We start from the raw sequence: 124,703 nt of genomic DNA on the forward strand, positions 1-124,703 counted from the left end.
GCCGGGCACCATCTAGTTCTTCTGGTGTCAGGATGATGTAGGTCTCTGGTTCGTGTGGCCCTTTCTGTCTCTTGAGTTCTTAGTTATCGTGTGATCTTGATGTTCTTCATTCTCCTTTGATCTAGGTGGGTTGAGACCATTTGATGCATCTTAGATGGCCGCTTGTTAGCATTTAAGACCCCAGACGCCACATTTCAAAGTGGGATGCAGAATGTTTTCATAATAGAATTATTTTCCCAATTGACTTAGAAGTCCCCTTAAACCATGGTCCCCAAGCCCCTGCCCTTCCTCCGCTGACCTTTGAAGCATTCGGTTTATCCCAGAAACTTCTTGGCTTTTGGTCCAGTCCAGTTGAGCTGACCTTCCATGTATTGAACATTGTCCTTCCCTTCACCTAAAGCAGTTCTTATCTACTGATTAATCAATAAAAAACCCTCTCCCTCCCTCCCTTCCTCCCCCCTCCCCCCCTCGTAACCACAAAAGTATGTGTTCTTCTCAGTTTATACTATTTCTCAAGATCTTATAATAGTGGTCTTATACAATATTTGTCCTTTTGCCTCTGCTAATTTCGCTCAGCATAATGCCTTCCAGGTTCCTCCATGTTATGAAATGTTTCACAGATTCGTCACTGTTCTTTATCGATGCACAGTATTCCATTGTGTGAATATACCACAATTTATTTAACCATTCATCCGTTGATGGACACCTTGGTTGTTTCCAGCTTTTTGCTATTGTAAACAGAGCTGCAGTAAACATGGGTGTGCATATATCTGTTTGTGTGAAGGCTCTTGTATCTCTAGGGTATATTCCGAGGAGTGGGATTTCTGGGTTGTATGGTAGTTCTTTTTCTAACTGTTTAAGATAACGCCAGATAGATTTCCAAGGTGGTTGTACCATTTTACATTCACACCAGCAGTGTATAAGAGTTCCAATCTCTCCGCAGCCTCTCCAACATTTATTATTTTGTGTTTTTTGGATTAATGCCAGCCTTGTTGGAGTGAAATGGAATCTCATCGTAGTTTTAATTTGCATTTCTTTAATGGCTAATGATCGAGAGCATTTTCTCATGTGTCTGTTAGCTGCCTGAATATCTTCTTTAGTGAAGTGTGTATTCATATCCTTTGCCCATTTCTTGATTGGGTTGTTTGTCTTTTTGTGGTTGAGTTTTGACAGAATCATATAGATTTTAGAGATCAGGCGCTGGTCGGAGATGTCATAGCTGAAAATTCTTTCCCAGTCTGTGGGTTGTCTTTTTACTCTTTTGGTGAAGTCTTTAGATGAGCATAGGTGTTTGATTTTTAGGAGCTCCCAGTTATCTGGTTTCTCTTTGTCATTTTTGGTAATGTTTTGTATTCTGTTTATGCCTTGTATTAGGGCTCCTAAGGTTGTCCCTATTTTTTCTTCCATGATCTTTATCGTTTTAGTCTTTATGTTTAGGTCTTTGATCCACTTGGAGTTAGTTTTTGGGCATGGTGTGAGGTATGGGTCCTGCTTCATTTTTTTGCAAATGAATATCCAATTATGCCAGCACCATTTGTTAAAAAGACTATCTTTTCCCCAATTAACTGACACTGGGCCTTTGTCAAATATCAGCTGCTCATACGTGGATGGATTTATATCTGGGTTCTCAATTCTCTTCCACTGGTCTATGTGCCTGTTGTTGTACCAGTACCAGGCTGTTTTGACTACTGTGGCTGTATAATAGGTTCTGAAATCAGGTAGAGTGAGGCCTCCCACTTTCTCCTTCTTTTTCAGTAATGCTTTGCTTATCCGAGGCTTCTTTCCCTTCCATATGAAGTTGGTGATTTGTTTCTCCATCACATTAAAAAATGACATTGGAGATGGGCGGGGCCAAGATGGCGGACTAGATGGAGGCTACCGCAGATCCCTCTTGCAACAAAGACTCGGAAAAACAAGTGAATCGATCACATACATAACAATCTACGAACCCTGAACAACAAACACAGATTTAGAGACGGAGAACGAACAAATACAGGGAGGCAGCAATGGTTTTCGGAGCCTGGAGCCAGTGTACCAGTCAGGTGACCTTCAGTGCCCGATTTGGGGCAGAGCCCAGGGGGGCAGACGGCAAAAGCAAGGGGCCCAGCCCTGGCCCCCGAACTCATTCTGGGAGGGGACCCAGCCGGTTCGCGTGGGCTGCGTGGCGGAGCAGCCGGTGGGAGAAGTCCCCGGGAGGCAGTGACTGGTCTTGGAGCAGGGAGAGCAGCGTCCCAGCTAGGGAGCCGTCCCGCAGGGATTTTGGCGGGGCGCGGGCACGGCATACGCACAGGGAGCTGCTCCACCACCCTGAACTAACCCCGGGAGGGGGCCCAGCTGGTTTGCGCGGGTGGCATGGTGACGCAGCCGGTGGGAGAAGTCCCTGGGAGGCAGTGACTGATCTTGGAGCGGGGAGAGCAGCATACCAGCCAGGGAACCATCCCGCCGGGATTTTGGCGGGGCGCGGGCACGGCATAAGCACGGGGAGCAGCTCAATCTCCCTGAACTGACCCCGGGGGGGGGCTCAGCCGGTTCTCGCGGGCGGCGCGGTGACGCGGCCGGTGGGGGAGGTCCCCGGGGGGCAGCGACTGGTCTTGGAGCAGGGAGAGCGGGCGTCCCAGCTGGGTTGCCCGGTCGCGGCACAGGCGCGGGGAGCTGCTCCGCTTGCCTGAGCTGACCGGGGGGGGGCCAGCCGGTTCTCGGAGGCGGCGTGGCGACGCGGCTGGCGGGACAGGGAGTCCCCAGGAAGCAGTGACTAATTTTGGAGTCGGGAGTGCAACGTCCCAGTAGGGGAACCGTGACGTTGGGCGTGGGGCTGGCAGCGGAGGATCGGACCGTGACTCCAGCGGGCCAGACGCCCCGGGGCAATCTCCACACAGCCAGCATACATAGGTGACGCGCCCCGTGGAAATCTCAGATATAATAGTCATTCCAAGCAAGACAAGCAACTCTGGCTATATTTGGAAGTGCTACTCTCCTATCTCTCTGACCCCTCCCCCACCCTCCCCAGGTGGCTTAATTAACATCTGAATAGCCTGAGCCAGAGGGAGAACTCTGATAGGGATCTGACTGCATTTTTTTTTAACGGATTTTCTGGAAAAACTACTTTCCCAGTGATGGTACGGAGACAGCAGTCCATATCAAACCACATAAAGAAGCAGACCATGACAGCTTCTCCAACCCCCCAAACAAAAGAATCAAAATCTTTCCCAAATGAAGATACAATCCTGGAATTATCAGATACAGAATATAAAAAACTAATTTACAGAATGCTTCAAGACATCACAAACAAAATAAGGCAAACTGCAGAAAAAGCCAAGGAACACACTGATAAAACTGCTGAAGAACCCAAAAAGATTATTCAACAACATAGTGCAAAAATTAATAAGTTACAAGAATCCACAGAGAGACAGCATGTAGAAATCCAAAAGATTAACAATAAAATTACAGAATTAGACAACGCAATAGGAAGTCAGAGGAGCAGACTCGAGCAATTAGAATGCAGACTGGGAAATCTGGAGGACCAGGTAATTAACACCAACATAGCTGAAAAAAAATCAGGTAAAAGAATTTAAAAAAATGAAGAAATCCTAAGAATCATGTGGGACTCTATCAAGAAGGATAACTTGCGGGTGATTGGAGTCCCAGAACAGGGAGGGAGGGGACAGAAAACACAGAGAAAATAGTTGCAGAACTCCTGACAGAAAACTTCCCTGACATCATGAAAGACGAAAGGATATCTATCCAAGATGCTCATCAAACCCCATTTAAGACTGATCCAAAAAGAAAAACACCAAGACATATTATCATCAAACTTGCCAAAACCAAAGATAAACAGAAAATTTTAAAAGCAGGCAGGGAGAAAAGAAAGATCACCTTCAAGGGAGAATCAATAAGAATAAGTTCAGACTACTCAGCAGAAACCATGCAGGCAAAAAGGGAATGGGATGACATATACAGAACACTGAAGGAGAAAAACTGCCAGCTAAGGATCATATATCCAGCAAAATTCGCTCTGAAATATGAAGACGAAATTAAGATATTTACAGATAAACACAAGTTTAGAGAATTTGCAAAAACCAAACCAAAGCTACAAGAAATACTAAAGGATATTGTTTGGTCAGAAAACCAATAATATCAGACACCAGCACAATACAAGGTCACAAAACAGAACGTGCTGATATCAACTCAAATAGGGAAATCACAAAAACAAACCAATTAAGATTAATTAAAAATAAATAAATAAATAATACACATAACAGGGAATTATGGAAGTCAATAGGTAAAAGATCACAATAATCAAAAAGAGGGACTAAATACAGGAGACATTGAACTGCCATATGAAAAGAGATACAAGGCGATATAGAACGATACGAGTTAGGTTTTTACTTAGAAAAATAGGAGTAAATAATAAGGTAACCACAAAAAGGTATAACAACTCCATAACTCAAGATAAAAGCCAAGAAAAACGTAACGACTCAACTAACATAAAGTCAAACACTATGAAAACGAGGATCTCGCAATTTACTAAGAAAAACTTCTCAGCACAAAAAAGTATGTGGAAAAATAAAATTGCCAACAACACACATGAAAAGGCATCAAAATGACAGCACTAAAAACTTATTTATCTATAATTACGCTGAATGTAAATGGACTAAGTGCACCAATAAAGAGACAGAGTCATGGACTGGATAAAGAAACACGATCCATCTATATGCTGCCTACAAGAGACACACCTTAGACTTAGAGACACAAACAAACTAAAACTCAAAGGATGGGAAAAAATGTATCAAGCAAACAATAAGCAAAAAAGAAGAGGAGTAGCAATATTAATTTCTGACAAAATAGACTTTAGACTTAAATCCACCTCAAAGGATAAAGAAGGACACTATATAGTGATAAAAGGGACAATTGATCAGGAAGACATAACCATATTAAATATGTATGCACCCAATGACAGGGCTGCAAGATACATAAATCAAATTTTAACAGAATGAAAAGTGAGATAGACACCTCCACAATTATAGTAGGAGACTTCAACACACCACTTTCGGAGAAGGACAAGACATCCAGCAAGAAGCTCAATAGAGACACGGAAGACCTAATTACAACCATCAACCAACTTGACCTCATTGACTTATACAGAACTCTCCACCCAACTGCTGCAAAGTATACTTTTTTTTCTAGCGCACATGGAACATTCTCTAGAATAGACCACATATTAGGTCATAAAACAAACCTTTGCAGAGTCCAGAACATCGAAATATTACAAAGCATCTTCTCAGACCACAAGGCAATAAAACTAGAGATCAATAACAGAAAAACTAGGGAAAAGAAATCAAATACTTGGAAAATGAACAATACCCTCCTGAAAAAAGACTGGGTTATAGAAGACATCAAGGAGGGAATAAGGAAATTCTTAGAAAGCAACGGGAATGAAAATACTTCCTATCAAAACCTCTGGGACACAGCAAAAGCAGTGCTCAGAGGCCAATTTATATCGATAAATGCACACATACAAAAAGAAGAAAGAGCCAAAAGCAGAGAACTGTCCCTACAACTTGAACAAAGAGAAAGTGAGCAACAAAAGAATCCATCAGGCACCAGAAGAAAACAAATAATAAGAATTAGAGCTGAACTAAATGAATTAGAGAACAGAAAAACAATTGAAAGAATTAACAAAGCCAAAAGCTGGTTCTTTGAAAAAATTAACAAAATTGATAAACCATTGGCTAGACTGACTAAAGAAATACAGGAAAGGAAACAAATAACCCGAATAAGAAACGAGAAGGACCACATCACAACAGAATCAAATGAAATTAAGAGAATCATTTCAGATTACTATGAAAAATTGTACTCTAACAAATTTGAAAACCTAGAAGAAATGGATGAATTCTTGGAAAAACACTACCTACCTAAACTAACACATTCAGAAGTAGAACAACTAAATAGACCCATAACAAAAAAAGAGATTGAAACAGTAATCAAAAAACTTCCAATAAAAAAAAAGCCCTGGCTCGGACGGCTTCACTGCAGAGTTCTACCAAACTTTCAGAGAAGAGTTAACACCACTACTTCTGAAGGTATTTCAAAGCATAGAAAATGACGGAATACTACCCAACTCATTCTATGAAGCCACCAACTCCCTGATACCAAAACCAGGTAAAGACATTACAAAAAAGGAAAATTATAGACCTATATCCCTCATGAACACAGATGCAAAAATCCTCAACAAAATTCTAGCCAATAGAATCCAACAGCACATCAAAAAAATAATTCACCACGACCAAGTGGGATTTATACCAGGTATGCAAGGCTGGTTTAATATCAGAAAAACCATTAATGTAATCCATCACATAAATAAAACAAAAGATAAAAACCACATGATCTTATCAATTGATGCAGAAAGGCATTTGACAAAGTCCAACACCCAGTTATGATAAAAACTCTTACCAAAATAGGAATTGAAGGAAAATTCCTCAACATAATAAAGGGCATCTATGAAAAGCCAACAGCCAATATCACTCTAAATGGAGAGAACCTGAAAGCATTTCCCTTGAGAACGGGAACCAGACAAGGATGCCCTTTATCACCACTCTTATTCAACATCGTACTTGAAGTCCTAGCCAGGGTAATTAGGCTAGACAAAGAAATAAAGGGTATCTGCATTGGCAAGGAGGAAGTGAAGTTATCACTATTTGCAGATGACATGATCTTATACACAGAAAACCCTAAGGAATCCTCCAGAAAACTACTGAAACTAATAGAAGAGTTCGGCAGAGTCTCAGGTTATAAAATAAACATACAAAAATCACTTGGATTCCTCTACATCAACAAAAAGAACACCGAAGATGAAATAACCAAATCAATACCATTCACAGTAGCCCCCAAGAAGATAAAATACTTAGGAATAAATCTTACCAAGGATGTAAAAGACCTATACAAAGAAAACTACAAAGCTCTACTACAAGAAATTCAAAAGGACATACTTAAGTGGAAAAACATACCCTGCTCATGGATAGGAAGACTTAACATAGTAAAAATGTCTATTCTACCAAAAGCCATCTATACATATAACGCACTTCCGATCCAAATTCCAATGTCATATTATAAGGGGATAGAGAAAGAAATCACCAATTTCATATGGAAGGGAAAGAAGCCCCGGATAAGCAAAGCATTACTGAAAAAGAAGAAGAAAGTGGGAGGCCTCACTCTACCTGATTTCAGAACCTATTATACAGCCACAGTAGTCAAAACAGCCTGGTACTGGTACAACAACAGGCACATAGACCAATGGAACAGAATTGAGACCCCAGATATAAATCCATCCACATATGAGCAGCTGATATTTGACAAAGGCCCAGTGTCAGTTAATTGGGGAAAAGATAGTCTTTTTAACAAATGGTGCTGGCATAACTGGATATCCATTTGCAAAAGAATGAAACAGGACCCATACCTCACACCAAGCACAAAAACTAACTCCAAGTGGATCAAAGACCTAAACATAAAGACTAAACGATAAAGATCATGGAAGAAAAAATAGGGACAACCCTAGGAGCCCTAATACAAGGCATAAACAGAATACAAAACATTACCAAAAATGATGAAGAGAAACCCAATAACTGGGAGCTCCTAAAAATCAAACACCTGTGCTCATCTAAAGACTTCACCAAAAGAGTAAAAAGACCACCTACAGACTGGGAAAAAATTTTCAGGTATGACATCTCCGACCAGCGCCTGATCTCTAAAATCTACATGATTCTATCAAAACTCAACCGCAAAAAGACAAACAACCCAATCAAGAAGAGGACAAAAGATATGAACACACATTTCACTAAAGAAGATATTCAGGCAGCGAACAGATACATGAGAAAATGCTCTCAATCATTAGCCATTAGAGAAATGCAAATTAAAACTACAATGAGATTCCATCTCACACCAACAAGGCTGGCATTAATCCAAAAAACACAAAATAATAAATGTTGGAGAGGCTGCGGAGAGATTGGAACTCTTATTCACTGCTGGTGGGAATGTAAAATGGTACAACCACTTTGGAAATCTATCTGACATTATCTTAAACAGTTAGAAAAAGAACTACCATACAACCCAGAAATCCCACTCCTCGGAATATACCCTAGAGATACAAGAGCCTTCACACAAACAGATATATGCACACCCATGTTTACTGCAGCTCTGTTTACAATAGCAAAAAGCTGGAAGCAACCAAGGTGTCCATCAACGGATGAATGGGTAAATAAATTGTGGTATATTCACACAATGGAATACTATGCATTGATAAAGAACAGTGACAAATCTGTGAAACATTTCGTAACATGGAGGAACCTGGAAGGCATTATGCTGAGCGAAATTAGTCAGAGGCAAAAGGACAAATATTGTATAAGACCACTATTATAAGATCTTGAGAAATAGTAAAAACTGAGAAGAACACATACTTTTGTGGTTACGAAGGGGGGAAGGAGGGAGGGAGGGAGGGAGAGGGTTTTTTATTGATTAATCAGTAGATAAGAACTGCTTTGGGTGAAGGGAAAGACAACACTCAATACATGGAAGGTCAGCTCAATTGGACTGGACCAAAAGCAAAGAAGTTTCCGGGATAAAATGAATGCTTCAAAGGTCAGCGGAGCAGGGGCTGGGGTCTGGGGAACATGGTTTGAGAGGACTTCTATGTCAATTGGCAAAATAATTCTATTATGAAAACATTCTGCATCCCACTTTGAAATGTGGCGGCTGGGGTCTTAAATGCTAACAAGCGACCATCTAAGATGCATCAATTGGTCTCAACCCACCTGGAGCAAAGGAAAATGAAGAACACCAAGGTCACAGGACAACTAAGAGTCCAAGAGACAGAAAGGGCCACATGAACCAGAGACCTACATCATCCTGAGACCAGAAGAACTAGTTGGTGCCCGGCCACAATCGATGACTGCCCTGACAGGGAGCACAACAGAGAACCCCTGAGGGAGCAGGAGATCAGTGGGATGCAGACCCCAAATTCTCAGAAAAAGACCATACTTAATGGTCTGACTGAGACTAGAGGAATCCCGGCAGCAATGCTCCCCAGACCTTCTGTTGGCCCTGGACAGGAACCATCCCCAAAGACAACTCATCAGACATGAAAGGGACTGGTCAGCGGGTGGGAGAGAGATGCTGATGAAGAGTGAGCTAATTATATCAAGTGGACACTTGAGAGTGTGTTGGCAACTCTTGTCTGGAGGGGGGATGGGAGGATAGAGAGAGAGGGAAGCTGGCAAAATTGTCACGAAAGGAGAGACTGAAAGGGCTGACTCAATAGGGGGAGAGCAAGTGGGAGTACGGAGTAAGATGTATGTAAACTTATATGTGACAGACTGGATTTGTAAACGTTCACTTGAAGCTTAATAAAAGTTAATAAAAAAATGACATTGGAATTTGGATCGGAAGTGCATTATATGTATAGATGGCTTTTGGTAGAATAGACATTTTTACTATGTTAAGTCTTCCTATCCATGAGCAACGTATGTTTTTCCACTTAAGTAGGTCCTTTTTAACTTCTTGTAGTAGTGCTTTGTAGTTTTCTTTGTATAGGTCTTTTACATCCTTGGTAAGATTTATTCCTAAGTATTTTATCTTCTTGGGGGCTACTGTGAATGGTATTGATTTGGTTATTTCCTCTTCGATGTTCCTATTGTTGATGTAGAGGAATCAAGTGATTTTTGTATGTTTATTTTATAACCTGAGACTCTGCCAAACTCTTCTATTAGTTTCAGAAGTTTTCTGGAGGATTCCTTAGGGTTTTCTGTGTATAAGATCATGTCATCTGCAAATAGTGATAACTTTACTTCCTCCTTGCCAATCCGGATGCCCTTTATTTCTTTGTCTAGCCTAATTGCTCTGGCTAGGACTTCTAGCCCAATGTTGAGTAAGAGTGGTGATAAAGGGCATCCTTGTCTGGTTCCCCTTCTCAAGGGAAATGCTTTCAGGCTCTCTCCATTTAGAGTGATGTTGGCTGTTGGCTTTGTATAGATGCCCTTTATTATGTTGAGGAATTTTCCTTCAATTCCTATTTTGGCAAGAGTTTTTATCATAAATGGGTGTTGAACTTTGTCAAATGCCTTTCTGCATCAATTGATAAGATCATGTGGTTTTTGTCTTTTGTTTTATTTATATGGTGGATTACATTAATGGTTTTTCTAATATTAAACCAGCCTTGCATACCTGGTATAAATCCCACTTGGTCGTGGTGAATTATTTTTTTGGTATGTTGTTGAATTCTATTGGCTAGAATTTTGTTGAGGATTTTTGCATCTGTGTTCATGAGGGATACAGGTCTGTAATTTTCTTTTTTTGTGATGTCTTTACCTGGTTTTGGTATCAAGGAGATGGTGGCTTCATAGAAGGAGTTAGGTAGTATTCTGTCATTTTCTATGCTTTGAAATACCTTTAGTAGTAGTGGTGTTAACTCGTCTCTGAAAGTTTGGTAGAACTCTGCAGTATAGCCATCCGGGCCAGGGCTATTTTTTGTTGGGAGTTTTTTGATTACCCGTTTCAATCTCTTTTTTTGTTATGGGTCTATTTAGTTGTTCTACTTCTGAATGTGTTAGTTTAGGTAGGTAGTGTTTTTCCAGGATTTCATCCATTTCTTCTAGATTTGCAAATTTGTTAGAACACAATTTTTCATAATAATCTGATATGATTCTTTTAATTTCAGTTGGGTCTGTTGTGATGTGGCCCTTCTCATTTCTTATTCAGGTTATTTGTTTCCTTTCCTGTATTTCTTTAGTCAGTCTAGCCAATGGTTTATCAATTTTGTTAATTTTTTCAAAGAACCAGCTTTTGGCTTTATTAATTCTTTCAATTGTTTTTCTGTTCTCTAATTCATTTAGTTCAGCTCTAATTCTTATTATTTGTTTTCTTCTGGTGCCTGATGGATTCTTTTGTTGCTCACTTTCTATTTGTTCAAGTTGTAGGGACAGTTCTCTGATTTTGGCTCTTTCTTCTTTTTGTATGTGTGCATTTATCGATATAAATCGGCCTCTGAGCACTGCTTTTGCTGTGTCCCAGAGGTTTTGATAGGAAGTATTTTCATTCTCGTTGCATTCTATGAATTTCCTTATTCCCTCCTTGATGTCTTCTATAACCCAGTCTTTTTTCAGGAGGGTATTGTTCATTTTCCAAGTATTTGATTTCTTTTCCCTAGTTTTTCTGTTATTGATCTCTAGTTTTATTGCCTTGTGGTCTGAGAAGATGCTTTGTAATATTTCGATGTTTTGGACTCTGCAAAGGTTTGTTTTACGACCTAATATGTGGTCTATTCTAGAGAATGTTCCATGTGCGCTAGAAAAAAAAGTATATTTTGCAGCAGTTGGGTGGAGAGTTCTGTATAAGTCAATGAGGTCAAGTTGGTTGATGGTTGTAATTAGGTCTTCCGTGTCTCTATTGAGCTTCTTACTGGATGTCCTGTCCTCCGAAAGTGGTGTGTTGAAGTCTCCTACTCTAATTGTGGAGGTGTCTATCTCACTTTTCAGTTCTGTTAAAATTTGATTTATGTATCTTGCAGCCCTGTCATTGGGTGCATACATATTTAATATGGTTATATCTTCCTGGTCAGTTGCCCTTTTATCATTATGTAGTGTCCTTCTTTATCCTTTGTGGTAGATTTAAGTTTAAAGTCGATTTTGTCAGAAATTAATATTGCTACTCTTCTTTTTTGCTTATTGTTTGCTTGATATATTTTTTCCATCCTTTGAGTTTTAGTTTGTTTGTGTCTCTAAGTCTAAGGTGTGTCTCTTATACGCAACATATAGATGGATCGTGATTCTTTATCCAGTCTGAGACTCTCTGTATCTTTATTGGTGCATTTAGTCCATTTACATTCAGCGTAATTATAGATAAGTAAGTGTTTAGTGTTGTCATTTTGATGCCTTTTTATGTGTGTTGTTGACAGTTTCATTTTTCCACTTACTTTTTTGTGCTGAGACATTTTTCTTTGTAAATTGTGTGTTCCCCATTTTCATAGTGTTTGACTTTATGTTTGCTGAGTCATTACATTTTTCTTGGTTTTTATTTTGAGTTATGGTGTTGTTTTACCTCTTTGTGGTTACCTTAATATTTACCCCTATTTTTCTAAGTAAAAACCTCACTTGTATTGTGCTATATCGCCTTGTATCCCTCTCCATATGGCAGTTCTATGCCACCTGTATTTAGTTCCTCTTTTTGATTATTGTGATCTTTTACATATTGACTTCAATGATTCCCTGTTTTGAGCATTTTTTTGTTTTTTAATTAATCTTAATTTGTTTTTGCGATTTCCCTATTTGAGTTGATATCAGGATGTTCTGTTCTGTGACCTTGTGTTGTGCTGGTATCTGATATTATTGGTTTTCTGACCAATTTCCTTTAGTATTTCTTGTAGCTTTGGTTTGGTTTTTGCAAATTCTCTAAGCTTGTGTTTACCTGTAAATATCTTAATTTCGCCTTCATATTTCAGAGAGAGTTTTGCTGGATATATGATCCTTGGCTGGCAGTTTTTCTCCTTCAGTGCTCTGTATATGTCATCCCATTGCCTTCTTGCCTGCATGGTTTCTGCTGAGTAGTCTGAACTTATTGATTCTCCCTTGAAGGAGACCTTTCTTTTCTCCCTGGCTGCTTTTAAAATTTTCTCTTTATCTTTGGTTTTGGGAAGTTTGATGATAATATGTCTTGGTGTTTTTCTTTTTGGATCAATCTTAAATGGGGTTTGATGAGCATCTTGGATAGATGTCAGGGAAGTTTTCTTTCAGCAGATCTTCAACTATTCTCTCTGTGTTTTCTGTCCTCCCTCCCTGTTCTGGGACCCCAATCACACACAAGTTATCCTTCTTGATAGAGTCCCACATGATTCTTAGGGTTTCTTCATTTTTTTTAATTGTTTTACCTGATTTTTTTTCAGCTATGTTGGTGTTAATTCCCTGGTCCTCCAGATTTTCCACTCTGCATTCTAATTGCTCGAGTCTGCTCCTCTGACTTCCTATTGTGTTGTCTAATTCTGTAATTTTATTGTTAATCTTTCGATTTCTGCGTGCTCTCTATGGATTCTTGCAACTTATTAATTTTTCCACTATGTTCTTGAATAATCTTTTTGAGTTCTTCAACTGTTTTATCAGTGTGTTCCTTGGCTTTTTCTGCAGTTTGCCTTATTTCATTTCTGAGGTCATCCCTGATGTCTTGAAGCATTCTGTAAATTAGTTTTTTATATTCTGTATCTGATAATTCCAGGATTGTATCTTCATTTGGGAAAGATTTTGATTCTTTTTTTTGGAGGGTTTTAGAAGCTGTCATAGTCTGCTTCTTTATGTGGTTTGATATCGACTGCTGTCTCTGAGCCATCACTAAGATATTGTAGTGATTTATTCTATATTTGCTTACTGAGTCTTATCTTGTTTTGTTTTCTTTCAGTATACGTGGATGGGCTACTAGATTGTGCTGTCTTGATTGTTGTAGCCCTTGACCTACTTATGACCTATTATCAGCTGGTTTGGGCTGTTGCCAGATATATATGCCTGAGTCTATTCACCATTCTTGAGTAGAATCTTATTTTGGGTCATCAAGTGTGTGCTGCACCCTAACACCTATCCACCTTGAGAAGTAGTGGTGATAGTTGTGTGCACCAGATTCTATTAGCAGCTGGGGTTCACACTCCAGGGGGGCAGGATGCTGACAGGCTTCCCCCACGTGTCAGTGAGGTAGGTGTGTCTCTATTCCTAAAGCACCTTGGTGGGAGGGCTCTGCAGCTGTACCTTAGGCCCCCAATGCAAGTACCTCTACAGATTGGTAGGTGTCACCCTCCTTAGACCCCTAAGGGAAGAGGCTAGGTGGTCTGGGGGGAGCTTCAGCCCTCAGTTCCCTGTTGTGGGTCAGTCAGGGCTCTGTTGAATAAGCAGAGATATCAGACCTGGTAAACTTGTTTTTCCAGTAAATCCGCTAAAAAAAAAATTCAGTCAGATCCCTATCTGAAATGCCTTTGCATTATAATAGCCACCTTGTTCCCTGTAGGAATGAAAGCCCCAGATATGGATCATATATGCTTGGCTGGGGCTGGTTCTGCATTTTTAGTCCAATTAGGGAAGGATTTTTGGTCCCTGGGTTTTTTGTGGTTCCTTCTCTCAGGCCGGAAGAATGGGTTAGGAAAAAACCAAAAAAAAAAAAAAAGGGAAAAGAAAAGCCTCGGAGCCTGAGCCGTTCTCCCTCTGGCTCCGGAAATTCCAATGTTAATGAAGCCGCCTGTGAAGGGGAGGGGAGGGTTCAGAAAAACAGGAGAGAGTAGCACCCTGGAATATAGCCAAAGTTGCTTATCTTGCTTGGGATGACTATTTTATCTGAGATTCCCGAGGGGCGTGTTGCCTATGTGTGCTGGCTGTGTAGAGATTGCCCCCGAGGGTCAGGCCTGCAGAAGCCGCAGTCAGTTACTCCGCTGCCAATCCAAAGCCCAGCGTCAAGGTTCCCTGGCTGGGACGCTGCACTCCCGGCTCCAAAATCAGTCACTGCCTCCCGGGGACTTCTCCTCCCACTGCCCACGAGGACCGGCTGGGCCCCCTCCCGGGGTCAGTTCAGGGGGGTAGGGCTGTGCCCCGTGTATGCGCTGTCACAGGATGTTGTGTTCAGCTCCCCTGGGCCCAGTCCGAAGCCCGGCGCCAAGGTTACCTGACTGGGACGCTGGCTCCAGGCTCCGAAAACAGTCGCTACTTCCCCGTAGTTCTTCGTTCTCCGTCTCTGTCGCTCAGGTCAACTCTTTAAATCTGTGTTTATTGTTTAGGGTTCATAGATTATTATGTATGTGATCGATTCACTTGTTTTTCCAAGTCTTTGTTGCAAGAGGGATCTGAGGTAGCGTCTACCTAGTCAGCCATCTTGGCCCCCTCCTCCCGGATTTGGTTTTGATTTGGTTGTTGTTAGTTGCCATTGGCTCTGACTCATAGAGACCCTATGCACAACAGAATGAAATGTTGCCCAGTCCTACACCACTTTAACAATCATTGATGTGCCTGAGTCCACTGATGTGGCCACTGTGTATTTTGTGTATCTTCCAACCTAGGAGCTCATCTTCCAGCCCTGTATCAGATAATGTTCTATTGAGATCCATAGGATTTTTATTGTATAATTTTCAGGATTAGATCACCAGGCCTTCTTCCTAATCTGTCTTAGTCTGGAAGCTCTGCCGAAACAGGTCCACAATGGGTGACTCTCCTGGTATTTGAAATACTGTCTGGGCTCAGCCTGAACTGGCTCTATATCCTTGCACACCCATCTTAACCTACTCTCATTTGTGAAATAAGAAACATAGAACCAGAGGAACACTGATGTTCTTCTCATTCCTGAGAAGCTGGGAGGCTGGCAGACCAATGGCCGTGGTCAAGCTTGTGCGGAGCCAGGCTCTATGGGACTTCCAATTCCATCCAATGCTATAGTTGTCCATCAAATGCATAGTGAGCACCGGGTCCAGAACTGGGCCTTGGACCCTGGAGGTGAACAGCAAAGGCCTGCCCTTTAGGGTCTCTGTGAGTCAGAAAGACTCAACAGCAACAGGTTAACGGGTTAGTCTGAAACACTCAACACAAGAAGAAACAAAACCCGGAGCTTTCTCAATAAAATGAGTGAAAATTCATTTTCGTGCATAATCTATCTGTGTTAGTTTGCATGTGAAAATATGATCCTCTAGATTATTTTACCACCAAGTCAACTGAAGTGCCCAGAAGATGTACCATGCTTACCCTATGACTGGGTATATTTAAGCAACTCTATCATTTATTCCAAGAACCCCTAGGTGGTACAGGCAGTTAAGTATTTGGCTGCTAACCAAAAGTTTGGAGGTTCAAGTCCACCCAGAGCCACCTCAGAAGAAAGGGCTGGTAATCTATTTCCAAAAAACTAGCCATCGAAAACCCTGTGAAGCAAGTTCTACTTGCGAGTAGGAGTTGACTAAATAACAACTGTTCTGTGTTGTTGTTGTTTTAAAATTTACTCCAGTATTTATATGGCAGAAGAAAGGTTCACAAATATCTAAGTCAACTGTATGAAGGGTAAGGAAGGGAACTTTCCTTACCATATTTTTTTTTTCGTAAAAAGTATTTAATAAGATTTAGCTAAAACTTAAAAAATACATATTTCAGTTTTAAGTAATTTTGATGTAAAATCTTGATATCAATTACTTATCATTTGTATTTTACCTTTCAACCTTAGATAATTTTGAATATTTTAGAAGAAACCACTACAAAATATTTATTTTGCTTTTTAACTCTTAAAATTTTTATACGTGTTCAAATTTTTTAAACTTTGAATATAACTGCATTTGATTTTTTTTTTAATCTTTTAAATCATTATTGTTAATAACAGGAGTTGACAAATGACAGTACAGGAGCCAAATCTGGCCCATGAGCTAAGAATGTTTCTTATATTTTTAAAAGTTTGTAAACCAAACAAAGAATATGTGACAGACACTGTACGTGGCCCACAAAACCTAAAACATTTTTCCTTACCATATGTTAAGACATATTACAAAGCAATCAAAAAAAAAATGTGTTGGTGCAAGAACAGAAAAATAGACCAGTGAAACTGAATGGAAACCCCAGAAACATATCCAGGACTATACTGTAGCTTACCACCACTCATCTGTCAGTTTGTTCTACTGTGGTGGCTTGCATGTTGCAGTGATGCTGGAAGCTACTCCATCAGTATTTAAAATGCAAGCAGGTCACACATGGTGGACAGGATTTGGTGGACAAACTAGGAAGAAAGGCCTGGTAATCTACTTCCAAAAATGAGTCAATGAATGAAAACCCTATGGATCACTACTCTCTTACCCATCCCCAAACCACCTACACCTGTACTTCTATTTCACTGTCCTCCTGGCCCCACTCAGTTCAATCATCCCTTAGAACACCTCAAATATGTCCACTGGATTTGGTCGCCAAGCGGTCATTGTTGGATGTTTGCACAACACAGTGAACACAATTAATGTCACTGAATTGTAGCAGTAAAAACTGTAGAATTGACAAATGTTTTATTACATATAAAAGGTCTCCAGGTGGCACAAGCAATTTGCATTCAGCTGCAAATCCAAAGCTTAGCAGTTTGAACCCACTCACTCAGTGGTGCCTCAGAAGAGAGTCCTGGCAATCTGCTTCTGTAAAGATTACAGCCAGAAAAACCCTATGGAGCAGTTCTACTCTGTAACACATGGGGGTCACCATGAGTCAGAATCAACTCACTGTCAATGGGTTTTTTGGTTTGTTACATACATTTCATCACAGCGAAATTTTTTAAACAATAATTTTATATTGATCATGTGTTGAAATGATATTATTATTAATAAACTATTATTAATATTAATAAAATGACATGTATTAATAAAGTTAAAACGGATGTGGGGGAAAAAACGATGTCATCATTAGCCTTGACCAGAGCATTTTCAGTTTGCACAGAGATGGTAGAAGACAGGCTGTGGTAGATTCAGGAATGAATGGAAAGAAGGAGGAAGAAACAGGATGCTTTGGGAGATAAATGGAATGTTCTAGATCTTCATTGTGGGGGAGGTTACATGACTGTATACGTTTGTCAAAATTCATAGGACTGCACATCAAAAAGAAAGAATTGCCCTAGGTGTAAATTATACCTCCACTGAACTGACTTAAATATAGAATTATAAGAATAAAATTATTCTTCTTCCACAATGGCCACTTTCTTCTCCAACCTCCTTTTCATCCCACACACCACCAGTTCAGCTAAGCTAACATAAAAAAGACAACCAACTTAAGTATTTCCCTCCTGCTGCATTTTCCACATTCTCTGTTTGCCAGTTTTCTTCTCATTTCCCCCTCAGCACAGACTGTTCTCTCTTTCCTTAATAGTCTCCATCCTGTAATTAGTCTGCTGTGATAATTCTGTTATCATGTATGTTTTATTTCTAAAATATTCACGACTCTGGCTGTCACATAATGCCTTAATTCCCAATTCGTTGATCACCATTTTTACAACTCTGCAGTATTGATAATCTCTTCTATTTCAGTACTGTGCCTTTTTTTTTTTTAATCTGAGGATCAAAAAGTACTTTGCAGGTATTTTATATCCCTGTGAGCTCTGAACTCTCTATCCAAAGGAAGATGTCTCTCAACTTCCCAGCCCAGACCGCCCTCCTCTCTCCTTCTGCAACAGATTCCTACCCCCTCGTCGCTTGGGATGATCCCTGGGAGGCACAAACAATTTGCACTCAACTACTAACCTAAAGGCTGGTGGTTCAAGCCCACCCAGTGGTACTTTAGAAGAAAGTCCTGGCAATCTGCTTCCATAAAGACAATGGCCAAGAGAACCTTATGGAACAGTTTTACTCCGCCAACTCATGGGGTCGCCATGAGTCAGAATCAACTGGACAGCACAAAACAACAATGCTCGGGAGAATCTAGTCAACCCAGGCTCACGGCTGGTCAGGGTTGGAGCCAATATTGGACGTCCCTGTTTTACAAAGCTGAATACAAGATCTGCCACATCTCCCCACCTTAACACAAGAGCTCTTGCTGATGGTTGGGGTGGAAAACGACCAAAAATGAAAATAAAAAGAGTACACACGTTTAAAAAACCAGTTGCCTTCAAGTCACCTCTGACTCATGGAGACCCCACGCGTGTCAGAGTAGAACTGTGCTCCACAGGGTCTTCATGGCTCACTTTTCCGAAGCTGGTCACCAGGACTTTCTTCTGTTGCTCCTCAAGGTGGGCTCAAACCTCCAGCCTTTCCGTTAGCAGTCGAGAGAGTTGATTGCACCACCCAGAGACTCTGTCCAGCACATACTAGGCACTGAATGTCTACTGAGTAAATAAATGATATGAGAGAGGGAGGGAGGGACGGAGGGAGGGAAGGAAATGAACAGCCTCGGAGACTTCTTGTGTGTTCCACGCATGGGTTAAGCTGTACAGGTCAAATGTTATGTTTGACCCATTGTTGCTGCCACTGTGTCAAACCATCTCATTGAGAGTCTTCCTCTTTTTCACTGACTCTCCACTATATCAAGCATGATGTCCTTCTCCAGGGACTGATCCCACCTGATAACATGTCCAAAGTATGTGAGACTTAGTCTCACCATCCTTGCTTCTAAGGAGCATTCTGGCTGTACTTCTAAGACATATTTGTTCGTTCTTTTGGCAGTCCGTAGTATAGTCAATATTCTTTGCCAACACCACAATTCAAAGGCATCGATTCTTCTTCAGTCCTCCTTATTCATTGTGCAGCTTTTCATGCATATGAGGCAATTGAAAGCACCATGGCTTGGGTCAGGGTCACCTTTGGCCTCAAGGTGACATCTTTCCTTTTCAACACTTTAAAGATGTCTCTTGCGGCCCATCTGCCCAATGCGATGCGTCTTTTGATTTCTTGACTGCTGCTTCCATGGCTGTTGATTGTGGATCCAAGCAAAATGAAATCCTTGACAATCTCAATCTTTTCTCCGTTTATCATGATGTTGCTTATTGGTTCAGTTGTGAGGATTTTCGTTTTCTTTATGTTGAGATGTAATCCATAATGAAGGCTGTGGTCTTTGATCTTCATCAGTAAGTGCTTCAAGTCCTCTTCACTTCCAGCAACCAAAGTTGTCTCATCTGAATAATGCAGGTTGTTAATGAGTCTTCCTATGATCCTGATGCCCCATTCTTCTTCATACAGTCCAGCTTCTCAGATTATTTGCTCAGCATACAGACTGAATAGGTATGGTAAAAGGATACAACCCTGACACACACCTTTCCTGACTTTAAACCATGCAGTATCCCCTCGTTCTGTTCAAATGACTGCTTCTTGACCCACGTACAGATTCCTCATGAGCACAACTAAGTGTTCTGGAATTCCCATTCTCTGCAATGTAATCCATAATTTGCTATGATCCACACAGTCGAATGTCTTAACATAGTCAATAAAATATGTGTAAACATCTCTCTGATATTCTCTGCTTTCAGCCAGGATCCATCTGACATCAGCAATGGTATCCCTGGTTCCACATCCTCCTCTAAGTCTGGCTTGAACTTCTGGCAGTTCCCTGTTGATATACTGCTGCAGCCGCTTTTGAATGATCTTCACCAAAATTTTGCTTGCGTGTGATATTCATGATATTGTTCAATAATTTTCCCATTCGGTTGGATCACCTTTCTTGGAAATAGGCATAAATGTGGTTCTCTTCCAGCCAGGTAGCTGTCTTCCAAATTTCACAGCATAAACAGGTAAGCATTTCTAGTTCTGCAACCATTTGTTGAAACGTCTCAATTGGTATTCCATCAACTTCCGGAGCCTTGTTTTCTGCCAATGCCTTCAGTGCAGCTTCGACTTCTTCCTTCAGTACCATCGGCTCCCGATTATATGTAACCTCTTGAAATGGTTGAATGTCTACCAATTCTTTTTGGTATAGTGACTCTGTTTATTCCTTCCATCTTCTTTTGATGCTTCCTGCGTCGTTTAATATTTTATTCATAGAATCCTTAAGTATTGCAACCTGAGGCTTTAATTTTTTCTTCGGTTCTTTCAGCCTGAGAAATGCTGAGTGTGTTCCTGCCTTTTAGTTTTCTATCTCCGGCTCTTTGCACATGTCATCAAAATATTTTACTTTGTCTTCTTGAGCTGCCCTTTGAACTCTTCAGCTGTTTTACTTCATTTTTTCCATGTACATATATAGGTCAGGCTGTGTATATTTGTGCTGTATTATACATATGAATATACATGCTGTATATTTGTATGTACAGTATGTATATTCACATATATAACAGATCACAAAGGGATTACAGTCATAGACATTTCTGGAAATATCCAAATACCTCTAGGGACCAAGGTCCTGGGGCTGAGGGCTGGAGACCATGGTCTCTGGGGACATCTAGATCAATTGCCACAACATAGGTCATAAAGAAAATGTTCTACATCATACTTTGGTGAGTAGCATCTGGAGTCTTAAAATCTTGCAAGTAATTATCTGAGATACATCTATTAGTCCCATCCATCCTGGAGCAAAGAAGAATGAAGAAATCCAAAGACATATGGAAAATATTAGTCCAAAGAACTAATGGACTACATGAACCACAGGCTCCACCAGCCTGAGCCTAGAACCAGATGGTGCCTGGCTACCACTACCAACCACTCTGACAGGGATCACAATAGAGGGCTCCAGACAGAGCTGGAGAAAAATGTAGAACGAAATTCAAATTCACAAAAATAGACCAGTACTAGAGACTAGAGGAACCCACAATACTATGGCCCCTGAACACCCTTCTAACTCAGAACTGACGCCACTTCTGAAGCCTACCATTCAGCCATAGATTAGACAGGCCTATAAAACAAACCCCCTACGGGTCTGTCAGTCATACTGTGGGGGCTTGCACTTTGCTGTCATGCTGCAAGCGATGCCACCCGTATTCAAATACCAGCAGGGTTACACATGGTACACAGGTTTCAGCTGAGCTTTCAGACTAAGACTAGGGAGAAGGACCTAGTGGTCTACTTCTGAAAAAAAGTAGCCAGTGTAAACCTTATGAACAGAAGCTAACATTGTCTAATATAGAACTGGAAGGTGAGCCCCTCAGGTTGGAAGGCCCTCAAAACACCACTGGGGAAGAGCTGCATCTTGCAAGTCCACCTTAATGATGTGGATGGAGTCACGCTTTCAGGGCCTCCATTTGCTGATGTGTCTTGACTCAAAATGAGAAGAAACACCTGCAAACATCCGTTAATAACTGGAACATGGAGGAACTTCCAGCCTACATGGCGCCATAAACAGAAGCACCATGCCGTTCCTTCACAGCAAAGACCCAAAAAACTAAGTAAAACAGAGACAAACATCATTCCTGGGACCTGAAGTGTCAAATGAGGAGATAAAGAACTCAGCCAGGCACCGAATGGCATGAGAAACTGACAGATGACAGAGAACAAGGACAGATACGTGCTGAAGGCCCCACAGTATGGATCCGCCATCTTGGACTCCTGTCAGGGACTGGCAGACAGACGGCGCAGGGAAGCAGCTTTGCGGAACTCCAGGCAGGAGACAGAGCACCCAGTAACCAGTGATAAACACTTTCCCACCCCCCCGTTCTCTCCCTGCTGCTCTACCTCCCAGCTTCCTGGCTGGTTGTGGTGGGCTGGCCGGGAAGTACAGCGTCAGTGCTGCTCGGATTCGCCCCACCCACGTCAGAGACTGGCGGACAGGGAGTACCAGAAACAGCTTCACAGATTTCCCAGCGGGAGACAGAGCACCCAGTAAGGAGCGATATATGCTTTCCTAGCCCCTCCCCTTCTCCCTCCCCGCCTTCGGCCTCCTCTGCTTCCTCCCAGCCACAGCCTCTTGGCTGGAAGCAACTGCTCTTGCTTCAGGCTGCTGGGATTCACCCTGCCCACACTGGCCGGGCACCTGAGCTGGTGTTGGTTCTTTCAGTCTCTTTTGGTTACTTCTGTGCCTCCTACCACCTGCCCTTCCTTTCTTTAGAACACCTGGCTGTGTGTGCCATCTTTGCTTCTTCTTGAAAGGCTGTGAAGCCACAATCATCTTGGGAACCACTCCCCCAGCTCGCGACTCCACTCTGGTGGGATTCCTGGGGCTTTTTTTTTTTTTTTTGCTTCTTCTGTTTTGTTTCGCTTTGTTTATTTTCTTTTTCTTTTTGCAGCTTGGGAGCCCCTTCTAGCCGGGGCTGCACTGCACGGCTTGAGAGGCACTCCCCCTATCAGCGCAGCCCTGTAGGTGGGATCCCTATGGGCATTTCTTTTTTTCACCCTCCATCTTTTTCTCTTTCTGCCTTTCTCCGTTTCTCAGTTCTCGTCTCTCCACACTTATCTTCTTTTCCTGTCTCCTAAATACCTGGTGTTGTGTGGCATCTATACCCCCGCTAGCCAGGCTATACTGCGCAGCCTGGAAGCCACTTCTCCAGTCTTAGCGGCCCCACTGGTGGGATTCTGGGACTTCTGGGGGCTTTTCTTTTCCAAATTTTATCTAGTTATATCTTCTTTCTTTTTCCCTTTTTCTTCCTTTTTTTTTCTTTTCCTTTCTGCTTCTCCATTCCTTGGTTTCTCATCTATCCACTCCAATGGCAATCTCCCTTAGCACTCTTTTCTTTTTTTCATTTGCTTGCTTGTTTGTTTTTGGCTCCTGTTTCTCTCACCTCTTTCCCATACTCCTATTAGCTCCACATATCACAACCTCCCCCCTCTTTCCTGCCTACCTGCACCATGCATTGAGCATCACCCCCCCCCCGCCAACAGCACAGGCACAGCCTACTGGAGCCTGCCCAGCAGTGATTCCTGGCCTGCCTTGTTGGCCCTAGTACATGCCATAAGCAACCCGCCCCAGCCCCTCCCCTTCAGCTGGAGCTGCCCTGCTGCACCACAGCTGAATGACTGGTCCTGTCCATTGGACAAGGACATGAAAAGTACGGTGACTACAGAAGAGCAAACAACAAAGAATGCACAGCCTACCTTCTCAGACATAACCAAATAAAACAAAAAAGCAGGACAAAGTAAACAAATCTACAATTAAGAAACAAAGAAAGTAACTACTGAATGTCCCAAAGACAACAGACGATATCAAAACATATAAAACAACAGAACAGGATGGTTCTAGTAAAATAGGCATCCAAAATAAAACACCAGATGACTTTCCTGGAAACCCTGGTGGCGTAGTGATTAAGTGCTATGGCTGGTAACCAAAAGGTCACCAGTTTGAATCTGCCAGGTGCTCCTTGGAAACTCTGTCCCATAGGGTCACTATGAGTCAGAATCGACTCGACAGCAGTGGGTAGATGACTTTCCAGTAGAAGAAAAGGCACTAGAACTACCTGATAGAGAGTTCAAATCTCTAATATTCAGAGCAATCCAAGAGTTGAAGCAAAAAGCAGACAAAAATGAGGAAAAAAATAGGCAAATTTATGGAAAAGGCAGACAAAAAAATGGAACAATTCAGGAAAATAATACAGGAACAAAACACCAAAATAAATTCACAACTAGAAATCATTCAAAAACAACAAGTAGAAATCCAAAACATAAATAACAAGATTTCAGAAATGGACAATGTCATAGAAGGGCTGAGGAGAAGGTATGAAACGATGGAAGACAGAATCAGTGAAATTGAAGACAAACACTTGGCTACAACTCTGAGGAAAAATCAGAAAAAAGAACAAAGAAAAATGAAGAAACCCTGAGAATTATGTGAGATACAATCGAAAAAGCAAAAATTTACAAATGATCAGGGTTCCAGAATAGGGAGAGAAAATGGAAAACACAAAGAGGTTCATTGAAGAATTGCTGACAGAAAACTTCCCTAATGTCATGAATGATGAAAAGCTGACCATCCAAGAGGCTCGACAAACCCCATATAGGATATACCCCAAAAGAAAAACACTAAGGCATAACATAATCACACTTGCTAAAACCGAAGATAAAATCCTGCCAGCAGCTCAAGAAAAACAAAAAGTCACGTACAGAGGAGAAACAATAAGACTAAGGTCTCATTATTCGGCAGAAACCGTGCAGGTAAGAAGGCAATGGGATGACATATATAAAACCTTGAAAGAAAATATTGCCAACCAAGAATAATATATCCTGCAAAACTTTCATTCAAATATGATGGTGAACTTAGGACATTTCCAGAGGAACAGAAATTAAGGGAATGTGTAAAAACCAAACCAAACTTACAAAATTTATTAAAGGGAGCCCTTTAAAAAAAAAAAAATTTTTTTTTTTTTTTTTGGTCTGAGAACAAACAACATCAGACCACAGCCTGAATCTAGGACACAAGATCATACCAGCCAGATACAACCTAGGAAATGAACTCTCAAGGACTATCCAGAACCAAAACAATTGCAACAAGAAACCAGAGAGGTTAATCTGTAAATGACAACAACATCAGAACAATAAAAGGAGGAATAAACATTACAGGTATAGAATTCTCTAATGGAGAGAAATGCAAGGTGATACCAAGTAAAAAATAGACTAGTTCAAACCTAGGAAGATAAGGGTAAATTTCAAGCTAACCACAAAGAAAGTTAACAAACCTACTCATCAAAATAAAGAAGAAAAACATAGAGTCTCAATAAAAACAAAAGAAACCTACAAACAAAAGGAACTGAGCAAAGGACATCATGCTGAGTGAAATAAGTCAATCACAAAGGGACAAATATTGTATGAGACCAGCGCTGCAAAAACTCGTGAAAAGTTTTACATACAAAAAGAAACAATATTTGATGGTTGTGGGGGGGCATGGAAAAACACTTAATAGACAAAAGATAAGCACTAACTTTGGTGAAGAGTAAGACAGTACACAATAGTGGGGAAGCCAGCACAACCTGTACAAGGTAAGGCCATGGTAGCTCCATAAAACACATCCAAACTCCCTGAGGGGTCAAATTGCTGGGCTGAGGGCTGTGGGGACCATGGTCACAGGGAACATCTAGCTCAATTGGCATAACAGAGTTTATAAAGAAAACGTTCTACATTCTACATTGGTGAGTAGCATCTGGGGTCTTAAAACGCTGTGAGCGACCATCTAGGATACTCCACTGGTCTCACCCCTTTGGGAGCAAAGAAGAATGAAGAAAACTAAAGACACAAGGGAAAGATTAATCCATAGGACTAATGGACCACATCTACCAGAGCCTCCACCAGACTGAGTCCAGTACAACGGCATGGTGCCCAGCTACCACCACTCACTGCTCTGACAGGGATCACAGTAGAGGGTCCCAGACAGAGCTGGAGAAAAATGTAGAACAAAAATTGTAACTCAAAAATAAAGACCAGACCTTGCTGGCCTGACAGAGACTGGAGAAACTCTGAGGGTATGGACCCCGGGCACCCTTTCAGCTCAGTGATGAGTCCACTCTTCAGGTTCATCCTTCAGCCAACGATTGAACAGGCCCATGGAACAAAACAAAACTAAAGGGGTCCACCAGCCCTGGGGCAGGGACTGGAAGGCAGAAGGGAACTGGAATGTTGGTAATAGGGAACCCAAGGTTGAGAAGGGAGAATGTTGACATGTCGTGCGATTGTTAACCAATGTCATACAACGATGTGTATAGTAATTGTTTGAAGAGAAACTAGTTTGTTCTGTAAACTTTCATCTAAAGTTCAATTTAAAAAAAAGGTAATTAAAAAAAAAAAAAAAACTCCCAACAAAAAAGCCCTGCCACAGGTGGCCTCGCTGGAGAATTCTACCAAACATTCAGAGAAAAGCTCACCCCAATTCTTCTCAAACTATTTCAGAACATAGAAAAGGAAGCAATGCTTCTGAATTCATTCTATGAAGCCAGAATAACCCTGATACCAAAACCAGGCAAAGACACCACAAAAAAAGAAAATTACAGACCAATATCTCTCATGAATATAGATGCAAAAATTCTCAACAAAATTCTAGCCAATAGAATTCAGCATCATATCAAAAAAATAATACACCACAACCAAGTAGGATTCATATCGGCTATGCAAAAACGGTTCAACATTAGATAATCAATCAACATAACCCACCACTTAAATAAAAAGGAATAAAAGAACCACCTGATCATCTCAACTGACGCAGAAACGGCATTCAACAAAGTCCAACACCCATTCTTGATTAAAAACTCTCAATAAAATAGGTATAGAAGGGAAATTTCTCAACATAATGGAGGGCATCTATGCAAAACCAACGGCCAGCATCATTCTTAATGGAGAGAGGATGAAAACATTCCCCTTGAGAACAGGAACAAGACAAAGAAAGGATGCCCTTTATCACCACTCCTATTTAACACTGTGCTGGAAGTCCTAGCTAGAGCAATAAGGCAAGAAAATGAAATAAAGCATATCCAAATTGGTAACGAAGAAGTTTAACTGTCCCTATTTGCAGATGATATGATACTATACATAAGAAAATCCAAAAGACTCCATGAAAAAACTACTGGAACTAATAGAAAGATTCAGCAGAATAGCAGGATATAAGGTAAACTTACAAAAAGCAGTTGGATTCATATACACCAATAAAGAGAAAAGGAAAAGAAAAGCAAGTGCGGAAAACAATGCTAAAAAGATAAAATAACTAGGAATACATCTAACCAGGGATGTAAAAGACCTATATAAAGAAAACTACAAAACACTACTGCAAGAAATCAAAAGAGAGCCACATAAATGGAAAAACATACAATGCTCATGGATAGGTAGATTCAACATTGTGAAAATGTCAATTCTACCCAAAGCAATCTTTTTTTTTTTTTAATCTATAAATACAATGCAATCTTGATCCAAATACCAACAACATTCTTTAAAGAGATGGAAAAACTGATCGTTAACTTTATATGGAAAGGGACTAGGCACTGGATAAGTAAAGCACTATTAAAGAAGAATAAAGTAGGAGCACTTGCACCACCTGACCTCAGAACCTACTATACATCCACAGTAGTCAAAACAGCCTGGTACTGGTGCAACGACAGCCTCATGGACCAATGGAACGAAATTGAGAACCCAGATGTAAATCCATCCACCTATGGTCACCTGATCTTCGACAAGAGCCCAAAGTCCATCAAATGGGGAAAAAACAGTCTTTAAACAAATGGTGCTGGCACAATTGGATGTCCATCTGGAAAAAAAAAAAAAAAGAGCAGGACCCATACCTCACATCATAAACAAAAAGTTATTCAAAATGGATCGAAGACCTAAATATAAAACCAAAAACTATAGAAGAAAAACTAGGACCAAAACTAGAGGCCCTAATCCACGGCGTTAACAGGATACAAACCATAACTAATAACACATAAACGCCAGAAGATGAGCTAGATAAGTGGGATCTTCTAAAAAAAATTAAACACGCTTATCAAAAGACTGCACCAAAAGAGTAAAAAGAGAACCTACAGGTAGGAAAAAATATTGGCTATGGCAAATCCAACAAAGGGCTAATCTCTAAAATCTACAAGAAAAGCCAACACCTCTACAACAAAAAGACATATAATCCAATTAAAAAATGGGCAAAGGAAATGAACAGACACTTCACCAAAGAAGAAATTCAAGTGACTAACAGACACCTGAGGAAATGCTTGAGAGCATTAGCCATTAAAAAAAAAAGAGACACGGAAATCAAAACCACAATGAGATATCATCTCGCCCCAACATTACTGGCACAAATCCAAAAAACAGAAAATAAAAAATGTCAGAGAGGCTGTGGGGAGATTGGAAGTCTTATGTACTGCTGGTGGGAATGTACAATGGTACAACACTTTTAGAAAATGATATGGCGCTTCCTTAGAAAGTTAGAAATAGAAATGCCATATGATCTAGTAATCCCACTCCTAGGAATATATCCTAGAGAAATAAGGGTCATCACACAAATAGACATATGCACACCGAAGTTCATTGCAGCATTGTTCACAATAGCAAAAAGATGGAAAAAACCTAGACCTCCATCAACAGATGAATAAACTGTGGTATGCACACACAATGGAGTACTAGGAGTACTAGGCAACCATAAAGAACAACAATGAATCTGGAAGCGTCTCACAATATGGATGAATCTGGAGGACATTATGCTGAGTGAAATAAGTCAGACACAAAAGGATAAATATTGCATGAGACCACTACTATAAAAATACATGAAAAGGCTTGCACACAAAAACAAACAATCTTTTATGGTTTCATGGGACGGGTGGGGTGGGGATGGAAAACCATTAAATAGACAATAGATAAGTGGTAACTTTGATGAAGGGTAAGACCGTACACAACACTGGGGAGGCCAGCACAACTTGTCCAAAGCATGGTCATGGAAGCTCCGTAGATACACCCAAACTCCCTGAAGGACTGAATTCTGGGCTGAGGGCTGTGGGGGCCATGGTCTCAGGAAACATCTAGCTCAATTGGCATAACATATTTTATAAAGAAAATGTTCTACACCTTACTTTAGTGAGTAGCATCTGGAGTCTTAAAAGCTTACGAGTGGCCATCTAAGATACTCCAATAGTCTTACCCCATCTGGAGCAAGGGAGAATGAAGAAAACCAAAGACACAAGGGAAAGATTAGTCCAAAGTACTAATGGACCACATCTACCACAGCCTCCACCAGTCTGAGCCCAGCACAACTAGGTGGTTACCAGCTACCACCAACAACTGCTCTGACAAGGATCACAATAGAGAGTCCCAGAGAGAACTGGAGAAAAATGCAAAACAAAAGTGTAACTTAAAAAAAGACCAGACTTTCTGACCTGACAGAGATTGGAGAGACCCTGAGAGTATGGCCCCCAGACACCCTTATAGCTCAGTAATGAAGTCACTCCAGAGGTTCACTGTTCAGCCAAAGATTAGGCAGGCCCATAAAACAAAACGAGACAGGAAACCTGGTAACAGGGAACTCAAGTTTGAGAAGGGAGAGTGTTGACATGTCGTGGGGTTGGTAACCATGTCACAAAACAATATGTGTACTAACGGTGTAATGAGAAGCTAGTTTGTTCTGTAAACCGTCATCTAAAGTACAATTAAAAAAAAAAAAAGTTGGTGGCTCGAACCCGCCCAGTGGATCCACCGGAGAAAGACCTGGAGATCTGCTCCAGTAAAGTTTACAGCCGAGGAAACCCTATGAGGCAGTTTTACTCGGTCGCATGGGGTCTCCATGAGTCAGAATTGACTCACACAACAATCAGCACCTAACAACAATCTTTATGGGGGCAGACCGCCAGGCCTTTCTTCTGTAGCACCGCTGGGTAGGTTCAAACCACCAACCTTTAGGTTAGTAGTGGAGTGCAAATTGTTTGCACCACCCAGGGTCCTATCTGGGCTCCAGAAGGATGGAACAATGCCTAGGAAATGTAGATATTCAATAAATTATTTTTTAAGGAAAACAAATGAACAAACATGCCCAACCTATATTGGCTTGTGTCCCCTGGAAGGAAGAAGACACAGGCATGACCACCCCCTGTCCACTCTGACACCCCTCCCTCCAAAGGCTAAGCCCTCTCCATGACTTGTAGAATTGACAGGATATGGGCAGCATTTCTTTATTTTCTTCTTAAGAGAAAATTTCTCATTCTCAGGGATGGCTACTCCCACGCCATGCAAATAATCTTCTTTTCATGGCCTAAGAAAAGTTCTTCTGGAATTCCACTGGCAGGAGTCTTAAATGGAAGGTTCCAATTACAAAAAAGAGTGCAGAGCTGAAACGCTAGGGAATGAAGCCACGGCCTAATCAAGTAGCCCTCTGACCCAGGGAGCCTTTGCACGTCTGAGGAGGAGGAAGGGGGCAAGCATTCGGCTCTGGGAGGACTTTGGAGGAAAAATTGACACACCCTCCCGTCGGCCTTTTTCTCCTGCTTACTTTTCTACCCACTGTAACAACCAAGCTCTGCATTTTTCCAGAGTTTTACTATTCTTCAGAACGCTCTCATATCCCTATTGCATCGGTCCCTTCCCACACCCCGTGAGGGAGTAAGACAGTCGAGGATCACATGGTATCCGGGTTGACCCCTCTCCGCCATGATGAGACTGGACTTATTCAAGGGAGGATGTGACCAGGCTGCCCCTGGGCTATAGCTGGAGTCACAGATGAGCCAAAGTCACCAAGCAGGAGGGCCACTTAGAAAACCCACACATGGATCACAGCTGCTGACGTTAGCAAACTGGAGAAAGATCTCTCCAGAAGAGGGCACAGCCCCATCCTGCTCTCTTTGGGTAACCTCAGGTCGCTTTCAATCCATAGTGACCCCATGTGGCAGAGTAGAACTGCCTCACAGGGTTTCCTAGGCTGTAATCGTTACAGGAGCACATCACCAGGTCTTCCTTCAGGGGAGCCACTGCCTAGATTCGAACCACCAACCTTTCAGTTAGCAGCCAAGAGGTTAACCATGTGCCACAAGGGCTCCTTCCATCCTGCGGGTAAGAACGTAAATCGTTCAACTGTTCTCAGCAGCTCTGGGCTCTGATGCTTCCCAGGCTGAGAAACTCCAAGACTCAACGCTGGAAAAGCCGTGAGTCAGGAACAAAGACAAATTTTAAAACCACTTGCCATCAGGTGAACTCTGAGTCACGGCAACCCCAAGTGTGTCAGGATAGAAGTGTGCTCTGTAGGGTTTTCACGTCTGGTTTGGGGTTTTGGAAAGTAGATCCCCAGGCCTTTCTCCTGGGGTGCCTCTGGGTAGGCTTGAACCTTCAACTTTTTTGTTTAGCAGCCGAGCATGTTAACCGACTGCATTACCTAGAGACATCATGAGTCAGGACACTGGCTTCCAATTCCAGCTCTGCTAGTGATATACCTCGTGACCACATATAAAGCATCAGATCGCTCTCTTGGTTCCGTTTGTCATCTCTGAGGTTGTGGGCTTTACTGCAGTGGTTTAGCCTCTAGAGTCTCAAAGTACATGATGTCAAAGATCGAGAGGTCCCCCGTTTCCAGGAAAGACATCTACACATTCACGGATATTGTATGAACCCATTTCCTCGCCAGTGCACCTCATGTGCACCCACCACCCATCTGTCCACAGGGGCTTGCGTGTTGCTATGATGCTGAACAGGTTCAGCGGAGCTTCTGGGCTAAGACGGACTAGGAAGAAAGGCCTGGCAATCCTCTCTAAAAAACCAGCCAGTGAAAACCTTATGGAGCACAAGGGTCCAATCCACAACTGATCATAGGGACGGCGCAGGACCGGGCAGCATTCCGTTCCATTGTGCATGGGGTTGCAGCCACAACAACAAATAGGGCAAAGTACTGGCTTCCACACAGATCGTATCTGGCTCCAGTAGTTGAGAGGTTCTGCTTTTAAACCAGCTGCTCTCTGGCCAGCAGAAGAGAGGAGTCCAAAGCATGGTCCCTGCAATCAGATAGACCTGGGCTCAAACCCAGCCTCCACACTATGTGATCTTGAAGAAACTGTTGAACCTCTTTAGGTTTCAGTTTGTAATTTTATCTGTAAAATAACTATAAAATGGAGCTAATAATAGTATCACTTTAGCGTAGACAGGGTCACTGTGAAGGCTAAATGGGATGATGCAGGGCCTGAGACATAGCTGTTGTTAGTTGCTGTTGAGTCCGCTCTGATTTGCTGGCCCCATGTGCCACGGAACAAAATGTTGCCCAGTCCTGTGCCATCTTCACAATCGTTGGTACGCTCGAGTCTATTGTCGCCACCACTGTATGTTATGTGCACCTTCTGACCTAGGGGGCTCACCTGCCAGCACTATATCAGACGATATTCTGTTGTGGTCCATAGGGTTTTCCTTGGCTGATTTTCAGAAATAGATTGCCAGGCCACTATTCCTAGTCTGACTTAGTCTGGAGGCTCTGCTGAAACCTGCCCACCAGGGGTGACCCTGCACTGCTGGTATCTGAAATACTGGTGGCGTAGCTTCCGGCATCACAGCAACACACAAGCCACTTTAGTACGACCAAGTGACAGATGGGTGCTGGTCCTATATAAGTGCCCGATAAACACCAGTGTTTTTATGATCATTCTCTTTTAACAATAACATTAAAGACAGTTGCTTCATGGTTAGCTCTTTAGCCAGTAGGATGCAAAAAGAAAAAAAAATTGCCATGTATAAAGTGAAAAGTTCTTGGGTGAATCAAGAGGCTGGTTTAGAACTATGTAGCATACAGGCTTAGAATGGTCATTTCAATCTCAGCTCCATAATTTGATAAGCTGCCTCCCCCAGCCCTAATCCCGGGGAACACCCGGTCCTTTCCAAACAACTTCCAGATACCGCCTCTTCAGCCTCATCTTCTCTTTCCAGCCCCTCTTGCTCCGCCACTGCCACCTTCTCTCAGGTTCCCGATGTCTTGGCCACCAGCTCATGAAATACCAGCCCTTTGGGTGGGGCCTGCCCATAAGTTCTAGCCTTTAGATCCTAGAAGCTCCTTAGCCACTCGACCCCCAGCCTCTGTCACCAACCTTGCCAGATGAGGTGTTTACTCCAGCACGAAGAGGATAAGAGTTATTTTTCTCAGAACCTTATAATTGGTTTGGGTGTTGTTGCTTTTTCTTTATCATAAAGTGGAGACTACCTGTTACCTGTTTGTTGCCGTCAAGTCAATTCCAACTCATAGTGACCCAGTGGGACAGAGTAGAACTGCCTCATAGCATTTCCAAAGTTGTTATTTTTACAGAAGCAGGCTGCCACATCTTTCTCCCATGGAGCAGCTGATGGGTTCGAACCACTGACCTTTCAGTTAGCATTCGAACACATAACCGCTGCACCATCAGGACTCCTTCAAAAATTAAGAGTTGCAAACTCATACATCTATAGCGGTAAGGCAGGTAATATAAATACATGAAGACACTGGAGGGAGAAATCTGGCACTGCAGTACAGTACCATCAGGACTTGGTTTTGCTACCACCATTGATGGATGCCTTGGGTTTGGGAGACACTGGGGCATGGTGGAGTCTGAGACTAAATGGGGACGTGTGCCCACCGACCTTTATGTTACAATTGGGAATGAGGGCCCAATTCCTCTAGTTTCTCTGCTTTTACAGTTTTTCCAGAATTGTAAGTGAAATCTCCCAAATTTTAAAAGGCTGTTCAAATTTTTTGTTTATTTTAACACTGTGGGTCAAACAAAGCAAAACTGCAGGCCACATTCAGCCCCTCGCTTGCCATTTCGGAGCCTTCATTGCCCCCCCCCATACTCACCATCACCTCCAGTGGGTGTGGGCAAGAGTGGAGAGAGGCCAGCCTCACCATGTGTGGTTTTAAGGGGTATGTAAAACCCGTGAGCACCACATCAAAGAGTCTGCCATTTCTATTGTGTTGCTGTTAGCTGCCATATGGGTGGCCCCCAACGCATGGCAACCCCATGCACAACGAAGCAAAACACTGCCCGGTACTGCACCATCCCAAAGATTGGTGGGAATCAGACCGTTGTGACCCATAGGGTTTCATTGGCTGACTTTCAGAAATAGGTCACCAGGCTTTTCTTCCTAGTCTCTCTTAGCCTGAAAGCCCTGCTGAAACCTGTTCAGCACCATAGCAACATGCAAGCCTCCACTGACTGATAGATATTGGCTGCATAAGAGAAGCATTGGCCAGGAATTGAACCCAGGTCTCCTACATGGAAAGTGAGAATTCTACCACTGAACCACTGACGCATCCTTTCTATTGTAGGCAGCCAAGATTTGTACACTGCATTTTACTGACTTTCCAGCAGAGGGCAGTAAGGCATCATGCTGTAACGAAATCAGCATTACCCCCCCCCCCCCCCCCAAATTTCCAATAGCTGGACCTAAAATGTCTTAAGGAAAAACAAAACAAAACTCACTGCGGTCAAATCCGACTCATAGTGACCCTATAGGACAGAGTAGTACTGCCCTCTAGGGTTTCCAAGGAATGGCTGGTGGATTCAAACTGCCAACCTTTTGGTTAGCAGCCATAATTCCTAACCACCGTGCCACCAGTGCTCTTTCTCAAGGAAGGGAGATGCCTTTCTAATTCACACAAAGGTGTTGTAAGAACCAGCCGCAGGGGGAGGAACAATTTGGAAAAGGAGGGTGAGAATCGTTGCACAACTTGAGGAATGTAATCAAGGCCACTGAATTGTACATGCAGAAACAACTGAATCGGTATACGTTCTGCTGTGTATATTCTCAAAAACAACAAAAATAAATAAGATAAACTATTTTTAAAAAAACCAAAAGAACCATCAGCAGCCTCAACGGTGGAGGGCCTTGAAATTAATGATCCCATCCCTTCGGACTCGTTGCAAAGCGCAAGCTGAAAACACCAAGTGCCCGTGAGGCTATGGAGGAACAGGAAGGAGTCCCACGCTGCTGGCAGAAGTATAAATCGATACCCGCCCCCGCCCCCCGCCCCACTTTGGAAGCTGTTCAGCACCTAATAAAGACGAACATATTTAGACCCAACAATTCTACCAAGTGTGTGCCCGACAGCTTGCACACATGTGTGTACCAACACGCAGGTACTAGAATGTTCATAGGCACGCTGTCGGTGACAACCAAAACCAGAAAGAGCTCAACGTCCATCAGTAATACAAAGAATAGTTAACTTGTGACATTTTCACATAGTGAATACCAACCAGCCAACCAGTTGCAGTGGAGTTGAGTGTGACTCATGGCGACCCATGTGTTACAGAATAGAACTGTGCTCCACAGGGCTTTCTTGGCTGTAATCGGCAGTGAGGCTGGGCATTTGAACCACCAACCATTAGGTTAGTAGGTGAGCACAAACCGTTTGTGCCACCCAGGGACCCACCTTTATAAAAGAGGAGAAGAAACAGAGAGAGAAAGAGGAGGGATGGAGGAAAGATGGCCCTGTGACCACAGAGTTATGCTGCATCTACAAGCCAAGGAACCCCTGGGGCCACCAGAAGCTGGGAGGGACAAGAAAGGACCTTCCCCTGGAGCCATCGCAGACAGCATGGCCCTGCTGACTCCTTGAATTCAGACTCCCAGCCTTCAGAACCATGAGACCATGCATGTCTGTTTGTACAAGCCACCTACCCTGTGGTATTTTGTTACTCACCCACAGGAAACTAATCCTACATGTTCTTTACAGAACAGCCTGGAATTTTGTTGTCAGGTGCCATCGAGTAGATTCCAACTCAGAGCTACCCCATGGAACAGAGCAGAACTGCCCCATAGGGCTTCCCAGGCTGTAATCTTTATGACAGCAGATCACCAGGCCTTTCTTCTGCAGAGCCACTGGGTGGATTCAAACCTCCAGTTTTTAGGTTAGCAGCCAAGCACTTAACTGTCGCACCACGAGGGCTCCTGCTCGGAATCTTAGACATTGCATTTCTGCAGAGGACCCCTGGCTTCCTTGGAACGGCCCACCCACAGACAACTTCGGGGTGTGGTGCCCAGCAATCTTCATTTAAAAGCATGGCTGATCTCTTGTTTTCCAGAGGAAATGAAAATGCTCGTAGTTATCAGCACATCATTTAACAATTCATCACCACGCTGGCTTCTGACCAAGTTGACTTATGATTCCAGCAAGACAGAGCACCCCTAGCCTCCAGAACAGCCTTCAGAGTTCCCTGCAACAGCCATTGAAGATAATTTCTCTGCTTCTCTGCCTCTGTATTAGTTATCTATTTCTCTATGCCCTAAAAGTGAATGGCATCAAACAATAATTTTATTATCTCCATTTCTGTGGGTCAGTAATTTCGAAGTGGCCTAGCTAAAGGGCTCTAGCTTGGGGTCTTTTGGGAGGTTGAGGTCAAGATGCTGGCTGTGGCTGCAATCAACTGAAGGCTTGATGGAGTACATAATCCACTTCAAAGAGTGCTCACTCATATACCTGGCAAGCAAAGAATGATTATTGCTGAAAGTTCCACTTTTTTGGCATGTGGATACATGAGTACCCTTATAACGTGGTCACTGGCTTCCCCAGAGTGAGCGATCCAAGAAGGAACAAGATGAAAGCCAAATTTCTTTCATGACTCAGCCTCTGAAGTCACACACCACCTTTTCTACAACATCCTAGTGGTTTCACAGGTCATCCCTATTCATATGGGTAGAGACTACACAAGAGCATGAATACCAGGAGGAGGAAATCACTGAGGGCTCCCTTGAAAGCTGCCAATCACCGCCTACAACTACACAGTTGCACTACTAAAAAGAATGCTGGGGAGCACAAAAGTTTGGTGCCAAGCAGATCCATCACATAATAGGTGCTTAGCAATGTCAGCCCTCTCCCCCTTCCCATTTGTCTTCTTGTACAAACCATATGGCCAAAAGTCACCACTGCTCAGACCTCAGCACTCTTTCTTCTTAGCTGATCCACAACCTCACTGCCATTTCCAGTGATTCACAGTCTCTTATTACTTCTCCAGTTTCCCCCAGTCCTCATCTATCTTCTGGGTTTTATACATCTTTCTCTAGCTGAAGTAAAGAAGGGATGTTCCAGTTATCTATTGTGGCATAAAACACCATCCAAGAGCAGTGGATTGTAATGTTCCTTTATTTTGCTTATGAATCTGGGGTTGACTGGACCTAGGTGGGCAGTGCTTGCTTGGGGTCTCTCATGTGGTTACAAACAGACTGGGGTTGGTGTCATATGAAAGCTTTCTCACATGTCTGTGCATGGGATGGCAAGATTTCAAAATCAGGCAGATGGAATGCCTGGGGCTCCATTGGCTTTCCTGTCTCTCTAGATAAATAAATAGATAATACATAAATAATAGATACATACATACACAGCTATAGATGATAGAAAACTAGGTAGCCAGGCAGGTAGGTGAGTAGATAGGCAGACAGACGGAAGTACAGACAGATAGATAAATATATAAGAGAACCAGGTAAACTGAATTTACAGTTCTGGTACTGATTTGGTCATCATCTTAATATCGCAGAACATATAACACTGTGTGTGGACACTGAGAAAGCTAAATGAATGGACAGAATACATAATCATTCATCAAGGACCATCTTTATTTCTGAGATTTATTCAAAGAGTCAATACAGGTCTCTGGTTATCTGGAAAACAACTTCTTTGAAGAACAAAGCAGAATTCCTTAGGAAAAGTTAGGCTCCACTTGCATGTCCATCTCTTGACTCAAACTTTATAACAATAGGTCCTTCCGGTGCCAGGATTCTTTCCCTGCCTAATTTTAAGGGGATCTGCAACAATGAAATAAGCATATTGAGAACCAATAAATGAAGCATCAACGACAACGACAAAAGCAAAGTAGACAAGGTAAGGACAATACTGCTCTACAAACATAAAACCGAAAACCAAACCCGATGCTGTTGAGTCGATTCCGACTATAGCGACCCTACAGAACAGAGTTTCCAAGGAGCACCAGGTGGATTCAAACTGGTGACCTTTTGGTTAGCAGCCATAGTACTTAACCACTATGCCACCAGGGTTTCCAACGAACAAATAAACATTATTTTCTTTACCCTATTGTATAAACTGTGCCAAGGCTAGACAGTGAAACTATTATCCATCCATTCATTCAGCAAAAGATTAACAAACAGAACCACGTTAGTTTCTGCTCTTTTTAATTTAAATTACAAGTAAAACTAACAAATTTTCAAAATTTTCACTAGATTCTTAGGCATTATTTCAAACTATTCTTGCAAAGCCATATAAAGTTACTTTTGTATATATTGAAAGTTGCAAGATAATCATAAGCAAGAATTATACACTTTTAGAGCTTTACGCCTTTGTTTTCTAACACCTTCTAGAGCTCCCAAGTGTAATGTAAATGATGAACTGCTGATGATGTACAGTCTTTCACTAGTAGCTGGACTCCCTCAGTGCACTGTCACTTCAGTTTTAGCCCAACCAACACTCTAAAACTCTGATCTTGGTTGAATGAAGGGCAAGCAAATTTTGGAGGAGTGTGAGTAGCACTGACCCTTCACTGGGATCCTGCCCTATCCCAGGTATGCCACAGATCTACGTTCTGTGAGGGCTGAGTCCCCTGTTTGTACACACCTAATCTTCAGATAGATTCTATGGCCAATGGAACAACTTATTAAAACATTGATGAGCACATTTTTTGTATAGATCCCTCAGTTTAAAATGCTCTTAATGAAATATTATTTATGCAGAGAATTTGCTGCCTAACCTGTGTTTCTTTACAAGGTTTGACGGAGAACTCTTGCAGAATTTTGATGATAGCAAGCTTCATGTTCATGAGAGCAAACCTCATGCCGATGCAGTTTCGGGGTCCAGTTCCAAAGGGCAGATATAAGTAAGGGTCTACGTTGTCCTTGTTCTCCTTACTGAACCTGGTTCCACAAGAGTAGACAAAAACAAGTTAATGAAGCATGAAAACCACAAAAGCTACATATTTGGGCTTCTCACTTAGAACCCTCAGCTAACACTATACAGGATACTTTCACAGACTAGTCATTGAAGTCCTACTATGGCTTTTTAGCTACGAGAATTGGAAACTACAGATCCTTTCCATTCCCCTTACACTATAGGAGCTTTCAGCCTTGTTGAGGAGATAAGATGAATGCTGTTTACTAGAAAACACATCTTTAAACACTACAATTACACTCAAGGTGGTGAGATTTTAGCACTATGAAGTGCCCTTGGGAAATAAGACTCAATGAAGGAAAGTAGGTTCCTGTCTCAACTCACACTTGTGTTGGCGGTATTCTCATTCAGAGCAGAAGAAGGAGAGAATGCTTCCCACTCTGTATTGTTTTTGTTTCCTTCTCTTCTTCATTTCTCTCCTCTTCTCCTCTCTACTTTCCTCTCTTTTTTTTACTTTTCTTCATTCCTCTATTCTTATTCTTCTCTTCATCCTCCTCTTCTTCCTCATCCTTCTGCTCCTATTCCTCCTTCTTCTTCATTGTCTCTCTCTCTCACTAATAGAACAGGTAAAGTCACGTAATTTACACAGAAATATGATGTTACCATACTATAGCGTAAGCACTGATTTCCTTCGCAACCTGCTCCACAAGGCTATACATTTTCTGAAGACTGGACTCAATTTAATGCAAATTTGATTCCTAAATATTTGATTATATTAAGGAAAACAATATTGATTGGGGAATATGATAACGGCATTGTTAAAAGTTTTTTCAAGAGTCCTTCTAATTTACAGTACATTGTAGAATAGTTACAGGTTAAATAATGTGATGTGCTACAAAATACAGAGGGGGGTAGTGGTGCCAAGTGAATATGGCCAGCAGCCATGGGTTGATGGTTTGGGGGACTGGTGATGGGCACATGGAGTCACATTAATGGTATTTATTTTAAAAATTCTTCATAATGGACAGTTTTTTTTAAAAAACATTTAAAGTTCTCACTGGTCCAGTCCATAACACATGTTGTTGTTGTGGTTAGGTGCCATTGAGTCAGTTCTGACTCACAGTGACCACATGTACCGCAGAATGAAACACTGCCCAGTCCTCTGCAATGCTCACAATCATTGTTACGCTTGAGCCCATTGTTGCAGCCACTGTGGCAATCCAGCTCATTGAGGGTCTTCCTCATAGTAACACATAGTAAGCACTTAATGTTTGTTTGATTATTGAAGGAACCAGAGAGAAGTACAGTGAATGGTCTCTGGTTTTGTGGTATGAAGCTATAGTGGGTGAAATTGAAGAGCTTGGAGGAACCATAGAAGTCTCCTGCTCCAGAAAACACAGGACTTAGTCAACTTAGATTTATGCTTTCTACAAGTCCTTTCAGGGTTAAGGAATTCTCCACTGTCAAAAAAAATGGAATGAGTAAATGCTTCCTAACGTTGATTCAGAGAGCTAAAGAGAGCAGCACGGACAAACTAGAAAGAAAGAAAAAAGACTACATAAATAAAATAAGAAAGTGATTAAATAAATTATGCTATGTGTATACAACCATCAAAAGTTGTGAAATACTTACAAAGGATACTGTATATAGTCTGCTGTTAAATAAAGAAAACAGTTATAAAAACAAAATATGATACTCTTCTAATTTTTAAAAATATGTATATGCAGAGAGAAAACCCTGGTGCCATAGCGGTTAAGTGCTATGGCTCCTAACCAAGAGGTCAGCAGTTTGAATCCGCCAGGTGCTCCTTGGAAACTCTATGGGGCAGTTCTGCTCTGCTCTGTAGGGTCGCTATGAGTGGAATCGACTTGATGGCAGCGTTTTTTTTTTTTTTGGATATGCGGAGAAAAACGTTCATACCACATACATCACATTATTAATGAAGATTATCTAAATGTGTTGGGACTATGGATGTATACAGTTTTTTTTTTTTTTTTAGTCTACAGTTTGTAAAATTTTGACGAAAACCAAAGATCATTTTTGTAAGAAAAACAAAGCTTCCAAAAAAGATATGTAAGTAAATCCTTGTACAGTCACAGGTATGTCATCTAAGCTAAGAGATGTCAGAATGTGCTCAGACCAGCCTGGATCAGACACGGTTCCCTTTCCCAGGGGTCCAGTACCTTTCAGGCATGAACTTCTCAGGCTCTGGCCAGTGTTCTGCATCTCGGTGAAGAACAAAGATTGGCACCATCACGATTGTCCCTTTGGGAATGGTCACTCCATTGATTTCAATATCTTTCTTACAGACCCTCTCAAGTCTGCCAGCAATTGGGAATAATCTGAGTGTTTCGTTCACCACCATGTCAAGATACGCCATCTGTAACATGGCGTCATACGTCGGAGGTGCCTGGGAAGAAACAGAGTTCAAAAGGTTGAGATTCAACTCAGTCTAGGCAGTACTATTGAAGTTTTAGGATCTCCCAAGAATATCTTACAATGATGAAGGACCTTAGCATTTACAAATCATTTTTACATCTACCATGTTCCTTTGACCTACTCAACAGCCCAGTGAGATGGGTGGAGCAGTTATGAATATGGGAGACACTCAGGAAAATCCTCTAAATGGGGCCTGAAATCTCCAGTATTATCATGTGGGGATTTCTTTCTCTTGTTAACAAATGTGACTAACAGACTATGACTATTACTTTTAAGTAATGTATGTGCAAGTTACAGCACCTTTTAAAAGGAAGGCCATATATGTATACCAAAGTAAGAGAAAAATTAAACAGCCAGATCCCCAATTTTATATTAGACTTTGTAGTTCAGAAATACTGCTTACTAACTCTTCTGATATTTATACCAGCATAGATACATGATAGATAGATAAACAGATATAGATGATAGATTGATTGGCTGATTGATAGATAGCTAAGGCAGAGAGGGAGACGTAAAGAGAGAGAGAGAATATGGAGAGAAACTCTTCTGATATATACCAGCATACATAGATGATAGAGGATAGATACATAGATGGATTAATGGATGGACGGATGGATGGATAAATGTATGGATACATACATGTATACATGCACACATACATACACAGAGAGGCAGATAGATAGATGATAGACAGATAGATACATAGGCAGAGAGAATATGGAGAGAAACTCAATGTTGTACAGAAACTGTGTAAATGATTTGGGAAGAAACTAGTCCTTCTTATCCCAAATATGAGATAAGAAGGCTATATGATTGGATGGTACCAGGGCTCACAATTTCAGCTCTGGGGAAATTTATAAGGAAGATCAGAACCCCACACTGGGGCCACCATCTTTTGCTGGGACACTCTCCTAGTTGCTGCTCCAGGGTTTAGCTATGCTCACTCACTGCCAAACAAGCTACTCTAGCCCCACAGGCAAGATCTATTCACATCATAAAGAATTCCAACTTTGCAGATATCTGCAAATAGTCTAGGCAACACGTGGCTATCCCTTGGTGCTGTATTTCAGAGGCAATGTTATACAGGTTAAGACTTTGGCTCTGGGCAAGGCACACAGGAGCATATCTTGGCTTCCTCACATCTCTCTATATGACCCTGGGAAACTTATTCCCTCTCTTAGCAACTCAGTTTTCTGATATGATACATGGAGATAATTATAGTCACTAGGGTCGCTATGAGTCGGAATTGACTCGACAGCAATGGGTATCTCATAGGGTGCTGTAGTAGACATACACTGCTCACTGAATATCCATTGAGCCTCCCACATCTCCCAGCCCACATGAAGTTAGAGGAAGCCAGATTATCACCTTTGTGAATGGGCTGCGATCTGAGGTGAGGTATGTCAATTTGGCACCAAAGAATTTTGAGAGCCAGTGTGCAACACTTTAGGTCTTTATTCCTTCCCCTCCCCCCCTCCCCAGTTACCATGATGTCTTCATGTTCCAGACAGTGCAGCTGCAAGATGCACCACTTGTTCATTATGCAAGATCATCAACACTTATGCTTTTTGCAAAATCTCTCCTTAAATGTGGTGGGAAGGCATTCTTGCTAAGGCTCCACCTTCACCCTCTCTCTTCATGCATCATCCACTCACCTTATTGGGAAAAGCTGCATCAATCTCCCTCTGCAATTTCTCCTGAATATCAGGGTGTGTGGCCAATAAATACATAACGAAGGAAAGAGCAGTGCTAGTGGTCTCATAGCCAGCAAAAATAAACATAATTGATTGAGCCACGAGCTCCGTATCAGTCAGAGCTGAAAGGAGAGGAAATGTACTTTAGGTAAAGCTGGTCAATGTGAGAAACGTCACAGTGTAGATGAAGAGAAACCCTAATAAAATATCCAAATCCCCAGGGGAATAATGGAAAAGAGGTTCAGGGTCACACTGGGAGTAGTTTACATTCTCGTATCTATCTTAGAGATATAGAAAAAGAAAAAAAAACTGTTTTAATCTGGTTATCCCAGGATTTATACTATTTTTGACATTTTGCTCTTAGTTATGCCACCTGCACCACCAACACAGGGGGTAATTTCAAGAGACAGCACTTCCACCTCATGTACAAAGTGTTAGCGGTATGACTTTGGAGGATCCTAAAAGGATTTTAGTTACAACTAAAAATATTGAGGAGCATTCTCCCCTAAGAAAAAGTTCAATTATTCTATTTAAAGTATAGTTTAATTTCTTAATAGAGTTTGCTATACTATAGCTTCATTGTAGGGAAAATTAAAGATATTTTCATCTAAACACATTTAGGGAATTTTAAGGGTACAGCATTGGGCTACAGAAAACTCTTGCTACTCAAAGTGTATTCTACAGACCAGCAGAACCAGCATCATGTGGGATATTTTAGTAATGAACAATCTCACACCCTACCTGGAAACTACTGAATCCAAATCTGCATTTTAACATAATCCCCAGGTAATTTTTGTGCACAGTCTAGCTTAAGAAATATGAATGCCATCAAAAGTCCTCAAGTAAAAGAAGACCTGAGGTATAAGTCTTCAAAATGGATGATCACAGATACGTACAGGAACTACAGACATAGACAAGAAGCTAGAAGAGTGGATATTTACCTGTGTGAGGTGATGACTCACCTGGTGAAAAAACAAATTGACCTTTGGTCTTGGTTCCTGAGAGATAGACAACACCTGGCTAATGAATGGGGGATGACAAGACCAAAAGGGACCACCTGGGGGACCCGATGTTAACTAGCCTCAGGAGGCGTGATGCAATCTATCATGGCCATAGAAGGAGGCCAATAAGAGCCCTGAAATGGAGGCCTGGTTGCTGGTTGTGGATGGCCCTCTTTGGGTCATGGAAGCTCCATGAAGGGACCCTTCCCAGACTTTACCTTATACGTCTGTTTGTTTGTATCCTTCTTGGTTGTAATATAACTTTAGGCATAAATATGGTATACTGTCTGTGAGATTCTCTGAGTTGTTCAACAAATTATCAAGCCCACAATGGCAGTGAAAGCCAGTTGGGAGCACCGCCTCTTTCTAATTTGTGAGCTCTAATTTAACCTACCTCTGGTTGGTTAAGGTCAGAGAATTGCTACATGGAAAGCTGGTTGAAAGAAGGCATCCTTCTAACTTGTGAGCTCTGACCCACATGTGAGCTTTAGGGTTGGAGATAGAGTGACACATGAGTGGCTGGCAACAGGATGGAGAAGTCGAAAGGTAAGGACTGAATCCATCGTCACATTTTGAAGATTGAATTCGTGCTAATCCTTATCATGCAGTTGACCACAAAGGTCTAATTTACCCACTTTGCCCCTTACTTAATGCAACTCTAATCCAATCAACGGCGTTAAAATAGCACAAGAATAAATGTGTCAACAGACAGGCATTGTCCACTGTGAACTATGGAAATATAGGGTCCAATGAGTAAAATTAGCAATGCTTATTCAATAAACACCAAAATGGCATCTTCCTCAGGACGTGCCCCCTCTATTTGCTCTATTTATGCAAACCAAGCAGTCTTTGTGATCATAAGTTGGCCTCCCTCTTGGTGTTTCTCCTGAACAAAGCGAAGCATGGTCAAGGTGTAGTCTGTTGACTGGGGCTATATTAAGACCTTTAGATACCTGGAGCACTGAAATGAATATGATGCCTACCCCCACCAAGTATTTCATACCTAAAAACAATAAGAAATGTGTAAAGTAAAGAGTTCTGACTTCCAAATGATGGCTTCTGTGATGCTGTTGTGGGTAAATACAACTCTCAAATTCTTTTCTCCACTTAGAATGTACCCCACTATATTGAATTATAATTGGAGTACGAACTCTAGGTTTAGAGCTCTGTTTTACGATATAGTAACAATTAGTCCCATGTGACTATTTGAACTTAAATTTTAATTAATTAAAATTAAACGAAGTTAAAAATTCAGTTCTTCAGTAGCAGTAGCCACATTTCAAGTACTCAATAGACACATTTATCTAGCAGTTACTGTATACAGCAGTGCAGATAGAGAATATGTCTTTCACCATTGAAACATTTTTTTGGACCTGGTAGATAAATAGAAATAGAAAAAGAGATAAAGAGACAATATGTAGATAGGTGACTGCTATAGATGATAGCTGGATATAGATTGTGATAGTTCCTGTTATCCGTCAACTTGATTAGGCCATGATTCTTGGTATTATGTAATTATCCTCCTTTTTGTAATATAATGTGATGACCTCCATGATGTGATCTGAAGTGATCAGCCAGTCATTTGCAAGGGGAGTTTCCTCAGGGGCGTGGTCTATAGCCAATAAATGTCTGGGCATTCTGGCAAAGCACGCTTGCTTGTTCTGGATCCTGTTTCTGGCTCATCATCATTTGACCTTCAGTTCTTGTCACTTGAGCCAGCGGCCAACCATCTGATCTGCCAATGCTGGGTTCATGGGCCCCTGAAGCCACGTTAGTCAGGAGACACCTCCAGCCAACATCTGACCCACCAACTTTGGGATTTATCAGTCACCACAACAGCATTTCCTTCTGATAAATCTACATATACATAAACACTTCACTGGTTTCGCTTCTCTAGAAAACCCAGCCTAAGACATAGGTGACAGAGAGAAAGAAAGACAGATAGACACACAGATAGATAGATGCAGATGTAGGCACAGTTATATGTTTTTTTACAGTGATGAGCTTAAGTCAGCTCATCCTTTTTCTCTAAATTCACTTGTTAAATATTCAGAAATTTTGTGAATTGATTGTCAGGCCATTGGAACTTAGCATTTGAACCTGACAGAACTATTTATGTCATGGATATAGACTATTAACTAGGGCCCTCCCCCCCCCCTTTTTTTTTTTGGAAAGAGCCACTTGGTATCACTGGAAATGAATGTATATTTATGTTTCTCAGCTCTGTGTCAATATATTTCATTTTCTTAATTTTGTCCATGAGAAGATCTAAAAGCAAAGAAGTCCCAGTAGCAATGAGCACACCTAACCCCCAGATTTTGGTTTCTCAATACCATTTCCTACTAAACCGAACCAGGGCTTCTTGCAGGTACGACTGATTTCTGGGTTGATCAAATGAAATAGAAGAAAACCTGGCATATCTTATGCTTGAAAGCAAGGAAATACTCAGAAAATGATAGTCATATAAAAACAACACAGCAATCACTTTGAAAGAGCTTCCACTGAACAAACCTGAGGCACTCTGATTATCAAAATAAAACATAATAGTGTGAGAGTAAAGTAAGAGTTTATGAGCCCATACAGATGTAGATAAATAAATGAGGGAGAAGTAAAGTTCTCCCTTACAGTGGAATATCAACTCATAAAAATGTTTAAGGAAGGGTAGAATTAGAAACACCATTTTGCAACCATCATAAAAATAATTGCTTCACTCAATAATCAGTGGATGTCCCAGAGGTCCTGGTTCCCAGACCTTCTGTTAGCCCAAGACTCGTACCATTCCCAAAGCCAACTCTTCAGACAGACATTGGACTGGACTATAAGATACAAAATGATACTGGTGAGGAGTGAGCTTCTTGGCTCAAGTAGATACATAAGCCTATGTGGGCATCTCCTGTCTGGAGGAGAAAATGGGAAAGCAGAGGGGGACAGAAGCTGGCTGAATGGACACGGGGAGAAGGAGTGTGCTGTCTCATTAAGGGGAGAGCAACTAGGACTACATAGCAAGGTATATATAAATTTTTGTATGAGAGACTGACTTGATTTGTAAACTTTCACTTAAAGCACAATAGAAATAAAAAATAATAAAATCAGTGGATAATAAAACTAGTATATGAAAGTTTGAAGAGAAGCAATATAATTACGTATTCTCAAAGGCTCTCTGGGCCAAATTAATTATTAATGAGAAATAAACTTTACAGTAGATTAAGCTATTGAACAACTTTAACCAAGAGCTCCAAGTTGGCATCACCAATATTGGGACACCGTACTTCCTGATGTGATGGCTTGAAGTAAACTTCAAAGCAGGAGTTCTGGCTAAGGGTTCTGGGAGAAGCCTAGAAATCTACATTTGAGACAATCTCCTGGAGGTTCTAATGTGGGTGATCCACAGAACCCTGAAAAACTTCCATGCATGAAATTCTTGTTTTATGGTTGTCCTTCAGTCTTTGAACAAAGTTATGTCTGCCTACTTTCGGATAACGCCTCTGACTATCATTTCTAATTTCTGAATGTGTCCCTTTCTTTAATTGGGCAGAAATTCTCATGTGTCTTGAAAGCTTCTGACACATTTGCAGATCAACTTCCCTCCTCTGAGTCACCCCATCAGTAGCTGTTGAGTCACTCTCCTAGTTACCTTTCTGGGGTGAGATTTCTTTGGTATCCTGGGAGTCCATCATCAGCTGAAGCAAATCCACTCGGCGCTGGAAGCAGAAAGAGAAACTCCATTGACACAAAGTGCAGTACTTGACCTCATTCCTGAGAGTATGGCCCCTTAAAGTCCATGAAGTCAGGCTGGTTTTGCCTGAGTCACCAGTGAACTGAAAAGTACATTTGCAAATCTTAAGGAGTAAGATGTTTCCCTGGGAGAAATCTACCTACTATATCTCACTGCTTTTGGGAACTTGCCCTCCCTGACGCTTGGCTTTCTTGACTTTTGAACACAGCTTCCTAGCCAAAGAGTTGTCTGCTCCTTCTCCTGCCATACTTTTTCACTCAAGAAAACAATTCTGACCTCAGTCTTTTTGTACTTTGGCGTTAATTATATGCCCTCGCTTAGCCTTGTATTACTTCTTAACCAATGACAACACAGATTAAACTCTGACATTTCCAGAGCTCATCTGCTACTTTCTGTGAGCATCTTCCAATACCACACCCTCCCCAAACTCTACACAATCATCAAGGACACCCTGGGGTAGCCAGACCTGCTTCCCTTACCTCCAGACATTCTTGTGCTGCTCTAAGGCAAAGCTAAGTCAGCCATCTGACAGCCCTAAAGCCCAGAGAAGACTTCTGCCCTCTTCAGACTATGAGAGGGTTGGAATTTAACCTGGGTGATAGTCCACTAGTTAACCTAAGGTCCCTTCCGTTGGATAGTGTGTAGAACTTGAGGCTTGGAATTGAAATGATTGTTTATCAATCAAGAAATGGATAAACTATAATACCAGTAAATCAATATTTCAGCAGTGATTTTTATCATTTGATGATATATTGAAGAAACGGGAAATGGTACTTTTTTTAACCTCAGCAATGTTTATGCAGCAACATATTAATTATCAAGGCAATTATTAAATATTAAAAACTGTACCTATGACTCATTTTTATCTCCTTCCCATTTCTAGCATTCTTTGTTCCTCCCAAAATGTAAAAACTCTCTTGCTCTAAACCCTTCAGTTCTCTACATTCCTTTTTTTAAATGAAGAAAAGTACCCAAATCACATATATACATATATAAATCATCAAAAAGTGAACAGGAACGCTTTCATGTAACCACCAGCAGATCTTACCTTTTGATTATCTTTAAGGCGGCTTTCTTTAATTCTTTGTACAGATTTTGTGAAAAAATCAGTAGCAGCTCTTGGGAACACAGAGATTTTTAATGCTTCACAAATTGGAATAAGGAATGGAAAGAGTGCTGTAGGGAAAAAAAGAGAAAAAAAGAAATAATAGTGAAAATGCACATTTTCCTGGAACAATTATAACTTGCTCTATCAATCAGAAGAATGAAAGAGACCAGGATTCTCATTCAGGAGCCATTTCTTCCATGGCCCTTAAGTGGACTTCCAGGCCAGTGGCTGAGAACAGTGGCACCTTCCCCATGCTTGCACCAACCAAAGGTACATGATTAACTATCCTGACCTCTTTGTCTTTTATGAGTTGTGCTAGAGTCTCTTTGGGTAAACCAGACTATAGTCTGCTTCTTTAATTAATAACACTTTTCTAGAACTAATAGTAAAAAAATTAACACAAATTATGGAATGAAATTAAAATTCAACAAAAGAGAAAATTAGGAAACTCACAAATATGAGGAAATTAAGCAACACTTTCCCATACAATCAGTCACAGAAGAAATTACTTTGAGATTAATTAAAAATGAAGATACAACAGACCAAAATTATTGGTATGCAGTTAAAGGAGTGCTTAGATGGAAAATTATAGCTGTAAATGTCTATATTAAAAATAAGAAAGATCTCAAATCTGTAACCTAATCTTCCACAAATCAATTGTATTCCAATACAATGCAATGAACAATATGAAGATGAAACGTAAAAAGTATTCCATTTTCAGTAGCATCAAAAACAATAAAATATACAGGAATAAAATTTTTAAAAGGAGAGGAAAACTTATACCCTTAAAAAACTGTAGAACATTGTTAAAAGAAATTAAAGACCTAAAAAAAAAGGAACACATCCCATGTTCATAGATCAAAAGACTTAATATTGTAAAGATGGAAACACTCCCCAACTTGATTTACCGATTCAAAACATTCCATATCAGAACCCTAGCTGGTTGCCTGGTAAGAATTGACAAGTTGATTTAAAATTCATACTGAGAGGAACAAAGAAAAAATCAGTACCACAAAAAAAAATGACAGAAATAAACTCTGCACTATCAATAACCACAGTGACTGTAAACAGTTTAAATACACCACTAAAGACACAGAGAGTGTCAGAATGGATTAAAAAAAAAAAAAGACCCATCAATATGTTGTCTGCAAGGATACACCGTAGACACAAAGACAAAAATATACTAAAAATCAAAGAATGGAAAAAACAAAAAACATAACAAGCAATCAGAAATCAAAAAAGAGCAGGGGTGGCAATACTAATCTCAGATACAATAGAATTTAAGGCAAAACCCACCATAAAAAACAAAGGAGGACATTATATAAGGATTAAAGGGACAATCCACCAAGAAGACGTATCCTTAGTAAATACCTACACACCCAATAATAGGGCTCCAAAATACATAAAACAAACTTACAGCACTGAAAAGAGAACTAGAGAGTTCTATAGTAATAATAGGAGACTTCAACACACCATTCTTGGCAAAGGACAGAACATCTAGGAAAAAAACTCAAAAAGACCAAAAAAAAAAAAAAAAAAACTGAAGGTCACAATCAATCAACTTGACCTCATAGACATATACAGAATACTCCACTCAACAGCAGCAAACTATACACTCTTTTCCAACTCATGGAACATTCTCCAAAATAGACCACATTTTAGGCCATAAAGCAACCCTCAATAAAATCCAAAATATCTGAAATAATACAAAGCATCTTCTCTGATCACAATGACACCACAAAAGTAGAAATTAATAACAGGAAGAGCAAGGGAAAAAAATCAAAGACTGGGAAACTGAATAGCAACTTGCTCACAAACCACTCAGAAAAGGGAAGAAATCAAAGAAGGAATTTTTAAAAATTCCTAGAATCAATGAGAATGAAAACATATTTACCAAAACCTTTGGGACACAGCAAAGGTGGTACTCAGAGGTAAATTTATAGCAATAAACGCACCCATCAAAAAAAGAAGAAAGGACGAAAATCAAAATTTTAGCCCTACAACTCGAACAAATAGGAAGAGAACAGCAAAAGAAGCCCACAGTCACCAGAAGAAAGGAAATAATAAAGATCAGAGCAGAAAGAAATGAAATAGAGAAGAGAAAAAAAAATAGAATCAACAAGACCAAAAGTTGGTTCTTTGAAAAGATCAACAAAATTGACAACTATTTGTCAAACTGACAAAAGAAAAACATTAGGGGGAGCAAATAACCCACATAAGAAATGAGATGGGGGATGCTACTACAGACCCAACTGAAATAAAAAGGATCATAACAGTACTATGAAAAACTATACTCCAACAAACTTGAAAACACAGAGGAAATGGACAAATTTCTAGAAACACACTATCTGCCTAAATTAACACAAACTGAGGCAGAACCTATGAACAGCCCCATAACAAAAGAAGAAAATGAAAAGGTAATTTTTTAAAAATTCCCCAAAACAACAACAACAACAAAAAGTACTAGTCTGGATGGCTTCACTGGAGAATTCTACAAAACATTCAGAGAAGAGCTCACACCAGGACTACACAAACTATTTCAGAGTATAGAAAAGGAAGGAGTACTCTCAAATTTATTCCATGAAGCCAGCATTACACAGATACCAAAGCCAGGCAGAGACACCCCCAAAAAAGAAAATTACAGACCAGTATCTCTCATGAACAGAGACACAAAAATTATCACCAAAATTCTAACCAGTAGAATTCAGTATCTTATCAAAAAAAAAAAAACACAAGATGACCTAGTGGAACTCATACCAATAAAGCGGTGATAGCATAGTGGTTAAGTGCTAACCAAAAGGTAGGCAGTTCAAATCCTTGGAAACTCTATGGGGCAGTTTCTACTCTGTCCTATAGAACAGCTATGAGTTGGAATGGACTCAATGACAATGGGTTTGGTTTTTGGAAACCCTGGTGATGGAGTGGGTAAGAGTTCAGCTGCTAACCAAAAGTTTGGCAGTTTGAATCCACCACGCACTCCTTGGAAACCCTATGGGGCGGTTCTACTCTGTCCTATAGGGTCACTATGAGTTAGAATCAACTTGATGGGAACGGGTTTGATTTTGGGTTTTTTATGCAAGGATGGTTCAACATTAGAAAATCAACACAATCCACCACATAAATAGAACAAAAGAAAAGAACCACATGATCATCTCAATTGATGCAGAAAAGACATCTGATAAAGTCCAACATCCATTCCTGATTTAAAAAAAAACTCAATAAAATAGAAATAAAGGAAATTCCTCAACATAATAAAAAGGCATCTATACAAAACCAACAGCCAATATCATTCTCAACGGAGAAAGTCTGAAAGCATTCCACCTGAGAACTCTAACAGGACTAGGATGCCCTTTATCACCACTCCTATTTAACATAGTGCTGGAAGCCCTAGCTAGAGCAATAAGGCAAGAAAAAGAAATAACATACATCCAAATTGATAAGGAAGAAGTCAACCTTTCCCTATTTGCTGACAATATACTATGCATACAGAACGGTAAAGATTCCACAAGAAAACTACTGGAACTAATAGATTCAGCAGTGTGGCAGGATACAAGATCAACATACAAAACTCAGTTGGATTCCCATACACCAACAAAGAGAACTACCAAAAGGAAGTCAGGAAAACAACACCGTTTATTATAGCACCTAATAAAATAAAATGCTTCCGAATAAATCTAACCGGAGTGCAAAGGACCGACACAAACAAAACTACAACATGCTACTGCAAGAAACCAAAAGAGATCTGCATAAATAGAAAAACACACCACGCTCATGGATAGGGAGGCTCAACATTCTAAAGAAGATCTACAGGTATAATGCAATCCGGATCCAAATATCAACAGCTTTCTTTAACAAGATGGAAAAACTAATTATTAAACTTATAGGGAAAGGAAAGAGGCCCCGGATAAGTAAAGCATTATTGAAGATGAAGAACAAAATAGGAGGCCCAACACTACCTGATCTCAGAACCTACTATACAGCCACACTAGTCAAAACAGCCTGGTACGGGAACTACAACAGAGACATAAATCAATGGAACAGAATTGAGAACCCAGACATGAATCCATCCACCCACGGACAGCTGATCTTTGAAAAAAGCCCAAAGTCCATTAAAAAAGGGGGGGGGGGAGAGAGTCTCTTTAAGAAATGGTGCTTGCAAAGCTGGATGTCTATAAGTAAAAAAAAAAAAAAAAAAAAACAGGACTCATACTTCATATCATACACAATAACTAATTCAAAAAGATCAAAGAACTAAATATAAAAACTATAAAGATCATGAAAGAAAAAATAGAGACAATGCTAGAGGCCTTAATATATGACATAAATAGGATACAAACCATAACTAACAATGCACAAACACAAGAAGATAAACTAGACAACTGGGAGCTACTAAAAATTAAACCCTTATGTCTATCAAAAGACTTCACCAAAAGATTAAAAAGAGAATCTAAAGACTAGGGAAAATTTTTGAGCTACAACATATTCGACAAAGATCTAATCTCTAAAATCTGTAAGATACTGCAACACCATAACAATAAAAAGACAAACAATCCAATTAAAAAATGGGCAAAGGATATGACCAGACAACCCACCAAAGCAGACAATCAGGCAGCTAACAGATACATGAGGATACGCTTGTGTTCATTAGCCATTAAAGAAATGCAAATCAAAACCACAATGAGATACCATCTCACCCCGACATTACTGGCACAAATCAAAAAAATAGAAAATAATGGATGTTGGAGAGGTTGTGGGGAGATTGATCTCTTATGCACTGCTGGTGGAAATATAAAATGGTACATCACTATGGAAAAACATATGGCGATTCCTTAAAAAGCTAGAAGTAGAAACACCATATGTTCCAGCAGCCCCACTCCTTGAATATATCCTAGAGAAATAAGAGTCATCATACAAACAGACATATGCACACCCATGTTCGTTGCACCATTATTCACAATGGCAAAAAGATGGAAACAACTTAAATGCCTATCAACAGATGGATGGATAAACAAATTATGGTATATACACAATGGAATACTATGCAGCAATAAAGAACACTGATAAATCTGGAAAACATCTCAAAACATGGATGAATCTGGAGGGCATTATGCTGAGTGAAATAAGTCAATCCCAAAAGGACAAATATTGTATAAAGCCACTATCATAAAAACTCAAAGAAATGTTTACACACAAAAACAAACAATCTTCAATGGTTACAAGAGAGGGGAGGGGTGAGGAGGGAAAAAACACTAACTAGATGGTAGGTAAGTGGTAACTTTGATGAAGGGTAAGAAAGTACACAGTACTGGGGAAGTCAGCACACCTTGACCAAGGCAAGGTCATGGAAGCTTCATAGACACATCCAAACTCCCTGATGGACCAAATTACTGGGCTGAGGGCTGGGGACCATGGTCTCAGAGGACATCCAGCTCAATTGGCATGACATAGCCTATAAAGAAAAAGTTCTATATCCTACTTTGGTGAGTGCCATCTAGGGTCTCAAAAGCTTGTGAGCGGCCATCTAAAATACTCCACTGGTCCCACCCTGTCTGGAAGAAGGGAGATTGAAGAAAATCAAAGACACAAGGGAAAGATTAGTCCAAAGGACTAACGGACCACAACTACCACAGCCTTCACCAGACTGAGTCCAGCACAGCTAGCTGCTGCCCAGCTACCAACACCAACTGCTCTGACAGGGATCATAGTAGAGGGTCCTGGTCATAGCTGGAGAAAAATGTAGAACAAATTCTAACTCATAAAAATAGACCAGACTTATTGGTCTGACAGAGACTGGAGAAACACTGAGAGTATGGCCCCCGGACACCCTTTAAACTCAGTAATGAAGTCGCTCCTGAGATTTATCCTTCAGCCAAAGATTAGACAGGCCCATAAAAACAAAATGAGACTAAATGGGTGCACCAGTTCAGGGGCAAGGATGAGGAGGCAGGAGGGGACAGAAAAGCTGATAACGAGGATCCAAGGCTGAGAAGGGGAAAGTATTGACATGTTGTGGGGCTGGTAACAAATGTCAGAAACAATATGTGCATCAACTGTTTAATACGAACCTAGTTTGCTATGTAAACCTTCAACAAAATCTAAGTACAATGTAAAAAAGTAAAAATTTTATGTTATTTATCAACAAGATTGTCAAATTTGAACAAGCTTATTCATGTAACTCCAAAAATAGGAAGTTAATTTGCTCAAAGAAAATGTAAGGAAATGAAAAATAAATAAATTGAAATTAAGAAGAAAAAAAAAAGGAAATTCTCCATATTTGACTTTGGTGAGTAGTGTCTGAGGTCTTTAAAGCTTTTGAGCAGCCATCTAAAATACGTCTACTGGTCCCATCCCATCCGGAGCAAAGGAAAATGAAGAAAACCAAAGATACAAAGGAAAAGTAATCCAAAGAACTAATGGACCACAAGTACCACAGCCTCCACCAGCCTGAGCCCAGAGGAACTAGGCGGTACCCAGCTACCACCACTAGTCACTCTGACAGGGATCACAATAGAGGGTTCCATACAGAGAAGGAGGAAAAAAAATAGAACAAAATTCATATTCACAAAAAAGGACCCGGCTTACTGCTCTGACAGAGACTGAAGGAGCACCAAGGCTATGGCTACCAGACACCTTTTTAACTCAGAACTGAAATCACTCTCAAAGTTCACCCTTCAGCCAAAGATTACACACGTCTATAAAACAAACAATAACGCACGTAAGGAACAGGCCTCTTAGCTCAATCATGTAAATGAGGCCAAATGGGAAACACCTGCCCGAAAGCAAAGACAAGGTAGGAAGGAAGAGGAAAACAGGACAAATGGGAACGGGAACCTTGGACTGGAGAAGGGGAGAGTGTGGACACATCTTGGGGATTGCAATCAACGTCAAAAAACAATTTGTGTATGAATTGTTGAAAGAGAAACTAATTGGCTGTGTAACCTTTTGCCTAAAGCACAATTTAAAAAAAAGATTTATATTAAGATTTTTTTAGCAATAATGAAGAATGAGGGTGAAGTATGACACTAAAAGTCGATTTTAAATTAATAAACCTAGAATGGAGATCTCTCTAAAGAATAAAATACTCTGGACAAACATTAAAAAAAAAATTCAGGAGGCGGGGCCAAGATGGCAGACTAGGTGGACGCTACCGCGGATCCCTCTTGCAACAAAGACTCAGAAAAACAAGTGAATCGATCACATACATAACAATCTACGAACCCTGAACAACAAACACAGATTTAGAGACGGAGAATGAACAAATACGGGGAGGCAGCGATTGTTTTCAGAGCCTGGAGCCAGCGTACCAGTCAGGTGACCTTCGGCGCCCGATTTGGGGCAAAGCCCAGGGCGGCAGACGGCACAAACAAGGGGCCTAGCCCTGGCCCCCGAACTCATTCCGGGAGGGGGTCCAGCTGGTTCCCGCAGGCGGAGTGGCGGCACAGCCGGTGGGAGAAGTCCCCGGGAGGCAGTGACTGGTCTTGGAGTGGGGAGAACAGCGTCCCAGATAGGGAGCCGTCCCGCCGGGATTTTGGCAGGGCGCGAGCTCGGGGAGCAGCTCCACCCCCCTGAACTGACCCCGGGGGAGGTGCCCAGCTGGTTCACGCGGGCGGCGTGGCGACGCAGCTGGTGGGAGAAGGCCCCGGGAGACAGTGACAGGTCTTGGAGCGGGGAGAGTGGCGGCCCAGCCAGGACGGGCGGTCGCGGCGCAGGCCCGGGGAGCTGCTCCACTTGCCTGAGCTGACCCCGGGGGGAGCCCAGCTGGTTCTTAGAGGCAGCACGGCGACGTGGTAGGTGGGACGGGGAGTCCCCGGGAGGCAGCGACTGATTTTGGAGTTGGGAGTGCACCGCCCCAGGCTGGCAGCGGAGGATCTGACCGTGACTCCAGTGGGCCAGACCCCCCGGGGGCAATCTCCACACAGACAGCACACATAGGCAACGCGCCCTGCGGAAATCTCAGGTATAATAGTCATTCCAAGCGAGACAATATTCTGGCTATATTCTGAGGTGCTACTCTCCTATCTCTCTGACCCCTCCCCCGCCCTCCCCAGGCGGCTTCATTAACATCTGAATAGCCTGAGCCAGAGGGAGAACTCTGATAGGGATCTGACTGCATTTTTTTTTTTAGCGGATTTTCTGGAAAAACTAGTTCCCCAGTGATGGCTCGGAGACAGCAGTCCATATCAAACCACATAAAGAAGCAGACCATGACAGCTTCTCCAACCCCCCAAACAAAAGAATCAAAATCTTTCCCAAATGAAGATACAATCTTGGAATTATCAGATACAGAATATAAAAAACTAATTTACAGAATGCTTCAAGACATCACAAACGAAATAAGGCAAACTGCAGAAAAGCCAAGGAACACACTGATAAAACTGTTGAAGAACTCAAAAAGATTATTCAAGAACATAGTGGAAAAATTAATAAGTTGCAAGAAGCCATAGAAAGACAGCATGTAGAAATCCAAAAGATTAACAATAAAATAACAGAATTAGACAACGCAATAGGAAGTCAGAGGAGCAGACTCGAGCAATTAGAATGCAGACTGGGACATCTGGAAGACCAGGGAATCAACACCAACATAGCTGAAAAAAAATCAGATAAAAGAATTTAAAAAAATGAAGAAACCCTAAGAATCATGTGGGACTCTATCAAGAAGGATAACTTGCGGGTGATTGGAGTCCCAGAAGAGGGAGGGGGGACAGAAAACACAGAGAAAATAGTTGAAGATCTCCTGACACAAAACTTCCCTGACATCATGAAAGGCGAAAGGATATCTATCCAAGATGCTCATTGAACCCCATTTGAGATTGATCCAAAAAGAAAAACACCACGACATCTTATCATCAAACTCGCCAAAACCAAAGATAAACAGAAAATTTTAAAAGCAGCCAGGGAGAAAAGAAAGGTTTCCTTCAAGGGAGAATCAATAAGAATAAGTTAAGACTACTCAGCAGAAACCATGCAGGCAAGAAGGGAATGGGACGACATATACAGAGCACTGAAGGAGAAAAACTGCGAGCCAAGGATCATATATCCAGCAAAAATCTCTCTGAAATATGAAGGTGAAATTAAGATATTTACAGATAAACACAGGTTTAGAGAATTTGCAAAAACCAAACCAAAGCTACAAGAAATACTAAAGGATATTGTTTAGTCAGAAAACCAATAATATCAGATACCAGCACAACACAAAGTCACAAAACAGAATGACCTGATATCAACTCAAATAAGGAAATCACAAAAACAAACAAATTAAGATTAATTAAAAAAAAATACACATAACAGGGAACCATGGAAGTCAATAGGTAAAAGATCACAATGATCAAAAAGAGGGACTAAATACAGGAGGCATTGAACTGCCAGATGGAGAGTGATACAAGGCGATATAGAACGATACAAGTTAGGTTTTTACTTAGAAAAATAGGGGTAAATAATAAGGTAACCACAAAAAGGTATATCAACTCCATAACTCAAGAAAAACGTAACGACTCAACTAACATAAAGTCAAACACTATGAAAATGAGGATCTCACAATTTACTAAGAAAAACGTCTCAGCACAAAAAAGTATGTGGAAAAATGAAATGGCCAACAACACACATGAAGGCATCAAAATGACAACACTAAAAACTTATTTATCTATAATTACGCTGAATGTAAATGGACTAAATGCACCAATAAAGAGACAGAGAGTCATGGACTGGATAAAGAAACACGATCCATCTATATGCTGCCTACAAGAGACACACCTTAGACTTAGAGACACAAATAAACTAAAACTCAAAGGATGGAAAAAAGTATATCAAGCAAACAATAAGCAAAAAAGAAGAGGAGTAGCAATATTAATTTCTGACAAAATAGACTTTAGACTTAAATCCACCTCAAAGGATAAAGAAGGACACTACATAATGATAAAAGGGACAATTGGTCAGGAAGACATAACCATATTAAATATTTATGCACCCAATGACAGGGCTGCAAGATACATAAATCAAATTTTAACAGAACTGAAAAGTGAGATAGATACCTCCACAATTATAGGAGACTTCAACACACCACTTTCGGAGAAGGACAGGACATCCAGTAAGAAGCTCAATAGAGACACGGAAGACCTAATTACAACAATCAACCAACTTGACCTCATTGACTTATACAGAACTCTCCACCCAACTGCTGCAAAGTATACTTTTTTTTCTAGCGCACATGGAACATTCTCTAGAATAGACCACATATTAGGTCATAAAACAAACCTTTGCAGAGTCCAGAACATCGAAATATTACAAAGCATCTTCTCAGACCAAAAGACCATAAAAGTGGAAATCAATAACAGAAAAACTAGGGAAAAGAAATCAAATACTTGGAAAATGAACAATACCCTCCTGAAAAAAGACTGGGTTATAGAAGACATCAAGGAGGGAATAAGGAAATTCTTAGAAAGCAACCAGAATGAAAATACTTCCTATCAAAACCTCTGGGACACAGCAAAAGCAGTGCTCAAAGGCCAATTTATATCGATAAAGGCACACATACAAAAAGAAGAAAGAGCCAAAATCAGAGAACTGTCCCTACAACTTGAACAAATAGAAAGTGAGCAACAAAAGAATCCATCAGGCACCAGAAGAAAACAAATAATAAAAATTAGAGCTGAACTAAATGAATTAGAGAACAGAAAAACAATTGAAAAAATTAACAAAGCCAAAAGCTGGTTCTTTAAAAAATTAACAAAATTGATAAACCATTTGCTAGACTGACTAAAGAAATACAGGAAAGGAAACAAATAACCTGAATAAGAAACGAGAAGGACCACATCACAACAGAACCAAATGAAATTAAAAGAATCATTTCAGATTACTACGAAAAATTGTACTCTAACAAATTTGAAAACCTAGAAGAAATGGATGAATTCTTGGAAAAACACTACCTACCTAAACTAACACATTCAGAAGTAGAACAACTAAATACACCCATAACAAAAAGAGAGATGGAAACGGTAATCAAGAAACTTCCAACAAAAAAAAGTCCTGGCCCGGATGGCTTCATTGCAGAGTTCTACCAAACTTTCAGAGAAGAGTTAACACCACTACTACTGAAGGTATTTCAAACCATAGAAAATGATGGAATACTACCCAACTCATTCTATGATGCCACCATCTCCCTGATACCAAAACCAGGTAAGGACATTACAAAAAAAGAAAATTACAGACCTATATCCCTCATGAACATAGATGCAAAAATCCTCAACAAAATTCTAGCCAATAGAATCCAACAACACATCAAAAAAATAATTCACCATGATCAAGTGGGATTTATACCAGGTATGCAAGGCTGGTTTAATATCAGAAAAGCAATTAATATAATCCATCACGTAAATAAAACAAAAGATAAAAACCACATGATCTTATCAATTGATGCAGAAAAGGCATTTGACAAAGTCCAACACCCAGTTATGATAAAAACTCTTACCAAAATAGGAATTGAAGGAAAATTCCTCAACATAATAAAGGGCATCTATGCAAAGCCAACAGCCAATATCACTCTAAATGGAGAGAACCTGAAAGCATTTCCCTTGAGAACGGGAACCAGACAAGGATGCCCTTTATCACCGCTCTTATTCAACATCGTACTTGAAATCCTAGCCAGGGCAATTAGGCTAGACAAAGAAATAAAGGGTATCCGGATTGGCAAGGAGGAAGTACAGTTATCACTATTTGCAGATGACATGATTATGTACACAGAAAACCCTAAGGAATCCTCCAGAAAACTACTGAAACTAATAGAAGAGTTTGGCAGAGTCTCAGGTTATAAAATAAACATACAAAAATCACTTGGATTCCTCTACATCAACAAAAAGAACACCGAAGAGGAAATAACCAAATCAATACCATTCACAGTAGCCCCCAAGAAGATAAAATACTTAGGAATAAATCTTACCAAGGATGTAAAAGACCCATACAAAGAAAACTACAAAGCTCTACTACAAGAAATTCAAAAGGACCTACTTAAGTGGAAAAACATACCTTGCTCATGGATAGGAAGACTTAACATAGTAAAAATGTCTATTCTACCAAAAGCCATCTATACATATAACGCACTTCCGATCCAAATTCCAATGTCATATTTTAAGGGGATAGAGAAAGAAATCACCAATTTCATATGGAAGGGAAAGAAGCCCCGGATAAGCAAAGCATTACTGAAAAAGAAGAAGAAAGTGGGAGGCCTCACTCTACCTGATTTCAGAACCTATTTTACAGCCACAGTAGTCAAAACAGCCTGGTACTGGTACAACAACAGGCACATAGACCAATGGAACAGAATTGAGAACCCAGATATAAATCCATCCATGTATGAGCAGCTGATATTTGACAAAGGCCCAGTGTCAGTTAATTGGGGAAAAGATAGTCTTTTTAACAAATGGTGCTGGCATAACTGGATATCCATTTGCAAAAAAATGAAACAAGACCCATACCTCACACCAAGCACAAAAACTAACTCCAAGTGGATCAAAGACCTAAACATAAAGACTACAACGATAAAGATCATGGAAGAAAAAATAGGGACAACCTTAGGAGCCCTAATACAAGGCATAAACAGAATACAAAACATTACCAAAAATGATGAAGAGAAACCAGATAACTGGGAGCTCCTAAAAATCAAGCACCTATGCTTATCTAAAGACTTCACCAAAAGAGTAAAAAGACCACCTACAGACTGGGATAGAATTTTCAGCTATGACATCTCAGACCAGCACCTGATCTCTAAAATCTACATGATTCTGTCAAAACTCAACCACACAAAGACAAACAACCCAATCGAGAAGTGGGCAAAGGATATGAACACACATTTCTCTAAAGAAGATATTCAGGCAGCCAACAGATACATGAGAAAATGCTCCCAATCATTAGCCATCAGAGAAATGCAAATTAAAACTACGATGAGATTCCATCTCACTCCAACAAGGCTGGCATTAATCCAAAAAACACAAAATAATAAATGTTGGAGAGGCTGCGGAGAGATTGGAACTCTTATACACTGCTGGTGGGAATGTAAAATGGTACAACCACTTTGGAAATCTATCTGGCATTATCTTAAACAGTTAGAAAAAGAACTACCATACAACCCAGAAATCCCACTCCTCGGAATATACCCTAGAGATACAAGAGCCTTCACACAAACAGATATATGCACACCCATGTTTATTGCAGCTCTGTTTACAATAGCAAAAAGCTGGAAGCAACCAAGGTGTCCATCAACGGATGAATGGGTAAATAAATTGTGGTATATTCACACAATGGAATACTACGGATCGATAAAGAACAGTGACGAATCTCTGAAACATTTCATAACATGGAGGAACCTGGAAGGCATTATGCTGAGCGAAATTAGTCAGAGGCAAAAGGACAAATATTGTATAAGACCACTATTATAAGATCTTGAGAAATAGTAAAAACTGAGAAGAACACATACTTTTGTGGTTACGAAGGGGGGGGAGGGAGGAAGGGAGGGAGAGGGTTTGTTATTGATTAATCAGTAGATAAGAACTGCTTTGAGTGAAGGGAAAGACAACACTCAATACATGGAAGGTCAGCTCAATTGGGCTGGACCAAAAGCAAAGAAGTTTCAGGGATAAAATGAATGCTTCAAAGGTCAGCGGAGCAGGGGCTGGGGTTTGGGGAAAATGGTTTGAGGGGACTTCTATGTCAATTGGCAAAATAATTCTATTATGAAAACATTCTGCATCCCACTTTGAAATGTGGCATCTGGGGTCTTAAAGGCTAACAAGCGGCCATCTAAGATGCATCAATTGGTCTCAACCCACCTGGAGCAAAGGAAAATGAAGAACACCAAGGTCACACGACAACTAGGAGCCCAAGAGACAGAAAGGGCCACATGAACCAGAGACCTACATCATCCTGAGACCAGAAGAACTAGTTGGTGCCCGGCCACAATCGATGACTGCCCTGACAGAGAGCACAACAGAGAACTCCTGAAGGAACAGGAGATCAGTGGGATGCAGACCCCAAATTCTCAGAAAAAGACCATACTTAATGGTCTGACTGAGACTAGAGGAATCCCGGCAGCAATGCTCCCCAGACCTTCTGTAGGCACAGGACAGGAACCATCCCCGAAGACAGCTCATCAGACATGAAAGGGACTGGTCAGCGGGTGGGAGAGAGATGCTGATGAAGAGTGAGATAATTATATCAGGTGGACACTTGAGAGTGTGTTGGCAGCTCTTGTCTGGAGGGGGGATGGGAGGATAGAGAGAGAGGGAAGCTGGCAAAATTGTCACGAAAGGAGAGACTGAAAGGGCTGACTCAGTAGGGGAAGAGCAGGTGGGAGTACGGAGTAAGATGTATGTAACCTTACATGTGACAGACTGATTGGATTTGTAAACGTTCACTTGAAGCTTAATAAAAGTTAATTAAAAAAAAAATTCATATGAAATGACAAGGGACCCAGAATATCTGAACCAATCTTGAAAAAATAAAGATGGAGAATTCACACTTCCTCATTTCAAAACTTACTATAAGCTTACCGTATCTAACTTACTTAGCTAAAATAATCAAGGCAATGTGGTATATGCACTGCCATTGCCGTCAACCCAATTTCAACTCATAGCAACCCTATAAGACAGAATAGAACAGTCCCATAGGGTTTCTAAGGAGCACCCGGTGGATTCAAAAAGCCAGCCTTTTGGTTAGCAGCCATAGCTAGCCATACCTGTTAACCACTGTACCACCAGGGCTCCCAATGTGGTATAGGCAGGCATAAGGATAAACACAGAGATCAACAGAATATAGTAGAAAGCCCAGAAATAAACCCATGTGACTATGGTGGTTGACAAGGTTTCCAAGACCATTCAATAGGGAAACAAGTGTCTCTTCACCAAATGATGCTGGGAACAACTGGATAACCCCATGCAAAAGAATGAAATTGGACACTTTCCTCACATCATACACAAAAATAAAACCAAAATGGATCAAAGGCCTAAATGTTAGAGCTTAAACTCTTAGAAGAAAATCCAGATGGATTTTTTTTACCTCTGATTTGGCAATGCAATCAGATATGACAACAAACCCACAAGCAGCAAAAGAAAACATAGATAAATTGGACTTTATCAAAATCAAAAACTACATTTGTGCTTCAAGGACACTACCAAGAAAATGAAATGACAACCTACAAACGGCATAAAAATTCTTCAAATTGTATCTCTGTTAAGGACTTCTATCTAGAATTTATTAAAGAAAAAAAAAAAAACTTCTTACAACTCAACCACAAAAAGACAGCCCAGTTAGAAAGTCGTCAAAAGACATGAATAGACTTTTTCCCAAAGATACAAATAGCCAATAAACACATAAAAAATGTTCAACATCATTTGTCATTAAAAATTAGGGAAATGCAAATCAAAACCACATGAGATACCACTTCATACCCACGAGTGTAGTTCTAATCAAAAATATTAAAAAAATAATAATAAATAACAAGTATTGGGGAGGATGTGAGGAGTTTGAAACATGTATACTCTGCTGATGGTACTGTAAAATGGGACAATCTCTGCAGAAAACTAGCAGTTCTCAATAAGCTATACATAGAATTACTATATCAAAAAGCAAACCCGTTGTCAGTGAGTCAATTCCAACTCATAGCAACCCTATAGGCAAGAGTAGAACTGCCCCATAGGGTTTCCAAGGAGCAGCTGATGGATTCAAACTGCCTACCTTCTTGTTAGCAGTTGAGCTGTTAATCACTGTGCTACCAGGGCTCTGGAATTACTATATAACCCGGCAATTCCACTCATGGGTATATACCCAGAAGAATTCAAAATATATATCCACACAAATACCTGTACACGAATTATTTATAGCAGCAATATTCATAATAGTCAAAGGTGGAAAAACACATGAAATGTCCATCAACTGAAGAAGTGATTAACAATATGAAGTATGTCCACAAAATGGAAAGGTTATTTGGTCATAAAAGGGAATGAAGCATCCATACATGCTACAATGTGGATGAACCTTGTAAACATTATTCTAAGTGAAAGGAATTAGTCACAAAGACCACATATTACGGAATTCCATTTATATAAAATGACCAGAGTAGAAAATCTAGAGATAGATAGTAGATTAGTGGTTGATTAGGGGTGCCGGGTGGGAAAGGATTGGGAAATAGGACAGTGATAGCTAAAGCTTATGGGATTTCTTCTAGAGTTGATGAAAACCCTCTAAATACGACTATGGTGACAGTGTCACATAATGATAATACTAAAAACACGAATTATACATCAATTAAGATGTTATTAAAAAGAAAAAATAGTACTCTACACACTTATTAAGAAAATAAGTGGGTCCAAGAAATCAAATCTTATGAGGTTCCTGGCATTTTTCACAAAGAGATCTTGTGGGTTGCTGAGGGAATCGATGTTCACTCCAAATGACGTGCTAGTTATCACATCCATGCTGTAAGCCCCGAAGACACTAAGTAGAGAAAGAAAGACAAAGAAACTTAAAATCAGCATTTCTTCAATATCCCTCCATGACATCTTTAGCAAGAAGAACATGTAAATTCATAGGCCCGGAGAAAGACAGGGAAAGAGCCACACACTTTCAAAATCATCTGCTGGATCATCTGAGGGTCTGTGTGCCCATCAAATCACTCATGAGGCATTTATCAGGTGACAGTGATGCTGCTGTCCCAGTGCTAGGAGCAATGGGAACACGAAGGTATGGTAGAACCAATTCTGAGCTCCAGGAGCTCAGTCAGAGAGGGATGCACCCACAGATGAGACTACTGCAGTGAGTGTTGAGTGTGGAAGACTGCAGGTGTGTAAGAACAGTGCTGTAGCAATACAAAGGATAAAATAATGAATTCTTCCTAGAACAGTCCAGAAAGGTGACAATGGATCTAAGTCTTACCTCCCCATAATGTCTATGCCCAGAGCAGAGTAACATATAGCATTTTGTTGACATCCTCAGCAAAACCATGAAGTTGTTCCAAGCTCTGCCTTTGAACTTTCCTGTTACAATCAATGTCAGCCCATAAGAACCAAATGCCTTGCACTCCCACCAATCCAAACTACTTACACTCAACACTTCAGTGCTATCAATCATGTTTCTTCTTTCTAAAAGATTTTATTTTTTCATAGTTTAGAAAATGCAAGTTGACAATTAAGTTGGTAAATTAATCTAGGCTCATATATACAGTAGAAGAGAGCTTTTCTCTCCTGGATGCCCTACCGTTTAGTTTGAGCCACCTTTCTTGGGTGGCCTATTGGGTGGTCTATTTAACACCACATACCTGTGTTTCTTTGATCACTAGAGCAACTCAACTCTGGGAATTTCAACTCAGCTGGAGGGCCTTATGATAGAATTCAGAATCCCAGCCAACAAGCTCCTATTTACCTTTTCAATGTGACAGGCTTGCCTTTCTGTGTTTTCTCTCTCAGATGCTTCACCACCAAGTCACCATATTGGCTGATGATGGGGAACATCTAAACACAAAACACACCACCACCCGTTAATAAATATGGAGACTCAAAACCTAAAAAGACTTGGCTTTCCCAAGCAGGGAACAATAAGCCACAATTTTATCTTGAATCTTATAGTGTCTCTTCTGGTTTGTAAAGATAAAAGGCCATACTAAGGAAGTTCAAACTCAGCTGACTACCCCTTGTAAAGGGACCTCACTTTCTACCTTTCCCCAGATTGGTTACTTGAGGTTCTAATTATCAGTTCTCTTATTTTCTAACCTCCTTGAGTTTTCCACTGCTGAAGGTTGGAGATAGCAATGTTCGTAATCTCTTCCACTGTTCATCCTTGGACGAGGAAAGAGCAGATTTCATAAATCCCATTGGACCTATCATCTGGAATTCAAAGCAAAAGACATTTGCCCTGCATAAGTTCCTGAGGTCTTCACAATTGTAGATAATTAGTTATACAGGCATCATTTACTCAGTAAATGGTTGAAGACTGGCTACTAGGTAGCAGACTCTAGGCTAGATGTTCAATCAATATTTATTCCAAATGCTCCCTGTGAGAATGGACACCCAGCTGCTTGGTGTGGTTTCCAATCTTATTTGCCAATCCACTTTTAAATGCAAATGTCCACATTGTACGAAAATTCTTTTTCCAGAGGAATAGAAAGGAAAAAGACCTAGTACATCCTACAAGCCTGTGAAAAGTAGAAAGGAATTGCTTGCATAGCCAGGTGACCTAGGCTCAGGACAGTTTTGTCTTTACATATATCTATAGCATAAGCAACTTGAATAAGAGAGCCTTGTTAATGGTAATTTTTTTTAAACAGCAGTTAAAGCTTCAAAACTTAGGAATATTTGCTAAGTGAGATCATATAATATGTGCCTTTTGTGACTAGTTTCCTTCATTTAGCACTTCCAGAATAGCAAATATTTATCTAACATTTAAAAATGAAATTACCCTTTACTTGTTCCCCCATGAATGGTAGGAAAATTAAGGAGATAATTTTATTTCTAAGCTTCAGGGTGACCTATCAAGAAAAGTATATGAAAATGTTCCTCCAAATTCCAAAATCGTATTTTGTTTTTAAATGGGTACCTACAATATTCGTTCATGATAAAAGCTCTGAGCAACTAGGAGGCCAGGAAAATTTCCTCAACTTGATAAAGAGCATCTACACACACACAAAAAAAAAACTACAGCTAATATCATATTTTACAGTGAAAGACTGAAAGCTTTCCCACAAATATCAGGAAAAAGGACAAAATGTCCACTCTCATCACTCTTACTCAACATCATACTGGGAGTCTTAGCTACTGCATTAAGACAAGAAAAGAAATAAAAGACATACAGATCAGAAAGGAAGAAATAGAACTGTCTCTGTCTTCAGATGATATATTGTGGACATAAACAATCTGAAGAATATGCAAAAAAAAAAGCTAAAGAATATCTCCCTGAACTAATGAGTGAGTTCAGCAAAGTTGCTGGATACAAAATAAGCACAAGAAAATAAATCACATTTTTATATACTAACAATGAACATGTGGAAATTGAGATTAACAGTCAGTCAAAAGAAAATAAAATACTTAGTTATAAATCTAAAATGCTTGGTTGCTAACCAAAAGGTTCAGGGTTCAAGTACATCCAGAGACACTTCAGAAGAATGGCCTGATGATCTGAGTCTGAAAAATCACCCACTGAAAAACTTATGGGTTCCAATTTTACTGTGACACACGTGGGGTTGCCATAAGTTAGAGCCAAGTCAACACCAATTCATTAGTTATAAATAGAATGAAACATGTATAGGATATGTATACTGAAAATTACAAAAATGATGATGAAAGAAATCAGAGAAAACCTAAACAAACTACTGGAGAAATATACTGTGTTCATGGATTGGAAGACTCAACAAAGTAAAGATGTTTATTTTCCCAAAATTTATCTCTAGCTTTAATTAGTTCTCATCAAAATCCAAGCAAGGATTTTTTAGACATAGAGAAGCTTGTTATAAATTTCTAGGAAAAGCAAAGAACCTAGGATAGCTAAAACATTTTGAAAAAGCGTTAAAAAGTGGGAAGAATAACTCTACAAGATGTTAAGATTTACTGTATAGCTACAGGAATCAACTGTGTAGTATAAACACAGTTTATGTGTTTTATATGTGTGTAGAATAAACACCAATGTCAATGGAACAGAATAGAGAATGAGAAATAGACCCATGTAACTATGTCCAACCGATTTTTGACAATGGTATAAAATCAGTTCTGTAGAGGGAGGATAGCCTTTCCAGCAAACAACTTTAAAGCAACTGGACATCCACTGGCAAAATAATGAGCCTCAACCTAAACCTCACACTTCGTTCAAAAAAAAAAAAAAAATGTGAAATGAATCACAGACTTAAACGTAAATGTACAACAGTAAAACTTAAAAAAAAGAGAGAGAGATGGAGAAGAAAAAGGAGGGTAAAACTAAGAAGAAGATGAAAAAGTAGAAAGGGAAGAGGAAGCAGAAGTGGAAGGAGGAAGAGAAGAAGAAATCAAATGAGAAGAGGAAAATCTTCTGAACCCTGTGCTAGGAAAAAGATTTTTCAGACTTGACATCAAAAGCATAACCTACGAAAGCAAAAATTAATGAATTGGCCTCATAAAAATAAAAAAGGTTTGCTCACCTAAAGGCCCTGTTAAGAGGAAAAGACAAGCTACAGACTATGACTACAAAAAACTAGCAAGAGGGAGCTTCATGGTTACCCAAATACACATATGTGATAAAACTGAGTAGAGCTGCAAGCACACACACACAAACGCACATGTGAATGAGCGCAAATAAAACTGATGAATTCCAAATAAGCTCTGTGCATTGAACCAATGTCAATGTAATGGTTTGATACCATACTGTAGTTAGTCAAGATGTTAACACTGGGGGAAACTGGATGAATGGTACATGAAACCTTCCTGTATATGTTTGGTTTTTTTCTTCGTTTCCCTTCCCAAAAACTTCCTCTGAATCCATAATTATTTCAAATTTAGAATGTAAATAGATGAATAAAATTTTTAATGAAAAAATGGATACCTACCCTCCGATTTGTGAAGGTGGAATAACTTTCTTTCACCAGTACTGTCTTGATCATGCCTGGATCTGTGATGGCTATCACAGGCTGCGGACCATCATAAAACCTATGTCGGGAAACAGAGCTGATTAATCTAATCAAACTTAATTCTGCTCTGGGGCCACTTCTGAGAGACCATACATTCATCTGTATATGACAAAATCCATACTCTTAATGGTCCAACACACAGAAACATTTTCCTCTACTTCAAGTTGAGACAGGATACGCAGTAAGATTCTGACCACAGAACCACCAGACTTATCATAAAATGAAGGGACATTTAAAGACAAAATAGCTCTTAAAGGAGATCATGGTTAGAATATTAGAACAAATGTTAAAGAGAGGTGGTAGACACATGGCTATTTCCTATATCCTTCTTTGTAATTTTTTCATGATCAAAATATTTCATTTTTGAAAAGACATTAGGTTAGTGAAAAATTGAAGGCAAATAATCATCTAAGAGAAAGATATAGTTAAAGACAGTCCATGCACTCAATCATTTAAAATTACAATTTTAAATATATGTCAAACTGTGAATAATACGTATGGCATTATCAGATAAAAATTATAGACATACTGATTACAAACATGTAAAAATAAGTACACATAGAGAAAAACTTGGAATGCCCAAAAAGCAATAATAGGATTATGAATGATTTTTGCCCTATTTTTAAGAATTGTCTTTGTTTTTAACAGTTTTTTAATAATATAATTTTGCCTATTAAAGAAAAGATTTTAGTAGCATTAACTCTAGAAAATTAAAAGAAATATAAAAAGGTATAAAGGAATATAGAGGAGCATGTATAACTCAGCTGTGATTTCTTTTTATTATTTATATTTATTCATAAATGTGGACCCCAGCTGTGATTTAGCTCCATGTTGATGACATCGTAGCATCAGGGAAATCCCACTTTTGATGTATGTTCCACACACAGCTGTACGTTTATATGTGATATATACAAATTGGGCCTGCTCTTCTGCCATTAGAAAGTCCATTTGTGGAAACAAGCCAATGTAATAAGGCATACTATAAGTTTAGTTACACTGTCCTGATATTTTGTTTTCCATTACCAATCATTTGAACTGGCAAGGCCGAAATGGAAGATTTTCCAAAAGACACCTATTCTTTGATTTCACGGAGGAACCTCAAGTGGCTCTGCAATCATCTATAAAACTTGTTGAGAACCACTGTACTTCCTGCTGTCCATTTCCAGAAATACACTGAAACTTAGGAGGTTTAAGTAAGTATTGAGGATATTTAGTGTTGATCCTCTGATATAAGTTATTAGGATAAAGCCTGTTAGGATTGGCACCTACTGAAAGGTGGAAATTGCCAGAAATTCAAGCTCGATTCAGAAGAGGACATGGAACAAAGAATATCATTGCTGATGTCAGATGGATCTTGGCTGAAAGCAGAGAACACCAGAAAGAGGTTTACCTGTGTTTTATTGACTATAAAGTCATTCGATTGTGTAGATCATAAGAACTTATGGATAACATGGCAAAGAATGAGAATTTCAGAACACTTAATTGTGCTCACCAAGAACCTGTACATAGACCAAGGGGCAGTCATTTAAATAGAACAAGGGGATGCCAAGTGGTTTAAAGTGAGGAAGGATTGTATCCTTTCATCATACATATTCAATCTGTATGCTGAACAAATAATCAGAGAAGCTGGACTACATGAAGAAGACCATGGCATCAGGATTGGAGGAAGACTCACTAACAACCTGAAATATGCAAATGACATGATCTTGCTTGCTGAAAGTGAAGAGGACCCAAAGCACTTACTGATGAATACCAAAGATTCCAGCTTTCAGGATGGATTGCACCTCAACATAAAGAAAACAAATATCCAGTACTTCCAGCCAACATGATGCCATAGACAGAAGCACCACACTGTCCCTCCACATAAAAGACCCTAAAAACTAAGTAAAACAGAGACAAACATCAATCCTGGAACCCAAAGTGTCAAATGAAGGGATAAAGAACTCTGCCAAGCACTGAATGGAATAAGAAACTGACAAAGAATAGAGGGCCAGGAGAGATACGCGTGAAGGTCCCCTATCAGCTAACACAGCAGGATTCCCCATTAGGACTCCTGTCGGAGATCAGTGGACAGGGAGCAGGGGAAATCTGCTTCACGGAGCTCCCAACAGGAGACAGAGCACCCGGAAACCAGCGATACATGCTTTCCCACCCCCCATCCTCTCCACGCTGATGTATCTCTCCAATTCCAGGTTGACAGCAGTGGCTCAGCTGGCCAGAAAGTGGAGCGTCTGCGTCGCTTGGATTCACCCAGCCCACATCAGAGATCAGCAAACAGGGAGTACGGGAAAGCAGCTTCACCAATTTCCCAGAGGAGACACACCACCCAGTAACAAGCGATATACTTTCCTAACCCCCACTCTTCTTCCCCCACCTCGGCCTCCTCTGCTTCCCACCAGCCACAGTCCCTTGGCCTGGAGTCAACTGCTTCAGCCCAGGCACTTGGATTCACCCTATCCACACAGGCTGGCTCCCTGAGCGCCATTTCTCTGTTGCTGGGGTTGCTTTTTTCTGGTTCTTTGGGTTTCTTCCATGCCTCCCATCACCTCCCTGTCCTTTCTCTCCAGCACCTGGCTCTGTAAGCCATCTTTGTTTCTTCTTGAAAGGCTGTGAAGTGCCACTTGAGTGGCGAACCACTCCCCTGGCCCTTGATGCCACACTAGCGGGATCCCTGTGGCTTCTTTTTTTTTTTTTTTCCTATGTTTTGTTTTGTTTTACTTTGTTCTGTTTTCTTTTCTTTGTTCGTTTTCTTTTTCTTTTTGCGACTTGGGAGTCCCTTCTAGCCAGGCTGTACTGCATGGCTTAGGAGCCACTTCCTCAGTCTAGGTGGCTGCATTGGTGGGATTCCTGGAGGCATTTCATTTTTCTTTCTTTCTTTTTTTCTCTTTTTTTCTTTCTGTCTTTCTTCATTTCTCAGTTCTTGTCTCTCTATACTTATCTCCTTTTCCTGTCTCCTGAATACTTGCAGCTGTGTGACAACTATACCCACCCCCTCAGCCAGGCTATACTGTGCAGCCTGAGAGCCACTTCCTCAGTCTTCACAGCCATGCTGGTGGGACTCCTGGGGCTTTTCTTTTTATTTTCTTATCCCAAATTTTTATCTAGCTATTTATTTTCCATTTTCTCTTTTTTTCTTTCCTTTTTGTTTTTCTCCATTTCTGTTTCTCATCTCTCTGCAACAATGGCAAGCTACCTTAGCACCCTTTTGTTTGTTCGTTTGTTTTTGGTTTCTGTTTCTCTCCCCTCTTCCCCATACCCATATTATCTCCACACATCACAACCTCTCCAAGCCCCCCATGCCTACCTGGACCGTGAGCTGAACATCATACCCCAGAGCAGCACAAGTACAGCCTACTGAAACTTGCCCATCACTGATTCCTGGCCCAGCCCTGTCAGCCCAGGTGTGTGTCACAAACCATCCACCCCAGCCCCTCCCTTCAGCAGGCCTGCCCTGCTGCACCATAGCTGATCGGCTGGTCCTGCCCATTGGACAAAGAGGTGAAAAGTATTGTGACCACAGATGAGTAAACAAGGAACACAGAGCCCGCCTCCTCAGACATAAACAAATAAAACAAAAAAAGCAGAATGGAGCAAACAGATTGCAATCAAGAAACAAAGAAAGTACTTACTAAATGTCCTGAAAACAGCAGACAATAACAAAACATAGGGGAAAAAAAGCAGGCCAGGATAGTTCCAGTAGGTGTCCAAAATAAAACACCAGATAACTTTCCAGCAGAAGAAAAGGAACTAGAACTACCTGACAGAGAATTCGAATCTTTAACATTCAGAGCAACCCAAGAGTTGAAACAAAAAGCTGACAAAAATGAGGAAAAATTAGACAAATTTATGGAAAAGGCAGACAAATTCATGGAAAATACAGATCAAAAAAATGGAACAATTAAGGTAAATAATACAAGAACAAAAGGCCAAAATAAACTCACAACTAGAAATCATACTAAAACGACAATTAGAAATCTAAAAGATAAACATGATTTCAGAAACTGATAGTGCTATAGAAGGGCTGAGAAGCAGGTTTGAAAAGATGGAAGACAAGATCAACAGAACTGAAGAAAAACACTTGGATACAACTCTGCTTGAGGAAAAATCAGAAAAAGGAACAAAGAAAAATGAAGAAGCCCTGAAAATTATGTGGGATACAATCAAAAGCAAAAATTTGCTAGTGATCAGAGTTCCAGAACAGGGGGAGAAAACGGAAAACGCAGAGAGGATCATTGAAGAATGGCTGACAGAAAACTTCCCTAATATCATGAAAGAGGAAAAGTTGACCACCCAAGAAACTCAACAAACCCCATATAAGATAGACCCCAAAAGAAAATCACCAAGGCATATCATAATCACACTTGCTAAAACCAAAGACAAAGTACCGAGAGCAGCTCGAGAGAAAAAAAGTCACATACAGAGCAGAAACAATAAGACTAAGCTCTGATTATTCGGCAGACACCATGCAGGTAAGAAGGCAATGGGATGACATAGATAAAACCTTGAAATAAAAAAATTGGTAACCAAGAACAACATATCCTGTAAAAATCTCATTGAAATATGATGATGAATTAGGATATTTCTAGATAAAAATTAATTAAGGGAATATGTAAAAACAAGATCAAAATTACAAGAATAATTAAAAGGAGTCTTTCAGTCTGAGAACAGACAACATCTGATCACAGCCTGAATTTAGAACACAAGATTGTACCAGCCGGATATCAACATAGGAAATGAACTCTCGAGGACTATTCAAAACCAAAAGACTTGCAATAGGGAACCAGAGAGGTTAATCCGTATATGACAACAACATCAAAACAATAAAAGAGGGAGTAAATGGTGTAGGTGTAGAACTTTGTAATGGAGAGGAAGGCAAGGTGATAGCAGGTAATAGTAGACCGGTTCAAACCTAGGAAGAAGAGCAAAGTAAATGTCAGGACTACAAAAAAAAAAAAAAAAACTACAAAATGACAGCAATAAACTCACAGCTATCAATAATCACACTGAATGTAAATGGTCTAAAATGCACCCATAAAGAGACAGAGAGTGACAGAACAGATAAACACAGGATCCATCAATATGCTGTCTCCAAGAGACATACCTTAGAAAAAAAGATCTAAATTTATTGAAAATCAAAGGATGGAAAAAAATATATCAAGCAAATAACTACCAAAAAAGAGCAGCAGTGGCAATACTAACCTCAGATTAAATAGACTTTAAAACAAAATCCACCATAAAAGACAAAGAAGACCACTATATAATGATTAAAGGGAGAATGTATCATGAGGACTTAACCAAAATAAACATCTACACACCCAACGACAGGGCTCCAAAATACATAAAACAAACTCTAATGGCAAAAAAAAAAAAAAAGTTTTTTTACTTTTAATGGTATTAAAAAGAGAAGTTGACAGTTCCACAATACTAGTAGGAGACTTCAACACATGATTCTTGGTAAAGGACAGAACATCTAGAAAGAAACTCAACAAAGATACAGGAGAGCTAAAGGGCACAATCAGCCAATGTGACCTCACAGACATATTTAGAACACTCCACCCAACAGCTGCAAAATACACATTCTTTACAAATACACATGGAACATTCCCCAGAATTGACCAAATCATATGCCACAGAGAAACCCTCAACAAAATCCAAAACAATGAGATAATACAAAGTATCTTTTCTGACCACAACACCATCAAAATAGAAATTAACAACAGGAAGAGCAAGGGAAAAAAATCAATCACATGGAAACTGAATAACACCCTGCTTAAAAACCACTGAGTAATAGAAGAAATCAGAGATGGGATCAAACAACTCCTAGAATCAAATGAGAATGAAAATACATCATATGAAAACTTCTGGGACACAGCAAAGGCAGTCCTCAGAGGTCAATTTATAGCAATAGATGCACACATCAAAAAAGAAGAAACTGACAAAATCAAAACATTACCTACACAACTTAAACAAATAGAAAGACAACAGCAAAAGAAGCCCACAGCCACCAGAAGAAAGGAAATAATAAAGATCAGAGCAGAAATACATGAAATAAAAAAAAAAATAGGAAAACAATACAAAGAATCAACAAAACTAAAAGTTGGTTCTTTCAAAGGCCCAACAAAATTGACAAACCACTGGACAAACTGACAAAAGAAAAATGGGAGAGGGCACAAATAACCCAAATAAGAAATGAAATGGGGGACATTACAACAGACCCAACTGATATAAAAAGGATCATAACAGAGTGTTATGAAAAACTATACTCCAACAAATTTGAAAACCTAGAGGAAATGGACAAATTTCTAGAAATATGCTACCCATGCAAACTAACACAAAATGATGTTGAAAATCTAAACAGACCCGTAACAAGAGAAAAGATTGAAAAGGTAAAACAAAACAAAAAACTCCCAACAAAAAAGAAAAGCCATGGCCCAGATGGTTTCACTGGAGAATTCTACCAAACATTCAGAGAAGAGCTTATGCCAGTACTACTCAAACTATTTCAGAACATAGAATAGGAAGCGATACTTCCAAATTCATTCTATGAAGCCAGCATAACCCTGATACCAAAACCAAGCAACCAAATCACAAGAAAAGAAAATTATAGACAAATATCTCCCATAAATATGGATGCAAAAATTCTCAACAAAATTCTAGCCAATCGAATTCAGCATTATGTCAAAAAATAATAATACACCACGACCAAGTAGGATTCATACCAGGTATGCAAGGATGGTTCAACATTAGAAAACCAATCAACATAATCCACCACATAAATAAAAGGAAAGAAAAGAATCACATGATCATCTCAATTAACACAAAAAAGGCATTTGACAAAGTCCAACACCCATTCCTTATAAAAACTCTCAATAAAATAGGTATAGAAGGGAAATTTCTCGACATAATAAAGGGCATTTATGCAAAACCAATGGCCAACATCATTCTTAACAGAGAGGCTGAAAACATTCCCCTTGAGAACAGAAACAAGACAAGGGCGCCCTTTATCACCACTCTTATTTAACATTGCGCTGGGAGTCCTAGCTAGAGTAACAAGGCAAGACAAAGAAATAAAGGGCATCCAAATCAATAATGAAGAAGTTAAACTGTCACTACTTGTGGATGATATGATACTATACATAGAAAACCCAAAAGATTCCACAAGAAAACTCCTGGAACTAATAGAAAGATTCAACAGAGTAGCAGCATACAAGATAAACATACAAAAATCAGTTGGATTCCTATACATCGATAAAGAGAACGATGAAAAGGAAATCACGAAAACAACACCATTTATAGTAGCCCCTAAAAAAAAAAAAAAAAAAAACACTTAGGAATAAATCTAACCAGGCATGTAAAAGACCTATACAAAGAAAACTACAAAACACTACTGCAAGAAACCAAAAGAGAGCTACATAAAAGGAAAAACATATATGCTCATGGATAGGTAGATCTGACATTGTGAAAATGTCAATTCTACCCAAAGTGATTTACTAATACAATGCAATCCTGATCCAAATACAAACAGTATTCTCTAAAGAGATGGAAAAACTGATCATTAACTTTATATGGAAAGGAAAGAAGCCCCGGATGAGTAAAGCACTATTGAAGAAGAAGAAGACAGTAGGAGGACTCACACTACCTGACCTCAGAACCTACCATATAGCTACTGCAGTCAAAACAGCATGGTACTGGTACGACGACAGATACATTGATCAATGGAACAGAATTGAGAACCAAGACGTAAATCAATCCACCTATGGTCACAGGATCTTCAACAAGGGTCCAAAGTCCATCGAATGGGGAAAAGACAGTCTTTTTAACACATGGTGCTGGCAAAACAGGATGGCCATCTCCCAATGAATCACACAGGACTCATACCTCACACCATATACAAAAACTAATTAAAAGTGGATCAAAGACCTAAATATAAAGCCAAAAACTATGAAGTTCATAGAAGAAAAAAATAGGATGAATGCTAGGGGCCCTAATACATGGCGTAAAAAGGATACAAACCACAACCAACAACACACAAACTCCAGAATATAAGCTAGCTAACTGAGATCTTCTAAATATTAAACACATGCTCATCAGAAGACTTCACCAAAAGAGTAAAGAGAACTTACAGACTGGGAAAAAATTTTGGCTGTTACAAATCAGACAAAGGTCTAATCTCTAAAATCTAGAAGAAAATCCAACTCCTCTACAACAAAATGACAAAATCCAATTAAAAAATGGGCAAAGGAAATGAACAGACACTTCACCAAAGAAGACAGTTGAACAGCCATCAGACCATGAAGAAATGCTGAAGACCTCTAGCCTTTAGAGAAATGTAAATCAAAACCACAATGAGATACCATCTCACCCCGGTATTACTGACAGGAGTCAAAGAAACAGGTATTAGCAAATGTTTGAGAGGCTGCGAGGAGATCGGAACTTGTATACACTGCTAGTGAGAATCTCCAATGCTACAACTATTTTGGAAAATGATATGGCACTTCCTTAGAAAGCTAGAAATAGACATACCATATGATCCAGCAATCTCACTCCTAGGAATATATCCTACAGAAATAAGAGTCATCACATGAATAGACATATGCACACCCATGTTCATTGCAGCATTGTTCACAACAGCAAAAAGATGGAAACAACCTGGATGTCCATCAACAGATGAATGGATAAACAAACTGTGGTACATACACACAATGGAGTATTACACAACAATAAAAAACTACAATGAATCTGCAACACATCTCATAACGTGGATGAATCTGGAGGGCATTATGCTGAGTGAAATAAGTCAATCACTAAAGGACAAATACTGTATGAGACCACTACTGTAAAAACTCATGAAAAGATTTACACACAAGAAGAAACAATCTTTGATGGTTACAAGGGAGGGGAAGGTTGGGGATGGAAAAGCACTAAATAGATGATAGATATGTGGTTACTTTGGCAAAGGGTAAAATAGTACACAGAACTGGGGAAGCCAGCACACCTTGTACAAGGCAAGGTCATGGAAGTTCCATAATCACATCCAAACTCCCTGAGGAACTGAATTGCTCGGCTGAGGGTTGTGGGGACCGTGGTCTCAGGGAACAACTACCTCAACTGGTATAACATAGCTTATAAAGAAAATGTTCTACATTCTACTTTGGTGAGTAGCATCTGGGATCTTAAAAGCCTGTGAGCAGCCATCTAGGATACTCCACTGGTCTCACCCCTTTGGGAGCAAGGAATAATGAAGAAAACTAAAGAAACAAGGGAAAGATTAGTCCAAAGGACTAATGGGCCACATCTACCACAGCCTTTACCGGCCTGAGTCCAGTACAACTAGATGGTTCCCAGCTACCACCACTGACTACTCTGACAGGAATCACAATACAGGGTCCTGGACAGAGCTGGAGAAAAAAGTAGAATAAAATTCCAGCTCAAAAAGAAAGACCAGACTTACTGGCCTGACAAAGACTGGAGAAACTCTGAGAGTATGGCCCCTGGTCACACTTTCAGCTCAGTAATGAAGTCACTCCTGAGGTTCACCCTTCAGTCAAAGATTGGACAGGCCCATAAAACAAAACGAGACTAAAGGGGCACACTAACCCAGGGGCAAGGACCAGAAGGTAGGAGGAGACAGGAAAGTTGGCAATAGGGAAGCCAAGGTTGAGAAGGAAGAGTCTTGACATGACGCAGAGTTGTTAATCAATGCCATACAACAATATGTGTACTGTTTAGTGAGAAACTAGTTTGTTCTGTAAACCTTCATGTAAAGTACAATGAAAAAAGAAAACATCCTCACAACTGGACCAATAAGCCGCATCAGAAAATATTGAAGTTGTCAAGGATTTCATTTTACTTGGATCCACAATCCACGCCCATGGAAGCAGCAGTCAAGAAATCAAACCATGTATTGCATTGGGCAAATCTGCAGGAAAAGACCTCCTTAAAGTATTAAAAAGGAAAGGTATCACTTTGAGAACTAAGATTTAAGCCATAGTATTTTCAACTGCCTCATACACATGCGAAAACTGGGCAATGAATAAGGGAGACTCAAGAAGAATTGATGACTTTGAATTATGATATTGACAAAGAATACTGAATACACCATGGACTGCCAGAAGAACGAGCAAATATGTCTTGGAAGAAAAACAGCCAGAATGTTGTTTAGACGCAAGGATTTTGAGACTTCACCTCATGTACTTTAGACTTATTATCAGGAGGGACCAGTCATGCTTGCTCATGCTTGGTAAGTAAAGGGTCATGCTTGGTAAAGTACAGGGTTAGCGAAAAAGAAGAAAACTCTCAACAAGATGGATTGACACAGTGGCTACAACAGTGGGCTCAAGCACAACGATTGCGACGAAGGTGCAGGACTGGGCAGTGTTTCATTCTGTTGCACATAGGGTCACTGTGAGTGTGAACAGGCTTGATGGAACTTAACAACAATTGCAGAAGAGTTTGTAGGAGCCCTGGTGGAGCAACAGTTCTATGCTCTGCTGCTGACCGAAAGGCTGGCAGTTCAAACTTACCCAGCGTTTCCATGGGAGAAAGACCTGGTGATCTGCTCCTGTAAAGATTATATCCTAGAAAACACTATGAGGCAGTTCTACTCTGTCACCAAGGGTCACTATGAGTCAGAATCAACTCAACCGAACACAATAACAATGGAAGGGTTTGAAATGATGCATTTTTAGGCAATAAAAAGGGACCTACAGAAGGAAAAAATGGACAGAAACTAATGCTGGCAGTCTCTGGAGAAAAGTGATTATCTTCAGTTTTCTAGGCCTCACTCAGACTGTAGACTATGAAACCTGGAGACATATGGGATCACAATAATAACAAATCTCCAAGAGTTTTACAAGAGATAATTCATCCTACGAGGCTCAGGGAGGGCTGCGATTGTCCTCCACACAGCTGAGAGCCTCCTCACAACAAGTTTATCCAACGGAAGTTTCCAGAATACTCACCCCCATAATTTTCCATACTTTTTAGAACATTTCACATCAAAATCCCACGCACCCTGCAAGGAGAAACAAAATAAAACTAGATTATTCATTTCAATGTACTCACCCCTAACACTTTCAGGGACTAAAAAAAAATCAGATGAGATGAAATCAAGCTTACTCCTTGTTACACATTGAATTGTATCTCCTAAAAGGATGTGTTGAAATCCAAGCCTTTGGACCTGTGAACGTAAACTTGCGGGGAAATAAGGCCTCAACAATGGGCTTAAACGTATCGAAACTCATGGAGATGGTGCAGGATCATTCTCTTATTCACAAGGTCTCCACGAGTTGCAGCTGACTCTACAGCAACTCACAACAACAAAGGAGATATCAGTTAACATGAGGTCATACTGGAGCAGGGTGGGCTCCAATCCAATGTGACTGCTGGCTTTATAAGAAGAGGATAAGAGTCACAGACCCAGAGAGACGCAGGAGGACAGAAGGGGAATATGGTCATGTGAAGACTAAGTCAGAGATGGGAATGGTGCATCTACAAAGCAAGGAACGCCAAGGATTGCCAGGAACCACCAGTAGCTAGGAAGAGGCAAGAATACATCTTTCCCTACAGCCTTCACTGAAAGCACTGCTGTGTCAACACCTTGTTTAGGACTTCTGGGCCCAAGAACTGTGAGGTAATAAACTTCTGTTATTTTGGGTCACCAACTTTGTGGGACTTTGTGATGGCAGCCCTAGAAAACTATTACACTGTCTTTTCACTGGGAGATAAAGGGAAGTTCTTATTCAGAGATATCTTAAGGTTGAAGAGGGTAAATAGTGGAGATATTCTGAATGGAGAATTTTAAATAACTGAATTTTCTCCAAGTACTGTAGATACTGAATGATGTAACGTTGTGTATGAATAATAAGTAACTTCTTGTCTTTCTGAAATGTTTTTGTTTGTGTATATGTTGTCTCTAAAATCTCCTAACCCTCTGGTAATTACCTCCACGGGCATGCAAGAAAAACGAAACTTGGAGAAAATGAGTGAATGTCCCATAATGAAGTTCTACTTTGTCACATGGGGGTTGCTGTGAGTTGAAAATGACTCAAGAGTACCTAACAACAAGGACATGCTTTTATTTAAAAAAAGAAAAACGCATTTAGTAGTTAAAGATCTGAAATTGATAGACAACAATAACCTTGTCTCAGTGATACTCACTCCCTGCTCGGACTCACTCACAGAGGCGGCTCCTTTGACGGAAAAGAAGAAAGGCAGAAAGCCCTTGTTGTAGCTCTCAGATCCCCAACAGATGGCGTGGGTGGCAAGGGCTCGGTAAAGCCAGGAAAATAAGCACAGGGTTTTACAGTTCTTGAGAGGATGCACTACCTGCAAATTACTAGATGACAAATACTTGAGCTGCCTAGTAATCTGAAGTTGGTACCTATCCAAGAGTAACAACAAAAAATAAAATAGAATAAACTACTTTTGAAAGCAAACTCTGCAGTAAGGCGTACAAAAAAAAAGGGCTACCAAGAGCTCAGGCTGGAAGCAGGAGAGTTTGAATCCAGCACACACAGCTTAATGAGCCACTACCAAAACGCCTTTTGTTTGTTTCTCCTAATGTTAAGACCACTGTGACTTCTTAGGAGGAACCACTGGCAGACAGATACTCCTCCTCACGATGTTTACCATGTTAGCACATTGCTAAATCTGCAAGGCAACTGGATCCTCAGACTGGATCAAAAAACTGCAGCATTTGAGAATAGGGCCCTTGGGGAATCCAGGCCAATGTGCTGGATGGAGTATACACAGTTTCTAGAAAGTTCTAGAAAATTTTTCCTGAGGAAGGGCATTTGTTGATGGAATTGAGCAGGTATATGCAACCACAGGAAACTCTGGTGGCTTAGTATTTAATAGCTAAGGCTGCTAACCAAAAGCTTGGCAGTTTCAATCTGCTAGGTGCTCCTCAGAAACCCTATGGAGCAGCTCTACTCTGTTCTATAGGGCCACTATGAGTCGGAATTCTTGGCAATGGGTTTGGTTTTTTGTTTGTTTTTTATGCAACCATAAGAAGCAAAAGAGGGGGCTACAAGACTCACCTTGCGGTAGGCCAGAAGAGTTCCCAAAAAAGGCAAAGGTTTGGGCCCAGGAATCCCGAGCTTCTTTAGAACATTATGTGAATAGGTTCCACATCTATAAAGTGAGAGGCAAGCTAGGTCACCAGGATTGTACTATAGATGCCAGTATTGGAGAAGCAACATGTAGGCAATAAATAACAACTCCAAGAGCAGTAATCACATCCCGTCACCATCTCCTTTTCCACCTGCACTGTGAGACCCACAAGGAGTAATGATGATTAGTGAAAAGCAGCTAAAACCACCGTTCGTAGAGTGAATACATGAAAAGATTCCAAACTTTGGCTCAAGGGAGGTTCAGTCTGGAACTTTTCCAGGGTCTTTTCTTGTGTCTATTTCATAAGTGGACTCTTGCAGGATTTGAGTGTTCCCATTCTAATTAGAAAGGTGGCACAGTTTGCCCTCAGCTGGTTACCAAAAGGCTGGCAGTCAGAACCTGCCAGAAAAGACCTGGTATATGTTGTTTCCATATAGACTACAGCCAAGAAAACCCTTTGGAGCAGTGCAACTCTCTAACACATGAGGTTGCCATGAGTCAAAATTGTCTAGACGGTGCAAGAAAACAATTCTAGGTAAAAAGGAGAAAAAAAAATCTTTCTGTTCTGATAAGTAGAAATGAGACCTTGTTTCCTCTTCTTTGAAGGTTACCCTTTAATTCAGCATCGGTTCCAAATAGTCCATACAAATGCAACCAATCTTATAACATGCAATAAAATAGAATTTTAAAAGGGCACGAAGGTCGGTGGTAAAAAGAAATGAACTACCAAGCCACGGAAAGGCATGGGAGAAGCTGAAAACCATATTGCTAAGTGAAAGGTCTCCATCGCTCTAAGTATTCCCCCATTTGAGGGGCCGATTTTTTTTTAAACCTTCCTCTACTGGGTTCCTGTCAATTCCTCTACATCCAAATTGGTAATCAATCCCCAGGAACAAAGAATGTCACTAAACACTCCTTGTCACTCCTTGGGATTTGGGAGGTGGGGTGGGGATTATTTATGAAGGACTAACTTCATAGGATTTGCATAAGATGACTAATAACCACTTATGGTCATGTAGAAACCAACACTTAAGTAATTTCCTCTCCTCTATCTCTTTTTTATCCTCAAAACAAATGGGGAGAGGCGGGGCCAAGATGGCAGACTAGGTGGACGCTACCGCAGATCCCTCTTGCAACAAAGACTCGGAAAAACAAGTGAATCGATCACATACATAACAATCTACGAACTCTGAACAACAAACACAGACTTAGAGACGGAGAACGAACAAATACGGGCAGACAGCAATCGTTTTCAGAACTAGGAGCCAGCGTACCAGGCAGGTGACCTTCGGAGCCCGATCTGGGGCAGAGCCCAGGGGGGGAGATGGCACAGACAAGGGGCCCAGCCCTACCCCCCCGAACCCATCCCGGGAGGGAGTCTAGCTGGTTGGCGCGGGCGGCGTAGCGGTGCAGCCGGTGGGAGAAGCACCCGGGAGGCAGTGACTGATCTTGGAGTGGGGAGAGCAGCGTCCCAGCCGGGGAGCCTTCCCGCCGGGAGTTTGGCAGGAAGTGGGCGTGGAGCGAGCGTGGGGATCAGCTATATTTCCCTAAAGCGACCCCCGGGGGGGGCTCAGACGTTCGTGCGGGGGACGCCCACCCAGTTCGCGCCTGCGGGGCGGCGCACCGGAGGCAGAAGTCCCGGGGAGGAAGTGACTGGTCTCGGAGCGGGGAGAGTAGCGTCCCAGCCAGGGAGCCGTCCCGCCGGGATTTTGGCGGACGGGAGCGGAGCGTGAACGCGGGGATCAGCTCTATATTCTGTGGTGCTACACTCCTAGCTCTCTGATCCCTCCCCCACCCTCCCCAGGCGGCTCCATTAACATCCGAATACCCTGGGCCAGAGGGAGAATTCAGATAGGGATCTGACTGCAATTTTTTTTTAGCTGATTACCTGGAAAATCTAGTTTCCCAGTGATGGCTCGGAGACAGCAGTCCGTATCAAACCACATAAAGAAACAGACCATGACAGCTTCTCCAACCCCCCAAACAAAAGAATCAAAATCTTTCCCAAATGAAGATACAATCCTGGAATTACCAGATACAGAATATAAAAAACTAATTTACAGAATGCTTAAAGATATCCCAAATGAAATTAGGATAACTGCAGAAAAAGCCAAGGAACACACTGATAAAACAGTTGAAACACTCAAAAAGATTATTCAAGACCATAGTGGAAAAATTAATAAGTTGCAAGAATCCATAGAGAGACAGCATGTAGAAATCCAAAAGATTAACAATAAAATTACAGAATTTGACAATGCAAGAGAAAGTCAGAGGAGCAGACTCGAGCAATTAGAATGTAGACAGGGACTTCTGGAGGACCAGGGAATCAACACCAACATAGCTGAAAAAAAATCAGATAAAAGAATTTAAAAAAATGAAGAAACCCTAAGAATTATGTGGGACTCTATCAAGAAGGATAACTTGCGGGTGATTGGAGTCCCAGAAGAGGGAGGGGGGACAGAAAACACAGAGAAAATAGTTGAAGAACTCCTGACACAAAACTTCCCTGACATCATGAAAGACGAAAGGATATCTATCCAAGATGCTCATCGAACCCCATTTAAGATTGATCCAAAAAGAAAAACACCAAGACATATTATCATCAAACTTGCCAAAACCAAAGACAAACAGAAAATTTTAAAAGCAGGCAGGGAGAAAAGAAAGGTTTCCTTCAAGGGAGAATCAATAAGAATAAGTTCAGACTACTCAGCAGAAACCCTGCAGGCAAGAAGGGAATGGGACGACGTATACAGAGCACTGAAGGAGAAAAACTGCCAGCCAAGGATCATATATCCAGCAAAACTCTCTCTGAAATATGAAGGTGAAATTAAGATATTTACAGATAAACACAAGTTTAGAGAATTTGCAAAAACTAAACCAAGACTGCAAGAAATGCTAAAGGAGATTGTTTGGCCTGATGACCAATAATATCAGGTACCAGCACAATACAAGGTCACAAAACAGAACGTCCTGATATCAATGCAACTCAAATAGGGAAAGCACAAAAACAAACAAATTAAGATTAATTCTAAAAAATAAATAAATAAACAAAATAATACACGTAACAGGAAATCATGGAAATCAATAGATAAACGATCACAATAATCAAAAAGAGGGACTAAATATAGGAGGCATTGAACTGCCAGATGGAGAGTGATACAAGGCAATATAGAATGATACAAGTTAGGTTTTTACTTAGAAAAATAGGGGTAAATAATAGGGTAACCACAAAAAGGAATATCAACTCCATAACTCAAGAAAAAAGCCAAGAAAAACGTAACGACTCAACAAACATAAAGTCAAACACTATGAAAATGAGGATCTCACAATCTACTAAGAAAAACGTCTCAGCACAAAAAAGTATGTGGAAAAATGAAATGGCCAACAACACACATGAAAAGGCATCAAAATGACAACACTAAAAACTTATTTATCTATAATTACGCTGAATGTAAATGGACTAAATGCACCAATAAAGAGACAGAGAGTCATGGACTGGATAAACAAACACGATCCATCTATATGCTGCCTACAAGAGACACACCTTAGACTTAGAGACACAAACAAACTAAAACTCAAAGGATGGAAAAAAATATATCAAGCAAATAATAAGCAAAAAAGAAGAGGAGTAGCAATATTAATTTCTGACAAAATAGACTTTAGACTTAAATCCACCACAAAGGATAAAGAAGGACACTATATAATGATAAAAGGGACAATTGATCAGGAAGACATAACCATATTAAATATTTACGCACCCAATGACAGGGCTGCAAGATACATAAATCAAATTTTAACAGAATTGAAAAGCGAGATAGACACCTCCACATTTATAGTAGGAGACTTCAACACACCACTTTCGGAGAAGGACAGGACATCCAGTAAGAAGCTCAATAGAGACACGGAAGACCTACTTACAACAATCAACCAACTTGACCTCATTGACTTATACAGAACTCTCCACCCAACTGCTGCAAAATATACTTTTTTTTCTAGCGCACATGGAACATTCTCTAGAATACACCACATATTAGGTCACAAAACAAATCTTTGCAGAGTCCAAAACATCGAAATATTACAAAGCGTCTGCTCAGACCACAAGGCAATGAAGCTAGAAATCAATAACAGAAAAACTAGGGAAAAGAAATCAAATACTTGGAAAATGAACAATACCCTCCTGAAAAAAGACTGGGTTATAGAAGACATCAAGGAGGGAATAAGGAGATTCATAGAAAGCAACCAGGATGAAAATACTTCCTATCAAAACCTCTGGGACACAGCAAAAGCAGTGCTCAGAGGCCAATTTATATCGATAAATGCACACATACAAAAAGAAGAAAGAGCCAAAATCAGAGAACTGTCCCTACAACTTGAACAAATAGAAAGTGAGCAACAAAAGAATCCATCAGGCACCAGAAGAAAACAAATAATAAAAATTAGAGCTGAACTAAATGAATTAGAGAACAGAAAAACAATTGAAAAAATTAACAAAGACAAAAGCTGGTTCTTTGAAAAAATTGATAAACCTTTGGCTAGACTGACTAAAGAAAAACAGGAAAGGAAACAAATAACCTGTATAAGAAACGAGAAGGACAACATCACAACAGAACCAAATGAAATTCAAAGAATCATTTCAGATTGCTACGTAAAATTGTACTCTAACAAATTTGAAAACCTAGAAGAAATGGATAAATTCTTGGAAAAAAACTACCTACCTAAACTAACACATTCAGAAGTAGAACAACTAAATACACCCATAACAGAAAAAGAGATTGAAACGGCAATCAAAAAACTTCCAACAAAAAAAAGTCCTGGCCCAGACGGCTTCACTGCAGAGTTCTACCAAACCTTCAGAGAAGACTTAACACCACTACTACTGAAGGTATTTCAAAGCATAGAAAAAGACGGAATACTACCCAACTCATTGTATGAAGCTACCATCTCCCTGATACCAAAAGCAGGTAAAGACATTACAAAAAAAGAAAATTTTAGACCTATATCCCTCATCAACATAGATGCAAAAATCCTCGACAAAATTCTAGCCAATAGAATCCAACAACATATCAAAAAAATAATTCACCCTGATCTAGTGGGATTCATACCAGGTATTTTTTTTTTTTATGCAAGGCTGGTTTAATATCAGAAAAACCATTAATGTAATCCATCACATAAATAAAACAAAAGGTAAAAACCACATGATCTTATCAATAGATGCAGAAAAGGCATTTGACAAAGTTCAACACCCATTTATGATAAAAACTCTTACCAAAATAGGAGTTGAAGGAAAATTCCTCAACATAATAAAGGGCATCTATGCAAAGACAACAGCCAATATCACTCTAAATGGAGAGAACCTGAAAGCATTTCCCTTGAGAACGGGAACCAGACAAGGATGCCCTTTATCACCACTCTTATGCAACATCGTACTTGAAGTCCTAGCCAGGGCAGTTAGGCTAGACAAAGAAATAAAGGGTATCCAGATTGGCAAGGAGGAAGTAAAGCTATCACTGTTTGCAGATGACATGATCGTATACATGGAAAACCCTAAGGCATCCTCCAGAAAACTACTGAAACTAATAGAAGAGTTTGGCAGAGTCTCAGGTTATAAAATAAACATACAAAAATCACTTGGATTCCTCTACATCAACAAAAAGAACACCGAAGAGGAAATAACCAAATCAATACCATTCATAGTAGCCCCCAAGAAGATAAAATACTTAGGAATGAATCTTACCAAGGATGTAAAAGACCTACACAAAGAAAACTATAAAACTCTGCTGCGAGAAATTCAAAAGGACATACTTAAGTGGAAAAACATACCCTGCTCATGGATAGGAAGACTTAACATAGTAAAAATGTCTATTCTACCAAAAGCCATCTATACATATAACGCACTTCCAATCCAAATACCAATGTCATATTTTAAGGGGATAGAGAAACAAATCACTAAGGGAAAGAAGCCCCGGATAAGCAAAGCATTACTGAAAAAGAAGAAGAAAGTGGGAGGTCTCACTCTACCTGATTTCAGAACCTATTATACAGCCACAGTAGTCAAAACAGCCTGGTACTGGTACAACAACAGGCACATAGACCAATGGAACAGAATTGAGAACCCAGATATAAATCCATCCATGCATGAGCAGCTGATATTTGACAAAGGACCAGTGTCAGTTAATTGGGGAAAAGATAGTCTTTTTAACAAATGGTGCTGGCGTAACTGGATATTCATTTGCAAAAGAATGAAACAGGACCCATACCTCACACCATGCACAAAAACTAACTCCAAGTGGATCAAAGACCTAAACATAAAGACTAAAACGATAAAGATCATGGAAGAAAAAAGTGGGACAACCCTAGGAGCCCTAATACAGGGCATAAACAGAATACAAAACATTACCAAAAATGATGAAGAGAAACCAGATAACTGGGAGCTCCTAAAAATCAAACACCTATGCTCATCTAAAGACTTTACCAAAAGAGTAAAAAGACCACCTACAGACTGGGAAAGAATATTCAGCTATGACATCTGAGACCAGCGCCTGATCTCTAAAATCTACATGATTCTGTCAAAACTCAACCACAAAACGACAAACAACCCAATCAAGAAGTGGGCAAAGGATATGAACACACTTTTCACTAAAGAAGATATTCAGGCAGCCAACAGATACATGAGAAAATGCTCCCAATCATTATTAACCATTAGAGAAATGCAAATTAAAACTACGATGAGATTCCATCTCACACCAACTAGACTGGCATTAATCCAAAAAACACAAAATAATAAATGTTGGAGAGGCTGCGGAGAGATTGGAACTCTCATACACTGCTGGTGGGATTGTAAAATGGTACAACCACTTTGGAAATCCATCTGGCGTTATCTTAAACAGTTAGAAAAAGAACTACCATACAACCCAGAAATCCCAATCCTCGGAATATACCCTAGAGATACAAGAGCCTTCACACAAACAGATATATGCACACCCATGTTTATTGCAGCTCTGTTTACAATAGCAAAAAGCTGGAAGCAACCAAGATGTCCGTCAACGGATGAATGGGTAAATAAATTGTGGTATATTCACACAATGGAATACTACGCATCGATAAAGAACAGTTACGAATCTGTGAAACATTTCATAACATGGAGGAATCTGGAAGGCATTATGCTGAGCGAAATGAGTCAGAGGCAAGAGGACAAATATTGTATAAGACCACTATTATAAGATCTTGAAAAATAGAAAAAACGAAGAAGAACACATACTTTTGTGGTTACGAAGGGGGGAGGGAGGGTGCGAGGGAGAGGGTTTTTTATTGATCAATCAGTACATAAGAACTGCTTTGGGTGAAGGGAAAGAGAACACTCAATACAAGGAAGGTCAGCCTAATTGGACTGGACTAAAAGCAAAGAGGTTTCTGGGATAAAATGAATGCTTCAAAGGTCAGCGGAGCAGGGCCTGGGGTCTGGGGAACATGGTTTGAGGGGACTTCTAAGTCCATGGGCAAAATAATTGTATTATGAAAACATTCTGCATCCCAGTTTGAATTGTGGCGCCTGGGGTCCTAAATGCCGACAAGCGGCCATCTAAGATACATCAATTGGTCTCAACCCACCTGGAGCAAAGGCAAAGGAAGAACACCAAGGTCACACGACAACTAAGAACCCAAGAGACAGAAAGGGCCACATGAACCAGAGACCTACATTATCCTGAGACCAGAAGAACTAGTTGGTGTCCGGCCACAATCGATGTCTGCCCTGTTAGGGAGCACAACAGACAACTCCTGAGGGAGCAGGAGAACAATGGGATACAGACCCCAAATGCTCATAAAAGACCATACTTAATGGTACGACTGCGACTAGAGGAATCCCAGAGACAATGCTCCCCAGAACTTCTGATGGCACAGGACAGGAACCATCCCCGAAGACAACTCATCAGGCATGAAAAGGACTGGTCAGCTGGGGGGAGAGAGATGCTGATGAAGAGTGAGCTAATTAAATTAGGTGGACACTGGAGAGTGTATTGACAACTCTTGACTGGAGGGGGGATGGGAAGATAGAGAGAGAGGGAAGATGGCAAAATTGGCACGAAACGAGAGACTGAAAGGGCTGACTCAATAGGGGGAGAGCAAGAGGGAGAAGGGAGTAAGATGTATGTAAACCTACATGTGACAGACTGATTGGAATGGTAAATGTTCACTTGACGCTTAATAAAAATTAATTTAAAAAAAAAATGGGGAAAAGTGGTTGGAGAAGCATGATAACCCCAAATCCAATGGCACAGAGGAGGCTGGGAAGCTACTCACATGTAGAGGAGCACCAGGGTGGTGGCCAGAAGAATCCAGGTCTCCATGGAAAAGTTTGGGATCAGGTCCATCGTCACTTTCCTTGCCGGAGAGTCTCCTCTGACTTTTCCTTCGAGCTGTGTGTGCTGATCTCCACCAGACCTGCACAGCCTCCTTCCCACCCCAGCTGTGATTCAGGGAGGATGCTGGCAGATTTATATGCTGGGAAAGGGGTGGGACCCAAGGAGCAGTCAGTGAAAGAACCACCTGAGCTCCACGTGCAGCCTGGAGAGTTCAAGCTACACTTTGAACTAGGCACTAGTTGAAAACATGGCACTAGGAAAGCATCCGTGCAGACAGGAGAGTTCAAGCTAGTTCAAGTTTGAACTAGGCACTACTTGAAAACATGGCACTAGAAAAGCATCCAAGCATACCCCTACTATGACCTCCCTGGAGTTCATACTTTGTGAGAAATCGATAACTAAACTCAGTGTTATCACTTACACAAATAACTCAGTGTTATCAGTAAACCCAAAAAGGTTATTGGTTCTTACACAGAAATTCCAAATGGATCTTATGGAACCCCTAGCTGTCTATGTTACCTAGGGTATTTTATTATAATTTGGGTTTAAAAAATGTTGTTAGTGTCAACTTGCCTCCAATTCATAGGTAACTTATGTATAACAGAACAAACATTGCCCTGATCTACGCCAGCCTCGCAATTGCTGGTATGTTTGAGGCCATTGTCGTAGCTATTGTTTAAAAAAATAAAGATTATTGCTTTTAAAATTAAAAAAAAAGAAAGGAATTGCAAGTGAAGCCACTGGCCTTAAAATTACTATGACTTTTGTTAACCATGGCTACCCTCTCTCCAAAATTCTTGAAACTTCTCCAAACAAGTGGAGGGAACCCATGCAGTTTCCTCTACCTCAACTGCTTTTGTGCCCCCAGAAGGCTCCTATTCATCTTTCAAAGTCCAGCTCAGGCAGAACCCGCATGGTTAGAGTTCCGCCTCCCCAACCACCTCAAACAGATTTAACCAATTTATCCTCTGCATAGCTTCCAACCCCTGTACACATTTCTATTGCTGTATTACCCACCCTCCAGCACCATCGTTTGTTTCTGTTGTCATACACTGACCTACTCAAGGGCACAATCAGGGTATTAGTCATAGTCATGGTCCTAGAATCTGACTGAGTGCCTTACACGAGTGGATATTCAGGAATGTCACAGGGATTGAATGGATGATGTTGTGGGGCTCTTGTGTATCCTTTCTCTGTGACTGACCACTCCATCATCCCGTATTGTTGATGTAGCAGGAGGCCCTGAGCCAGATGGCTCTGAAAGAGAGATGGGGCATGGAGGAGATGGAGCTGATGGTTGCACTGGGCAGTATCAATTTGTGTTGCTTCTGTCCAGCCCCTCAGAGAGTCCTGCAGTAGACAGCAAGTTGGGCAATTTCTTGGACAAGAACGGCCCCTATCTCAGGGAAGATGGCATCTCCCAGAAAAATGGGACTCCACAGAATTCTGATATATTTCTTCCCCCTTCTAGTGGCTTCACTTGGCATTGTTAAACAGAGTCAGCTGCTATTATGCCCAGCTTACAGATGTAGAAACTAAGGCCCAGTGAATGCAAGTAGCTTTACAATGGCTACTGACTACAACAATATACTATATGTAAGCTTTATTTTGCAAAGTCCCCTGATGTACAGGGATGCTAATATTCAATGCTTACTGACCCCTGATAAGGGCCACTATGAAAATAGAGAGAACCTAGACCAAAACAGCAAATTTTTTAAAATACTGGTTCCTATCCTTAGTTTTTATAACTAAGCCTCATATGACCAACTACCCACCCTACTCATTTGGTTCAACTGGCTGGAATCTATACCAACAATAAACTGTCTTCTGCTTGGAACTGAAATGTAACCAGCGACATGCCCTAACCAATGAAAATGATCTTGCTGTGCTAGGAAAAAAAGTAGAAGACATGTATTTGTGCCACTTAATTCCATAGAAGGTAACATGTAATGTGAAGAGGCTCAAGTAACAAGAGTCGTGATGTCAGGCAGAACCAACATTGTGTCCTAGGCAGCCACAGCATACTATTCCTCTGAAGAAAAGACCTAAAAACTAAGTAAAATAGATACATACATCAATCCTGGCACCCTAAATATCAAATGAAGGATTAGAGAACTAAATCAAGCACCGAATGTAGGAAGAAACTGATGGAAAACAGAGCAAGGAGAGATACTGAGTGGAGGCGCCCTGCCTACTAACATCGCACAGCATCGTCATCCAGCAACAACCCCAGACAGGGAGTATGGCTGGCAACTTCACAGAGCTCTCAACAGGAGACAGAGCACCTGGTAACCAGAGAAACACACTTTCCCATCCCCTCACCCTTCTGGCGAGTAGCAAGAATTCCTCCAGTCAAGCAGCCCCCACCACCGAGGTCCACAATACAAAACTCCTTCCCCTCACCTCATTGCTTCCCCCTCCTTCCTTCCTTTTCTTTCTACCTTCCACTTAGCCCAGTACATCACCTTCCCTGTTTCCACAGGCTCCAGCCACACCACCACTGTCAGAAAGCCACTAGCCTGCCACCACCAGGTCTGCCCCGCCCTTACAAGCCAGCTCCCATCATGCCATCATTTATGTTTGATTATTTGTTCTTTTTTTCCCTTTCTGTCTTTTCTTTCTCTCTCCCACATAGCCCCGTACCCCACCTCCCACCGAACCCCCACCATGCCACAGGAGCTAGACAGCCACTGGCCTACCACTGCCCTTGGTCTCTCCTGCCCCCACCTGCTGGCTCCCACCATGTTACCATTGTTTCCCTTCTTTTCCTTCTTTTTTTTCTTCTTTCTCTTCTGTCTTTTCTTTCTCCCTTCCACCTAGCCCCATACACCACCTCTCCCACTGATGGCAGCCACACTGCCATGTCTAGAGAGTTGCTTGTGCTCAGCCGTGCTGCTGCACCTGGTTCACACAGCCCCTCCCTCCATGCCACTCAACCAGCCACTGTACAGTGAGAAGTGAGCCAGTACCATTCCCTATCCAACATCCCTTCCTATCTGGTAAGGTGCTGTGAACACTCCCGCACCACTGGACCAACACCACGAAGCAGACAATGCCCACCCAGTCTACCTTCAGATGCCTTACTAAGCCAGTGAATAGTGAATAAGGCTGACTGTTCCTGCTGCTGCCCTGACCACTGGGAGAAGGTGGTGAGAGCTATCATGCCCACAGACAGGCAAGCAACAAAGCACTTCTGGCCCACCCACCCTGACATATCAAAACAAAACAAAAAAGCAGGACAAAAAATAAACATACAATCAATAAATTTCAAAAAATACTATCTTAATGTCTCAGAGACAGCAGACAATATCAAAACATATTAAAAAGCAGGACAAGATGGCTCCAGCAAGTGACCTAAACAAATAATCAGATGGCTTTCCAACAGAAGGAAAGATAGTGGAACTACCCGACATAGAATTCAAAAGACTAATATTTAGGACTTTCCAAGAGATAGGAAAGAGATGAAGAAAACACACACACACACACATACACACACACACAAAGAAAAAATAGACAAAATCTGGAAAAGACAGACAAAACCAATGAAAATATAACCTAAATCAAGGAAAACACAGACAAAGCAATAGAAGAATTTAGGAAAATAATACAAGAACAAAATGTCAAAATAAATAAACAATTACAAATCATACAAAAACGGCAACTAGATATCCAAAAGATAAACAATGAAAATTCAGAAATGGAAACTTACTGTATGGATTTAGGAGCAAATATGAGACAATGGAAGACAGATTCAGCAAGACTGAAGACAGACTCATGGATACCACTTTGAGGAAAAATCACTGGAAACAATGAAGAAAAATGAAGAACGCCTAAGAATTACATGGGACACAATCAAGAACAAAAATTTTCCTGTGATCAGAGTTCCAGAAAAGGAGGAGAAAATGGAACGCACAGAAAATTGTTGAAGATTTGCTGGCAGAAATTTACCAATATTATGAAAGACAAAAAGCTGACTATACAAAAAGCTCAATGGACCCCACGTAGGATAGACTCTAAAAGAGAGGCACCAAAACATATTGTGATCACACTTGCCAAAACAAATGACAAAGAAAACCCTGAGATCAAAAAGCCAAAAACCAAACCCACTGCCATCGAGTTGATTCTGACTCATAGCAACCCTATAGGACAGAGAATAACTGCCCCATAGAGTTTCCAAGGAGCGCCTGGCAGATTCGAACTATTGACCTTCTGGTTAGCAGACGTAGCACTTAACCACTAGGCCACCAGGGTTTCACCCTGCGATCAGCTCAAGAAGAAAGAAAGGTCACTTACAAAAAGGAAAGAATAAGACTGAGCTCTGATTACTCAGCAGAAACTGAGCAGGTAGGAAGCCAATGGAAAAACATATATAAAGTGTTGAAAGAAAATAAAACATCCAACCAAGAATAACATATCCTGCAAAACTCTCTCTCAAATACCATGGCGAAAGTAGAACATTTCCAGAAATAGAAATTAAGGTAACTGGTGAAAACCATATCAAACCTACAAGAATTATTAAAGGGAGTCCTTTGATTAGAGAACTAACAATTTCAGATGACTGGGTTTATGACACAAGACAGAATCAGCCACATACCAATGCAGGTAAATAACTTTAAATAATAAAACAGTTAAAAGACTTAAACAGGCAAACAGAGACGTCAACCTGTAAATGATGACAACATCAAAACAATAAGAGGAGGAATAGAACTTTCAAAGGGAGAGGAAGTCAAAGAGATATCAAGTAATAAAATACAGGTTCAAACTTAGGAAGAAAAGGGTAAATTTCAAGGTAACAAGTTAACAAACCTACTCATTAGAATAAAAAAGAAGAAACACATAAAGGCTCACTAAACACAAAATCTATAATAACAAATAAAAGAAAAACCCACAAAAAAAGGAACTCAGCATAGGAAGTAAGAATAAAGAAAACAGCAGTAACAAAAAAAAAAGCACTACAATATGACACAATAAACTCATACCTATCAATAATCGCAATAAACATAAAAGAATTAACAGCACCAGTAAAGCAACAGAGAGTAGAAGAATTGATTTGAAAAAAAAAAAAAAAAAACCATCAATATGCTGTCTACAAGAGACACACCTTAGAAACAAAGACAAAATACATTTAAAATCACAGGATGGAAAAAAATATATAAAGCAAACAGTAACCAAAAAAGTGCAGGGCAGGCATGGCAATACTAATCTCAGGTAAAATAGACTTTAAGGCAAAGTCAACCATAAAAAATAAGAACATTATATAATGATTAAAGAAACAATCCACTGAGAAGACTTAATCTTAATAAAGGTCTACACACTCAATGACAAGGCTCCAAAATACACTAAAAAAAAAAAAAAAAGAAAACTCTAACAGCACTGAAAACAATAATAGACAGTTCCAAAATAGTAGGAGACTTCAACACACAACTCTCAGTAAAGGAGAAGACATCTAAAAAGAAACTCAAAGACACAAGGAAAATATGAGCCCAAGAGACAGAAAGGGCCACATAAACCAGAGATTCCATCAGTCTGAGACCAGAAGAACTAGATGGTGCCTGGCTACCATCATTGACTGCCCTGACAGGGAATACAAAGAGAGTCCCTGATGGAGCAGGAGAAAAGCGCGGTGCGGAATTCAAATTCTAGTAAAAAGACCAGACTTACTGGTCTGACTGAGACTGGAGGGACCCCAGAAGACATGGTCCCTGGACTCTCTGTTAGCCCAAAACTAAAACCATTCCCAAAACCAACTCTTCAGACAAAGATTAGACTGGACTATAAGACATAAAATGATACTCCTGAAGAGTGTGATTCTTAGCTCAAGTAGACACATGACACTAAATGGGCAGCTCATGTCCAGGGGCAAGATGAAAAGGCAAAAAGGGACAGGAGCAGTTGAACGGACACAGGTAATCCAGGGTGGAATATAAGAGTGTGTTGTCACTTTATAGGAAGAACAACTAGGGTCACATAACAATGTGTATATAAACTTTTGTATGAGAAACTACCTTGAACTGTAAACTTTCACTTAAAGTACAAGAAAAAAATAAATAAAAAGAAACTCAACAAAGATACAAAAGATCTAAAGGCCAAAATCAATCAACCTGACAGCATAGACAAATATAGAAAGCTCCACCCAAAAGCAGCAAAGTATACATTCTTTTCCAACTCACATGGAACATTACCCAGAAGAGACCACTTTTTGGGCCATGAAGCAAGCCTCCATAAAATCCAAGACATCAGAATAATACAAAGCATTCTCTCTGATTGCAATGCCATGAAAGTACAAACAATAACAGGAAGAGCAAGGAAAAAGAATCAAATACATTGAAACTGAATTATACCTTGCTTAAAAAAAAAATTTTTTTTTCTTTTTTTACTTTAAAACAAGAAATCAAAGGTGGAATAAAAAATTCATAGAATTAAATGTGGATGAAAACACATCATACTAAAACTTTGGGGACATGGCAAAGGCAGAACTCAGAGGACAGTTTATAGTGATAAAAGTACACATCAAAAAACAAGAACAGGCCAAAATCAAAACATTAGCACTAAACTCCAACAAATAAAGAAAACCAAAAGAAGCCTAGAGCCAACAGAGGAAAGAAATACCAAAGATTAGAGCAGAAATGAATGAAATAGAGAACAGAAAAACAATAAACAGAATCAAAAAGACCAAAAGTTGGTTCTTTGAAAAAATCAACAAAATAGACAAACGGTTGGCCAAATTGACAAAAGAAAAACAGGAGATGAAGCAAATAACCCACATAAGAAACCAGATGGGGACATTACAACAGACCCAACTGAAGTAAAAAGGGTCATAAAAGAATATTATGAAAATTTGTACTCCAACAAATTTGAGAACCTAGAGAAAATGTACAAATTTCTAGAAACGCACTCCCTCCTAAACTAACACATACTGAGATAGAAAATCTGAACAGACTCATAACAAGAGAAGAGATTAAAGAGGTAAAAAAAAAAAAACAAACAAAAACCTCCCCCCTACCCCCCCAAAAAAGGCCGGGCTTGGATGTCTTCTTTGGAGAATTCTACCAAACATTCAAAGAAGAGCTCACACCAATACTACTGAAACCATTCCAGAGCATAGAAAAGGAAGGAATACTCCCAAATTCATTCTATGAAGCCAAAATAACCCAGAAACCAAAGCCAGGTAAGGACACCACAAAAAGAGAAAATTACAGAAGAGTATCTCTTAAGAATATAGATGTGAAAATTCCAGACATTAAAATTCAACATCATATCAAAAAGTAATACAAGACAAACAAGTGGGATTCATATCAGCTATGCAAGGATGGTTCAGCATTTGACAATTAATCAACTTATTCCATCACATAAATAGAACAAAAGGAAAAAAACACATGATCATCTCAATTGATGCAGAAAAGGCATTTGATAAAGTCCAACACCCATTCCTGATAAAAACTCTCAATAAAATAGGAAGAGAAGGGAAATTTCTTCAGCATAATAAAGGGAATCTATACAAAGCCAGGAAACCCTGGTGGTGTAGTGGTTAAGAGCTACCGCTGCTAACCAGAAGGTCAGCAGTTTGAATCAAACATGTGCTCCTTGGGAACTCTATGGGGCAATTCTACTCTCTCCTATAGGGTCTCTCTGAGTCAGAATAGACCCGACAGCAATGGGTTTGGTTTTTGGTTTTATACAAACCAACGCTGAAAGCATTCCCCATGAGAAAGGGAACAAGACAAAATTCCCTTTATAAACACTCCTATTTAACATGGTGCTCGAAGTTCTAGCTACAGCAATAATGCAAGAAAAAGAAATAAAAGGCACCCAACTTGGAAAGGCAGAAGTAAAACTATTCCTATTTGTACATGATATGATCCTATACATAGAGAACCCCAAAGATTCCACAAGAAATCTACCGGAATTAACAGAAAGATTCAGCAGAGTTGCAGGAAACAAGATCAATACACAAAGATCACTTGGATTCCTATACACCAAAACAAAGAGAATTTCAAAAGGAAAACAGGAAAACAATACCATTTATAATAGCTCCTAAAAAGATAAAATACTTAGGAATAAATTCAACCAGGGACATAAAGAACTATACAAAGAAAATTACAAACACTACTGCAAGAAACCAAAAGAGACCTGCATAAATGGAAAAACATACTATGCTTATGGATAGGAAGACTCAACATTGTGAAAATGTCAATCCTACCCAAAGCGATCTACAGGTATAAAGCAACCCTAATCCAAATACCAACAGCGTTCTTTAATGAGATGGAAAAAATAATCACCAACTTTATACGGAAAGGGAAGAGGCCCCGGATAAACAAAGCATTACTGAAGAAAACGAGCAAAGTAGAAGGCCTCACACTACCTGATCTCAGAGCCTACAATACAGCCATGGAACTCAAAACAACCTGGTACTGGTACAACGGCAGAGACATAGACCAATGGAACATAATCAAGAACCTCAAAGTCAGCCCATCCACCTATCGTCAGCTGACCTTTGACAAAGGACCAAAGTCCATTAAATGGGGAAGAGACAGTCTTTTTAACAAGCAGTGCTGGCAAAACTGGATGTCCATCTATAAAAAAAATGAGACAGGACCCATACTTCACACCATACAGAAAAAACTAAATCGAAGTGGATCAGAGATCTGAATTTAAACCATAACTCATAAAGATCATGGAAGAAAAAATAGGGACAATGCTAGGGGACCTAATACATGGCATAAATTCGATACGAACCATAACTAACAATGCACAAAAAACAGAAGAGAAACTAGATAACTGGGAGCTCCTAAAAATTATACACTTATGCTCATCAAAAGACTTCACCAAAAGAGTAAAGAGAGAACCTATAGACTGGAAGAAAAAAAAAATTGGCTACGACATATCCAATAAGAGTCTAACCTATAAAATCTGTAGAATACTTCAACATATCCACAATAAAAAAAATAATAATAATTCAATTAAAAATGGGCAAAGGATGTGAACAGAAACTTAACCAAAGAAAACACTCAGGCAGCTAAAGACAAATGAGGAAATACTTGTGAACATTAGCCAAAACTACAATGAGATACCATCTCACCCAGACATTACTGGCACAAATCCAAAAAACAGAAAATGACACATGTTGGAGAGGTTGCAGGCAGACTGGAATTCTTATGCACTGCTGGTGGGAAAATAAAATGGCGCCTCCTTAAAGCAATAGAAAGACCATACAATCCAGCAATCCTACTACTAGGAATATATCCTAGAGAAATAAGAGCTGTCACACGAATACACATATGCACACCCATGTTCATTAAAGCACAATTCACAATAGTCCACATTGCAGCCAAAGATTAAAAAAAAAAATTAGACAGCCTATAAAACAAACACTAACACATGTGAAGAACATTCTTCTTAGTACAAGCAAGTATATGAGACCAAATGGGCAACACCTGTCCAAAAGCAAAAAGGAGAAGGCAAGAAGGAACATGAAAACTGGACAAATGGGCATGGGGAACCTGGGGTGTAAAAGCAAAGAGGGAGAACGCTGACACGATGCAGGGATTGCAATCAATGTCACAAAACAATTTGTATATAAATTTTCAAACGAGAAACTAATTTATGCTGTAAACTTCCACCCAAAGCACAATAAACTTTAAATAAATTTTTGAAAAAAGAGTTGTGCTGAACTTGTGAAGGAAGGACAATGTGTGGAAGAACACCCCATACACCCAAGTCTCTCATTTGCTCGTTGCTGTATTAATGCACACACCAGGTCCTTTTAAAGCCCTGCTCTAGGAATACAAAATGGTACAGCCACTTCAGAAGACAGCCTGGCAGTTTCTTACAAAGAAAGCTTATATTTATAGGTTGAACATATGGTCCAGCAATTGTACTCCTAGGTATTCACCCAAATGAGTTGAAAATGTATGCCCCCTAAAAACTTGTACACCAATGTTTATAGCAACCTTATTTATGTGTGTCGTGTGCTGTCAGGTGCATCCTGATCCATAGTGACTCAATAGGGCAGAGTAGAACGTCCCCACAGGGTTTCCAAAGCTGTAACATTTACAGAAGCAGACTGCCACATCTTCCTCCCTCGGAGCAGCTGGTGGGTTCAAATTGCTGGCTTTTCAGTTAGCAGCCTAGCATTTAACCACTGCACCACCAGGGCTCCATTTTATTCACAACTGCCAAAAACTAGGAGCAACCAAGAAGTCCTTGACTAGGTGAATGGATAAACAAACGATGGACTATTATGCATCAATCAAAAGAAATGAGTTATCAAGTTCTGAAAAGACATGGAAGAACCTTAAATACACACTGCCAAGTGAAAGAAGCCAGTATGAGAAAGCTACATACTATATAATTCCTACTCCATAACATTCTGGAAAAGCCAAAACTATTAAAAAAATTTTTTTAAACCATTGCCATCGAGTCAATTCTGACTCATAGTGACCCGGTAGGTTAGAGTAGAATTGCCCCATGGAGTTTCCAAGGAGTGCCTGTTGGATTCAAATCGCCCACCTTTTGGTTAGCAGACAGAGCTCTTAACCACTATGTCATCAGGATTTCAAGCAAAACTGTAGAGACAGTGATTCAGAAGACAGGTTCAGAAGAAGGAGGGAGGAATGAGTAGGTGGAACACAGTGGATTTTTAGGGCTGTGGAACTATTCTGTATGATGCTGGAATTGCGGACACGTGACATTATGCGTTTGTCAAAGCCCAATGGATTGTACACCAGAAACACTGAACCCTACTGTTGTTGTTAGGTATCGTCAGATCCGACTCATAGCAGCCATATTACAACAGAACGAAACATGGCCCCGTCCTGAGCCATCCTCACAATTGTTATGCTTGAGCCCACTGTTGCAGCCACTGTGTCAGTTCATCTCATTGAGGGCCTTCCTCTTTTTCGCTGACCCTCTACTTTACCAGGCATGATGTCCTTCGCCAGGGAATAGTCCCTCCTGATAACATGTCCAAAGTATGTGAGACAAAGTCTCGCCATCCTTGCTTCTAAGGAGCACCCTGGCTGTACTTCTTCCAAGACAGATTTGTTTGCTCTTCTGGCAGTCCATGGTACAGTCAATATTCTTCACCAACACCATAATTCAAAGACATCAATTCTTCTTCGGTCTTCTTTACTCATTCTCCAGCTTTCCCATTTATATGACACAATTAAAAACCCCATAACTTGGATCAGGCACACTTTAGTCCTTAAGGTGATATCTTTGCCCCACTTGAAACTATGAATGTTAGTTAACTGAAGATAATTGAAGGCACTGGAGAAATACAAGGCTCCAGGAACTGACGGATATTAGTTGACCTGTTTCAACAAACGGATGCCAGGCTGTGACAGAGACTGGAGAAACCCTGACAGTACGGCCCCCGGACACCCTTTCAGCTCAGTAATGTAGTTCACTCCTGCGGTTCCCCCTTCAGCCAAAGACTGAACAGGCCCATAAAACAAAACGAGACTAAAGGGGCACGCCAGCCCTGGGGCGAAGACTACAAGGCAGGAGGGGACAGGAAAACTGGTAATAGGGAACATACAGTTGAGAAGTGAGAATGTTGACACGTCGCGGGGTTGTTAACCCAGCGTCATAAAACAGTGTATTAACTGTTTAATGAGAAACTAGTTTGTTTTGTAAACCTTCACCTAAAGTACAATTTTTTTAAAAAATTAACACTTGTTTATTCAAAAAAAAAAAGACGCCAGGCTGAAACTGCCCATTCATCTATGCCAAGAAATTTGGAAGACAGCTACCAGGCAAACCTACAGGAAGAGATCTCTATTTGTGCTCATTCCAAAGAAAGATGATACAACAGAACACAGAAATTATCAAACAATATCATTATTTTTACACACAAGTAAAATTTTGCTGAAGATCATTCAAAAGCAGTTGCAGCAGTGCATTGACAGAAACAGCCAAAAATTCAGGCCGGGTTCACAAGAGGCCATGGAACAAAGGATATCATTGCTGATGTCAGATGGAACTTAGCTGAAAGCGGAGAATGCCAGAAAGATGTTGACCTGTGTTCTACTGACTATGCAAAGGCATTCGACTATGTGGATCATAACCAATGATGGATAACATTGGGAAGAATGGGAATTCCAGGCCACTTAATTGTGCTCATGTGGAACCTGTACACAGATCAAAAGGCAGTCATTTTAACGGAACAAGGGGATATGTGTGGTTTAAAATCAGGAAGGCTGTCGGTCAGAGTTGGATCCTTTCACCATACTTACTTAATCTGTATGCTGAGCAAATAATCCAAGAAACGACTATATGAAGAAGAACTCGGCATCAGGATTCAAGGAAGATTCACTAAGGACCACACAACCTTGCTTGCTGAAAGTGAAGAGGACATGAAGCACTTACTCATAAAGATCAAAGACTAAAGCCTTCAGTATGGACTACACCTCAACATAAAAACAAAAATCCTCACAAACGGATCATTAAGCACCATTACGATAAACGGAGAAAAGACTGAAGTTGTTAAGGATTTCACTTTATTTGGATCCACAATGAACACCTAATAAAAACAGCAGTCAAGAAATCAAATGACGTATTGGATTGTGCAAATCTGCTGCAAAAAGACCTCTTTAAAGTGTTAAAAAGCAAAGATGTCGCTCTGAGGACTAAAATGTGTCTGACGCAAGCCATGATATTTTCACTGTCTTCATATGAATGTGAAAGCTGGACAATGAATAAAGAAGACTGAAGAAGAATTGATGCTTTTGAGTTATAGTATTAGCAGAGAATATTGAATATACCATGGACTGCCAGAAAAACGAACAAGTCTGTCTTGGAAGAAGTAAAGCCAGAATGCTCCTTAGAAGTAAAGATGGCAAAACTTTGGCTCTTGTACTTTGGACATGTTATCAGGGGGACCAATCACTGGAGAGGACATTATGTCTGCTAAAGTAGAGGGTCGGTGAAAAAAAGGAAGACCCGCAATAAGATGGATCAACACAGTGGCTGGAAAAATGGGCTCAAACAGAGCAACGACTGTGGGGATGGTGCAGGAGAGGGTAGTGTTTCTTTCTGGTGTACACATGGTTGCTACAGGTCAGAACCGACTTGATGGCACCTAACACACACACACGCATACAACGTGTCAATATCAGCTCATCAATGGTAACAAATACACCACATAAAGCCAAGATGTTAGTAATAGGGGAAAATTGTGCAGGATAGGGAGGGTATATGAGAACTCTCTCTACTTTCTGCACAATTGTTCAGTAAACTTAAAACTACCCTAAAAAATAAAGCCTGCTTATAGAAAGCCTCTGCTCCGAGGGCTTGGGTACAAAAATGACTAAGACCAAGACATTATTCAGGTTGAAGATAGGGACAAATAGATTATTACGGTACAACCAAGTAAAAAGTAAATATACAGGTATGAGAAATATTGTATCCTTAGCAACATTTAGTAGCTTATCTTCGTTCTTAGGCCTCTCCCCAGTAGGTCAAATTTCCATCTCAAAGTAATATTCAAGGACCCTTTAAGCTCAGATCCCAGCATAAGTGGACAAGTTGTCCAGGGACTCAGGGACTCAAGGAGCACCATGTTCGATGTCTTCATCCTATACTGTCAGCACAAATGACACATCTTCTGGGAAGCATGACCTGACTCCTGCTAGCCTAGAGAATTGCTCACAATATGGGGAAGCATTGTTGTTCTGAAATGACTTGGATATCAGATACATATTTTACAGGTCACAATCTCAAGTGTGCAAAAAAGAATGTAAGATGATTTGTCTGCAGCTCAATTCTCAAGTCCCCATTCTACTTGGTAGGAGAAAACTTGATCTTGTCAATTCAGAGTAAACAGGTAGTGTCTAAGTTTTGGAGGCTAGGGAAGAGGAGTAGCCAACCACTATGTTCCTCATGATGGGGTGAGGGGAAGCAGGTGCTTGGCCATTCTCTGTCATCTGCTGGCATTGGAGGCTGTGTGTGCCTCACCCAATGTCATTGTATGTTGGTTGGGCTCTCTATTTGCTGGGTTCAGGCACTAAATATAAGAGACAAAATCCTACCCTCACATAGCTTACACTCTAACAGAGGTAGAGAAACACTAAAACCAATAACCACACAAATAACTATTGCATTACATATTGGGATAAATGCTACCAAGAAAAAGAACTCCTGTACTTAGGTTCCCAGCATTATTTGATACAGTTGGCCCTTCTCTGTTTCCTTAAACTCAAACTCCCTCCTCCTCTGAAAGCTAGGAAGACAACGGAATCAATAGGACTTGATAGAACTGTGATGTTGGACATGCCTGGGCCTGTTTCTTCTTCCATTGAGTGATGTTGATCAGAATTGATCTAACAGAATCAAAGTTTTCTTTATCCCAATCTTCAGTCCCATTCACATCCACCTGCCTCTCTCGGCCTCTGTGTTCCTCTAGAATTTCTCCACTGCACCAAGATGTGGGAACCCCCACCTCTGGCATCTCCCTCTGGCAGCCCCAACACCATGATGAATAACGAGCTACCCTTGGAAGGCTCCAGAACACGTCCTGGAAAAAGACACTAGGCTTCATGGGCATCACAGTGACATGGCTCTTTCAGAGCCCCTTGGAAATGCATGCAAAAACGTGGTCTCCTAGTACACCAATGTTTATTGCAGTGCTTTTTTTTCACAATAGCCAAAAGGTAGAAACAATGCAATTGTCCAACAACAGATGAATGGATAAACAAAACGTGGTACATACAAACAATGGAATACTACTCAGCCATAAAGGAAATGAAGTTCTGATACATGCTACAACATGGATGAACCTTAAAGACATTATGATAAGTGAACGAAACCAGACACAAAAGGGCAAATATTGTATGACCTCACTTATATGAAATAGGTGGAGCAAACAGTTAAGCACTCGACTGCTGGCTGAAAGGTTGACAGTTCAAACCCCTCAAAGGCACCTTAGAAAACAGGCTTGGTAATCTGTTCTGAAAGGTCACAGCCTTGAAATCCCTATGGAGCTGTTCTACTCTGCACACATGGGGTTGCCATGAGTCAGAATCGAAGCAACAGCAACTAACAACAACAATAACAACATAGAAACCAAAGATTATTTATGGTGGCCATGAATAGGAGTAAGGGTGGAAGGGAGAATCTTAGCTTAGGGGGCACAGAGTTTCTGTTAATGGTGGCAGAATAATTTGGAAACAAACAATAGTGATGGTTGCACAACATGATGAGTGTAACCAATGTCACTGAATTGTACATGTAAAAAATGCTGAGTTGACAAAAGTTTTGTTCTATGTACTTTCATTCTAATAAAGCAATTTTTTGAAATGTTGTCTCATACTTCTTGGGGTAAGTTTCTGGGACTTTGGCTTTGTGCAGCCACAAATGTTTATAAGTTTGTGAGAAGAGGTTAGAGGTGAGGTGAGCAAGAAAAGGGTGTGGCTGGGAGCCTGGCCCAGTTGGCCTCTGGGCCTTCCATGGAGTTCAGGGGATCTATTCTCTCTGTTCTATAGCAACTAGCAACTAGGGATCCTCAGAATTTGACTGACTCACAGGCCCTAATGAGTCGTTGGAACTCCCTGTACCTCAGTTTTCTAATCTATAAAATGACAGTTAATAATTATGCCTTCCTTTCTCCAAGGAGGCCACAGACCAGACAAGGGCTGCTGTGGGTTCAGGATCTAGATCTGTAGATGGAAGTGAGGCCAAAGATGGCAGCTTTGACTAGAGATGTTGTTGTTAGCTGCTGTCCAGTCAGCTCCAACTCCTGACAACCCCATGTACAACAGAACAAAATGTTGCCTGGTCCTGCACAATCGTAACAATTCTTGGTATGTTTAAGCCCATTGTTGAGGCCACTGTGTATTTTGAAGGACTCAACACTGGGGTCCATCTTCCAGCCCTATATCAGACAATGTTCTGTTGTGATTAATAGAAATTTCATTGGCTGATTATCACATTTAGATATCAAGGCCTCTTTTAATTATCTAGTGCTGCTGTAACAGAAATACTGCAAGTGAGTAGCTTTAACAAGCAGAGATTTATTCTCTCACAGTCCAGGAGGCTGGAAGTTCTAATTCAGGGCACCAGCTCCAGGGAAATCTTCCTCTTTCTCTTGGGTCTGTGGGAAGGTCCTTATCATCAATCTGCCCCTGGTCTAGCAGCTTCTCAGCACAGGGGCTCCAGGTCCGAAGGATGCACTCTGCTCCGAGTTCTTCTTTCCTGGTGGTAGGAGGTCCCCCTCTATTCTATTAGATTCTCTCTTTATATCTCAAGAGAGATTGACTCAAGATGCAACCTAATAATGTAAAAGACTAACTAGACAATAAATAAGTGGTAACTTTTGTGAAGGGTAAGACAGTACGCAATACTGGAGAAGTCATCACAACTTGAAAGCAAAATCATGGAAGCTTCATAGACACATCCAAACTCCCTGAGGGACTGAATCACTGGGCTCAGGGCTGTGGACCATGGTCTCAGGGGACATATAGCTCAATTGCCATGACATGCTTTATAAAGAAAATGTTCTATATCCTACTTTGGTGAGGAACGTCTGGGGTCTTAAAACCCTGTGAATGGCCATCTAAGATACTCCACTGGTTCCACCCCCTCTGGAGTAAGGGAGAGTGAAGAAAACCAAAGACACAAGGGAAAGATTAGTCCAAAGGACTAATAGATTGCAACTACCACAGCCTCCACCAGACTGAGACCAGCACAACTGGATGGTACCCAGCTGCTAATGCCCACTGCTCTGACAGGGATCACAGTAGAGGTTCTCAGACAGAGTGGGGGGAAAATGTAAAATAAAAGTCTAACTCACAAAAAAAGACGAGACTGGCTGGTATGATGGAGACTGGAGAGGCCCCAAGAGTATGGCCCCCAGAAACCCTTCTGGCTCAGTGCTGAAGTCACTCCTGAGTTCACCCTTCAGCCTAAGATGAGACAGGCCCATAAAACAAAATGAGACCAAACAGACACACCAGCTCAGGGCAGAGATGAAAAGGTGGGAGGGCAGAAAAACTGGTTATAGAGAACCCAGGGTCCAGAAGGGGAGAGTGTTGACATGACATGCGGTTGGTGACCAATGTCACAGAACAATATGTATATTAATTTATTAACGAGAAACTAATTTGGTCTGCAAATCTTCATCTAAAATACAATTCAAAAAAGAAAAGAATTTGACTCAAGATACAACTTGTAGATTCAGTCCTGCCAGTTAAGATTACTGCCATTAATCCTGCCTCATTAATATTACAGAGGTTAGGATTTAAAACTCAGGGTAATCACATCAGATCACAAAATGGTGGACAACCACACAATACTTGGAATTATGGCCTAGTCAAGTTGATACACCTTTTGTGGGAACACAATTCAATCCATAACAAGGCCTTTATTCCTAGAGTTTCTCAGTTTGGAAACTCCTCTGAAACCTGTCCACCATGTGTGCCCCTGCTGGTATTAGGAACACAAGTGGCCTAGCTTCCAGCATCACAGCAACACGCAAGGCCCAACAGTACGGCACACAGGTGGGTAGTGATGTGAGTGCAGAAAACACAGGGTATTGCCCAGCCCAGTGCCTGACACTTAGTGGTCCCTCCACAAATGTGTTTGCTCAATATGAACTCCTAAAGAACAGTCAGTTCAAATGACCTCCTGAGAGGGAACAAGAGTTATACAGTAACCCCCATGTTACGTAATGTATTTTCTTTTAGGAAGGAGTTTCGATTGAAAAAATGATTAAAGGTTGGAAGTCCACTGACTGTGGCATGTTTGCCGTTATCTATCCTATCGTTTGCTTTTATATTGTTCTTTTTACCACTTGATGTCTGCTGATTATGTTCATAAGCTCCATTTTCTGCATTCAAGTTGGGGCGAGCAGTCACCATGCTGTGTGGGCAAACAACCCAGGCAGGACCACCATGTCCCACATTTCCACACACTCTTTAGGACCTCTGAGTCTCCACCCACAGAGACTCCATCCACATCCCACCTGGCCTGGAGCTGGAGGACTTCTGGGTCCCTGCAACCCCACCTGGGAGTAGAGGGTGCCTAGGGCAAAGTGGGGCAGCCTGGGCTTTCTGCCAAATATGCCTTGCCTTCCCAGTCCCTCTTCAACATCTCCATGCCACCTTGGGCTCACCCTGCATGGCTGCCCCTCCCACCCAAGAAGTCTAGATGAGGAACAGGATGCAAAAGGCCCTTCAACCTCATAACCTTCCCTCCAGGATATATAGCAAGAGGGCAAAATCCTATTGCTGCCTCATAATACCCTATATACCCCCAATATCTTCTTGGGAGGAGCAGAAAAAGAGGGAGGAATTCAGAAAACTGAACTCAAAAAAATTCAAGTCCCCAAAGGAGACTGTCAAATAAATCAAGAAGGCCTGACATGGATACTCCAGTTCCAACTGCCTGGCCTCTAGCTCGCCTTCTCTGGGTTTTTACTCCTCTAGTTTTGTTTAGTGAGCCCAGGAGGAATCAAAAGAGGTCACACCTGAGAACTTGAAAGATGGAAAGTATGAAGAGAACAAGCAGGAAGCAAACTCTTTGCGAATAAAGACCAATCACTCAAGCCTGAAACCCTGGGATGTTCTCTCGTGTTCACTTCCACCTTCAATCCACCATCTAGGATGGTCCATTTCTACTGCAAAATACATCTCTAGTTTCCCTGGCTCTAACTCTCTACTCCTGTGATGGGCTGAATTGTGTCCCCCGAAGGGATAGTTTAATTCCTAACCCCTGCACCTGTGAACATGACCTTGTTTGAAAATAAGGTTTTTGAAGATGTTATCAGTTAAACTAACAAGGGGAATCCCTGGGTGGTGCATATGTTTAGGTACTGGACTACTAACTGAAAGGTTGGTGGTTCAAACTCACCCAGACACACCTTGGAAGAAAGTCCTGGCAGTTGGCTTCCAAAATGTCACAGCCTTGAAAACCCTACGGTGTAGTTCTACTCTGCCCATATGTGGTCACCACGAGTCAGAATCGACTCAACAGCAACTAAAAACAACAAGTTATCATGCCATGAGATAATGCTGGAATAAGATGGGTCCTAAGATTAAAAAAAAAAAAAAAATTTTTTTTTTTTAATCTTAATCCCTTCTGACCTGGAGTCTTCTAAAATAAGAGAGCAAACACAGAGACAGAGTCACTCAGAGGGAAGGCGTCATGTGACGATGCAGCAAAGGAACAACAGAGGAAGGAGAGTCAGCAGTAGGAGGAGAATATGAAATGTGTGGCTTATTGCCACCATAAACAACTGCCTCCTTTGCAATGAAACCAGAAGAACTGGATGATGCCCCGCTACAGTTACGGAACATTTTGATCAAAGATTCCACAGAAGAATCCTGATCAAAAGGGGGAAAATGTAAAACAGAATTTCAAATTCTTATGGTCGCCTTTCTGGAGGCATGAAGGTTGGATGAAAACCCTGTGATAATCTTTAAAACTTAAATTAAAAATATCCCCTGAAATCTTCTTAAAACCAAGCAACAATTTAGTTTAACTAGTAAAAATCATCTGCCTTGAACATTATGTTCTTTTAAGAACTATCTATATGGGATCAAATTGACAAAGGCAACTCAAAAGATTAGACAGGAAGGAACCTTAGAGGCAGTGAATTTCTGTTAACGGGGGAGGAAGAATTCAGAGAAGGAGGGTGAGAACTCTGATACAACTCAAAGTTACTAAATACGCATATAGAAACTATTGAATTGGTGTATGTTTTGCTTTGTATATTCTCAACAACAACAAAATCAATGAAATTATGTTTAAAATATTACAGACTAGGAAACCCTATGGGGCAGTTCTCCTCTACTTGAAATTGACTTGACAGCACCTAACAACGACAACAATAGTAAGGAAACTGAGGTTGAAAATGAAGTCACTAAACAGTTACATACAAATAGGGAATATGCAATGGTCAGAAGAGTGATGAAAGGAAATCAAGGCAAAGTGACAGGGAGTAACGGAGGGTCGTTCAGGCTGGTTGGTCAACAAGGCCCTCTCTGAGGAGGTCATGTTCATGCTGAGTCTTGAATGACAAGAAAGAGCTGTGAGAATACGCAGTAAAGGGTTAAGTCAGCAGACCTGGGTTGTCCAATTCTTGCACATTCAAAAAAAGGACTGGGAATTTTGGGCAACACTAGATAGTTGATGTTAAAGATGTGATTTATACTGGAGGTCTTGGGCTATGCTCTGTCATTTTGGCCTTAGAGGGGCTGAAGATTGAATAACTAAGGTCAGCAACATGGGCACTCCATGCCTACATGACCAAGCCCCAGTAAAAACTGTGGACACCAAGGCTAAGGTGAGCTACCTGAGGCAGTACGCTGTGTATGTTGTCATACATCATTGATGAGAGAATTAAAGGCTAGCTGTACAATTCCACTGGGATAGAACAACTGGAAGCTCATTCCTGGTGTCTCATAGACCCTTCCCTATACACCTTTTACCTTTGCTGATTTTAACCTGTATCCTTTTAATAAATGATCACCATGAGTATAACATCATTTCTAATTTCCATGAGTCCTTACAGTGAATCATTGAACCTGATGGTGGTCTTGGGGACCTCTGACACAGAGAAAAATTTGAGGACGAATATTCTGTGCAAAGAGCATATTTTTGGGGGGAACACAATCCAACACATAATACACGTATGACAGACAGAGCTGGAAGGAACAGTGAACCAGCTTGAGTAAGTACTCCAAGGTGAGCCAAAGAGTCTAGTATGACACTCAGATCTGCTTTTTTCAAACAGGGGTCAACAACAGAGGTGGTAAGTGGAAGTTCAAAGAAGTGAACACCAAATGGGCAAGGCCCAGGTACTTCATCTGCTTCACCCAGCACAGCTGTGTAAATTGAGACACAGAATTTATTTGAAGAATGTCGTCAAGGGTCTCCTGGCCACAGACTGACCATTGAAGGGGGCATTGGACAAGGCCAGGAGTGGGAGACAGGAAACAGCTAGCTCAGACCAGATGTGAGATTATGGAGGAAATGAAGGGATAACTGGAACAGAATTCTCAGGAGGAAGTCATCGTGGGGGTCTGGATACCCAGGGCTCCATTCCATTCCTGGCACTCACTCACTTTACCTTCAGTAAGTCTCTTCTCTCTCAGTTTCCTTATCTGGCACATAGGGAAGTTGTACTAAATGTCCTAGTGCTCCCATACTAGGATTCCATGAACTAAGTTCAAAACTTCCAAGGCTGTAAACCTAGAAGATGGGGATAGAGGGCTGGGGTAGGGACTAAGATCAACAGCAACCTAGAAAATGTTGCAACTGGATGATAACACACATCTGATGTTTTCCTACAACTCCACCTTGATGGTATAATCCCCGTTTAATATTAAACAATGAACTTCGTTGCCTAGATGAACTTTAGGAAGTTCAGCTCATAATCAGGCCACTTCAGACAGGCTGAGAATATGAACTCAACTCACCCCAGAGATACACTGCTATGGGACAATTCTAGGCCTGTCACTAAAAGTTGAGGTTTATTTGACAGCTTCAGCTCTCCCAGAATATGTACATTGAACTATAACCTAAAAGGCAGTTACCTGCATGCCCAGAAATTGTATTTGCCAAAGAAAAGGCCCTACAGAAACTGGCTGAAACATCATAGGTTCATACCTATTAAATTATCTAGGGACTTAAATAGATAAAGCCCAATGCTAGTGAAGTTATTTGAGCAACAACAAACACCAGGATTTTTCAAATACTTCCCAGGAAGGAGGAGGAGATTGTGTAGCATTCTCTTAGCACTGCAGTGGTCTGGCAGACATGGATTCTCTATTTTTAAAACCTGTCACAACTCAAGAGTCTAGGGAATCAAGCATTTCACTCAAACATTAAGGCAGCCCACAAAGTACAGATGGAAGAAAAGGGGGCAGACAAAAAATCAGGTCTGCTCAGGCTGGGCCAAGACAACTAACTTAATTCACAGCTACTAAAGAAAGAAAGGAGGGCAGCAGGAATAGGAAATAGGTCAAGGAGAATCCCTGTCAGACTAGAAATGGAACCTGTTCATGGAACCATCATCTAGGAAATTTTTAGAAAACGAAATTTCTTTTTTTTTTTTTTTGTAATTTTTACTGTGCTTTAAGTGAAAGTTTACAAATCAAGTCAGCCTCTCCCACAAAAACCCAAATACACCTTGCTACACACTCCCAATTACTCTCCCCCTAATGAGACAGCCCACTCTCTCTTTTTGTGTCCATCTCACCAGCTTCTCTCCCCCTTCGCCCTCTCATCTCCCCTCCAGGCAGGAGATGCCAACACAGTCTCAAGTGTCCACCTGATCCAAGAAGCTCACTCCTCACCAGCATCCCTCTCCAACCCATTGTCTAGTCCAATCCATAGAAGACAAAATTTCTGAACTAAAAGACAAGCCACAATAGATTTATAAAGGACCCCCATGCCCAGACAAATAAATGTCAAATTTTAAAGCTTTAAAGACAAAGATAGTGTTTTTTACTAGCACCCAAAAAATATATATAAAGGGGAAGATTTACAGACCTGAGGATAATTATGGCTTCTATCACCAGCTAGACTCTGCAGGAGAGAAAAGCTTGGGGAAAAATGTCCACATCAGCTTAGGAGAATGTAATTTATCCCACAGAATTCCTTAAAGGCAAAGGAAGCCCAGTTTAATGGCTGGATGATCTGAACCATATTGTCCACAAGGCTACAGAGCTGAAAAATGATCACAGTAAAATGGAAACCAAAAGAAAAATGAAGGAAAAAGAGAAGAAATCTATACAGATTTAAGAAGCAAAAGATGATTGTTAATTTCAAGGTTAGCAAAGGCTCATATTGGTGTTCTAGAAAATAACCAACCAGAAAATTGAGCAACATATTGCCACAAATGCAAGAGGCACATGAAGAATTTTAAAAAAGCTTTAGGATGATGTTATGGGTTAGACCACTAATGCCTAGATATTAATGATTATGTGTGCCACTTCATTTTTGACCATTTCCAATTTTCCTAGATTCATACTTAGTAAACTCCATGTTGGAATTATTAATGGATGTGTGTAGTTGTTTCTTCTCATAGAACTAATAATCAAAAACAGAAAAGTTGCCATTGAGTTGACCCAACTCATAGTGACTCCATGTGTTGCAGAGTAGAACAGTGCTCCATAGCGTTTTCAATGGTTGTGATATTTTGGAAACAGACTACCAGACCTTTCTTACAAAGCACCTCTGGGTGGATTTGAACCTCCAGCCTTTAGGTTAGTAGCCAAGTCCTTAAGTGTTTTTACCACCCAGGTATGCCTACAGAACTAATAGGTGAATTAATAATTACAGCAGTAATCACAAAGCTTATATTGACAGAGTGAGGTTGTTAAATACCTTTCTCCCATTACATCTTCATCCAGATAGGTAATCTCCATTTAGACTTGCAGATAAAGAAACTAAAGCCCGAAGAATTTAAACAGCTGGGACTCCCAGTAGTGTTTTAAGTCTGCGATTCGTTTTTTTAACATTTGGAAGTGTTTTGGAATCATATGACTTCTGACAATCCTGTATTTTCTTAGATGTTTCTTGGCTGCATTTGACATTTCCTCAAGTGAAAGCTCGTAAGACATTAAAGGTTAAATGTGGGATACTGGGAAACCCTGGTGGCGTAGTACTTAAGTGCTACAGCTGCTAACCAAAAGGTCAGCAGTTCAAATCCACCAGGCACTCCTTGGAAGCTCTATGGGGCGGTTCTACTCTAACCTATAGAGTCACTCTAGGGTCGCTATGAGTCAGGATTGACTCGACAGCAACGGGTTTGTTTGTTTGTTTTAGTGGGATATTGGATAATATTCACACAATTCCTCATAGGCTGCAAATGATAAATTAAGAGGTTTTTTAAAATTAAACATCTTGCCAAGGCACTTAAGTGGCAGAGCCAGGCTTCAGATCTGAGTCAGTCTGACCCACAGCCTATTCTTTTGACCATACAAAAGTCCAAACCAAACTTGTTGCTGTCAAGTCAGTTCTGACTCATAGTGACCCTATAGGACAGAGTAGAACTGCCCCATAGTGTTTCCAGGGAGCAGTTGGTAGATTTGAAAGCCCGACATCTTGGTTAGCCACAGAGCTCTTAATCACTGCACCATCAGGGCTCCCTCTTGACCATGACACTTGCTAAATTAATCACAAAAAGTCTGTTTGCCTCAGCCAGAAACCTGAGCTCACTCCAGTTAAAGGTACTAATTTCATTCTCCCCACCCGTGTCTTAGATTATGATGCAATGCAGTGTGATCATATTTTTGAATTATTAACTTTTTTTTTTTTTTGAGCTCAAATTCATATAAAACCCTTTGCTGTCAAGTCATTTCCAACTCATAGAGACCCTAGAGGACAGAGTAGAACTGCCCATAGGGTTTTCTAGGCTGTAATCTTTATGGGAGCAGATCTCCTACAGAGCCTCTGGGTAGGTTTGAACCAACATTTTGGTTTCCAAGGAGCAGCTGGTGGATTCAAACTGCTGACCTTTTGGTTAGCAGCCAAGCTCTTAATCACTGTACCACCCAGGGGGGGAAAAAAAAAAACCACTGTACCACAGGGCTCCGAAATTCATAGAACAACAGGAAATTGGCCATTTTAAAGTAAACAATTCAGTGGCATGTCATATACTTACAACGTTGTGTAACCATCACCACTCACTAGTCCAGAAACATAACTGATGGCTTTTTCATTCCTGATATTTTCTTCAACCTTGTTTTGAATGCCTCCGTGAAGGAATGACAATACAGAATTGCAGAAAGAATCTTTTTGTTCAACCTCTGTCTGAACAAATCTGAGTGTGAAACTGGCCCTCTGTCTAGGGTTCAACGTTAATTTCATTCCTCCAATCAGTTTGCTTGGAGCTCTGATGGCACAGTGGTTAAGAGCTTGGTTGCTAACCAAGAAGTCAGCGGTTGGAATTCATCAGCCACTCCTTGGAAACACTACGGGGCAGCTCTACTCTGTCCTATAGGGTCACTATGAGCTGGAATCAACTCAGTGGCAACAGGTTTGGTTTTTCGGTTTATAGGGCAAACAAAAACACAAGTGAGGAGGATGTTTCATAGTTCAATCATGGATATGACAATAAATGGGGACATCAGCCCAAAAGCAAAGACTAGAAGGCAGGAAGGGACAGGAAAACTGGACAAATGGAAACAGGGAAACCAGGGTGAAGAAGGGGAGAGTGTTGACACAGCAGGGTTGGCAACTAGTGTCACAAAACAATTTGTGTATTGTTTAATGAGAAACTAATTTGTTCTGTAACCTTTCACCTAAAGCATGATAAAATTAAAGAAAAAAAAAGACTTCACTGCAGAAAGTAACAGCATATGTGGTAGAAATAGCAAGAGAACTGGAATTACAAGTGGAGCCTGAAAATGTGACTGAACTTCTGCAATCTCGTGATAAAATCTTAAAGGATGAGGAATTTCTTCTTGTGGGTGAGCACAGAAAGTGGTTTCTTGAGATAGAATCTACTCCTGGTGAAGATGCCATGAACATTGCTGAAATTGCAACAAAGGATTTAGAATATTGCATACACTTAGTTGATAAAGCAGCAGCAGGGCTTGAGGGGATTGACTCCAATTTTGAAAGAAGTTCTACTGTGGGTAAAATGCTAACAAACAGCATTGCATGTTACAGAGAAATCTTTCATGAAAGGAGGAGTGAATCAATGTGGCAAACTTCACTGTCGCCTTATTTTAAGAAATTGTCACAGCCGCCCCAACCATCAGCAACCACCGCCCTGATCAGTCAGCAGCCATCAACATCCAGGCAAGAACCTCCACCAGCAAAAAGATTACGATTCACAGAAGGCTCAGATGATGGTTAGCATTTTTCATCAATAAAGCATTTTTAATTAAGGTATGTACATTGTTTTTTTAGACATAATACTATTGCACACTTAATAGACTACTGTATAGTGTAAACGTAAATTTTATATACACTAGGAAATGAAAAAATTCCTGTGACTCTCTTTATTTCAATATTTGCTTTATTGCAGTGATTCAGAATTGAATTTGAAATATCTCCGAGGTATGCCTAGACATATATATGTATACGTATTTATATATATGCATGTACATATATATACATTTTACATACATTGTTGTTGTTGTTGTGTGCCGATGAGTCCATTCCTTACAGGACACAGTAGAACTGCCCCATGGGTATTTCTAGGCTGTAATCTTTATGGGAGCAGATTACCAGGCCCTTCTCCTGCGCAGCCTCTGGGTGGGTTCCAACCATCAACCTTTCCGTTAGCAGCCGAACACTTAACCATTGCCCATTTCACCACCACAGCTCCTTCATATCTATCTGTCTGTCTGTCTATCTGTTTGTCTATCTATCTATCTCCCTGTCTATCTGCCTGTCTATCTATCTGCCTGTCTATCTGTCTATCTATCAATCCAACTATTGATTCATCTATCGATCCGTCTATCGATCCGTCTATCTCTCGATCTATCTCTCTATCTATCTCTCTATCTATCCATCTATCTATCTATCATCTGTGTGTGCCTGAGATAGACATAGAGATAGAGACAGAAGCAGAGAAAGGGGTAGAGGTGGAGACAGAGACAGAGCTAGATCTCACTGACTCTTTTTCTCTAGAGAACCCTAGGACAGTCACTAAGCATACCTCCTGCCCACCCCTCTCTGCAGAGCTGTCTGCTACATGTTCCTTAGTAAGAAGACTTCATCTCCTAGATGAGGCCCAAACCCCTTCTTACACCAGTTCTTAGCACCAGGAACCCCATCTCTGTAGCACGCACTCATCACACACATGTACTTGGGTATTTGATGCTAGGCTTCATCACCCTTTGTTGTATTTGCATTGTGCCTATGTCCCCAGCACTTAGCACGCTGCCTGCCACACAGTAGGCAATCGTTAAATGTCCCTTGAGTGATTAAAGGAGTGTTTTTCCACAGTGGCCAATGACCAGAGCCTCCCAACAACTTCCATTAGTGGCAGTGGTAGAGGGTTGCTGGAGGCAGGCTGGAGGGGCTAGCAGCTGACTCAGGCTCCAGATTTCTCCAGGAAGCTGGGCCCAGGACACACTGGGGAGAACAGCAGACTGCTCTGATGATGAAGGCAGGAAGGAGCAGCTGAGGGTTTTCACAGTGTGGTGTGATGGATCACTTTTGCGTGGCCTTTCTAGCCATGGTCTTATAGTTGTCACCCAAGGGACTGTGCGGGACTATGTGATAGGGTAATTGTGACCCACCAGAGGGATTGGTCAGTTTTGCCATCCTGCTGGACTTGAAATAAGCCACCCCAGAGGTGACAAAGAGAATCCCAGCACCACTAAGGAAGAACAGCCAGGAGCCAGCATGTCTTTTGGACCTGGGATCCCTGTGCTGAGAAGCTCCTGGACCCAAAAAACAGAGAGTGAGCTGTAACCCTGAAGATGGTAAGAAGAGGTGACAGGAGAGATCCAGCAGCAGAGACCCAGCAGCAGAGAGATGGCATGGTGGGCCTCCCAGGCCACGGACGGAGAAAGCTGAGCGCCTTTGGGCAAAAGCCGGGGGACAGGGAGAGGCATGCCTGCGAGTACAGCTGGGAAGAGGCTGTTCTAATAGAAGAACTGTATCCCGGGTATTGCTGAACCTGAATTGTAACTGTTACACTTCCCTAAAAAACCCATAATCGTGTGTATTGTCTGTGAGTTCTGTGTGGCCATTGCAATGAATTATCAGACCCAGCAGAGAAGTAGGAAAGGGATGGCTGATGTCAGAATTGGTAAAGATGGCAGAGAGAGGAGGTATGGCTGACTCCCACCTTGTAGGAATCAACCTTGGGCTGTAGATCTTAATTTTCCTTTCCCCTTGTGAAGTTAGAGGATATCAGACATGGCCTTCACACCGTTTTTACACACAGCCTCGCACCCTGCTCAATTCCCTTCCTGTACTGCAATCTCCAGGGCACCGGGCACTGTCCAGGATCCTCAAAGGCACAGCAAACTCAGTTGGAAAAAAGCCAAATCGCCCTTATCATGAGGACTTTTGCTAGGGAAAGGCTGGAGTATTTTAAAAAACATTCACTCATTATTACTATTTTCCCCTGACTGTGCAGTGAGGAGAGGAGGGAAAGTCATTTGCTCAAAGTTACCAGGGATGGAAATCAGAAGTCAGACATTCATTTCTTGTTTCCTACACTGTTAGCTGGCAAGACCACAGGGCCAGTACAGAGGGGGGTCCTGGACCAGCACTTAGCACACTGTAATGCATCCCCTGGACCCTGTAAAATTCAGATTCAGATGCAGCAGGCTGGGCATGGCCTGAAAGACTGCATTTCCAACAAGTCCCAGGCATGCTGATGCTACTCTTCAGAAGAGCAAGGACCAGCAGCTTTAGCATCAACACCCGGGAGCTGGTTCAAAATGTAGATTCTCAGGGCTTGCCCAGAACTCTGCATTTCAACAAGATGCCCACTGATTCATGGACATGGAATTTGGAAGCAGTCTGCTCCGGAACTCTGGTTCTCAAACCCATTTCCACACCGGGACCACCTGGGGAGCTTTAATAACTACTGATGGGGGAAGCCCTGGAGATTCTAATTTAATCTGTTTTGGGTGCAACCTGCACATCGGGGTTTTTTTTTGACTCCCCACGTGGTTCTAACATAAAGCAAAGTCTGAGGACTGTGGTTCTAGGACCTTAATCTATTTTATCTCCTGCCTGCTATTGCTAGAGTAGGTCCCTAGGTGGCGCAGTTTGCAATTAATTACTAACCTTAAGGTTGGCGGTTTGAACACATACAGTGGCTGGACAGAAGACAAGGCCTAGTGATCTGCTTTTGTTTAGATTGTTATTGTTACATCCAGTGTAATCATCAACACGTGTGAGTTTATTGCTGTCATTTTAAAGTGCCTTTTTTTTTTTTTTTTTTTGTGGTGCTGATGTTTTCTTTGTTCTCCTTACCCTCTTGTGCTAAGTTCCTTTTGTTTATGGATTTTCTTTTCATTTTTCTTTTGTTTTTGTTTACTGAGACTTTTTCTTCTTTACTTTGATGGCTAGGTTTGTTAACTTTCTTGCGATTGCCTTGAAATTTACCCTTACCTTCCTAAGTTTGAACTAGTCTTTTATTATTTGATATCACTTTGACTTCCTCTCCTTTTGAAAGTTCTATACCTACACTGTTTATTCTGTCTTTTATTGTTTTGACGTCATTGTTGTTTACAAATTGACATCCTGTTGTAAGTCTTTTGGTTTGGTTTTGTTCTTAAGAGTTCATTACCTATTGGTATCTGGCCGATGCTGTCCTGTGTCCTAGATTCAGGTTGTTGTCTGATTTTGTTGGTTCTTTAACAGAAGGACTCTGTTCAGTAATTCTCATAAGTTTGGTTTTTCCATAGTCCCTTAATTTCCATTTACCTGGAAATGTCCTAATTTCACCATCATATTTGAGCAAGAGTTTTGCCAGATATATTATTCTTGGTTGACAATTGTTTTCTTTCAAGGTTTTATATATGTCATCCCATTGCCTTCTTGCCTGCATGGTTTCTGCTGAGTAATCAGAGCTCAGTCTTATTGCTTCCCCTTTGTACGTGACTCTTCATTTTTCTCAAGTTGCTCTCAGGACTCTTTATTTGTCTTTGGTTTCAGCAAGCATGATTATGGTATGTCTTGATGACTTTCCTTTGGGGTCTATCCTATACAGGGTTCTTTGAGCTTCTTAGATGGTCAGCTTTTCATCTTTCATGATATTAGGGAAATTTTCTGTCTGTAAATCTTCAAAGACCCTCTCTGCATTTTCCATTTTCTTCCCCTGTTCTGAAACTCTGATCATACTCCAATTTTTGCTTTTGATTATATCCCACATAGTTCTTAGATGTTCATTTTTCTTCATTCTTTTCTCTGATTTTTCCTTCAACAAAGTGATATCTAAGGATTTGCTTTCAGTGTTGCTGATCCTGTCTTCCGTTGTTTCAATTTGCTCCTAAAACCTTTTATTGTGTTGTCCATTTCTGAAATCTTATTTATCGTTTGGATTTATAACTGCTGTTTTTGTGTGTTTATTTATTTTGACATTTTGTTCCTGTATTATTTTCCTGAATTCTTTCATTGCTTTGTCTGTGTTTTCCCTGATTTTCTGTGATTTTGTCTATTTTTACCTTAGTTTTATGTGTATTTTCCTTCATCTCTTTCCTAATCTCTTGGAGAGCCCTGAATATTAGACTTTTAAATTCCCTATCGGGTAATTCCAGTGACTTTTTTTTCTACCAGAAGGTCCTTTAGTGTTTTATTTTGATCTCTTACTGGAGACATCCTGCCTTGTTTTTTTATATGTTTTGGTGTTGTGCATTGTCTCCAAGACATTCACGAATTATTTTCGTTTATGAATTTAGGTTTTTTTGTTTCATCCTGCTTTTTTGTTTATTTGGTTATGTCTGAGTGGGCAGGCTGAGTGTGTTTTATTGCTTGCTCATCTGTGGGCACAATAGTTCTCACCACCTTGTCCAGGTGGGTAGGGCTGATTGCTCAGCTTTGGTGCAGCAGAACAGGTTCTGGAGGGAGTGGGGAGGATGGGTCATTTGTGGCACAAACTGAGACTGGTGGGGCAGTCCGAGGGCAGCACCGTGGAGCAGGATCTGGGGATCCAGAGGTCCATGTTAGTTCTGCTCAAGGATGTGACACTCAGCAGGGCAGGGCTTGGGAAAGCATGGGGTAGGGTCCAGGGGTCCACACTGATCCCACATAGTGGCATGGAACTCATCAGAGTAGGGCTAGGGTGTGGCGTGGGGTTGGGTACAGGGGTCCACGCCAGTGCTGCTCAGTGGCATGATGCTCAGCAAGGCAGGATCAGGGGTGGCTGAGGAGACAGTGTTGACACGTCAGAGGGTTGACTACCAATGTTGCAAAACAATCTGAGTATTAACTGCTTAATGAGAAACTAATTTGCTGTATAAATTTTAACCTAAACCACAATAAAAAAAAAAAATTTGAAAAAGATTGTTGTTATTTTTAGGTGCCATGGAGTCAATTCCAACTCATAGCAACTCCATGTGACAGAGTAGAACTGTCCCATAGCGTTTTATTGTTTGTTTGTTTTTGAACATTTAAATTTTATTTAGGTGAAAGTTTACAGAGCAAATTAGTTTCCCATTCAATAATTTATACACACCTTGTTTCCTGACATTGGCAGCAAACCCCTGAATGTGTTAGCACTCTCTCTCTTTCCTCCCTGGGTTCCCCATGTTCATTCACCCAGCTTTCCTGACTCTATCGTCCTTCTGAACTTTGCTTTTGGGCAAATGCTGACCTCGAGGTCTCGTATAGTTGATTGTTCTGAGGCATACATTCCTCACTTGTGTTATTGTTCATTTTATAGGCTTGTCTAGTATATGGCTATAATATGATCTCTGGGAGTGATCTCAGTTTCAAGTTTGAAGGATGTTTAAGGGCCATGGTCTCAGGGGTTCCACCAGTCTCTATCAGATCAGTAAATCTGGTTTTATTTATGAGTTTGAATTTTATTCTACATTTCTTTCCCAGTCTGTCCATGATCTACTATCGTTCTCCCAGTGAGAGGAGTCCTGTAGGGTTTTCTAGGCTGTAATCTTTACTGAAGGAGTCCTTGGGTCTCTCTGAGTCATAAATTGACTCAACAAAAACAACAGTCTTTATGGAAGCATATTACCAGGCCTTTCTCCCACAGAGTGGCTGGGTAGGTTTGAACTGCCGACTATTTGTTAGGAGATGAGGGCTTACAGCCAAGAAAACCCTATGGATCAGTTCTCCTCTGTAACACATGCGGTCGCCATGAGTTGGAATCAACTCAACAGCACCTAACAACAACAGCATTGCTGGGGTAAATTTTTAAAAACTTCCCCTTGGAGCTGAAGGTACATTTGATATCTTTGCTGGAGGATCTAAATCAGGGCTTTGGACCGGCCTGTTCCAGTTGGAATCCCTGCTGAGAAACTACTGTTTAACAAGATCCCCAGGTGATTCTAATGCATGATAAATTTTGAGAACCACTGCTCTACTAGTGGGTCTCAGAACTGGTCCCTAAGCAGCAGCATTATCATCACCTGGGAACTTGTTAGAAATGCAAATTCTCAACAGGGGTTCCAACCGGAATGAATAGGTGGGAAGCCATGATTTAAATTCATATTAACATGCTGACTGATGGGCTCTGTTTTCCACCTGTTTCACTCATGAAACTCTACAATTAGTAGGGTTTTCCTAAATACGTGTTGGTCTGATTCATAAATCCATATGTTGACATCTCCCAAATATATATCTGCAATGCAACCTTCTCTCCTGAGTTCCATATTCATACATCCAACTACCCCAACATCTCACTCTGTGGGGGTTCCTACAAAGATATGCAAAGCCCTACAAGGTCTGCATCTCTCCCTACTTGGCTGGCTCCTCCCCACCTCAAGGTTTTGTTCAAATCTCTATGTTCAACTCTTGAACCCAGCATTGCAGAATCCTTTATACTGCTCCCGTGTTTTCTTTTCTCCGTGGTGGTGGTGTTGTTAACTACCATCTAATTGGTCCCTGACTCGTGACAACCACAACAGGATCCAACCATTGTCATCCATAGGATTATCACCGGCTGATTTTCAGAAGTAGGTCACTAAGGCTTTATTCCTAGTCTGTCACTGAAACCTGTCCAGCATCATAGCAATATGCAAACCTCCACTGGTAGATGGGCGGCAGCTGCTCATGAGGTGTATTGGCCAAGAACCAAACCCAGGTCTCCTGCACAGAAGGCAAGGATTCTACCACTGAACCACCACTGCCCTCTTTCTCCATGGTAACTACAACTTTTGGACGTCTTATTCTTAAATTTCCTTATTTATCAGGTTTACTGTTTATTGTCTCTTTCTCCCACTAGCTCTTCAGCTCCCCAGTGGAGATCTTGGTCTATTTTGTTTACTTGATATATCCCCAGCACTAGCCCTGTGACTGGCTCATAATATATGTCCATTTGTTGAATAACTGAATGAATCCTAGTTCACAGAATCATAGACAAGAAATGCCTGGACCATATTGATTAAGTGGTCTACATGTATAAAAAAGTATTCACAAATATTAAGCCATAAAGAGAAATCATGTTCTGATATATGTACAACATGGATGAACCTTGAAAACATTACGCCTAGTGAAAAAAGTCAGACACAAAAGGACAAATATTGTACGATCTCACTTACATGAAATATCTAAAATAGGCAAGTGTATAGAGACAAAAGTTCATTGGTGGTTAAGAGGAGCTGGGGAAGGAGGGAATGCGAATTATCACTGAAGGGCCACCGAGTTTCTATTTGGGTCATGGAAAACATTTGGAAACAGGCAGTGGTGATGGTTGCACAATATATTGTGAATGTGATCATTGCACTGAATTGTACATATTAAAAATAGTTGAAATGTCAAATGCTTTGTTATATATATTGTACCATAATAAAATTTAAAAAGAAGTATATTCAGCACCCTAAGATACAAGCAATGTTATCCGTAATTTGCTATGATTCACGCAGTTGAATGTCTTTGCATAGTTGATAAAACACAGGTAAACATCTTTCTAGTATTCTCTGCTTTCAGTCAAGATCCATCTGACATCAACAAGGACATCCCTCATTCCATGTCCTCTACTGAATCCAGCTTGAATTTCTGGAAATTCCGTGTTGATGTAGTGCTGTAACCGCCTTTGAATTATCTTCAGCAACATTTTATGTGTGCTTGATATTGATGATATTGTTCGATAATTTCCACACTCTACTGGGTCGCCTTTCTTTGGAATGGGTACAAATATGGATCACTTCCACTTGGTTGGCCAGGTAGCTCTCTTTCAAATTTCTTGGCATAGATGAGTGAGTGCTTGCAGCACTGCATCGGTTTGTTAAAACAACTCAATTGGTATTCTGTCAATCCCTGGAGCCTTGCTTTTTTGCCAATGCCTTCAGTGCAGCTTGGATTTTTTCCTTCACTACCATCAGTTCTTGATCATATGCTATCCCCTGAAATGGCTGAAAGTCGACCAATTCCTTTTGGTACAGT

General features: G+C 40.6%; 1 protein-coding gene across 2 annotated transcripts; it reads right to left on the reverse strand.

Moving 5' to 3' along the window:
* Positions 1–37,450: 37,450 nt before the first annotated feature.
* Positions 37,451–90,728, reverse strand: LOC126086884 (cytochrome P450 3A8-like). Of its 2 annotated transcripts, none has more exons than XM_049903686.1 (13): positions 90,658–90,728; positions 82,287–82,380; positions 80,208–80,260; positions 69,166–69,265; positions 66,368–66,481; positions 66,021–66,109; positions 64,948–65,096; positions 48,558–48,685; positions 47,408–47,474; positions 42,734–42,894; positions 40,823–41,049; positions 38,503–38,665; positions 37,451–37,546 (listed from the first exon to the last, which is right to left on the reverse strand). In XM_049903686.1, exons 1-13 carry the CDS (start codon positions 90,726–90,728, stop codon positions 37,451–37,453), a joined length of 1,512 nt encoding a protein of 503 aa, XP_049759643.1. The 2 variants fall into 2 exon arrangements, with proteins under 2 accessions (XP_049759643.1, XP_049759642.1); XM_049903685.1 differs by having other exon boundaries at positions 80,208–80,283; positions 82,283–82,380.
* Positions 90,729–124,703: the final 33,975 nt, after the last annotated feature.

Source organism: Elephas maximus, chromosome 12 (assembly GCF_024166365.1).
Source record: "Elephas maximus indicus isolate mEleMax1 chromosome 12, mEleMax1 primary haplotype, whole genome shotgun sequence".
NCBI lineage: Eukaryota > Metazoa > Chordata > Mammalia > Proboscidea > Elephantidae > Elephas > Elephas maximus.

Excerpts from the sequence above, each read along its gene's own strand:
- LOC126086884 (XM_049903685.1), bottom strand. The coding sequence starts at position 90,728 with ATGGACCTGATCCCAAACTTTTCCATGGAGACCTGGATTCTTCTGGCC. Across the intron at positions 82,381-90,657 it reads ACCCTGGTGCTCCTCTACAT|ATGTGGAACCTATTCACATA; the intron begins GTGAGTAGCTTC and ends CTCACTTTATAG. Across the intron at positions 69,266-80,207 it reads AAGTATGGAAAATTATGGGG|GTTTTATGATGGTCCGCAGC; the intron begins GTGAGTATTCTG and ends TTCCCGACATAG.